Here is a 143,171-nt window from a genome sequence, read left to right as displayed (position 1 = left end):
ACCACTACACCAAGCTGGCTCACATGAACACACACACACACACACACACACACCCTGGCTGATCCTAAATACTTCACCCATTTTACCTCCATAGTCTGGCTTGGAAACCTTCCTTATATACCATCTTTAGCCCCACCCCCAGGACCTTGGTCCCAATTGGCATTCAGACCCGCCTTTTCCTGGAAGTGATAAAAGGAAGGTGGATACCCACATGCAGGGCTGTCCATCAGGTTGAGAGCTCTCAGACCATTGGGTTGTTCTTGGCTTGCCCAGGGGGACCTGACAACCTTCCTCTCAGGTTAAGAGCCCTCCTGACACTGGGTTGTTCTTGGCTTGTTCAGTGGGATCTGACAACCTTCCTCTCAGGTTAAGAGCCCTCCTGACACTGGGTTGTTCTTGGCTTGCCCAGTGGGACCTGACAACCTTCCTCTCAGGTTAAGAGCCCTCCTGACACTGGGTTGTTCTTGGCTTGCCCAGGGGGACCTGACAACCTTCGTCTCAGGTTAAGAGCCCTCCTGACACTGGGTTGTTCTTGGCTTGCTCAGTGGGACCTGACAACCTTCGTCTCAGGTTAAGAGCCCTCCTGACACTGGGTTGTTCTTGGCTTGCCCAGGGGGACCTGACAACCTTCGTCTCAGGTTAAGAGCCCTCCTGACACTGGGTTGTTCTTGGCTTGCTCAGTGGGACCTGACAACCTTCGTCTCATGTTAAGAGCCCTCCTGACACTGGGTTGTTCTTGGCTTGCCCAGTGGAACCTGACAACCTTCGTCTCAGGTTAAGAGCCCTCCTGACACTGGGTTGTTCTTGGCTTGCCCAGTGGGACCTGACAACCTTCGTCTCAGGTTAAGAGCCCTCCTGACACTGGGTTGTTCTTGGCTTGCCCAGTGGGACCTGACAACCTTCCTCCCAGGTTAAGAGCCCTCCTGACACTGGGTTGTTCTTGGCTTGTTCAGTGGGTGGGGGGCTAACTCACAGACCAGAGCTAGCCTCAGACACGATGCAATCTTATGGAGTGTTACTCCAGCTGAAACTTCCTGAAATCCATGCCATTATACGGGAATAACGCTCTCTGCAAATTGGGTGGGGAAGGGGGGGGATGTCTGCCAAGCAAATGCGTTTATTCCGCAAAAGGCTGACAAAGCAACCAGCTATATTTTTGATTCCTGACCTTTTGCCGCGACCTCATCTCCCAGACACCAAGAATTGTGGTCACAGTTATGCATCTACAGCTATTTCCAGGCATGGTAATGGTCATTTTATCATTCAGGTAGCTGACTGAAACCCAGAATTATGGACGGAGGTGTCTAAAATCATGTCTACAGTTATTTTAAGTCACTGAAAGGGTGAAACAGGGAGGGGGGAGGTGATGAGAACAAAGGCAAGGAGGAAACAAGTTTGGGTTAACAAAACATGGCTCCAATAAGCAGGAACGTACATCTTTGGGCCCTTTTCACAAATCAGGTTCCCAACTCTGTCCAGAAATCTCTGGAGATTTGAGGGCGGAGCCTGAGGAGGGGGAGGGGTTAGGCAATTCAAGAGACCAGATGCCCAGCATATGTACTGTGTTTTGTTAATTCATTACATTGTATTGCATAAACTGTCCTGGAGTTGTAGGATTTCCAAACTGTATGCCAGTTTGGATCCCTAAGTAGAGAAAAAGAATTAACTAATCATAGAATCATAGAATCATAGAATCATAGAGTTGGAAGGGGCCACACAGGCCATAGAATCATAGAATCATAGAACCATAGAGTTGGAAGGGGCCATACAGGCCATCTAGTCCAACCCCCTGCTCAACGCAGGATCAGCCCTAAGCATCCTAAAGCATCCAAGAAAAGTGTGTATCCAACCTTTGCCTGAAGACTGCCAGTAATAGAGGATGGTGAATGAGGGGAACCTCCACATCCAGAGACGCTAAGAGGGGAGGCAATATCAGCATAAAGTCTAAGCCTCTCTGCCCTATTGTTGGCCCTCCAGAGGAACAGTCTGGCCCCTGTGTGAGACAGGAGGCTGGACTAGATGGACCACTGGTCTGTTCCAGCAGGGCTCTTCTGATGTTCACAAGAAGGTCTCAATCTCTGTGTCCTGTTGTTGGGCACTTGGCCTGATCCAACATGGCTTCCCTTGTGTTCTTATGTCTGGGGCAATGATGCTTTGTATTCAGGATGCTGCGGGGACAAGAGTGGGAGGGTTCCTGGAGTTCTGGCCCCAATGGTAGACCTCCTGATGGCCCCTGGGTTTTGGCCACTGTGTGACCCAGAGTGGTGGACTGAATGGGTCATTGCCCTGATCCAACATGGTTTCTCCTCTCCTCTTATGTCTGGGGCAATGATGCTTTGTATTCAGGATGCTGGGGGGACAAGAGTGGGAGGGTTCCTGGAGTTCTGGCCCCAATGGTAGACCTCCTGATTGCCCCTGGGTTTTGGCCACTGTGTGACCCAGAGTGGTGGACTGAATGGGTCATTGCCCTGATCCAACATGGTTTCTCCTCTCCTCTTATGCCTTGGGCAGTGATGTTCTATATTCTGGATGCTTGGGGGGGGGGGCAAGAGTGGGAGGGTTCCTGGAGTTCTGGCCCCAGTGGTGCATCTCCTGATCTCCTAATTCCATGAGATCCCCAGTCCTACTTGGATGCTGACATCCCTATGTGGTGGAGCACTCAAAGGTGAGCAGGCAGGGGAAGGGCATGTTTGGGGGTCAGCAGTATTAATCTCTGCTCTGAATCCCAGCAGCTGCCCCAAGGGTGGCCAGGTTCCCCCTTGCCACTGATGGGTGAGGGGAGGGTTGCCAGCTCCAGGTAGGGAAACTTCTGAAGATTTGGGGGTGGAGCCTAAAAACAGCAGGGACTTCAGTGGAAGAAGAAGAGTTGGTTCTTGTATGCTGCTTTTCCCTACCCAAAGGAGTCTTAAAGTGGCTTAGAGTCTCCTTCCCTTTCCTCTCCCCACAACAGACACCCTGTGAGGGAGGTGAGGCTGAGAGAGCCCTGATATTACTGAAGAAGAAGAGTTGGTTCTTATATGCCGCTTTTCTCTACCCAAAGGAGTCTCAAAGCGGCTTACATCTGCCTTCCCTTTCCTCTCCCCACAATAGACACCCTGTGAGGTGGGTGAGGCTGAGAGAGCCCGGATATTCCTGCTCAGTCAGCTTTGTCAGTGCTATGGCAAGCCCAAGTTCACCCAGCTGGCTGCATGTGGGGGAGTGGGGAATCAAACTGAGCCTTCGGGGAGGGCGGTATATAAATCTAAATAAATAATAAATAAATAATAAACCTGTTTCACCAGTTTAGAAGTCCATGTTCCTAACCACTACACCAAGCTGGCATAGTGGGGTATAATGCCACAAAATCTTCCCTCCATAGCATCAGTTTTCTTCAAGGGAACTGATCTCTCTTGTCTAGCGATGAGCTGCAATTCTGGGGGATTCCCAAGACCCACTTGGAAACCATCACCCCGAGCTGCCCCACCTGAGGCTATACTGACGCCCCGTGTACCTGTCAGACCCCATGGATTGGCAAAGGCATGTTTGTCGTGTTCACACTTGATACTCAGAGCGGTCCCCTTGGCCAAAAGTTGTAGATAAATCAGAAGTCACGGGTGTGGTCAAATCAAAAGGCCTTTCCACTGCCCAAACGAAAGGAACTCTCCCCCCCACCCCACCCCAATCAAAAAACACCCAATTTGGTTGACTTTGCACTGAAACTGAACAGCTCGTTGCTCCCAGGGGCATGGGATCTGGTCACTCCCAGATGGGGAACAGAGTCCTTTTGGCAGCAGCACGCATCTCCCATCGGCAACCCCTTTCTGGGGCTCCGACAGACGCCTCGGTTTGCAGTTGACCTTCTCATCCGAAGACTAGCTGCTCCTAACAATGCGTTGCCCGCCCTCTCCGCCGAGCTCTGCAGAGACCCTGCATTGCAGTGACTGCATGGGGAAAGATTGCCGTTGTTGCAACCGTTTCTGCATTCCGCCCTGACCCCGTGACCCAGAGGCAGAGGCAGAGGCGTCGCCGGCCAAGTTGTATGCGCCGATCCTGACAGCGGCCAGGAACGGCGGCACAATGACAAGCCACGGACAGCATTCGGGGAACGGGGAACGACATGGTGCAAGGCTGTGCATCGGCTGCAATTCCTTGAGAGGGCAGAGAAAAGGCGAATTGTGCATGAGAAGAGGAAGAAGGAGAAGAGCTGGGTTTTTTAGACCCCTCCCCCCTTTTCACCACGCAAAAGAGTCCCAGAGGGGTTTACCATCACCGTTCCCTTCCTCTCCCCACGGTTCCTCTCCCTTCCTCTCCCCATGGTTTATCCATGTCCCATGTATAGCATGTGCTATGGGCCTGTGCATCCAGGGGCCCCACTCAGTGCCTTCCCTCCCACGGATCAGGGCCTCTCTTTATTATTATTATTATTATTATTATTATTATTATTATTATTATTATTATTATTATTATTGAATTTATTACCCGCCACTCCCTTGTGGCTCGCGGCGGGTTACAACAATATAAAACCCCATGAAATACATTAAAAACCAATTAACATATCAATAGTTAATAACTACCTGGCACCTAACTACCTGTCCACCTTTTCCTTCTTTAAAGACACTTGGAGTGACCCCCCCCTTTCCCCTTTCTTAGACTTTACCCCCCTCCCTTTTCCATGGTGAAACCCCTCTCTGCCCCCAATCTGGCTGTTCCCACTGCAATTGTACTGTGCTAGGGCCCCAGGAATCCTTAAACCACCCCTGCCTGTGAGCTAGGTGGGGCTGAGAGAGCTCTAATAGAACTGCTTTGTGAGAACAGCTCTAAGAGAACCGTGACTGTCCCAAGGTCAACCCGATGGCTGCATGTGGAGCGGTGGTGAATCACATCCAGCCCTCCAGATGAGAGTCTGCTGCTCTTAACCACTAAGCCACATGCTAGGTATTACTCCTAATTGATACGGTAAAGACCAGGGAGTCCAGGAGAAATGTTTAGGGTGTCTCCAGAAGTGACATTCCCCCCACATTCTCTTTCATGAAACACAACCATGGCCAGACCCACAGCAGAGGGAGGGTTTAAAACTATCCTCCCTTGTTGTGCTTTGTGAAGCCTGGCCTCAACCCCACCCTGGCCTGCCCATTCTGCACGCATTGGATAATGTACTTTCATTGTACTTTTGCAGCTGGATTTTCCTGTGCAGGGCTGATTCTGCACTTACTTTGTTTATTCCGATGTTGATCCTGCTGAATTCAGATTGATTTGAACTCGGGTCTTCCTCCATGCCCCCCTCCCCCAATTGAAACAGAAAATATTCTGCACTTGATTGGGGAAGCTCAGAGCAGGGAAGGGAGCCAAGTGCAGCAGGAGCCTCTTTCTTTTCTTGAATGAGAGGTGGGAGGGGAATTGGAGACAGCAGAGGAGGGGGAAAAGAAACCAAGAGGCAAATCTCTGCTGAGAGAAGTTAGGGCTTCTGGAGCGCAGTCACTTTAAGGGAAGCCTTGCAACTGGGAACCAGGAAGTCTTTGAACTGGTGCCCTGGCCAATCAGGGAAGACTGGAGGCACAAGGCAGCAAGTTAATTGGCAACAAGCAGAGATCTGCACATTTATATATGGCATTTTTTGAAATATCAAGGCTTATATCCAGGATATTGTGGGGGAAAGGCAGATGTAAGCCACTTTGAGACTCCTTTGGGTAGAGAAAAGCGGCATATAAGAACCAACTCTTCTTCAGTAATCTCAGGGCTCTCTCAGCCTCCCCTCCCTCACAGGGTGTCTGCTGTGGGGAGAGGAAAGGGAAGGCAATTGTAAGCCACTTGGAGACTCCATCGGGTAGAGAAAAGTGGCATATAAGAACCAACTCTTCTTCTTCAGTAATATCAGGGCTCTCTCAGCCTCTGCTTCCTCACAGGGTGCCTGTTGTAGGGAGAGGAAAGGGAAAGCCGCTTTAAGACAACTTTGAGTATTGAAAAGCAGGGTATAAAAACCAGCTCTTCGTCTTTTTCAAGCCGGCTGTTTTAATCTCGAAACACAAGGCAAAATGCCGCCCTGTGCCTCCTGCATTCTGTTCAGTTCAGTCCCTACATGGCCTGCAGGAACCTCAAACAGCTCCGAGAGGTCCTGACTTGATGGCGGAAGCAGGATTCGAACCTAGGTCTCACCAGGGTCCACGCTGAGTCCCTTCGCTGCTCAGCTAGGCTGCCACTGGTGAGTCCTTTTTGTCTCCTTGGCAGGCTCCAGATTAAGCCCTTAAAGAACCCCTCGCCTTGAGGTGGCCCACCCTCGGTGATCAAACCTGCACAGTTTCTCCCCTCTCATCCTTTTATCAAAATGGTGGGTGTTTAATCCTCCCTGGTAAAACATGAAAAGTGGATCTTTTTTTTTTTTAAGTTCCTTCTAAACCAGTGGTTCTCAACCTCCTTCCTAATGCTGCAACCCTTTAATACAGTTCCTCATGTTGTGGTGGCCCCCAACCATAAAATGAGGCAAGGGTTCTTTCACAGAAATTAAACCAAAACTGGCCAATGGCGTGAAGATCCATGGTTCAGGATGGTATATAAATTGGTTTTCTTCCGGGGTTTGTCATTTCAGTTCTGCCTCTCGTCCCACCATGCTGATCTCGATCTTTTTTCCATTGCTCCAGACAGACAAACGCTCTCTCTCGATCAACCCCGCAAGGCTGTTGTGTGGATGGCACCCTCCCTGGCCAAGCTGCTTGCCCTGCCAAGAACCCTGTGGAAGGGTCGTTCGACCGCCAAAGGGGTCCCGACCCCCGGGTTGAGAACCGTGATTCCAAACTATGGCTCCGTGCAGACTCAAATAATTAAAGCCAGCTTTACACACACAACTTTTCCGGCGACTTCTCCTCCTTCCCTACGCAGCCGGGAGGATCCCTTTCTCCCCACCGGCAAACCTCTCCTCCTTAATCACAAGTTGGCTTGTTAGGGGATTTGACAAGATGCATTAAGCTGCTTTGGTCCCTGCTTCCCCTGCAGAACTGAATCCATCGCTCTCCTCTCCCTTTGTCACCGGGCCGCATTCCTTGCCTGTTCTCCAACACGGGAGTCTCATGCCAGGGAGATTTTTACACGGGCGTAATATATGACGGATGTCACCCAGAGGTAATTAGGTTTTTAAAGCCCTGATTGCGGGAGTCTCCGGCAGCCGTTCCGGCTTTATGACGGCACTGCGCCATGGCTGCTTTTACGACGGCTGTTGGTTTTGCAAGTATTTCATAGATCTGTCAATAGGAATAACGGAGATGACACCGGCCCGGCCCGTTAATCAGCTGGAAATACAGTCTCCCCTTCTCCTTGGGCCGGTGGTGACGGATAGAACGTTTGCTGAGGCTGAGACAGATTGGGACAGGAGGGCCCGGGAAGATTTACTCGGATCCTCACATTTGGAATGTCGGGGCAGGGGTGTCAAAAAAATGTCAAAATGGCGTTTTGACAATCTGAGACCGTCGACAGTCAACGAGGAGGGAGAGAAGTGGTGTAGCCTAGGAGCACATGCCCCATAAGCTATGGGCCCCGCCGTTCCTGTACGGGAAATGTACATGGTGCGGTATAGTTAGGGGGTCTTCGCATGTCATATGTGTGTAGCTTGTGGAGCACGAGAACAAAAACAGGGCAATGCGCACACATGTTCTGTAAGTGACTGAGCATGGGCATCGCTCATGGGGTGTGTGTGCAGATCACAAGGTGCAGAAATGTGCCAGTCAGAAGGAGAAGGAGAAGGAGAAGGAGAAGGAGAAGGAGAAGGAGAAGGAGAAGGAGAAGGAGAAGGAGAAGGAGAAGAAGAAGAAGAAGAAGAAGAAGAAGAAGAAGAAGAAGAAGAAGAAGAAGAAGAAGAAGAGGCGGTTCTTATGTGCTGCTTTTCCCTACCCGAAGGAGGCTCAAAGTGGCTTACAGTCGCCTTCCCATTCCTCTCCCCACAACAGGCACCCTGTGAGGAAGGTGAGGGTGAGAGAGCCCTGAGATTACTGAAGAAGAAGAGTTGGTTCTTATATGCCGCTTTTCTCTACCCGAAGGAGGCTCAAAGTGGCTTACAGTCGCCTTCCCATTTCTCTCCCCACAACAGGCACCCTGTGGGGTGGGTGAGGCTGAGAGAGCCCTGATATCACTGCTCAGTCAGAACAGTTTTATCAGCACCGTGGCGAGCCCAAGGTCACCCAGCTGGCTGCATGTGGGGGAGCGCAGAATCAAACCTGGCATGCCAGATTAGAAGTCCGCACTCTTAACCACTACACCAAACTGGCTCTCAGAAGAAGGAGGAGGAGGAGAAGAAGAAGAGGAGGAGGAAGAGGAGGAAGAGGAGGCGGCGGCATGGAATTGGGGCCACTGTGGGTGGGCAGGTAAGTTTTGAATTTCCTGCATTCTGCAGGGGGTTGGACTAGATCGCCCTGGAGGTCCCTTCCCACTCTATGATTCTATGATTGAAAAAGAAGACAGCTTTCATACCCCTACCAAAGGAGTCTCAAAGAGGCTTACAATTGCCTTCCCCTTCTCTCCCCACGGCAGATACCCTGCGAAGTTAGAGGTCACCACGTTTATCCACTGCACCAATTGGCAGTTAGTCTACACAAATGACCAAACAGCGCAAAGCGATAGAAACAGTTACAATCAGTTAGTTTTCCGAGGCCCGCTCCCCACTGACAGATGACAACGCCTTGAAAAGAGCAGTACCAGACGATCCTGGCAGAAGGCTGGCAACCAGGCAGATCTTGACACCGGGGCTTAAAGATTCGAGGGCATTGTCAGTCACACCAGGCTGTTCCCTTTCACATTATAAAACTGGGATATGCTAAATGTGCAAGTGGAGCCTGCATATATAAGAGTTTCTGGGAGCTGATCTTTCCTGCTTGCTCGTACGCATGCTTCAAAGGGAAAATGTCACTGCTGCATTGGTGCATGCAGAAATAGCTGCCGTGCAGTTTGTCCTTGGGAACTGCAGAGGCTGCTTCATAAAGCAAATCCTGAACGGGCAGATGCACATTAGCAAAAGCATTGACTGCGCTCTGGAAGTGAGTTCAGCACATTCATCTCCCTGCTCTGAGAAAACTAGCGCTGTTGGGCTTGATGCAGAAGTCAACTGGGCATAGTACGGATTGGCTAGCAGTTGGGATGTCACATCCCTCCTCCCTCCCCAGAGCATCATGAGGAAGAAGACTGCTTGGATTCCCCGGGCTACTCGTGAAGGATATTGAGTATGGGTAGACCTGGGGTAAAGTCTTAATAACCTGAAAGTTAGCAGAGCGCCTAATATGACAAGGAAGTGCAGCAGGCTGAGTGCATCCACTGAGAAAACAACAAGGAAAAGCACATTCTCCAATGTAGTACTTAAGTAATATAGTAACTATTTATTAGAGAAGTTAATGCTACATTAAAAGGTAAAGGTACCCCCTGTGCAAGCACCGGGTCATGTCTGACCCTTGGGGTGACACCCTCTAGCGTTTTCAGGGCAGATTCAATACGGGGTGGTTTGCCAGTGCCTTCCCCAGTCATTACCGTTTACCCCCCAGCAACCTGGGTCCTCATTTTACTGACCTCGGAAGGATGGGAGGCTGAGTCAGCCTTGAGTCGGTTGCTGGGATCAAACTCCCAGCCTCATGGTCAGAGTTTCAGGCAGCATGCCAGCTGCTTTACATCCCTGCGCCACAAGAGAAGGTTCCTTTTCTGATCTAAATCTACCTTCATGATCTGAGCCTCCATTGAAAGGGAAGCATCAAAGATCACCCCCAAATTCCTGGCGACCAGTGCAGCTGAAAATTGTACCCCCATCCAGGCATGCCTGATCCTGCCCCCTTCTGCCCAGCCCCCCTCTTGGAGGGTTTGAGTTTCAGATAACTGTGCCTTGCTGGTTTGACCCCTGGTTTGTTTTGTAGGTCAGCCAGGCCTATAGGATCAAGCAAAACAAAATTGGCCTTGAATCAAGTGAACGGAGCAGGCTGGTACGCGCAATCGTTCTATGGAGGTGAAGATTTCCTGCACCGGTTGCTTTAATAGAAGGGATTTCAGACTCCTTTTGTAATTTGTAGTGATTGAAGGGATTCCTCTGGGCTCCATTATTCTAAGAAGACACAGGCTGGCATTTTTACCCTAAGTGCTGCCTCTGCTTTTTATCTGCTGAGAGGCCCAAGAGACGCTTCTCGGGGAGTTGTAATTAAAAGACACTAAAGAGGGATCGGTACACGTAGACGATAGGCCTACCGGCTGATTTGGGTGTGCTCTTTTTTCTTCTTCTTCTTTTTGACAAAGATTGCAGCCTGTATAGTTCCCGCCAAGCAATGGCTTTGCTTGTGCATCCTAAGTCGGCTCTGTTTATCTTTATTTCATCTTGATAGATTCATGGAGGCTAGGTGACAGTGCTTGGGTCCTGTGGACTATTCTTCCATGCCCAGCAAAAGCCCGATCGGCACTTTGGGACTGGGAGGTGAATTTATTCCAGGCCTGACTGGTCAGGGATTTTGGTTTCGGGGGGATCATCATCTAGGCATGGTCACTGGGGGAGGGCAGGACGTTGTGATTCCTGCATTCTGCAGGGGGTTGGACTAGATGACCCTGGAGATCCCTTGTATCGGTTGCTTGAGAGCGCATAAAGAACTCCACTTCCTCTTTTGGGTTGGGTAACACTTTAAAATGAAGGTGTGTTGCTCGCAAAGCAATTTTCCCCGACATACACACAGCTTAAGGGTTATTAACGCCATGTGGGCCTGCCCTGATGGATGGGGGCACTGGGGGGTTGTATCTCACTTGCCACCCTCCCTTGTTCCCTGAAGGGGAAGGTGCTCCCGAAGATGCTAAATTACCAGCTGAATCATATTCCTTAAATCAGTGCGCCCTCCCCCCTCCTTTTTGCCTGGCAATAAAGATTACTTCCTAATGCTTCCTTCGGTCAGTCCTAGAGGAGATCAACCCTGACTGCTCTTTAGAAGGCCAGATCCTGAAGATGAAACTCCAATACTTTGGCCACCTCATGAGAAGGAAGGACTCCCTGGAGAAGAGCCTAATGCTGGGAGCGATCGAGGGCAGAAGAAGAAGGGGATGACAGAGAATGAGGTGGCTGGATGGAGTCACTGAAGCAGTCGGTGCAAACTTAAATGGACTCCGGGGAATGGTAGAGGACAGGAAGGCCTGGAGGATCATTGTCCATGGGGTCGCGATGGGTCGGATACGACTTCGCACATAACAACAACAACAACAACAATGCTTCCTTAAACATAGGTCTTTGTTAGAAGAAGAGCAGGTTTTTTGTGATCCACTTTTTACTACCCAAGGGAATCTCACAGCATCTTACAATTGCCTTCCCTTCCTCTCCCCCACAACAGATATTCTGAGAGGCTGGTGGAGCTGAGTGAGCTCTGAGAGAACTGAGACTGGCCCAAGGTCATCCAGCAGGCTGCATGTGCCTCAAAGTAGTTTACAATCACCTTCTCTTCCTCTCTGCCTAACAGACACCTTGGGAGGAAAGTGTAGCTGAGAATGCTCTGAGAAAGCTCTGATTGGCCCAATGTTACCCAGAAGGCCTCATGTGTCCCAGAGCAGCTTACAATTGCTTTCCCTTCCTCTCTCCACAACATGACACCTTGTGAGGTAGGTGGGACTGAGAGAGCTCTGTGAGATCTGTGACTGGCCCAAGGTCACCCATTAAGCCTCATGTCCCAAAGCAGCTTACAATCACCTTCCCTTCCTCTCTCTACAACAGGCACCCTGTGAGGTAGGTGGGACTGAGAGAGCTCTGAGAGATCTGTGACAGGCCCAAGGCCACCCAGCGTGGCGCATGTGTCTCCGAGTGGTTTACAATCACCTTCCCTCCCTCTCTCTACAACAGGCACCCTGTGAGGTAGGTGGGACTGTGAGAGCTCTGAGAGATCTGTGACTGGTCCAAGGTCATCCAGCAGGCCGCATGTGTTTCAGAACGGCATCTGGTTGGCCGCTGCAGGAAGCAAGCCATGTGGTGTTGTGGTTTGTATGTGGGAGTAGGAGTGGGAAAACCAAAGTGCAAGTCCTTGCTCACTGGGCCAGTTTCTAATCACCTAGCACACCTCGCAGGGTTGTTGAGGATAAACTAGAGGTAGAGAAAAGCCGTCTTTGTTGCCCTCGCTGGATGTGCTTCACTTTAAGTGAGCAATTGCTTTTGCCTCTAGTAGAAGAGCCAGTTTCGAATCCAGTACAACCTTGTAAGACCAGCAAGATTTCCAGGGTCTAAACTTTCAAAACCCTCAAAGTTCCTTCCCTGCAAAAGTGATCTGAGCCCTGACATTCCAGTCAGATCCAAGGGGCTTAAATCGGTCTGTTTCTCTCCACCTACCCCACCCCGCAGGGTTGTTGTGAGGATAGAGGAAGAGGAAAGCCATCTCTGTTGCCCTCTCAGAAGATACCTTTGTTGGTCTACAGGAGAAGAGCCCGATCTGAGCCAAGTTAGCCCCAGAGAGACCAACTTGATAATCAGGATATTTGCTTTCAAGAGTCAAAGGTCTCTTCATAAGACCAGGTAAGGGGAGCTTGGTCACTCAAAAACTCACAACCAGAAATGCTTTGACAAGTCTCTAAGGTGGACTTGAAATTTAGGCCAGTCTGTTTCGCACGTCCTCGACGTCCTCCTCAGGCTTTTGTGAAGATAAACTAGCAAAACCATCTCAGTTGCCCTAGTGAATGGAAAGAGATAGATCTTTTGTACGATTCAGCAGAGCTGTTCTCCTATTTCTATTTATTTTCTATCGAATTGTGGGTTCCGTAAAGACACAAAGGCAATTTCCCAACAACCACAACGAGCAAACTCGGAACTTGGAACAACAAACCCCCTGGAACAGCCTTTGATGACCTTCTCTTCCTGCACATGCAACCAGCTGGGTGACCTTGGGCTGGTCCCAGTTCTCTCAGAGCTTTCTCAGCCCTACCTACCTTACAGGGTGTTTGTTGTGGGGGAGAGGGACGGAAGCCAATCGCAAGGTGCTTTGAAACTCCTTCTGGAGAAAAGTGGGGCATCAAAACCAACTCTTCTTCCCCTCCCAAAAAAAAAAAGGAATTTTTCTTTTCGTTTCAAAAGGAAGCTGCCCGTAACAGGGAACCGTTTCATGATTATTCCGCCACGCTGCTTCAGCGCTGGCTTGTCAAGAAGAGGAGACACTTAGCCATCGCGACCCATCAGTAGATCTTTATAATAACTTTATAAAAATGGCTCAGAATTGTCAGGCCCCAAAACCGCACGAACGGAGCAGGGAGGGGGAGAGGAAGAGGAGCACCTACCTAAAGCAGGCCTGGCCCAATCCCACCTGTCCTTTAAGCCAACTAGTTATTGTCTGCCTCTCTCATAAAGCACAGCTCTCCGGAAACCCCTTCCTGTTGGAAGAAGCCATCCATCACCCGGCATTACTATTCATTTTCGGCACGCGGAGAGAGCAAATGTCATTCCGAGCTTTACCGTTCGCTCAAACTGTATTAAAATACATAGTCTGGCGTTCCATCTTTCTGGAGCCTCTCTGTTCATAAATTGTTGCCACTGATTGGGACATAAAACATATTTTATAACGCCATAAAGCCCCCAGAAGATACAAGATCGCTCAGGTTTGCCTTTATGGCTCAGTGTGCGGGGACTTCTCGAAACCGGAGCCATGCGTATTTCATGCGGGGAGCAGCGGGAGGAGGGCACCTGCGGAAGGGGGCGCGGAGCGTTTCAATAAAACATTACGGCCTCTTCCTTGATGACTGAAGCATCGCTGCAGTACCGGATTCTAAACCCTTAAATTGTCAGCTCTAAACTGATGAATTTTCCATATAAATCAGGCCTCTTTAGGGGTTGAGGGATCACATGCGTCGGTCCAAATGTGACGGGGAAAAAATGTTCTCTTTACAAACTGCAGGATGTGGGGCGGAGAATGACTTTTGGAGGGGCTTGGGCCACGGCGCTGGAATGTGAGATTCACTCCAGCAAGCTTTGGCCCGAGCCTTAAATATCTGGGCCCCGATCCAGTGCGTGTAAGGCTTTGCTGACTAGTCCAAGAGGTGGGGAATGCCTGACCCCCCCACCCTGACTATGAAGCTCTGTCAGCTTCAAAGGCACCCAGGCAGCATGTCGATGAGTTGAAAGCACCTTTGCTGCATTTGGGAGTGCCAACCGTTTGCAAAAATCAAAGGAGCACATGACAAGCGTTCAAGTGCAGTTGCATTTATCCCCCCCCAAAAAACCCTCCGTCCGGCTGTTATAAGCCAGGGAAGAAAAAAGGGACAGGAAAAGAGAGAGGAAGTCTTTTTCCTTTTTCTGTGATGTGGAGTGAAAGAGGGTTTTGAGCACCTCCCATTAGGTGCAGTTTCACGTTAAAATAAAAAAACTCCATCCCACTGTTATAAGCCAGAACAGAAGGAAAAAGACAGGAAAAGGAAAAGCCTGTCTTTTTTTTTTCCTTTTCTTATTCTAAGACCAATGTGGGGGCAGTGTTAAAACCTCTTAGTTGAGCAGCAAAAGGTTAAACCCACAATCTTTCCCCTTAGTGCAGTGGTTCTCAACCTTCCAAATGCCGTGACCCTTTAATGCAGTTCCTCATGTTGTGGTGACCCCCAACCCTAAAATTATAGAATCATAGAATCATAGAGTTGGAAGGGGCCATGCAGGCCATCTAGTCCAACCCCCTGCTCAATGCAGGATTAGCCCTAAGCATCCAAGAAAAGTGCGTATCCAACCTTTGCTTGAAGACTGCCAGTGCAAGTGTTATGCAAGTACTCTTTCACAGAAATTACCCGAAACTGACCAATGGCATGAAGATTCATTGTGCATTATTGTATATAAATTGTTTTTTTTCCCCCGGGGTTTCTCAGTTCACTTCTGCCTCTTGTCCCCCCATGCCGATCTCACTCTCTTCTGCTGCTCCAGACAGACGAACGCTCTATCTCGCTCTACCCCGCAAGGCTGTTGTGTGGCTGAAATGGAAGAGGAGCGATGTCGGCCACTTCGGGACCCCCTTGGAGAGAAGGGCGGGGTACAAACCGAGGCTGGGCGCACAGCTACATCAGCTGCACCACCACCCCCTGGAGCCTGAGGCCACCAAGCTGTGCCACCACCTGGAGTGCCTGGCAGTAGACTGCGCCATGCTGGAGGCGTTGCCGGAGTGGCTGGCTGGCTGCTGAGCGCGGGCACCTGCAGGAGAAGCAGCTACAGTGGCGGCACCCTTCCCCCCCACCCCCGCCAAGCTACTCACCCTGCCGCGACCCCTGTGAAAAGGTCATTCATCTCTCAGGGATCCTACCCCCAGGCTGAGAACCACTGGCTTAGGGCATATATCACACATGGACACACACAAAACTGCCTTATTTCTGACTGACATCCATTTGGTTTCATTTTGACCCCGGGGAGGACATGAAGCAGACCTGTGAACGATGTGGCACATACTTGAGTCATGAAAGCCTCAGGTTTAAGGTGGGTTTTCCTTCCCTGGTGCAAAGTCCGGCTGCTGCCTGCTTCCCCTTGGCTGGCGCCGCACCGGTGTCACCCGTGATAATGCCTTCAATTTGCATTCAAGTAAGGGCTGCTGAGGATTTTTCCACAGACATCCCACCTTCATTTAGCTTTAACGATTAGACAGTTAGAGTAATAGGCAACTGGAAGCAAGCAACTGTGCTTTATTTAGCACGGTGATTCCAAAAAGCAAAGGCTTTTTCATTCTTTATTCCCAACAGCCTCTGTTTGAAAGGAGGGGAAAGACCCGGGAAATGTGCAAGAATTCAGGTTGCTATTTTTTTTTTTAAGTATAGTGTCGTGTTTGAACAGTAAAGCCTGGTGCTTTATGAAGGAGTAGCCCACAGGCTCGATGACACTAGGGACCCCTGACCTTCATGTTCTGTACCAAATTCCTGTCCTTATTCATTATCATTTCTTCTTGTGGTACAAAGTTCACTGGGAATCACTGCCAGAGGATATGAGCAGCTTTAAAGGGGATTAGACAAAATCATGGGAGACGTCTATCAATGGCAATTAAAGAGAATCCCAGAGCCAGGAGGCAATATCAGAGGAAGGCCTCAGCCTCTATGCCCTGTTGTTGGCCCTCTGGAGGAACTGGTTGGCCACTGTGTAAGACAGGAAGCTGGACTAGATGGACCACTGGTCTGCTCCAGCAGGGCTCTTCTGATGTTCTCATCAAGGCCTCGGCCTCTCTGCCCTGTTGTTGGCCCTCCAGAGGAACTGGTTGGCCACTGTGTAAGACAGGAAGCTGGACTAGATGGACCACTGGTCTGCTCCAGCAGGGCTCTTCTGATGTTCTTATGAAGGCCTCAGCCTCTATGCCCTGTTGTTGGACCTCCAGAGGAACTGGTTGGCCACTGTGTAAGACAGGAAGCTGGACTAGATGGACCACTGGTCTGCTCCAGCAGGGCTCTTCTGATGTTCTCATCAAGGCCTCGGCCTCTCTGCCCTGTTGTTGGCCCTCGAGAGGAACTGGCTGACCACTGAGTGAGACAGGAGGCTGGACTAGATGGACCCGTGGTCTGCTCCAGCAGGGCTCTTCTGATGTTCTCATGAAGGCCTCTGCCTCTGTGCCCGGTTGTTGGACCTCCAGAGGAACTGGCTGGCCACTGTGTGAGACAGGAGGCTGGACTAGATCGATGATTGGTCTGATCCAGCAAAGCTCTTCATATGTTCTTAATTTCCCACTGGTCCTATCTAGTCTAACACCCTGCTCAGTGCAGGATCGGCCTAAAGCAGACCTTTTCAACTGTGGAGTAACCCCTGAAATATTCTTCATCCTCTGAGGAACTCCAGAAGTGATGTAGGCTGGCCATACCTCCCTGCCTCCATGTTCAGAGAAGTCACATGTGACAGAACACTTGCATAACAGTTGGGGCTCACCACAACATGAGGAACTGTATTAAAGGGTTGCGGCATTAGGAAAGTTGAGAACCACTGGCCTAAAGACATTGTTGAGGGGGCCAAAATTGACGCACAGTTCTCCCCACCCCCCAAGTATCTAAGTGCCCCCTTTCTCCGGAGAGGGGCTGGGCTGAAATTGACAAGGCTACGTTTGAAACTGACCAGACATTAGTATTCACTGCAGGGGATTCTTGTTCTATCTGTGTTTATTTGGCTTCCATGGCGCATTTTTCTGATAAGCAGGCCCAGAGCCCGGACAATTGTGCCCCATTTGGCATGCTGCTCTCCTACGCCACACACAAAGTGACAAATATTTTGGTGCTTTTTTTGGTTTCCGGGGAGCGGGAGGGGGGCAGAAACTTTGGTATAATTTCTGCCTATTAAATAGTTTATACAGGCCTTGTCGGAGAGAAAGAGAGTTTATACCTCCCAAGCTGGCTGTCATGCAATAATCTAGCCTCTCAGGGAGGCTGTTAAAGGTCAGAATCACACGAGGCTTCTATTATTAGACAAAAGTTCGTGTTCTCTCTCTCTCTCTCTCTCTCATTTTTAAGAGAAGAGGTCTTAAAAGGGACTGTTTTCTGCCACATTCTTTGTCAATATAATTGTTAGCCCTTGTAGATCTTCTCCTGCTTTCACTAAAATGTGCCATAAACCAAGTGTCCAAAATGGAAGGAAGGGAGGGTGGGAGGAAGGGAGGAACGAACGAACGAACGAACAAGCAAATGAATGAACAAATGAATGAATCAACGAATCAACGGAATCATTTCCAGGGCAGAGGTAGAGACTGGAAAGAAAATGATGCATACTTTAAAAAAAGGAATCGGTTTACAAAACAATTAAACTGTGTTTCCTTGTTACGGTCTGTTGATCCCTGCCTTCTACAGGTAAAAATAGTGAAGTACCTTGCAAATTCCATCCCATAGCGGTTTTCCCCCCGCAAACAGGTGAAGCTCAATTCAGCCCTCTTGAGCAGGGGTAGTCAAACTGCGGCCCTCCAGATGTCCATGGACTACAATTCCCAGGAGCCCCCTGCCAGCTTTCGCTGGCAGGGGCTCCTGGGAATTGTAGTCCATGGACATCTGGAGGACTGCAGTTTGACTACCTCTGCTCTTGAGTATCACTACTGCGCTGCTTAGTTGAAAGGGATTTCCTCTCCCCTGACCTATTCCACATGAGCCATGCTCTGGAAGAACTGCTTAATCAGCACAGCACTATCAGGGCTGCACATCCCAGCTGCATGTGGAGGAGCGGGGAATCAAACCTGGCTACCAGTCTTAACCACTACACCAAGCTGGGAAACTCCTGGAGATTTAGGGGTGGCGCCTGGGGAGGTCAGGGACCTCGATGGGGTACAATGCCAGAGTCCACCCTCCCTAGCAGTCATTTTCTCCAGGGGAACTGATCCCTGCAGTCCAGAAATTAACTATAGTTCCAGGGGGGTCTCCAGGTCCCATCTGGAAGCTGGCATCTGTAGTGAGAAATGACCACTGAGGGGGGCTCCTTCCATCCTTCCAAATTCTGTCCCACCAGAATCCCCTGGAGGAGACCTTACCCGGCAACCTGCTGGTCTACCTCTTCAACCTTCATGGGCTTTCCTTAGGAGAACATCCCGTCCTGTCCTTTGAAGGCAGCCGCAGTGCCACGGCTTGGCCTGAAGATGGCACTCAAGAACGTCCTGCAACACAAGAACCTCCCTGAGCGATGGGCGAAGAGGCCGGAGAGCCATAAACTGAAAGTTCAGGCTGATCATTAAAAAAAAAAACGCACGCCTCTGGTCTTCACCTTAGAGACGCAGATCAGGGAATACCAGAGAAAAAGCAGCAGAGGTCACTGTGGACTTTGCAGAAAAGCAGACCCCAAATGAATTAGGAGGGAAGGCAGACTGGGACAGGGGTTTCTGTTTTCCCCATAAATAATATAATTTTTTTTAATTTTAAAATGGAAAATATCAGTACGGGCAAGACAAATCAGCTTTCATTAACACCACCTCCGGCCCCGTTACCCAAATAAAAAACGCTTTCTCAGTGAACAGTCTCTAAATCTTCAGCTATGTCCAACTGCACAAGTGTCGTATGTTAAAAGAGAAGCCCGAGTAGAGGGGGTCACAGTTAAGAGTGTCAGGCTGGCATCTGAGAGACCTGGGTTCGAATTCCCTCTTGTGACATAGAAGCTCGCTGGGTGACTTGGGGTCGGTCGCTTTGTCTTCCAGCCTCACCTACCTCGCAGGATGGTTGTCAGGATGAAACGGAGGAGAGGAGGATAGTGTGAGCCACTTCAGGTCCCCCTGTTGGGGTGAAAAGCAGGGGACAAATGAAATTGAAACAAAATAAATACACAATAAATGCCAAAAGAAACAAAGGATAAATTTGGGGATTGGAAGGGCAGCTTGGGCAGAGAAGGACCAATCAGAATTGAACTTCCCCCACACCCCATCTGTTATTTATTTATTAAGGGGGTTTTATACCTCCCCTCTTGGGGCACTGTAAAACGAATTGGATAAAACAGTAAAACAGATCAAAATACATGAAACAATTCATTGACAATAAAATCACAGCTAACCCATGTTAGCCCCAACATGAAGTGCTAGAAAAACCATATTACTGAAATTTTGTGGGCGGAGGGGAAAAGAATGCCGAGGTCTTCTCACCCTCCCTGGTGCTGTGCTTGACATCCAGGGCTTTGATACTATACCTGTACCACATACCCAGGTGAGTACTAAGAGATCTACCTACATATTTATGGCCGCAACCACTCATCTGTCCATCCATCTATCTATTGGTCCACTCCCAAATCAGCCAACTTGATATAGTGGTTAGGAGCGTGGACTTCTAATCTGGGGAGCCGGGTTTGATTCCCCGCTCCTCCTCCACATGCAGCCAGCTGGGTGACCTTGGGCTCCACACAGCACTGACAAAGCTGTTCTGACAGAGCAGGAATATCAGGGGTCTCTCAGCCTCACCCACCTCACAGGGTGTCTGTTGTGGGGAGAGGAAAGGGAAGGCGACTGTAAGCCACTTTGAGACTCCTACAGGTAGAGAAGGTTCTTATATGCTGCCTACCTGAGGCTCAAAGCGGCTTACAGTTGCCTTCTCTTTCCTCTCCCCACAACAGACACCCTGTGGGGTGGGTGAGGCTGAGAGAGCCCTGATATCACTGCCCGGTCAGAACAGTTTTATCAGTGCCCTGGCAAGCCCAAGGTCACCCAGCTGGCTGCATGTGGGGGAGCGCAGAATCGAACCCGGCATGCCAGATGAGAAGTCCACGCTCCTAGCCACTACACCAAACTGGCTTTGTGCTCCCGAAGTCAACATTTTAAAATATCTCTGCCACCAACCAAATCTCCAGCAACCAATTAGAAGCCTTGCTGGGAAAAACTCAACCCATTTTGTAAAAGCATCTGGCAGCTGCCAGGAAAGATACCCGCGGGCACCTTGTTGGGGCCCCCAGATATCCAAGATGGCCGATGGAGGAGGGTCTCTTGCCGGGGACTGCAACCAAAAGCACTCTTGCCCCTGCCCCCATACCTTCAGCCCCCTCTAGTGGCACCATCCGGCAACTACACAGGCCACTTCTCTTCCATCCCCCCCCCCCATCAGTCTGACCAGAGGGATGAATTCTTGTCTGTTCCCTGCATGTTTCACGACGGAGAGTCTGGGGAACTATCTAAACCTCTGAAGCAGCAGCTCGTCTTCTCTCTACACCTTAGCAGTGACAAGGAGTGGAGTGACGGTGAGATGTGATTTCTCACCTACCCCTTTTTTTAAAAAAGAGGAAAAAAAATCACAAGCCTACTTAAAGGGCACGGTTCCCTCCCCTCCGCCGGAGCAGAAGTCGAGTTTGCCTGCCCGTGCATCTGTAAAATGTCAGACGCACAAGCAGCTTACGTCTGGCTTTATTAATTATAGAGATACCTGGAGCCGGCAGCTGCCTCGGACTTCAAGGTTTACACAGACACTTACCTTTTAATTCACCCTGGGCTTAACTTTTAGTGCCGGGGAATTCCTCGGATCAGTGCCAGGTTTCATGGGGGAAGGGTGCTAATTGTCCGAAAAATCTCCACGAGTCATTGGGTTAGACAAGAAGGTTTTTTTTGGGGGGGTGGGGGGGGACCTTTCTCTGGAACGTATTTTGGCTGGAAATGATGGAGAAGATGGGGGGCAGGGGGGCGATTCCATTGGAATGTCCACTGATTCTGAGCTCCACACCCCATGGGAGATGGGCTCTGCATGCTGAGTGGATTCAACTCAACTCCATATAGGCTTACGGTACGGGCTGTCTGTACAATCTGGAAGGCTCCCACCCCCCTTTGCTTCCTCCAAACTATGCAAATAGGAATTAGAGGGGTCCACAGAGGCCATCTAGTCCCACCCCCTCCTCGATGCACGATCAGCCTAAAGCATCCAGGATATGGATCTGTCCAGCCGCAGCTTGAAGGCTGCCAGTGATTGTTCAGGAGTTCAAGAGTTCTTTCCTGGCACAACTAAGCAGGTCTATACTGTAATGAATCAGTTCAGAAAGTGGTCTTGGCGACGGGACCAGGGCCTGTACTCCCATACCACTGCCTATTATGGTAAGGATACTCCAGATTAGGTAGTTCCTAGGTTGTTGAATGTGTCGTGTTGAAAAGCTTATGCTTTGTAGAAAAGAGAGAGAGTCCTGTAGGCGCCTGGACGACTAAGCCGGTTGGTGGCAGGGGATGAGCTTTCATGAGTTACCGCTCACTTCTTCAGATACAGCTTGAATGCCAGTCCACCTGTCTATACCTAGGAGAGCTGAGGGATTTCAGACACCGACTGGCGAGAGCAGGCGAATGGCAATAGCAGGCGAATGAGAATGGCAGGCATGGCTGGATTAGGTATGACATGCAGAGGGGGAGTCAGATGTGGAGAAATCAGCACTGGTAAGAAGACAGGAAACCTATATCTTGATTCAGTCCAGGTGGATGCGCTGTCTTCAGTTTTGATGAGATTTCTGCTTCAGATTTCAGTAGTCCAGATTCCATTGGACTACTCATTAGATATCCCATCCCATTGATTGCACTTGATTTACACCATGTAATCCTCCTCGAGTCTCCACTAGGGTTGCTAACCTCCAGGTGGGGCCCGGAGAACTCCCGGAACTGGAACTGCTCTCTGGGCTATAGGGGACAGTTCTGCTGGATAAAATGGCTGCTTCAAAAGGTGGGCTCAATGACTTTGTGCCCCACTGAGGTCCCACCTTTAGCAAACCCCTCCCTCCCCAGGACCCACCCCCATTTCTCAACCCAGAGCTGGCAAGCCCAGACTCTCAGAAAGAAAGTCACTCTATTAATAACGTCAATAAATAAAAGTGGTTCTCCCCCAAAAGTCTCCTGGGAAGGGAAATGTGTTCCAGCTCAGAATTTAAATGGTTTCATCATTCCACCTTCGCTGGAAAACCTAACCCTTGTCATTCCGTGAGGATACAACTCCTGGGCTCCAACAGAGAATTCTCCATCACCCATCCCTCGGGAGAAATCATTTAACAGCAGTTAAAATCAGCATCCTCTGGATAGTTGGGTTTGATTCCCCGTTCCCCCACATGCAGCCCGCTGGGTGACCTTGGGCCAGTCTCAGTTCTTTCAGAGCTCTCCCAGTGACGCCTACATCACAGGCTGTCTGTGGTGGGGAGACTATTGTCAGCTGCTTTGAGACAACTTGTTGTTGTTGTTGTTGTTGTTGTTGTTGTTGTTGTTAGATTTATTTCCCGCCACTCCCCGTAGGCTCGTGGTGGGTAACAGTAGTCTCGTCCCCATTAAAATACCCATTTTAACTTAGTGTGGTGAAAAGAGTATAAATGGCCAGCTTTCTTCTTCTTCTTCTTCTTCTTCTTCTTCTTCTTCTTCTTCTTCTACTACTACTACTACTACTACTACTACTACTACTACTACTACTACTACTACTACTACTACACATGCCATACAATAAACAAACTGGCCAGGGGTTGTGATTGTTTTGAGGGGCATCATCTGGACATGGAATTGGGGTCAATGTGTGTGGGCAGGGAGTTGTGAGTTTCCTGCATTCTGCAGGGGGTTGGACTAGATGACCCTGGGGGACCCTTCCAACTCCATGATTCTATGATAATCTTTATGTGGGACAAAAGGATGTATCCATTAATTCAATAATTAACTCACTACCAATTCACTAAATGAAATCATAACTTAGCCAGGGAAACCAGCGTCACGGTCTCCCCACCCCGGCTTCTCCCTCATCCAAAAAACTTCCCCTTCCTAACAGGCCAGGATTCCTGGAGCTGACTTTGACCCTTTATCAAGAGACACCAGCCACTGACCATCTTTCCCTGGTCTCCTTCCATCTCCCCAGCATCAGCATCAGCATCAGCATAATCAAGATTCTTGGCCTTAGGAGACATAATAGAATCATAGAATCATAGAGTTGGAAGGGGCCACACAGGCCATCTAGTCCAACCCCCTGCTCTACGCAGGATCAGGTCCAGATGCCCCTCTGGACCTCCCTTTTGCTTCCCCTCAGCCATCAGGAAGAGTCGGGTGGGAGGGATCTCCCAAGGAGAAGTCAGCAAACAAAGTTCAAGCCAGATGAGGAGGCTCAGCTTTGATCTGAGGGAAATTTATTCGGCCCAGAGATGGACATGAGGAACAGCAACACTTAGAGCAGGGGTAGTCAACCTGTGGTCCTCCAGATGATCGTGGACTACAATTCCCATGAGCCCCTGCCAGCGTTAGCTGGCAGGGGCTCATGGGAATTGTAGTCCACGACCATCTGGAGGACCACAGGTTGGCTACCCCTGCCTTAGAGCCTCTCGCAGAGGGCCTGCCACTCCACCCCGGCCCCTCTGCGGCGGGCAACGCACACCATCCTTTACCAGTTTATGACTCACGGGGCGTTGAGTCAGCCCTTCCCCGTGACTGGCAGTGCCACGCAGGGCCCTTGCTGACTTATTTGCCATCGTCGCGGCCGGCTGTTTGCTCCCGCCATGTTTCACAGCAATACAGGAGAGGTTGACAAAAGGCCAGAGTTTAATTGGGAGTTTCTCAAAACACCCTCTGTTTTTTTCTCCCCCCTTCTAGACCCGCCTGCCTTGTAGTCCAAAGTCTGGCGGTTCTCGCTGCAGGAGGATTTGCATGTGGATCAGCCTCTGAATCTTTTCGCAGGAGCCTTGAGTGGGAGGGGCCATCCAGGCCACCTAGTCCAGCTCAATGCAGGATCAGCCTAAAGCAGCGAATGCTGGCAGGGGGGTCATGGGAATTGTAGTCCATGGACATCTGGAGGGCCGCAGTTTGACTAAAGCACCCAGGATAAGGATCTATCCAGCCGCTGCTTGAAGACTGCCAGTGAAGGGGAGCTCCCCACCTCCTTAGGAAGTCTATTCCACTGCTGAACTAGACTTAGAATCCTAGAGTGGGAAGGGGCCACACAGGCCATCTAGTCCCACCCCCTGCTCAATGCAGGATCAGCCTCAAGCATCCAGGATACGGCTCTGTCCAGCCACTGCTTGAAGACTGCCAGTGAGGGGGAGCTCCCCACCACCTTAGGCAGCAAATTCCACTGCTGAAATACTTGGACTGTGAAAAAAAGTTTCCTGATATCTAGTCTGTACCATTCTGTATGTAATTTAAACTCATTACTGCAGGTCCTCGCCTCTGCTACCATCAGGAACCTTTCCCTGCCCTCCTCCAAGGGACAACCTTGCAGATCCTTCAAGAGAGCCATCCTGTCCCCTCTCAGCCTCCTCTTCTCCAGACTGAACTTTCCCAGGTCCCTCAGACTTTCCTCGCAGGGCTTGGTCCCCAGGCCCTGGATCGTCCTTGTAGCTCTTATGAAGCCGTGTAGGCCAACCCAGTAAACACAGCAAGTCTCCCACAGAAAGATGGCTAATACTTCGGACCTGGTTCCCCTTCCCTGTCCGCTCCCTCTGTGCATGCCCACTGGTTTTCCTTTGTATTGGAGACCGTTGTTCCCTCCCAACACTTTTCTCTCCCCTTATCTCCTTCTGAAATGTTAAACTCCTTGAGTCAACGGAACCCTAATGTTCCAGAGTGTTGTTTCAAGGCAGTTATCAACCCCCGCCGGGGCCGTTAAGGAGACATTATTTGCAAAAGTTTGTTTTAAATATTTGGAAGACAAGGCGGGCAGGGAGAGCGTGAATGGAATTTTTTTAATGCAGTTCCGCAAGGGAAGGGGGAAGGGAGAAAGAAAAAGAGAAGGGGGGGGGAAGAGAGAGAGACCGGGCGTGAGCCATCTGGATTTCCCTTTCAATAAGAGATTTTCTTTTCAGTTATCTGTTCAGCCTGGAATTGAAAGGCCAGGTGATGCTATTGGCAGCTGTAGCATTCCTGTGTTTTCCCTTCTGTCCTTCCGACTTTCACCGAACCTGGTTTGTGGTGGTTTTCTTAAAACATGCAATGAATCTACAGCCTCCTGAAATTAAACTGGCCAAAGTACTATTGAGGTTCCTTGGGGTTACGGTCCCTTGACATTTTCTGATTTCTTTTCGCTTGTAGCTGAATTACTTTTTGTTTCCTCCCGCAGACGAGGAAAAGGGAATTTGAGAGCTAATAATTAATCTTCCGTCTTTGTTGGGAGAGGAATTCGGCTCTGTTTTCCACATTGCAGGCAAAACCCTCTCTCCTTTTCCATTTTATTTTCTATAATGATGATGCTGAGGAAGGTTATCACAACATTATGATAAAAGATTTTTAAAAAATCAAAATGGGCGCCAGCTTGGCGTGAAACGTGAAAAGAGGGTGCTCATTCCTCCTCCCCCTCATCAAATTGATACCATTGTCAGCTACAAGAGAAAACGGGAAGTAACTAATAAAGCTGGAAACAGAAGGAACAAAGTTATTGAGAAGAAAGCGGCGGGCGGTCGCTGAATGGGACTTCCGAGTAAATGCAAAATGAGTTCTGGCTTATACTGACCCACATGATAAGATTGCTGTGAGGCATTCAGTGGTATGTTGATACCAGCTTCAGTTTTATCTCGATGTGATTGTAGCAGGGGAATTATTGGGAAGGGACTTCAGTGAGGTATTTTCTCCAGGGGAACTGGAGGTCAAGTCAAATTCTAGACAATTCTAGACCATCTCCAGGCCCCACCTGGAGGTTAGCAATCCACCCACCTTGTAAGTGTGAGAATTGGGGGGATGCAACCTCTTCTGCACCATGTCCCTTCCAGGAAAAACCCAGAACTGATTAAGGGTGGCTCTAGGAATTGCTGGAAACTCTATGAGTTTGCCAGAGAGTTTCCGGTGATTCCTAGAGGTACCCTATGTCACTTCCGGGTTTCCCCCACAAGCAATGTAGTGACACAAGAGGGCGCCAGTTTATTAAATTAACTTTTTCACTCGCCGCCACTCGGAGCAATGGTAGGCAATGGAGAAAGAAGGCAGGAGCTACTCCCACTGGGGGAATACAAAGGCTAATATGTACTTACGAGAAGGAATACACACTCCTGGTGGATGCATTTTTTTGACACAAGAATCAGCAACCTGTTTAGGAGTTAGGCAGCCTGTGAATTTAGGCAGATTGGGAATGGGTGGGCAGGAAGAGGTGTGCCAGTGTTTGTCTCTTGTGGCCCTTCCTTGCATGCCCAGGGAAATGCCAGGCCAGGCTGGATTCTTGTTTGGGGGGAGGCCTCATCTGCACATGGCAACTCAAGATTAGACATGAGCTGTCGATACAAAATGCTTCCCTCTGTTCAGAACACATGAGATGGAGGTGAACAGCATGGATTCAGCCTGAGTAGTTTGGGCGTCTTCTTCTTTTCTCCTCTTTCTTTGACATCTTGGACTATACTCATTTGAAATCCCAGCTTACTGCTTGGGGGGGGAGAACCTAATAAACATGGGAATGCTATCTGTCAGCCAACTAGTCGCATTTGTCTTTATATAGGAAGCAGGTTATTGTTATTAGGTGCGAAGTCGTGTCCGACCCATCGCGACCCCATGGACAATGATCCTCCAGGCCTTCCTGTCCTCTCCCAATCCCCGGAGTCCATTTAAGTTTGCACCGACTGCTTCAGTGCACCGACTGCTTCCAGCCACCTCATTCTCTGTCGTCCCCTTCTTCTTTTGCCCTCGATCGCTCCCAGCATTAGGCTCTTCTCCAGGGAGTCCTTCCTTCTCATGAGGTGGCCAAAGTATTGGAGTTTCATCTTTAGGAAGCATACAGTGATCAAAGTCATTTCATGCATATCTGAGATATGTATTTTTGAAATCCATATTTTATGTCCATCTAATTCAGTTGTGCCCTTGCTTTTCTCCACGGAGCAGCTTACGCCATTCTTCCCTCCTCCATTTTTATCCTCACAACAACCCTGTGAGGTAAGTTAGGCTAAGAATATGTGACTATCCCACGGTCACCTCAAAAGTTCCCATGACAAAGTGCGGATTTGCCCTGGGATCTCCCAGATCCTAGAAGGAGTAGAAAAGCTGGGTTTTATACCCCACTTTTCTCTACCCGGAGGAGTCTCAAAGTGGCTTACAACCGCTTTCCCTTCCTCCCTACATGACAGGCTCCTTGAGAGGTCGATGGGGCTGAGAGAGTTCTGAGAGAACTGGGACTGGCCCAAGGTCGTCCAGCAAGCCTCATGCATATCAAAGCAGGTTACAACTAAATTTAATTCCTTTCTCCACAACCGGTACCTTATGAGATGGGGGGGAGAGGTATTGAGAGAGTTCTGAAAGAAATGGGACTGCCCAAGGTCACCGAATGTGTCTCAAAGCAACTTACAACCAACTTCCATTCCTCTCCCCATCACAGGCACCTTGAGAGAGAGGTGGGGCTGAGAGAGCTTGGAGAGAACTGGGCATGGCCCAAGGTCACCCAGCAGGCTTCATGTGGAGGAGATCTGGGAAATCGAACCCAGTTCTCCAGATTAGAGTCTGACTCTCTTAACCAACACACCACACTGACTCTCATAATCTGTCACTAACTCTGACAGAACGCTCATTTTCCCTTCCAAATCAGGAGGAAGAAGGGATGGATCCCTTAGAATTACAGCTCATCTCCATACGACAGAGATTAATTCCCCCGTGGATAATGGCTGCTTTGGAGGTTACCCAAGGAGGTCCCTGCCCTTCCCAGGCACCATCCCCAAACCTCCAGAAATTTCCCAACCTGGATCTGGAAACCCCGACCTATCACCTGCCGTTGGCCACACCTCCCCCCCACCACCAGTCCTAAGAAAGGGACAAAGTTTCCTCTCCAATACCGAAGAAAGCCGATAATGTATGGATTCAGTGTTAAGATCTGGCTTCTGCTTGGCCATGCCACCTTCCTCCTCTTAGCTGCCAGCCGTTCATAACGCAAGCATGACCTTATCAAGGCCTGTCCTTGACGGCCACCTTCACCAGGTTGACCCCCCACACACACACACCTAGGGAGTCAACAGATAAGCCCAGCGGCCCTCTCTGACCTCTGCTGCCCAAATGACCTTTGCTTGAACCCGCTCTTTGGGAGAGCACACAACCAAAGATAACTCAGTCCGGCCTATCGGGTCATCCCAAATTGGGATCTTGGGGTGGTCCGTAGAGTTGTGATTTATGGATGTAGATGATGTCTTTCTCCCTCAAAGGGGCACTGGGGGGAGGTTGTGACCCAAGGGTGACGCCAAAGTCAACTGTTCTCACGACCCCGAGGAGAAAACACACACAGTGCAATCCTATGCCTAGTGGTGCCAGGCTAATCCTGTGGATTGCAGGGCAGAGTACTTCTACCTAGGATTGCTCCAAAAGAGAAAGGAGAAGAGTTGGTTTTTATACCCCACTTTTACTGCCCGAAGGAGTCTCCAAGCGGCTTACGATCACCTTCCCTTCCTCTCCCCACAACAGACAACCTGTGAGATAAGTGGGGCTGAGAGAGCTCTGAGAGAACTGTGACTGGCCCAAGGTCACTCAGTATGCCTCACGTGTCTGAAAGCTGCTTACATGGAGAGCCAGCATCAGCATACCTTTAAGAGATGCTGGTTTCCAGGTGGGGATCCCCTGGAATTGTAGCTCGTTTGCAGACTACAAAGATCAGGATCAGTATCAGTATCAGGAAAAAAATTTTCACAGTCAGAGTAGTTCAGCAGTGGAATAGGCTGCCTAAGGAGTTGGTGAGCTCCCCCTCACTGTCAGTCTTCAAGCAAAGGTTGGATACACACTTTTCTTGGATGCTTTAGGATGCTTTGGGCTAATCCTGCATTGAGCAGGGGGTTGGACTAGATGGCCTCTATGGCCCCTTCCAACTCTATGATTCTATGATTCTATGATCACTTCCCTGGGAGAAAATGACTGCTTTGGGGGGTGGATTCTAGGGCATTGTACCCCACTGAGGTCCTTGTTCTCCTTTGCCTCTATTCCCAAACCTTCAGGAGTTTCCCTAGATCTGGCATCCCTAATTCCCCATCCTGACAACCCTAGCTGGCTCTAGATGAGCAACCCCCGGGAGCTGGAGTCCGTGGGCCTCTCCTGTGCTGTGGCTCCCTGGAGCTCCCTGCCTGCAACGAGGAACCAGGAAGTACTTGGGTTTTGTGATCAACTTATGTTGGAGGGTCTGAATCTTGCCCTTCTCCCTCAGTCACAGTCAGGCTCCTAGATTCTCAAGGACAGCATGATCCACGCTGATGTGGTCTCATGGCACAGTGGTAGAACCGGCAGCCTCCAATCTGGACAACCAGGTTTAATTCCCCACATCTCCTCCACATGCAGTCAGCAGGGTGACCTTGGGCCAGTTACAGTTCTCTCAGAGCTCTCTCATCCTTACCCACCTTACAGGGTGCCTGCTGTGGGGAGAGGAAGGGAAGACAATTGTAAGCCGCTTTGAGACTCCTTTGAGTAGAGAAAAGCAGAGTACGAAAAACCCAGCTCTTCCTCTCTTAGGGAGAATAAGAAAAACCCTGAACATCAAATCAGTCCTGCAAGCTTTGCATTATCCTCCTTTAGCCTGATCCTTCCCTGAAGGATGCCTTGGACCATTCCGCTCACCACTCTGCAGCGTGGGGGAATATATCACCACGAGGGCCTCCAAGGGGGGAAGGGAACGTAACCCAGCGACGTCCCTGGAGAATGGAAACAGCCAAATCCCTGCTAAACCCCAGAAGCCTTTCCTTGCTTTTATTTTTCCGCCTGCCGCTTTCATCTTCCTCAGCAGGCCAGGTCATCGCTTACCCGTCCGGGGCTCAAGACGGCCATTGCAGAGGGAAGATCATGGGGGTCAAAGTGAGCCATCAACCTCCGGTCCGCAAGATAAATCATACAAATGACTTTGCAGAAATAAAGAGAACGGATGGGGAAGAGGTTATCTCCTCGCCTTTGGTTTGCATCTCGGAGGACGGTAAAGCCCGCAAATGCCCCGCACAAGGGATATGAACATTGTTTTCCTTGCCCCAGAACCTTCTCCCCACAACAGATATTGATGACCTCTCTGTTTTACAAAGTGTTCAGGGTCGCATTCAGATGGTGCTGGGTACTAGGAGCCATTGCTGATTTCTCATGCCTGCTGCTTCAGCCTGCAAAACATACTTTATTGTTGTTGTTGTTGTTGTTGTTGTTGTTGTTATTTCAATTTATTTCCCGCCACTCCCTTGCAGCTCGTGGCGGGTCACCATATCTTAAAACCCCATTAAAAGACATAAAACATTCCCAACATGGCGGAAAGATCAATAAAAACCTGACTCCCACCCCCACTACTAGCAGGGTGGAAAAGGAGGTCCTGATGATGTTGACTTCAGGTCCCGGGGGGGGGGGCGTAGATCTATCTTGCCAGCCCCAGCCTCAACCATAGACCTGGCAGAAGAGCTCCGTTTTACAGGTCCTGGGGAATGTTGAAAGATCCCGCAGGGCCCGCAGCTCTCCCGGGAGCTCATTCCACCAGGTCGGGGCCAGGACCGAAAAGGCCCTGGCCCTGGCTGAGGCCAGGCGTTCTTCCCTGGGGCCGGGAACGATTCTGGTATTTGATTGTGGTATTCTTCTGCGAGCAATTGGTACCCATCTTTCTGTAATCCTTGGCTCTTTTCTGGTCGTTCATACTGAATTTTCTGCATCTAAATTCGTACTGAATTTTCGCCATTTGTGACATTCCTTGTGTATAAAGAAACCAGCCTTTAGGACATATTAAAGGTAAAGGTATCCCCTGTGCAAGCACCGGGTCATGTCTGACCCTTGGGGTGACACCCTCTAGTGTTTTCATGGCAGACTCAATACGGGGTGGTTTGCCAGTGCCTTCCCCAGTCATTACCGTTTACCCCCCAGCAAGCTGGGTACTCATTTTACCGACCTCGGAAGGATGGAAGGCTGAGTCAACCTTGAGCCGGCTGCTGGGATCGGACTCCCAGCCTCATGGACAGAGCTTCAGACAGCATGTCGCTGCCTTACCACTCTGTGCCACAAGAGGCGCTTTAGGGCATATTAGAAGTGACCTATAGTTTCCAGTTTCAGGGGGTTGAGATAGCGGGTGCTCCCATCCAGCGGCCATCATTTCTTATGATAAGAAAAGACAAGAGAATGTGGGGTTTTTTTCTCATTATAGAAAATAATGGAAATCAGGTGGGGACATCCTCTTTGGATATCCCTAGAATTGGACCCCTGGTCCAACCTTTTTACAACTTGAGAGCTCTTTTGAGGAGAGGATCTTGCAGCTACACTGCAAGTTTCGGACCTCTACCTCACCCCACCCTACCCCCACCACCCACCCCGAGGCTGGAAAAAACATAAAGGGGAACTTTTGTCTCTTCACCTTTAAAGTTTAAATGGACACTCGCTCAAATCACCAAATCACGCTGAATCACAGTTTGGTGATTCAAGCAAGTTTGATTCAGCCATTTAAATTTATTGGAAAATGGTGATTGAGACCAGATTCAGCCAAGTCATGCCTGAATTAAGGCTGATTGGGGTACTTTTCAGCCGGATGGAATCATACCCGCTTATTAGAATCATAGAATAATAGAGTTGGAAGGGACATCATGGGTCATCTAGTCCAACCCCCTGCACTAGGCAGGACACTCACAACCCTCTTGGTCACCCACTGTAACCTGCCACCCCCTTGAGCCTTCACAGAATCAGCCTCTCCGTCAGATGGCTCTCTAGCCTCTGTTTAAAAATCTCCAAAGATGGAGAACCCACCACCTCCCGAGGAAGCCTGTTCCACTGAGAAAACTGTCAGGAACTTCTTCCGGATGTTTAGACCGAATTTCTTTTGAATTAATTTCATCCCATTTGTTCTGGTCCGTCCCTCTGGGTGATCGTCTTGGGTGATCTTGGGCCAGTCACACACTATACAGCTAACCAACCTCACAGGGCTGTTGTGCAAACAAAATGGAGAAAGAGGAGAACAATGTAAGCCACCTTGGGTTCCCATGGAGGAGAAATGCAGGTTATATCAGGGAAGTAAATAAAACTTTTCGAAGCTAGTCAAGAATGTACAATTTCTTCCTGCTCACCGCTCTTCTTCCACGTTACTCTTAGCAACAAATCAAACGAACGACCGAATTCATTAGCAAAAGCATTCCTGCCTGCCTTGCGGGGAATATGTTATATTTTGTCGGATCAGGCCCTCAGCGCTTCCTTTTCTCCGAGGGGAGCACAAATGCCACCCGCAAGACGTAGCAACAAAATGGATTTGGTTCAAGGTTGTTCTCAAGAACCCTTATCTGATCCCTGACAGTCATTTATCAAGCGGACCCCGTCATTAGCGTCAAGCTGTTTTATTACCCACCAACTTAACACTGTTTTACTAAGAGTCAAGTGTGATGTCACTCATGTTAAAATAATTTACAGCTAATAGATTGGGGGAAGGAGCCTCAGCAGCAGCCTGCGGAATCTCCTCCATGCTCGGGGCTTGCAGGGATTTTCACGCGCTTGCCCATGAAAGGCAGGAGAAATCTGCAAAAAAAGGAAAGGGTTCTTTAAAAAGGGACCTTTGCAACCTTGCAGAGTCATTTTTTGGGGGTATCCTTTTTAATCGTCAGTCATTTATAAAGCATTCTCAATCGGCAAGCAATTTTAAAATCGTTATCAATCATTCTGGGTCGAAAAATAATGAACATGACGGAGAACTCTGGTTGGGAGAGCTGGGAGAGAAGAAAGACTTTCGATATCTTTTTCCCAAGGACACTGAAACACAAGAACATAAGAGAAGACTTGTTGGATCAGGCCAATGGGCCATCCAGTCCAACACTCTGTGTCATACAGTGGCCAAAACCCAGGAGCCATCAGGAGGTCCCCCAGCAGGGCCAGAACTCCAGAAGTCCTCCTACTATTGTCCCCCAAAGCATCACTGCCCCAGACAGAAGAACATAAGAGAAGCCTTGTTGGATCAGGCCAATGGTCCATTCAGTCCATCACTCTGTGTCACACAGTGGCCAAAACCCAGGGGCCATCAGGAGGTCCCCCAGCAGGGACAGAACTCCAGAAGTCCTCCTACTATTGTCCCCCAAAGCATCACTGCCCCAGACAGAAGAACATAAGAGAAGCCATGTTGCCTCAGGTCAGTAGCCCATCCAGTCCAGCATTCTGTGTCACACAGTGGCCAAAACCCAGGGGCCATCAGGAGGTCCACCAGCAGGGCCAGAACTCCAGAACCCCTCCCACTCTGTGCCCTCACAAGCAGAAAGAATACAGAGCATCCCTGCTCCAGAAATAAGAACATAAGAGAAGCCATGTTGGATGAAGCCAATGGCCCATCCAGTTGAACGTTCTGTGTCACACAGTAGCCAAAACTCAGGTGCCACTGGAGGTCCACCAGTGGAGCCAGGACTCCAAAAGCCCTTCCACTCTTGCCCCCCTAAGCCCCAAGAAGAAGCAGAGGAGGAGGAGGAGGAGGAGGAGGAGGAAGACTTGGGTTTTATGCCCCACTTTTCACTGCCTGGAGGAGTCTCACAACAACTTACACTTCCCTTCATGCCCCTATAACAGACCCTTCATGCCCCTACAACAGGTAGGTAGGTGAGGCTGAGAGAGCTTGGATAGAAACTGCTTAATGAGAACAGCCTCTGTGAGAACTGGCTACTGATACCGATAGCTGCTCAGCTGAAATAGCCATTAAAATATTTTAAAACCCTGTGTCTTCCACATTACTGATGGGTCTTGACCTCCTTTACATTTCATAGAATCATAGAGTTGGAAGGGACCTCATGGGTCATCTAGTCCAACCCCCTGCACTATGCAGGACATTTGAAATCATATTGGATGTGGACCGTTAGTCGCAGAAGAGATATTCCAGATGGCCTTTCCTTCTAAAAATTAGGATTAAAAAAAATCAGCTTTAAGGCTTGACACCAAAGAAGCAATGTATCCTTTTATTATCCTTCAAAATTCTAATTATGAAAACGCATGTGTGTGCAACCTATTAAGTGATTAAAAACTAGATGACAAATGGGCTAATAAACGCCGTCACTTGTAAACACTATATTTTGAAATGTACAATATATATTTGAATGGATCTTTAAATATTCATTATTCTCAATGCACTCTGTCTTCCCGCCACAAGATTGGAGAGATTTATTCAGAGACGGTGGGGATGGAAATAATTTTCGGCCCAAGCGAGACAGGAAATTTGTTGCTATTTTGGGTCTCGGAAAGCACAAACTCTTGCCGTTAAGCAGCACTAAAGATCAGAGAGGAATCCTGATCACCTTTGGGGGCCGGGATATATTAGCAGGTATGTTAGCAGGATCAGAACAGTTACCCATCTTGCTCTCTTTTCAAATGAGACAATCAAAACGGTACGCTCTTTCAAATCATGCCTTTATGTGGCCATACAACTCTTTCTCTTGCTCACCTAAGAACCTGTTCCGTTTTGTTTTTTTAAGAAAAATATCCTCTCCATTGTAATGGACGACCACAGGGAAAAGAAACATGGCAGGGCGAATGGCTCTTTCCAAAGTGGCAAACGTCTTCAGGGATTAAAATTTAACTTCTCTCTGAATCCCTGGCAAATATCCTTCTTTTTACAACACACCTGGACTGTAAATCATTGCAACATTCACCCCCATCAAAAGACACGTCGGAGCTGTCAATATCGGTCTCCCCCGGCAAATTCAGTTGGGTCAACAAGCTTCTCGACAGCGTGGCTATTCAGCGGTGACCGCAACTTCAACTCCGGAAGTAGCCTACAGTGCAGGACGGGGGGGGGGGAGGTTGGTAGGAGGTGATTTCAGCAGCCTTGGGCTAGGGATGGACGAAATGGGTCAACCGACCGACCGAGGGAATCGACAGGGTTCATGGCTGCGGTGCGGAATGCTAGATGGTCTTTAGATGGGCCTGACCAGAGGTAGTCAACCTGTGGTCCTCCAGATGTTCATGGACTTCAATTCCCATGAGACCCTGCCAGCAAACGCTGGCAGGGGCTCATGGGAATTGTAGCCCATGAACATCTGGAGGACCACAGGTTGACGACCCCTGGGCCTGACCACCACCCTCAATGAGAAAGTTCCTAAACAGAAGGAGTGCAGCCATTCTTGGGGATAGCACTTGACATGAAAATCTCAAATGGATCTATAAGTGTGGTTCAGTAGCCCATGATTGGCTCTCCACTGTCACCTGATACTCTGTCCCAGCAGAGGTCTTGGTGGTTGTAAAAATTAGTGAGTGTCCGACCCTGAATTGCCAGAAGTTCCCTCCTTTGCCTCTAACCAAGACCCTGGAGAGCATAGAATCATAGAATAATAGAGTTGGAAGGGATCTCATGGGTCATCTAGTCCAACCCCCTGCACCTGCCAGTCTGAGAAGACAACATTAACATTGGGGTACAAATGGTTTGATTCAGTATAAGCTCGCTTCATGTGTCTATGAGCCAGCCTTGGTGCTTGGGGGACAACAATGGGAAGGCTTCTGGAGTCCTGGCCCCTCTTGCTGACACCTGGCTGTTGACCACTCTCTTAACTCCATTTCTTAATAACTGCAATGTGACACAGGGTTGGACTGGATGGGCCACTGGCCTGACCCAACAAGGCTTTTCTTACCTCCTCAGCTCCTCTCTTGCCTTGAAATCCTTCCGAGGTCACCAGAAGTTGATGGCCCTTTCCACCACCACCCAGTCAAGACCTTGAGAAGAGGTCATAACCAAACGGACCTGCATTCTCACCCGAGAGTCTGTTTTCAAGAACAACGAACCTGGAATAGACATGATTCCAGAAGCATGGAACATTGCGTGTTTGCACGCGCGCATGTGTGCATGTTATTGAATATATGGCTCCCGTTGATGCGAGCAGATGCTGCAGCTATATTGAAAGTGGCGTTCTATTGCTTTGCCCATAAAGTTTTTTGATGATCCCTTATGCATCTCCTTCACAGGGAAGATTATGATACCCATAATGGATGAGCAGAGGAAACAAGGCTCGTGAAAACAGGCAGAGGAGCCCAGAATAAGAGGGAACTGCATGTTTTGAAGGCCACTCATGAACAGCTTCAACACCATAAGATAAAGCGATTGCCTCAACTCAGTGGATATTTCCATGTTTATTACACCCATGTCTTTTTTTCTTATTAAATAATTGTGCACAGGGGGTTGGAATAACGGCAGGGAGGAGGTACTCATGGGAACAGATGGATGCAGAAGTATCAATAATAAACAAAAAGCCGTATTTTAATCTCACTGCCGCCGGGAGCTCTTACCGCGAAGGAAAGCACAGCGATCCAGCCACGACACGGGAAAGGATATGGCCCCAAGGATGAAAGCCAGGTGCTTAAATGCCACTTGGAAAGCACTCTTTCATATCCTCTTCAAAGTTATACGCTCTTTGCTCATGGGTTTCATTGATCAGTCCGTCCTGCCGGCCTGTAAGAAATCAGCATGGTAAAGAGCAAGTTTTGGGGCGGACCTCAAGAACGGAGAGCTGCTGTCAAAAAGAGCTGCACTGCATTGAATGTCATAGAATTATAGAATCATAGAATCCTAGAGTTGGAAGGGACCTCCTGGGTCATCTAGTCCAACCCCCGGCACTATGCAGGACACTTACAACCCTCTCGCTCATCCACTGTAACCTGCCACCCCCTTGAGCCTTCACAGAATCAGCCTCTCCGTCAGATGGCTCTCCAGCCTCTGCTTAAAAATCTCCAAAGAGGAGACCACACCACCACCCAAAGAAGCCTGTTCCACTGAGGAACCACTCTCACTATCAGAGACTTCTTCCGGATGTTTAGAACGAATTTCTTTTGAATTAATTTCATCCCACTGGTTCTGGTCCATCCCTCCAGGGCAATGTCATTACAAAGTGTGTTTCCTTACTTCTATTTCACATTGTAAACTGCCTCTTCTGGGGCGTCAGGTAACACATTGTAGTACTCTCAGGATATGGCATACATTGAGCCTTTGCAGTGGAGTAGTTATAGCAGGGATTCCCACCCAGGGCCCATTCCACACATTTGGATAATGCACTTTCAATGCACTATAGAAGCAGAGTTTCATGTTCCACACAGGGAAATCCAACAGAAAAAGCATGTTGAAAGTGCATTATCCAATGTGTGTAGAATGTATTCAGGACTATCTGGAGTCCTGGGGTTCTGTGGGAGTTTCCCAAGGGCTCCCTGTCCTGTCCCCTATATGCTGTCTTAATGGACTTGGCCACCAGCTATTCCTGGCAATGTCAAGAAAGCAGAAAACCAGCCCTCTACATTGATCTGGCAGCAGCATGCTCTCATGGTTACCATGCCTAGGAAAAAGGGTGGAGCCTGGATGCCTACTCCTGCCTCCAACTGGCTCCCTTCTCCCCCTCCGCCAGTCTTGGCCAGCTGACATCACTTCCAGCCTGATTCTGGGGTTCCTAGAAGCCAGGGACTGAACCTGGGAGCTTCTGCATGCCACGCTCTCCTACTGAGCCACAGTCCTTCCCATGGTTTGCCCAGGATCCAGCAAAGCCAGCATCAAAAGCCTGCTCAGTCCTGGAAGCTTGCTAGGCTACCTTGAGCCAAACACACTCTCTCTACCTTGCCCTGCCTTGCAGGGTGGTCGTGAGGATATAACAGAGGAGAAGAGAAGAAGAAAGGCAGGGTAGAAATGAAATGTGTGATATAGTGATTAAGAATGGTGGCTTCTAATCTGGCAAGCCAGGTTTGATTCCCCAGTCCTCGTCCACATGCAGCCAGCTAGGTGACCTTGGGCCAGTCCCAGTTCTGTTAGAACTGGTCTGACATAACAGTTCTCTCAGAGCTCTCTCAGCCTCACCTCCCCCTAGGATGTCTCTTGTGGGGATGTGTTCATAAGCAGCTTTGGAACTCCTCGCAGAGCAGGTCTCCCAGCCCCCCTCTCTCACAGGACCTTACGAGAGAGGGTAGGAGAAAGTGGCATATAAAACCAGAAAGGGAAAAGTAGCATATAAAACACCAGCTCTTCTTCTTCTTCTTCATTCTGCCCCTCAGTCCCCAGTTGGGAGAGCATGTCCTTCCATCCCTCCCCATATCTCCCCCCTGGCCCAGCTGACCCATCGCCAGCTGGGCCGCTGCTTCCCCCTCCTGCCTGCCCGCCCGCCTGCCTGCCAGCCATCCCTCCCTCGATAAATTTGCCGGAGCCAGCAATTCCCAGGATCTGGCAGGAGATGAGGGGGGGAGGGGGGAGAGGAGAGATAGGAGGCTGACAGCCTGAAACGAAACGCAGAGCTGCCGGTCCCGCAGACCAGTCAGACAGGAGCCTGGCCCTCCACCGCCAAGATTAAGCCGACTCCTTCTCCGGAGCCCTCCGCATTCCGCAAACCCCTAGCAACAAAGCCCCCCCCCCCCCCCGTCTCCCACCGCCCATGAATCATGTGCATTTAACCTTTCACCTGGCCGCAAGGAGGTTAATAAACCAAAAGAGCCTCTTCGGGCCGTCTTTTTTTTTTTTTAGGGGGGGTGAATAAAGTTGATTCCTTAGAACAGGGGTAGTCAACCTGCGGTCCTCCAGATGTCCATGGACTACAATTCCCATGAGCCCCTGCCAGCATTTGCCCCTGCTCATGGGAATTGTAGTCCATGAACATCTGGAGGACCACAGGTTGACTAACCCTGCCTTAGATTATTATTATTATTATTATTATTATTATTATTATTATTATTATTATTATTATTATTATTTAGATCTGTATGACCACCGCTCTCGGAGAACCGGCTCGTGGCAATTGACAGTATTTCAGGTACAAATCCATACATTAAAACCCTTAAAATTCCCCATTAAAACCCCCCTAGAACAATCACTCACTTACAAGGATGGCGATATAATAATTAACAACCGTTCCCACAAAGACTCACTGGATGGGCAAAAAAAAAAAAAAAAAGGCAAGCAGGCAGGCAGGCGGATGGATATTTGGGCACAGGATGGATCGATCCGGGGATCCGGGCTAGTCTACTCCCTAGGGGGGAGGGGGCCGATCTTACCCCCCCCCCCCCCGGCCACCACCTGACCTCAGACAAACGCCTGGCGGAAGAGCTCCATTTACCAAAGTCTCCGGGGAAACTGATCTCTTTAGTCGGGAGATGCGCTGCAATTCTAAGGGATCCCCAGGGTTGGGTTGGGAAGTGCCTGGAGACGTTGGGAGTGGAACAGAGGGTGCGCAGGATTTGAGGCCGGGAGAAAGCTCAGTGGGGCGTAATGCTAGGGAGCCCCCCCCCCCCTCCAAAGCAGCCTTTTTCTCCAGGGAAGCCGGTTTTGCAGTAGATTTTATTGAATATGTTTCGTTGTTGTGAACTGCCCCAAGCCCATATGGAAAAGGGCAGCATAGAAATTAAATCTCCATAAATTCAGATAGATCCAGGTGTTGGTCTGAAGTAGCAGGACCAAATTTGAGTCTAGCAGGACCTTTAAGCCCAAGAAAGTTTTCTTCAGGGCATGAGCTTTCTGTGTGGCATGCACACAAAAGCTCACACCTTGAATGAAACTTTGTTTCATTCTTAAAGTTGCTGTTGGACTCAGCTTTTATTCATTTATACATCTCTTTAGTCTGGAGATGAGCTAGAATTTCAGGGGATCCCCAGGTCCCACCTAGAATCATAGAACAGAATCATAGAATCATAGAGTTGGAAGGGACCTCCTGGGTCATCTAGTCCAACCCCCAGCACCATGCAGGACACTCACAACCCTCTCGCTCATCCACTGTCACCTGACACCCCCTTGAACCTTCACAGAAGGTTCTCCGTCAGATGGCTCTCCAGCCTCTATCCAGTTTGGCATAGGGACTAAGAGTGGGAGCTTCTAATCTGGCAAGCCGGATTTGCTTCCCCGCTCCTCCTCCACACACAGCCAGCTGGGAGACCTTTGGCCAAAGTTCTCTCTGAGCTCTTTTGACCTCACCATCCTCACAGGGTATCTATTGTAAGGAGAATCAAGTGGATAGCCAGCTGTGTTGCTCTGAAGCAGCACAACAAAATTTGAGTCCAATGGCACCTTTAAGACCAACAAAGATTTATTCAAGGCGTGAGTTTTCGTATGCATGCACACTTCCTCAGAAAAGCCCTGGCCCTGGTCAAGGTCAGTTATATCTCTCTGTGGCCAGGGACTCTGTCTGATCTTAAAGTTATAGAATTTCTCTTCATCTATCTCTTACCTGGGCTTGGAGCTGTAAGCAAGTTGACTTTTTAATCCGTTCCGAAGAAGGTAAATGAAACTATGCAAAAACGTCACGTAAGATGTGCTTCTACTTTTGTAAGTAAAATTTCTTTCTCTTATAACCACTTGGAGTCAGGTCACCTTTGCAATTGGTTTGAACAGCATTTTCCCCTCAACCAGGAAATGTGGAAGATCGGAGACACTATATAAAGCTTCTGTGCTTCCAAAGCAATGTTTTGTTTTTACATTGAACCCAATAGATACCTAGATCAGATTTCGGAAGTGAAGCAGGTTAGACCTTGGTTAGTATTTGGAAGAGAGATCACCAAGGAAGACCAGAGTCACCATCCAGAGACAGCCAATGGCAAACCACCTCTGTGTGTCACTTGTCTCGACCGGGATGGCCCAGGCTAGACTGATCTCTTCAGATCTCAGAACCTAAGTAGGGTCAGTTCTGGTGAGCACGTGGATGGAGGACCACCAAAAAAGTCCAGGAAAACCACCTCTGCTTGTCTCTTGCTTTGACAACTCTACAGCAGAGGTGGTCTCATTAGGTGTCTGTGGACCACAATTACCATGGCCATCCCTGTTCTAGAGTCTCAATATAAATTGGCTGCAGCTTAACCACAAAAAACCCACCTGACCAACACTGCTTTAAGTTCCTATAACAAGGTTACTCAACCAGAGATTCTGAACTCCGGGGTTTCCTGATGGCCCTGGAAGGGTTTCCCAAATGGGTGGGAGTTAATAAATGCTTAATTTTTTTAATTTGTTAAACATTTGTTGGATGATAAGACCATACATGGTTAGGTCAACTGCTGCCCCCTCCTCAAATGGCCATTGATGGGCCTGGAGGGGGTGGGAAGGGGAGGGGCCTTGTGTGGGCATGTCCACAGCTCTGCTTCCCAACCGTATTCTGCACGGTCGTGCCACCTCTGGGGCTTCTCGAAGCCTGAAAAATGTTTCAGGGGGTTCTCAATGGTCAAAAAGGTGGAAAAGGCTGTCTTATAAGATAGGAGGAAGGAGGAGGAGCCCAGTTTGCCAGATTGCGTTCACCGCAAACATTTTTCATAGTAAAGGTGATTAAAATGGCCGCTTAAAATAAACCATGGGAATATGGCCAAGCGTGAGTTTGCAAATGGAAAATGAAAACACATTGTTCTGGTAGCTGAGACAGGACATGGCACTCATAAGACCACTGCACTGATAAAGCTGTTCTGACCGAGCAGGAATATCAGGGCTCTCTCAGCCTCACCTCCCTCATAGGGTGTGTGTTGTGGGGAGAGGAAAGGGAAGGGGATTGTAAGCTACTTTGAGACTCCTTCAGGTAGAGAAAAGTGGCATCTAAGAACCGACTTTTCTTCTTCTTCAGTAATATCAGGGCTCTCTCAGCTTCACCTCCCTCACAGGGTTCCTGTTGTAGGGAGAGGAAGGTGACTGGAAGCCGCTTTGAGACTCCTTCAGGTAGAGAAATGCAGCATATAAGAACCAACTCTTCTTTTTCTTCAGTAATATCAGAGCTCTCTCAGCCTCACCCACCTCACAGGGTGTCTATTGTGGGGAGAGGAAAGGGAAGGCGAATGTAAGCTGCTTTGAGACTCCTCCAGGTAGAGAAAAGCGGCATATAAGAACCAACTCTTCTTCTTCTTCTTCAGTAATCTCAGGGCTCTCTCAGCCTCACCTCCTTCACAGGGTGCCTGTTGAGGGGAGAGGGAAGGGAAGGCGACTGTAAGCCACTTTGAGACTCCTTCGGGTAGAGAAGAGAGGCATATAAGAACCAATTCTTCTTCCTCCTCTTCAATTTTTTTGTTGCGGGATAAAGGCCCAGTTTTCTCTCAAAATTTCCATCAGAATAAAATCAACAAGAATGTCTCTGAACAATAGTAAAGCAGCTGTAGATTTCATCCGGTCATCTACCTTTTGTACATGTTTAATGGACTGTATAAGCTGGTTTTTCATTCCTGCAACTAATATCCTATCTCCCTTTCTATCTAAATCAGAACATGATTAACCAGTAAACTACACCTTCCTTGTTTTAATACCATTTTAATATTCTGATTTGTATATATCCAGTAATATTTTTCCAAAATTTTCAAACGCTATGTTATCTATTATTACCGACTATTTTCTGTATAGTTCTTCGTTTCTGTACAAATATTACTTAGCTGGGTCAGATTGACTGACTATATCTTTGACTGACTAGTAGGATCCAACCCACAGCAGACTCCAGCAAGATATACAGATGACAAGTTAAACTTTGTTTTAGTTAATCTGTTCATAATAATTTAAATGTTTTGAATATGTCGTGTCAGATGTGCTTTGATTTTTGTAAAATTTCTTTCTCTTGTTACCATTGGAGTCAGATCACCTTTGTCATTTGTTTGAACAGCATTTCCCCCTTCATCAAGAAATGTGGAGTATCGAGGATACTGAGTAAAGCTCCCCTGCTTAACTCCTTTTGGTTGACACATGAGTAAGCACACTCAGGTTTGAACCTTGGCCCTGGTCAAAAAGTTGATTCTTGACTACTTTGATGTTTGATTGTGATCCCCATGTCTGATATATATTATGATATGACTCTTATGCCACCAACCAGGTCTTATTGTTATACTTCATCATGATACGTGCTCATATAATTTACTTGACCACTGATGAAGACCCAATGGGTGGAAAGGTCTTTGGTCTATGGTCACACCGTAAGCAACCAATGAACTTGTAAGTACTATATTGCACAGGCTGTGTCTTATGTTTTATTGTTGTTTTTAATCTTCTTCACGTGCACTTAATAATAAATATTAGTATTTTAAATATTTATATATATTTATATATATATTTGCTGCTCAACCTTCAACCTGACTCATTTTCTCTGGTTGGGTCTTTGTTCTCTTTTTGCCTTCTCATCTTACCATTGGAGCCAGATCACCTTTGTCATTTGTTTGAATAGCATTTTCCCCGTAATTGAGAAACGTGGAGTATCGGGGATACTGCCTAATGCTTCTCTGCTCCCAAGTGTTTTTTAAACAATCAGAAAAGCTTTCTTGAATGATTCAATTTCACATCGTTTTCATAAATATAAATATAGGGGCTCTGCTTGCCTATTCTGTAAATATTCACTATATTCACTGTCTAGCAGACCCAATTGGATTTTGATACGGCTCAGATTATCTCACTGCAAATGTGTCCCCAGAGTCCATTCAGACACTCCCATGTGAATTAGAAAAAGATGTGGATTCTTTTTTAAACAAAATAATCATCCAGGTCTCCACTGAACCCTGCCCTTTACTTCCTGGTTCACTGTTCTAACCAAGGACTCCTTATTCAGCTCTTTCCAATAACCATCCCTTACAATAAAATGGAAGTCCTTGAATTTAAGGTGACATGAAAAGACTCAAATGCATTGATTGGGATTAGTTGCTCATTTGAGTCAAGGCTGAACGTTCAGGGTAAGTTTTGGCAAGGCAAGGCAAGGCAAGGCAAGGCAAGGCAAGGCAAGGCAAGGCAAGGCAAGGCAAGGCAAGGGAGACAGAAAGAAAGAAAGAAAGAAAGAAAGAAAGAAAGAAAGAAAGAAAGAAAGAAAGAAAGAAAGAAAGAAAGAAAGAAAGAAAGAAAGAAAGAAAGAAAGAAAGAAAGAAAGAAAGAAAGAAAGAAAGAAAGAAAGAAAGAAAGAAAGAAAGAAAGAAAGAAAGAAAGAAACCCGTAATTCTTTAGAAATAATGGCATCTTATTGGTCAAATAATATTTTGCTTCTTGGGCATCCTCCAGTGAAAATTAAACATCCTTAAAAAAAAATTCCTTTAAAATCCTTTAAAAAAATGAAACTGGCTAAAGAACAGCTACGTGTTTGAACTCCACTGATTTCAGTCTATCTGCTTGCCAGCCCTGGTTAAGTGTGATTAGGAGTGACAGACTCAAATCCGGAGAACTGAGTTTGATTCCCAGCTAGTCTTCCACATGCAGCCAGCTGGGTGACCTTGGGCTAGTCTCAGTTCTCTTAGACCTGTTCTCACAGAGCAGTCCTCTTAGAGCTCTCTTAGCCCCACCTAACCCACAGGTGGTTTGTTGTGAGTAGCAGAAGGGAATGGTGCCTACCTGAAACCGTTCCCAGTAATGTCTCCAAATAAAACCGCATAGGCCCCCATGCATTGTAAGCAGAGAGCACGTTTTGCAGTAGGACCTAGAATAACGCGTCCGGTGCAAATCACCGCGAGTTCTGTTCCCGTCCGGGTTTTTTGGGGGGGATCCCCCTCGCCCTTACTCACAAGTAGTTACTGGCAAGTAGTTCTTCGCCCCCTCCCCCAGACCTGACTCCCCCCGGGGGAAGCGCGCCTCCTTCGGCTCCCCCTCCGCTCGCTGCGGATCGAGGCCCTCAGCCGTCGGGGGGGGGGGTCCCCCTGCTCTCCTCTGGCCCACGAAACTGGATTCCTCTCCTGCTCCCGCTTGGCGCTTCCCAGATCAATATTGCCCAGCGACGGGGATCTGCTTGCTTAAGCCGTTCCCAGGAGAGGTCTCTCCGGCTCGCCCGGCGCCTTCTCCTCTCCCCCCAGCCTTTGGGTCGCCCCCCACCAAGCCGGGAGGCTGTTTCCCCTCCACGGTCCATCAGATATTTTCTTTCCCTCTCTCTTTCTCTCTCTCTCTCTCTCTCTCTCCTCCTCCTCCTCCTTTTTCGTCTTCTTCTCCTTCTTCCTCTCCTCCTCCTCGCCTTTCTTCTCCTTCCTTCTCCTTCTTCCTTTTGAGCTGTCCCTCCCGACCACAAACCGCAGAGAGAGAGCGAGAGAGAGAGAGAAATATACTCCTCTCTCGCTTTCTAACCCTCTCCGCTGAATTTCCTTCGCCCGGCGGGACTCCTCGTCTGGGCGCTTTCCAAGACCGGGCTGAGGAGGGGGGGACCTGAATTCAGGACCTGAAACGGCTTTGGACAGGTAAAAGAGGGGAAGGTAATGTTTTCTAAGGCGGGAAGAGGGGAGTGGAGCGTTTCCTGGATGGATCATTGAGCCGATTTCAGCCGGAATGTTTGTCTAGTCGGCTCCCCTTCACTTTCGCGGGGAAAGTCAATTGCGTTGGGGAGAGGACGTGGAAACCGGGGGGAGGGGGGTTGTGGGGATCCAGCCAGGACTCGCCGTCTGAATTACGAGCTAGTAGTAAGGCCAGGTGTTCCCTTGCGAGGGCTTTGGAGGAGTGGGAAGAAGGCAGTAGTAGTGGTAGCGATGGTGTTAGTAGTTGTTATCCTAGTAGTAGTAGTAGTAGTAGTAGTAGTAGTAGTAGTAGTAGTAGTTGTTGTTGTTGTTGTTGTTGTTGTTACTGTTGTTGTTTCACAGGCCAGCCCTGTTAGACAGTCAACAAGCTAGGCAAAGCATGTAGCACCTTAGAGACTCAAATTTAGTAGTGAGTGACAGTGGTGGAGGCAGAAATAGTAATAGTGGAGGTTGTAGTAGTAATAGTAGTCTCAGAGGGTGGCTGCGTTAGTCTACAGTAGAACAACTCGATGAAAGTTCAGTAGAACAGAGGAGATTAAATTACAGTAGTAACGGTGGTGGTGATAGTACTAGTAGTAGAGGCAGTGGTAGTGGTGGTAGTAGTAACAGAAGTCTCAGAGAGTAGATGTGTTAGTCTACAGTAGAACAACTAGATTCATGTTCAGTAGAGCCTCAGAGATTAAATTACTGTCGTGGTGGGTGGTAGTACTGGTAGTAGAAGCAGTGGTGGTCGTAGTAGTCGTCGAAGTCTCAGAGAGTAGCTGTGTTAGTTTACAGTAGAGGAACTAGATTAAGGTGACCAGATGGTCCCACTTTTGGAGGGACATCTGGGGGCACCTGGCAAATTGTACTTATGTTGAAATTAAAATATACATATTACAATACTATTTTTGCGTTCTATGAAACTTTTTGTTGCTCCCTATAGGCCAAATTTTTAATCAAGAACACCCACCCACCCCGGTCAATGGTGTCCCGGGTTTACCAATGTTAAAATCTGGTCACCTTAAACTAGATTCCAGTTGCTCTTAGAGATTAAAATACACCAGTCGTGGTGGTGGTAGGAGTCATAGTAGTAGAGGCAGTAGTAGTGGTGGTAGCTCTAGTAGCTTCATAGGCTAGCCATGCTGGTCTGCAGTCAAACAGCTAGAGTCAAGGCCAGTTAGCACCTTAGAGCAGGGGTAGTCAAACTGCGGCCCTCCAGATGTCCATGGACTACAATTCCCACGAGCCCCTGCCAGCGTTCGCTGGCAGGGGCTCGTGGGAATTGTAGTCCATGGACATCTGGAGGGCCGCAGTTTGACTACCCCTGCCTTAGAGGCTCGAAGCGAGTAGTAACTGTGGTGGTGGTAATAGTGGTAATTAATGCTGTCGTTGTTGGTAGTAGTAGTAGTAGTTAGTAGCAGCAGAGCCAGGGAGCCTGCGGGGGGGGGGGGGCTTGATAAACTCCCTCTGATCTCAGAGTGGTTTGCCATGCTTACAAATTCGACATTTCAAGTTTGTGGCTTGCCTTTGATGGAAAACTCTAATCCGAAGAACTCTAATAAATCGCTGGCCAGACAGATGGGCGTAATAAGGACAGGCAGACCGAGAGAAGCTCTCTTGTGCGGCGCGTAAAGCAAGGAGCGGTTTCCATCAACTCGGGGGACTGGGAAATGGACAGCCAAATTCGGAACGGTCGCCTGAAAGCGCTGAAAAAACCCTTACGGTTGATGTGGGTTTCCGTGCGGCTTTAGCGGAGGGGAGCGCCTGTCAATAACAATTTGCAATCCTTTCTTGGTTTGGACAGAGCGCTCTTTTGTATCTCATTCATTCCCCGTGGCATTTCCAAAAGCCGGAACGCGGGGCGCAAAATATTCCCCAGTTCCAGTTTTTTTTTCAAAAATCCAGATAAGGGCATAACAGCATGGCTTAGAAAAGAAGAGAATATCCCTTTCCGGGGCCAGATCGCCCAGCGATCCCTAAACAGACCCAGCCGGCGGCGGCCTCGTTTATTGGAAGCCTCCACGCAGAAGCCCTGCGGCGCCTTCCATTCGAGCAACAGAAGACGGAGCGGCGTCTTCATACCCCGCCGGGCTTAGGCGGTCAAAAAGCTTCTCCCGGTCCTATAAGCTTTGTCCTGGACAGAGGGGATCCAGGTGGATCTCCGGGTTGGCCTGAAGGACCAGAACAAAGTTGGAGTCCAGGGGCGCCTTGAAGACCGACCCAGTTCGATTCTGCTTTCCTGAGCCCAAAGTACCCGGGATTGAATTTGTTTGGTCTTCAAGGTAGCCCTGGACTCCAATGTGACCCCTTTGTATTGAGCGTGGGGCTATGTGTTCCTACGCCTGGGTTGCAGTTACTACCTCCCCAACTATGTTATTTGAATAGGTTTGCCAAACGCCTTCGTTTTAAAAGGCCCTGTCCTCTCTTTTGCGATATCAATTCCTCTTTGGGGGTTCTTTACAAAAATAATAATAACGGATGAAAATGTCCTTTTTTGAGACGGGGTGGGGATGGGTGGGGTGGGTTTGGGAGTATTTCTGGAGCAAAATTGCAGCCCAGTGGTACCTTTAAGACCCACCAAGTTTTATTCAAGGCTGTGAGCTTTCTCTTGCATGCAGGCTTCCTCAGACAACGGGACAAGAATCGTTAAGAGGAGAGACCCAGGAGGAAGGAGAGAGTAAATTAGTAGTAAATGAGTAAACAGAGTCCCTAAGGCATCCACAAATTTGCAGCATGAGTAGGAAGATGAATCGCCAATCAGTCCTTGGGGATCAATCGTGGGTCACAATTGGGAGCATTTATCACGGCTTAAACGGGACGGGCATTTCAAATGAGATTTGTCACCATTAGAATAGCTTGTTCGAAGGAGTCAGTGGGGGAATTGGTCCTTCCCCCCCCCCCTTCAAAATATGGTTACCCGTGAATGAGAGCAATTTCGGACTCCTAAAAGCCTTCCTAGAATTCGCCTTGGTTGTCCATGTATTTGAAGAAGCGCTTGTACCCAGAATTAAATTTTGTGGATCTTAAAAGGGCCGCTGGGCTTCAGTTCGGTTACATAGAACATGATTTGCCCGATGGTTAGTTCGCCTTTCTCCCTCGGGCTCAAGGCGGGCGACAGAGCAAGTCACTAAAACGACCCGGATGGGGCATTCAAAACGATGACATGGGATTTGGGTTGTAGAAACAATCAGGTTTTTTAAAAAAAATAGGAACAAACCAGAACTGAAGCAGAAGTTCCCTTAAGCCGCGTAGAAAAGCGGCGTACAAATCAAATAAATAAATAACACATCTATCTTAACGTGTCACCTTAAATGACGCTAATTTACAAAGCAGGAGCCAACCCACAGCAAACTATAATCGGTAGGATAGACCCCCCCTCCCCCAGCCCCTAATAATTTATCCAAGCCCCTTTAGGAATCATTTTGTCCAGCTGGCTAGAAAGCGCCTCTTAAATCGCCGTTTCTCGTGGGTTGCAGATAGCAACATAATGGACAAATCCACGTTCATGGTGCATACAAATAAGCAAGCGGCGGGTGGGGAAACAGGGCAGAATATAACTTATTGGAGAGGGGAGGAATTCTCGGTTCTGGTTTTAAACCAGGGGCAGTCAAACTGCGGCCCTCCAGATGTCCATGGACTACAATTCCCATGAGCCCCTGCCAGCGAAAGGGATTCTCGGTTCTGGTTTTAAACCAGGGCAGTTAAACTGCGGCCCTCCAGATGTCCATGGACTACAATTCCCATGAGCCCCTGCCAGCGAAGGGGATTCTCAGTTCTGGTTTTAAACCAGGGGTAGTCAAAGGGATTCTCGGTTCTGGTTTTAAACCAGGGGCAGTCAAACTGCGGCCCTCCAGATGTCCATGGACTACAATTCCCATGAGCCCCTGCCAGCGAACGCTGGCAGGGGCTCATGGGAATTGTAGTCCATGGACATCTGGAGGGCCGCAGGTTGACTTCCCCTGGTTTAAACATTCAAAAACTGCGGCAGGAAAGAGGAACAACAAATCCAGGCTTTCAATGTGGTCCTTGAGGTTCCCGGCGACTGTTCGGTGCCGAGGGAGGGCAATCTTGGTTGGTTGGTTTGCCTTTTGGGTCAGCCTTTGGCGACCAGCGTTGGAAGTTTGGGGACCGAGGCGCCGGACTGGTGAAGCTCGGAGTAAACCGCTTTGAAGCGCAAAGGGGATTCAGCCTCCCAGAGGCTCAGACGAATGTTCACGAGAATAGAGCCCGTGTAGAGACCTAATCGGTGTGAGTCCAGTGGCACCGTGGACAGCAACGAGAATCTCCGGGTCCAATCCCATTTTGCCAGAGTCCACTTCTGTTTCGTTGGATTGAGAGAAGCGGGCTCGCCCACGAAAGCGTTGATCCGGATTGAAACCGGGTCGGCCTCCGTTGCTCTCCTGAAAGTCTTGACGGGCTCTGCGACTCGGGTCTGGCGGTTTTGCCTACGGGGCGACCGGCTGCTCTCCGGTAGGTCCCTGAAACCCGGCTGGAAAGGTCCGGAAGGGATCCAGCGGGGCTTCTCTTGGGGCAGGACGGCAGCGCTCCCCGGGCAAGCTTCCCCGCTGCCCACGAAGCCAGGCGAGCCCGCTGGAGCGCTTCAGGCGGCCCGTATCGCTTCCAGGCTGCCCAAGGCCTCCTCCCGGCCGCGGCGGGAGGACGGGAATCTACGGCGGACTCGCTGGTCTAAGCCAGTCCCGTGCAGGCTGGGGGAGCATCGCTCGGCGTCGGGAAAAATCCGGATTGACTCGACAGGAAAATGAGGCCGAATGCAAAACCACCGCCCTAAAATGATTGATTGATTGATTGATTGATTGATTGATTGATTGGGTTATTCACACACACTGTGATACTCGAGCCCGAATGTAAAACCACCCTAAAATGATAGACGAGAGATAATTTTATTTTTTTATATGCCGCTCTTTCCTAGCCGGCTCAGGGCGGCTCAGGACATATTTAAAAACAGATCCTGAAATGAGTAGGCAGGCAGGCAGACGATAGATAGGTAGATTAGAGAGAGAGAGAGAGAGAGATCTGGACAGCTCAAGTTTAAAAAAAAAATCCAGTAAAAGTTACATTTATCATAAATTGTATTAATCAGGGAAATTTGGCCTTTAAAACCAGTTTAAAAGCTGCGGCCTCTTATTCCATAGGTAGACAGACATTCACACACAGTGATACCAGAAAGGGGGACAAGCCCAAATGCAGAACCACCAACCTAAAAGGACAGGTGACAGACAAATAATATTAATTTTGTATGCCGCCAGTTCACAAGTTTAAAAACAATCCATTGAAATTGCGTTTATCACACATGGCATACATCAGGCAAATGAGGTTTCAAAAACTTAGGAAAAGCCGCAGCCTCTTATCAACTTGCAGCCAATTTAGGACGGCCTCTTTTCCGCGGCATATTTGGGGTGGGGGCTAGTCTGGCGTTTAAGTCCCCGCCGTCCGCACAGAGCGCCGTCTGAGTCCAGCAGGGCCCCCTTGGAGATCCGCAATATTGAATTCTGGGCGTCAGGTTTCCTGGGCCCGGAAAGTACCGAGTCCTGCGCGGGTGTCTGAAGAAGGCTGCGCGCGTGCACCCCATAGCTGACCCCCAGATTTCAACCCGGGGGGGGGGGTCTTCAGGGTTCCTCCGGACTCGCTCTGGGGGCTGGGAATCCCGGAGACAGTTCGGTAGGAGGTGAAAACTCGACGGCGCCCTTCCCTCTTTGGGAAGGATGGGACACTCAATGGGGCTGAAGACTGAACGATACCGAAACCCCGTCGATTTCAGATCCCGGGGCGGTGCCCGTAGGACAGGGTTAGTCAAACTGCGGCCCTCCAGAGGTCCATGGACTACAATTCCCATGAGCCCCTGCCAGCATTCGCTGGCAGGGGCTCATGGGAATTGTAGTCCATGGACCTCTGGAGGGCCGCAGTTTGACTAACCCTGCCGTAGGAGGTGGACCAGGTGCGTAGAGTGGTACCTGCGACCTGGCAGGGTGGCACAGGAGAGCTCCCCCCATTCCAGTTGCCCAGTGGCAGGCGGGGAGACCCTCTGGAGGCGAGCCCTCCGTCGTTGGGGGAGGGGAGCATTCCAAGAACTGCAGCATTACCAGGGGAGCTTTCCAAGAACTGCTCCCTTTAATAAGAACCTGGAGCTAGAGTCAGGATGGGCAGCGTTGGGCCGAAGCCGCCGGACAAAGCTTGGGTCCAGAAGCACCCGAAGCCCAAAGCGAAGAGAAGGAAACCAATGGTTGCAAATAGACACGGGTCTTTAATAACTGGAGAACCCCCCACGTGTTTGGCGTTCAGCTTCGCCAGGGGGGATGCGCTGAATTAGTACAGCGCATGAAATATATCTCAGGGCATATTTAAAAGTACGATCCAGGACACTTTCACGGGGCATGCAGAGAATTACATAGAGATGACTTCATAGTGCAGGGGGTTTGGACTAGAATCAGGGGTAGTCAACCTGTGGTCCTCCAGATGTCCATGGACTACAATTCCCATGAGCCCCTGCCAGCAAATGCTGGCAGGGGCTCATGGGAATTGTAGTCCATGGACATCTGGAGGACCACAGGTTGACTACCCCTGGACTAGATGACCCAGGAGGTCCCTTCTAACTCTATGATTCTAGGTCAATTTCACAGAGCATGTGCAGAGTTACATGGACAGCTCACTCTGTTCCAAGTGTTATGTGGAACAGGAATCGAAACGAAATCGATCCCCCAGGAAGCTGAACCCATAACAAGGGTGGCCAAGCAGTGTCTCCCCAGATGTCCATAGGCACATGGTCATTGTAGTCCTTGAACATCTGAAGAGCCACCGTTTGGCCACCTTTGTGTAGGGGTAATTCAACCATTAGTTGTTTATTTCTCTTCGTTTTGCCTTGTTGTGCCCCGGTTTCTTTCTTAGAAGTCCAACAAATCTTAATTCTGGGGAAGACTCCGGCGAAAAGCGGGATATAAATGTTAAAACAAATAAAACGTGGAGCCGTTGCGTACATCGGTTCTGTGATCCTTACTAACAGCCCTGGGAGGGAGGCCGGACCCGATCCCTTTCCCTCACTCCGGCGGAACCCCTTCCGCGATGGTGGTCAGAGGGGAGAACCGAACCGGGTCCGCTGCTGCGGTCCTCGCAGCCAACGTCCAGCATTCTTCGGTCTCCCGGGGTTCGGCAGGAGAGATCTGAAACTCCCCTGGAAATTAATCCGGCTTGGAAGCGCCCGTGAGGCTTTGGGTGGGTCTGAACGTCGCACTGACTTCGCAGCAAGCAAAGCGACTCCGGAGCTCGGATCGCGAGGAATTCTGTTGGGGACGGGAAAGCGGCTTTCCTAAAGCAAGTGAAAGGAAGGGAGCAGCTGCCGTTCAAAAGTTAAACTCCTAGCCCCGCATTTATAGGGTAGATAGAGTTGCCAACAAGCCTGGAGAAACAGCCTCCAGGTGGGGCCTGGAGATCTCCCGGAATCAGTTCCCAGGGAAGAAAAGAGGTCCTTGGAAGAGTGGACTGAGAGTGGCATTCTACCTTCTCGGGATGCCCTTCCCTCGGGATGCCCTTCCCGCCACCCCTTCCCTTGGCAATGAATTCCACGCGTTAATTCCTCTTTGTCCCCGACAGATGCAGCATTTGAACCCAGGACACCTCTTCTACTTAAAGTGGCGCTTAAGCCTGGTTTTTTCAAGCACAATCCGAGCATGCACAATTCTTCATGCTCTGAGCCCTCTTGCAAAGGAAAGCCCAGGTATTCCCTCCCCCAGCCCCCCCCCCCAGCCCTAATTTTCTGCAACGCACCAATCCAGAGTCCCTAAACTGCCTCTTTAGGGCGCCGCGGGGAGAGACCAAAAGGTCTACAAATCAAAAGGGGGAAGAGGGAGGATTAACTGGGGGGAGACGAAGGGCGCCGCCGTGTCTCTCCTAAGCGCCTGGAAGAAAACTCACCTGGGCGCGTGAACCTTCTAAATCCTCCCGCCCGACCGGCGGCTGCGCATTTCGGCTGCCCAGCTGTGAATTATTAATGCCGGGAGCTGAGAATATTGCAGGGGCGCCGGACGGAGATTTACGGGAATTGCAGCCCTTCCTCGGGCCGTATTTTATGAAAGCGAAGGGAGGCTTAAAAAAATTAGAATGCTCTTTTTTTTTCCCACAGAAGATTTGGAAAGATCAGATCCCCGTGAGAATGTAGGTTGGTTTCTGGGTCCTTCTAACGCGGTTGGATTTGCAAAGCAGGGAGTAGGGATGCAGAGGTGCCCTGCAAAATGTAATCCGGTGGATTAGAGGCAAGGAGAAATGTTTGGGGTGGAAGATATTCTTATGGAGGTGAGATCATAATCCTGTAAACCCCCCCCCCCTTAGCACTGTTTTTTTTTGGGGGGGGCGGTCATTTGCGCTGAACTTGTGAATGAACTGAGTGTCAACATCTCACGTTGTAATCTCCCCTTGAGCCTTCTCTGTGGCTTTTCAGTCGGCAACAGAATGGAAGAGTGAAATGTTTTTAAGGGTTTTTTTTTACCATATGTTTTATTGGTTATTATGTGACTTCTTTCTTTTTTTTCTTGTAAACCCCCGTGAGCCAGTTTCCACTGAGAGTGTGCGGTATAGAAGTTTAAAAATAAATAAATACTGTCAGGACGATATCCAACTATTATTTGGCATAGGGAAGTCCTTCTCTCTTGTTTTGACCCTTGAGAAACCCCTGAAACATTCTTCAGGCTTCCAGAAACCCCAGAAGTGGCAGGATCTTGCAGAATATGGTTGGGAAGCAGAGCTGTGACAACGCTTACCCATGGATGGATGGGTGGGTGGGTGGGTGGAATATAAAAAAGCTTGAGAGATGTGCAGAGTAGGGGGAGATGCCCTAGCCCTTTCACATGTACCTCTATGGCAGGGGTGGCCAAAATGTGGCTCTCCAGATGTCCATTGACTACAATTCTCATGAGCCCCTGCCAGTTCATGTTCATGCTGTCAGGGGCTCATGGGAATTGTAGTCCATGAACATAGTTTGGCCACCCCTTCTCTATGCCTTGAAACTTTTCCACTGACCATTTCCACACACCGAGCCTCTGTCAGAGGGACAGGACATTCTTCCAAGTCTGAGGGCAGCCCAGGAAGGGCGATTTTCTACCCTAAACGCACATCTCAAGATAAGCGTTCCGAGTGATTCTCTCTGAAGAGAAGCGTTTGTGCTGGTTGTCCCAGACACGAAGTGGGATGTGACATCTGGGTTATGTTAACCTCCTGGTAGGGATGTCAACCAAGGCTGCCAGCAAATCAACAAGAGAACATTCCGTTTCCTGAACAGAGGTGTAATGTTTGGAAATGGGCAGCTAAATCTTTTCATGGCACGGTGTTAAATGACATCACCCAGCCTACAACTGCCCATGGGACCTTAATTAAGGGGTCAGGACATGCTTCTCCTGGTTGTTGGTGAACCTGCTCAACTTTTCTGGGTAAGAACGCCAGTGGTCCATCCTGTCCGGTGCTCTGTGTCACACACTGGCCAAAATCCAGGTGCCATTGGGAGGTCCACCAGCAGGAACAGAACTCCAGAAGCATTCCCACTGTGCCCCCACCCAAACACCAAGGATACAGAGTGTCACTGTCCCAAATATACGAACATATGAGAAGCCCTGTTGGATCAGGCCAATGGCCCATCCAGTCCCATGCTCTGTGTCACACAGTAGCCAAAGACCAGGTGTCATCAGAAGGTCCCCCAGCATGGCCCCTACTCCACTAACTTTTGCATGTTGCCTCCCAAGCACCAAGAAGACAAAATAATGGAGGTTCACTGCCCCAGACATAATATTCCCTCTGTTCCAGGGATTCCCAACCAGGGTTCCATGACCTTTCCCAGAAGTTTGGATGGCCACTGACATCACTAGATGTCAACGGAGCCACTTCCCCTGTTGCTCTACAAGCCTGGTCTCTTTCTCCACCATGGAAACTGTAAATAATCAATCAATTGATCACCTGGTTCTGTTACTTCGCGCCCACTTCTCTGAAGAGGCATGCCACCACTTGCAGGGGTCTTCAAAGTCTGGAATATATTTCAGGGGCTCCTCCCTGGTCAAAAGGTTGAATTGTAAACCGCTGCGAGGCCACTGGGAGAGCAGTGGTATATAAATTTAAATATAAAATAAAAACAAATAAAGAAGGCTAATACCCACTGGTGGACCTTAAAACAGCAGCCCAATTGACATCGGAAATCAAAGCCTTGATCCATATCAACCCTCCCACTCTAAGGAGAAAGCAGCTGGAATTGATTTAGGGACCTATTGTGGATTTGAAGGTTTTTCAGTATTGTCGTATTGTTTTGGAAATGTTACCTGCCCTGAGCTCTCATGGAAGGACGGACTATAAATTTTAATTATTATTATCCTCATTATTAGTGTATCCATTCCGACATTTATTTATCCAATAGCTCTGGTCTCATAGGCAGAAATGTTAGTGGGTGAAATAAGCCCTGGAACAAAACATTTTTTATGTACTGTTCCCAAAAGCACAGGACAACAGAGTCAGTTCTGTGTGTCTTGCAAGAAGGTCAGGGACCCCATCCCTGGCGTAGCTGATTCCATCCCTGGCGTATCTGCTCTTCCGGCTCAGGAAGAGCAGTGTCCACTTGAGAGATGGACCGCTGGTCTGATTTGGCTTCGGGCAGCTTCATATTGGTATAGTGGTTAGAGTAGGAATTCCCATCCAGGGGTCCGTGGGAGCTTCGGACGGGGTCCACAACCTTTCCCCTCTTCCTTAATGGATTTGGCCATAATTTAGGGAACTGGCTACTTCCATCACTCCCCCTCCCCACCTCCCCAGTGAGTTCTCATTTCTGCACCTGGGAAGGGGTGGGGCCTCCGTGCCTACTCCTGCCTTAAATTTCCACGCCAGTTTTGTGTAGTGGTTAGGAGTGCGGACTTCTAATCTGGCATGCCAGGTTCGATTCTGCACTCCCCCACATGCAGCCAGCTGGGCGACCTTGGGCTCGCCACGGCACTGATAAAACTGTTCTGACCAAGCAGTGATATCAGGGATCTCTCAGCCTCACCCACCCCACAGGGTGTCTGTTGTGGGGAGAGGAATGGGAAGGCGACTGTAAGCGGCATATAAGAACCAACTCTTCTTCTTCTTCCTGTCTTCTTCCCCTCAGCCCTCCTCGCACCTGCCTGTTAACGCGGGTGGTGATGTTGCCTCCAGTGACATGTCACTTCCGGGGGCGTGGCAGGTGACATCACTTCCGGGGAATTTTCAAAGCCCTGAAAAATTTCTTCAGGGGCTCCTTTATGGTCAAAAGGTGGAAGAAGGCTGTATGCAAATACTGGACAAGGATTTCAGGGAGCTGAGTTTGAATTCCTGCTCTGTTGTGAAAACTTGTGGGGTAATCCTGGGCATGTCAGACACTTCCGGCCTAGCCCACCTCACAGGGTTGTTGTGAAGATTTTTTTTTTAAATGAAGAGAAGAGAACAATGCAAGCCACTTGGTCTTCATCAGGGAGTAAAGGGGTGCAGAAAGGAAGTCAGGAATAAACAGAGGTGCAGTTAAATATTCCTGATGGGATGGAAGGGATCTTGTAGAGATGGATGAGGGTATATCTCAAGAGGGGAGGAGGGTATAAAAGCAGAACAGAAAAGGATCTTGTGGCACCTCCATCATTGGTTGATGGTATCACAAACTCCCCTGGACTCCCAACGCTCTGCCAGATGACCGCTCGGGTCAGAACCAACGGCTAAGAAGGGCAGAATCTGAATCCTATGACACCTTTAGTTTGAGTCCAGTAGCATAGAACTTAAAGAGCCATGGTTTCTAATCTGGAGAGCTAAGTTTGATTCCCCACTCCTCCTCCATGTGCAGCCAGTTAAAGGACCTTCAGTTAGTCACAGTTCTCTGAGAACTGTTCTTTCAGAGCAGTTCTCTTAGAGCTCTCTCAGCCCTGCCTACCTCACAGGGTGGCTGCTGTGGGGGGAGGAAGGGAAAGGTGTTTTTAAGCTCCTTCGGCACTCCTTCGGGTAATGATAAAGCAGGCTATAAGAAAACCCAGCTCTTCTCTCTTCTTCAGCTCATATAACTGGATGCTTAGACCTGATTCGCACAGGGATAAATCTCAGTGAGTTCCGGACACCACAGTCAGTGAGATGGCTGACAACACATTATTATTATTATTATTATAGTTATTATTATTATTACTACTACTACTTCAATTTATAGCCAGCCACTCCTCTAAGGCTCGTGGTGGGTAACAACATATAAAAACCCATAAGACCCCTAATGCATAAAAACATCCTACAAAAACAAATACACCGTCCAACTCAACCAACCTGACATCGGCGGCATTCCCAGGGAGGGGACCAGGGAGCACTGCATACAGCCCTGAGAGGGGAAGGGGGGAAGGGGGGCCCGATCTTACAAGTAAGGAACCAACTGATGCCCTAGCATTTTGGGGTGGGGGGAGGGAGCTGCCTTTCTCATTGAATTATGGGAACTGGAAAGGTGCCCTTGATTCACAACCAACTCATCAACCCCCCCCCCTGCCCAGGGCTCCCTATCTCGGGGTTTCCAAGGCAAGAGAGGAGCTGAGGTTGGCCTCTTCTCCAGGCTGAGGCACGTGGGAATGTTCAGCCTGGAGAAGAGGAGGCTGAGAGGGGGCAGGAGAGCTCTCTCTCGAAGAATTTGAAAGATCACTTGGAGGAGGGCAGGGACCAGTTCCTGTTGGCAGCAGAGGAGAGGATCCACAGTAGCAGGTTTAAGCTATGTGTAGAATGGTAGCAGCTAGATAGCAGAGGGGAAAATTTCACAGTCTTGAGTAGTTCAGCAGTGAGATCAGCTGCATAAGGAGGCGTTTGGGAGCAAGCTCTAAGTCGTTTTGGACTTAACTCCGAATTAAGTCCCACTGAAAGTGACAGAGTTTGCTCCCAAGTAAAGTTGTCTTTCTCCTCTTAAATCCCAGCTTGGTTTTTTTTTAAAAAAAAAAAACATTCATTCCTGTTATTTATAGTCCGCCTTTATCTCTTGGGCTCAAGGAGGATTACACAGCCAGCACAAGGGACAGGACAGGACATTCTGTGAACAAGACAATAGAATGTGGGTTGTAGAACCGACCCCCAAGGCCTAACAGAACTGAAACAAAGTGTACGTCCTAACATTAAATGTTGCAAAAATTACATAAGGAGTATCCTGCTTGTAGCAAACTCTACCCAGTTGCCTAGACCTCTGTCCCAGATAACTTTATTCAAGTGTCTTGGTGAAATGTTTAGTACAGCCTTAACCGATGGCCCACACAGGAAAGCCCTCTTGAATATTTTGGGTTTGCATCCTTTGATAAAATAAAAGGGAAGGGAAGGGAAGGGAAGGGAAGGGAAGGGAAGGGAAGGGAAGGGAAGGGAAGGGAAGGGAAGGGAAGGGAAGGGAAGGGAAGGGAAGGGAAGGGAAGGGAAGGGAAGGGAAGGGAAGGGAAGGGAAGGAGGGAGGGTTAGCGAAGGAAGGAAGGAAGGAAGGAAGGAAGGAAGGAAGGAAGGAAGGAAGGAAGGAAGGAAGGAAGGAAGGAAGGAAGGAAGGAAGGAAGGAAGGAAGGGCAGAGTTAATCAGGATAGGGAACATTTCTTAAACAGGAGAACAACCTTGAAGACCGACAGAGTTTTATTCTGGGTTCAAGAGGGCGGCCCTGTTGGCCTGAAGCAGCAGAAGGCCTTTTGGGCAGGGTGGCACCATTAAGACCAACCAAGGCACAGGGGTGACATCCCAGCAGCGACCTGCTGCCAGCAACTGATTCTGCACCCACTCATTATTCTCCTACATTGGCACTTTTATTGAACCCCAAACGCTTCCCCAGCAATTCAGTCCCAAGTGAGAGCAAACAAATCCCAAGGGCCAGTGTCCCGATTTATCTTTGGGATCTGCTGCCCGCTTTCATGCTCATTATTCTCACCCTCTGCCTGTAAGGATGAACCTGTAAGGATCACTTCCAACGTCTGACCCCGAGGAACCAGGGCGTGCGCATGAAAGCTCACGCCTCCAACCCAACCTGGTTGGTCTGAAAGGAGCCAGGGGGGCACCACACGTGTTCTGTTTCGGGCATCAGCTGTCGTGTGCGTGCACGCCCATCCAGGCGGCTGGACACTGGCCCCGCGCATCAAGAGAACCCCTGATTTGCGCGTAGAGAGTTGCGCTCCGTTTGAGTCGGTGCGCATGCCTCGGGAGGCGGTCAAGCACCCTGTCGAAGGCGCATAGACTGTTTACGCACTGGAGGTTTCATGCCGGGCTGCAGGCTGGAGTTTTAGTCGTGGCAGGTTAGCCCACCTCTTCCTGCACCCACATGGGTGAGCATTTGGCATGGAACACCTCATCTGCCCCTGATTTGTGCTCCTGCATCGGAGCTAGGGCAGTAAAGTTCCCAGTGCGGAAACGGTCATAGTCAGCCGGAGGGAAACGGACGCGGTGCAGTTATGTGCAGACCAGAGAAGCTCCCGGGGATTCGAGGCGGTCAATTGCTCTCCGAGCATCACAAGAGACGAGTCCCGAGAGAGTCTTCCACTTTTAAGTCTAGGCGTCACTGAGATTTCCCCTTTTTTTAAAGTTGCAGGTTAGTTTTTTAGTGCTTTTCAACCCTGCTGTGAATTCGGTGTGAGCCTCCAGGGGCGGGGGGGGGGGGGGTGGCACCAGGAATTAATTGATAACACTTTTCAAGCCAAGGCGAATGCTCTGAGTGAAAGGGGGACTTGCAGAAAGGCCAGTGCATACCATCAAAGCTCCTTGGAAGGGCGGGACATCGGTCGTTTATCGATATTAATCCCCTCCCCTCTAATAATCTCCATAAACCGGCTCTTTGAACCGCAAACTTCGAGTCCAATGGCACCTTTAAGACTCACAAAAATTGATGCGCACGAAAGTTCACGCCTTGAATAAATCTCCGTTGGTGTCCAAGGTGCCTATTGTGCTCCTGCTTGGTTACTCAAGAGTAGACCCCACTGGATCCCACAGGGCGCCTTGCCACGGAACTGCAGAACCGGAGAGAAACTTTCTAGCCAAGTTCGCTCATCTTGCGTGGCTATGTTCCCTGCAAGGAGGGTTTAAAACAGGGGTAGTCAAACTGCAGCCCTCCAGAGGTCCATGGACTACAATTCCCAGGAGCCCCTGCCAGCATTCGCTGGCAGGGGCTCCTGGGAATTGTAGTCCATGGACTTCTGGAGGGCTGCAGTTTGACTACCCCTGGTTTAAAACGTATCTGTGTAGGGAAGTGGGTGTGTTTCTTTTTAAGAGAGAGAGAGAGAGAGAAGTATTTTAGGCGGGCATTTGAATCCTTTTTTCCGGTGCACTTTAAAGGCAGATTTTTAGTTTTACTTTTTTTGCACGGGAAAATCCAGCTGCAAAATGCACTTTGGGAAGGGCATGCATGCTCCAAGGTGTGTGGAAGGAGGTCCAGGCAGGCTGGCCTGAACGGTGGCCGCTTTATAGCAGACTTCTGCAGATCTTTTCGCTGCTCTTGTTCCTGGTCGTGCGAAGCCACACCAGTTGGATCCCGGCCTGTCCTGCGGTTTCCTTTAATCCTCCCGGAGACTTTGACCCCCCACGCCGAGGCCACTGAAGGAGCCAGGTCTCCTCTGCTTCCCCAAAGGGGGTCTGCAGCCGAAAACATCCCTAGATCCCACCCCCACTGCCCCTCTCCGGCCTCGCAGGGTGTAGAAGAAGAATTAATTTCGGTTCGATCACGTACGTTTCTAGGCAGCAGACTAAAACTTGACTACAAGCTCAAGCCCAACCAAGTTGAATTCTGGGTGTTCCCCTTTCGAGCTGATTCCTACTTGGTTGGTCTTCGAGGGGCCGGCTGGATTCGAATTTGGATCTGCTGCCAAGAGGTGGGCAGCCGTGCGGGTCTGAAGCAGTTTCTGCCCAGAATAAAAATTTGGTTGGTATAGATTGATGGGGCAGAGTTGCTTTCTGTTGCCCCAGAGGGTCGGCCCACAATCAAAGGGTTGAAAGAACATTCAGCTAAACATCCGGAAGAAGTTCCTGACAGTTAGAGTGGTTCTTCAGTGGAACAGGCTTCCTCAGGAGGTGGTGGGTTCTCCTTCTTTGGAAGGCATCTGACAGAGGCTGATTCTGTGAACATAGGCAAATGGTGAGTGGGTGGGCAGGAGGGATTGTGTCCATGCTTGGCTCTTGTAGCCCCTTCTTCCATGCTCAAGGAAATGCTAATCATCATTTTGGAATCAGAAGGCAAATTTCTTCCAGGCCAGATTGGCCAAAGATTCTGTTTTGTTTTATGGGTTTTTTTTGGGGGGGGGAATCATCTGGGCATGAAATTGGGTCACTGTGAGTGGGCAGGTAGCTGCAAGTTTCCTGCATTCTGCAAGAGGTTGGACTAGATGACTATGGAGGCCCCTTCCAACTCTATGGTTCTGTGATTCAAGATGTCTCTAGCCTTGAACTTTGCTGTACTGGAGGTAGATTCAGTGGTCATCTGTGTTGGTCTGAAGCAGTCCATACTGACTTGCGTTCAACTGACTTGGGTTCTACTAGGTTAGGTTCCCTCAGTGGTCCCTACTGACTTGAGTTCTACTGACTTGGGTTCCCTCAGTGGTCCAAGCTGACTTGGGTTCTACTGACTTGAGTTCCCTCCATGGTCTTGGGTTCTATTGAGGGGTTCCATTGGTGGTCCATGCTTACTTGGGTTCTACTGACTTGGGTTCTCTCAGTGGTCCCTACTGACTTGAGTTCTACTGACTTGCATGCTATCAGTGGTCCATACTTCTCTTAGGAAATGGAGAAATCCCTCCCAATCCTTTGAAGGAAGTAGTGGCAGGGTCCTGAAGATGACTTAGGTGACTTGGATAACTACAAGTGTGGGGTGAATATCTCTTTGTGGGGCAAGGTGCTCCAGGCTATTCCAGATATTGTGTGGATGGGACCAGTTCTCCCAACAATAAAGAGGGCTCTCCTTCCACTTGCCACCTGATCCTGAACTGGCAGTCCCAGGGATTGAACCTAGGACTTCCTGCATGCTAAACAGATGCTCTACCATGGAGCCCCTCCAAAAGAGCCCCCCTTATCTGCTGCCTGAAAATATTACTAATGGATATTCCAGGCCTGCAGCATGATGGGCCCAGAAAGTATAAACATGCCTCCTTGAAAACACTGATTACTTATTCGCTTCATTTATACTCCATTTTTCACCCCCAAATGAAAGTGACTTAGATTATTCTCCTCTTGACATCCCCTTTGAGGTAGGATGATCTTTCATCAGTTGACCAAAGGTGCCACTGGACTCAAAATGTGTTGCACCCATCTGAGTTTAGTCTGGAAGCTGTTGTTTTTTTTCTAAAGCCATGGGTGGTGCGTTCTTAACAGTGGGCAAAGGTTTTAATTGACAGCTTTTAATAACTAAATACATTTAGTAACCCCCAGGGGCATCTTCCCGGAAAGGCCGCATTAAAAGTTTATAAAGAAATGGGGGGGGGGGGAAGAGGCCCAAGGTCACCCAGCATGCCTTGAACCAGTCAGAGGTTAAACACGCAAAGGAGGTTGCAGCACTGACTGCTTAAAGAATAAAAAGTTGTATTGAGGAGAGGAACAACTTTACAGTTTAGCTAACTGTTGTTGGAGGCGATTTGGGAGGAAGTGTGCTCAAAGGAGCAGGAAGTCTGCAATGGGGTCCTTATTTGAACTATTTAAGAAAGTAAAATATATGGGGAAAGGAGTGGATTTTACTATTATAATATGTTTAGAGTCTAAATAATAGCTTTACTAATGTTTATTATATGTATCTGTCTTGTTTCTATCTTTTTGGAAAATAAAAATTAATTTAAAAAAAAGCAGGAAGTCTCCAAATGAGCCAATCAGGATCTTCTGGGGCGGGGCGGGGGGGGGGGAGCAATTAAAATATGCCTAACTCCAAATCTCCTCCGATGCCCCCTGCAGGACATCCATGGAATCAGCCATACAGGACAGATCTGGCACATTCCATCCGAGCTTCCCTGTTAGAGAGAGTGGGATTCAAACCTGAATCTCCCAGTTCTGCCTCCAACAGTTGGGCCCCTTGCCCCCCACGTAGCTCCGCCGCTTATCTACCTGCCTTGCTAGTTTTTACACCAGCTGAACACCTGAGCTGTCCCCCGAACTTTGCTTTTTAACTGAAGCCTTCGATGGGGGAGGGGGGCATTTATTCAAGGTCGTTTCAAATGGAATCTGATTTCCTTGACGTTTGTGAACCAGGTCAGGTTGGGAATATCCCAATGTGTCTCCCCCCCCCTATTTTTTTCCTAGATGCAGCTTCCCTTACCACTCCCACCCCCCAAAATGCCATCCAATTAGAGACAATTTGCGAGGACCCGGAAGGGCTTTACTTTTTTGGAACCAGAAGCATTGAGAGGTGCCCCCCCCATCGCCTGGCCGGTCTTCCCTGGAGGTCTCCCCCCCCCCTTGCAAAGAGGAGGAGTGGGGGAATCTAACTCGGTCCTCCAGGTTAGAGTTCAAGGCTCTGTAGCCACTAGGCCACTGGACTCAAACTTTGCTCTGGGGTTACAGAGCAACATGGCTCCCCGCCTGAATCAACAAGGGGCTAGTCCTCATTGAGTTCCTTCCTCAGTTTGGATTGACAGGGAGCAGACAAGCAGCACAAAGACTTGTGCTTGGTTTGCTTTAAGGAATATGCAGTACTCCAGTTTAACTGCTTGTTGAATCAGTCAAATATGAATACCGTGGTCTGTTTTCCTCGCCCTAAGCCCTGCAGAGTCCTGCTGGATAAATCACTTTCCGTGCATTTTAGAAACAGCTTTTCCTGTTTTACACGGCAAAATCCAGCTAGAAACGCACTTTGAAAGTGGCTTGACACCCCCACCCAAAACAACAAATAAAGCTGTTGAAAAGTGGGTGGGTATTTCAGGGTAGTAAGCATGGAAATCAGTCTTTAAGCAACTTTGACTGCTACCTAACAATGCCCCCCCCCCGCGGAATTCCCCATTCTCGCCTGAGCTGAGCTCTGAATGTAAAATTCCCCCACAAAGTCCATGAAACTTCCTTCCAAGCGGCGCTGTGGCCAAGCCAATGTCACTGAAATCAGGGCCCCTTGCTATCTGACTGTGCCCGGAAGGAGGGTTGCTAGCCTCCAGGTGAGGCCTGGAGATCTCCCGGAATTCCAACTCATCGCCAGACGGCAGAGGTCAATTCCCCTGGGGAAAAGGGCCGGGGAATCTCCGCGGCCTTTATCACCCGCTGAGATCCTTTCCCTCCCCAAATCCCACCCTTCCCGGGTCTCCCCCTCAAAACCTCCAGGTATTTTATAGCCTGGAGTTGGCACCCCTATTGCGGAGGTCGAATTCGGCCGGGTTTAAGGCCGAGTCAGCGGGCTGTGAAAGAAACCAGGTTTCTTCGCAAGTCCTTCCCGGCGTGTTTCTACTTAGCAGGCCAGGCGAACCATGCAACGCGACCTCGTAAATGACGATATAAACTTGACCCGGGGGCGGTGAACCGTCATCAATATTAACGGCGCTGATCCGATCGGACCCGTGTTTCTAAAAGGAAACGGGGCTTGCTTTCTTCAGAACAAGTAAATGGGCGATCCCGTCCCTGCGCTGCCGCCGACGCACCGCGGGATCCTGGGATCCCAACCGCTCCAGGCCAATGGGTCGCCCTCATTTGAAGGAATCTGGTCCGTTTCTTTGACGGATCCAAAGCGCATGGCGCAGCGGGAGTCGTTGCGATCCACGGATGGGACACGCGATAGGAATTAGGGCGCTAGAGGCAACCAGGGGGCTAAAATCGGAACGTGAAAGCAAGTCGTGAGTAGTGGACACGACCCATTAAGCGATGCAAAATGACAACGCAAGATCCAAACCGCAGCAAACGACGCACAATCGCACGGGCCGATACTTAGAAGAGAGACTCATTTAAGCGGCACATTAAATGACGCAAAATTCCTTGTTTCAACAAGCTATACACGGGGTAGAGACCACAATCCCTAAAAATCCTCTCCAGGAACTTTTAGAATCGTTTAATACGGCGCAGCTCTTCTTTAGCACGACTAAAACGATGCTTTAAACAAGAATAATAATCTTTCGAACCGCCCTTCGGGAGGAGAGAGGCGGCCACCTCGGGCCTCTGGAGGTTTAAAAAGAGAAAGAGGTTCTTTAACAGCTCCCGAAGACCTGTCTTGGATCGGTCCCGGTTAAAAGCGGGGAGCCGAGAGCAACAATTTCCACGCGATTGAAATTGACACGTCCTTTTGAAATCGACAAGTTGACCTATTCTTTTGAAATTGACACGTTCTTTTCCCTCACCTTCAGAGCTCAGGATTTCCAGCTGGGGAGGGGTTTTCAGTGGCGCACATTAATATCAGATTTTTATTTCTTAATTTTTTTTCAAAAAGCATGTCGTTCCTGTGAAGAGGGATGTTCGTCCCCAAGTATGGATCCAAGATGTGTAGCTGACCAAAAATCTGCTTCCTTAAAAAGACAACAGAATGGTGTGTTCGATATTTTCTCCGCTGAACAATAACAATGCTTATACACGCAACCAGCCACATTACATCTCAAAGCTGACTTGATTCTCTTCTCCAAGAAAACATCATATCATTCATGGAGGAGATGGCTGAGAAGATACATATTATTTATTTATTTGATTTTCAGGCCACCCCTCCCTGCACACAAAGGATGTTCCCTTGGCTATTGAAACGGCTTCGAGTTTAACTTCCAGTGAGTTGGGAGCAAATCAAATTATTAATGGTTTCTAAGAACATGTGAAGAGATGGGTTCTTTTTGTTGTTGTTTCCTCCTACACCGAACGAAACCTTTCGGAAAAACCGACCCGTTTTCAACTCGTGGGTGGGATCAGAAGAAAATACCTTGCAAATGGGATGAAACTTAAAGGAAAGGGAAAGATCGGGGAAAGAAACAGGAAGGAAGGAAGGAAGGAAGGAAGGAAGGAAGGAAGGAAGGAAGGAAGGAAGGAAGGAAGGAAGGAAAAATTGCGCCCGATCCTAGCTTCTTTCCACCCGCAGTGTCCATCAGCTGTCAACCCTGCTGATTTGAGCGCGACTGTTTCCGAGTAAGGGCGCGTAGGAGCGCGGTCGTCCATCGTCTCCAGCTCGGAGATGTTTAAGTGAACGCGGATCAGGAATCCAAACGGGGAAGGTCGCGGCAGCCTTGAGATTCTTGGGCAAAACGTCTAAGCGTTCAGAAATCCTTGAAGCGAAAGGCCGCCTCTGATTGGCAGCCAGTGGTAATGATTAACACCCCCCCCCCGGCCGCCTGCCTCCCTCCCAGGAAAAAGGGCTGCGGACCGAGGAATCGACACAAACCGTCGCCCTAGATCCACAGGCAAACCAGAGAATCGCAGACCTTCCCCTTAGGGGGGCCGCCCCGGGGCTCCTTGGACTCCTACCCCTCCCTTCTAGCAGCCACCCAGTCTGGTCGGGGAGGGAGGGAGGGAGGGAGGGAGGGAGGGGACCACGTGACGCAGCCCCCCTCTCTCCCCCCCCTTGCCTTCCCCTCCCCGCAGTTAAGGGGCCGAGCCGCAGATGAAGGGAATCACTTTAAGGCCGAGATTAGGAGCGAGAGGAGCTAGTTAAGGCGAGATAGGAGAATCGGGTCAAAAGGAGCTATCAAGGGAGGAGGGGGGAGCTATCAAGGGAGGGGAGAATCGGAGATAACAGCGCTCTGGCTTCAAAGAGCGGGCTGGCCCTTAAAAGCTTGGCTTGGGGGGTAGCTTGAAATCAGCCCCCCCTTTTTTTGCTGGGATTTTCTGGTTGGAGTTTTTTTTTGGGGGGGGGGAGGGAAAAAAACCCGATCCGCCTCACCATGCACGATTGCTCCGCTTGCCCGTCGCGACGTAAGTATGACTGTCTGTCTGCTTGTGAGTGAGTCCGTGGAGAACTTATCTTTTTTTCTAGGCGAATTTATCTTGCCAGATAATGGGCCGCTTGGGAGGCGAGGCGAGGCGCGGTGGGAGAGATTCGATTAGCTTTCCGAAGCCCGGCGATTGATAAGGCACCCTGCGATTTAAGGGTTGGCTGATTTAAACCCCCTCCCCCTTAAAAAAAAATTAGAGATGCGAGGAGGGGGGAGTCGTGTTTGTCTGAAGCAGCAGAACAAAGTTTTGAGTCCGGGGGCACCTTAATGGCCAAAAAAAAGGTGAATTTTGGGGGTTTGGATGCCCATTTCTTCAATTACACGAAAGCTTATTCCCAGAATAGAAAAGTTGTTGGGCTTCAAGGAGTCCCTGGACTCAAAGCTGTAATATTTTCAGATTCCTTCTCTTCTCTCTCTTCCCCCTCCTCCCCGCCCGCCTTCTCTGAAACAGCACCCAAGGGCTCTTTCAAAATCCTGCTTTATTTTTTAAAAGCTCTTTCCGAAAGACTTTCCCTTCTATGCCCGCCCAGCTCTTACAAGCAAAAACTTGAGCCCAATTATATTTGCACGGAATTCTCTTCCCAGTTATGAAGTTTCGGTTTGGCAGCCCTTTTCCTTTGTTGAAAACCGCAGGGAGGCGTGCAAGTCTGAGGTGGGTTTGCTCCCAAGTAAGTGCACAGTTCACGCCCCCCCCCCACCAAAAAAAGCGCCCCAACTTTATTTCTCCAAAATAAAAACCGGGAGGGGGGCACGGAAGGCTGGTCATTCAGTGGGATTTACTGGGAAGCCCTTCCGGAGAAATGATCCCCGGCAGAGATCGTGCGTGAGGATCGAGCTGTAAAATCTGTTTGGATCCTGCGGTTTCCTTAGAGGGAAATACGGGACTCGAACCCGGCGGACTTTCCGTATCAGCTTCGCTTTGGGCCTCCCGGGTGCCAGGAGTCCATCGGCGCTCTTGGGGGGGGGGGGTGGAAGCCGCAGATGAGAAGGCTTACTTCCGAGTAGGAGCCCATTAAAGCCCCGCGAGCGAGTAGTATTTTATTTAGATTAATTTTGAACATTTGAATGTTTTGTTTGTACGGAGATTTACTCCTCTGTGTTGTAAACCGCCCCCAGACGCTTTGGAGAGGGGCAGCTCAGAAATCCAATAATGAAATAAATGAAGCAGGCGAGTATCAGCCATCCGGCCCCGATCCCAGTTTTCGCTCTGTGATCCGGGCGCCCGAGATCTCTCTGACTGTTTCGTGGAAGTAAATTTGCAGGACTTTCCCCAGAGATCTAATCGAATACCCTTAAAACGAAGGCAAACGTTAAAAGTTTCTTAGAACCGATCTTGCTGGGCGGATGATAGATCGTGCCTAAAATTGAATCCCTTGTTTGGGGCGACTTGAAAGCAACTTCTACTTGGCCAAAGGGCCTTTTTAAAAAAATGAAATGCTTTTGAGTTCAAGAATGAGTTTTCTATCCCGAATTTCCAGCAAGGCCTTCTCTTCCCCAGGCCTCAATAAATCTGAAAAGGAGTGATCAGGATTCGAACCTGGATCTTCGGCTTTGACTATTTTTCTGTCCGAAGGCTGGAAAGAGATTTTTTTGAAGGGGGAAGGAGCTGGCCGTTTTTTGCCGTGGTAGTCTGGCGATCACCCATTTCTGAGTTTTATTGGGAATAGAAAGTTAAGTGGGGATCTCAGAAATGCGCTTTTTCGGGGACCTGGGCCACCCCGAGGACCAGAAGACTAGACATCCTGCACATTAGATTCAGACGTGTAGCCGAGGGGGTCAGAAGCAGCAGAAGCAACCTTAAGACCAACAAAGTTGTGTTCAAGGGATACGCTTTCGTGGGCATCCTCACTTCTTCAGAAGTCTGAGAAATGTGCATGCACAGGGAAACTTATACATTGGATAAAACTTCCTCTTAAAGTTGACTCTGGACTCCAGCTTAGATCTTCTGGCATATTGCAGGGGGAAAGGTGATTAGTAGCCCAATTCCCTTCCTACTTGGCTTTCCTGTCCCTTCCACACACTTTGGATAATGCCCTTTCAATGTGCTTTACAGTTTTCCCTTTCAAAACCAACCCCCCCCCCCCCAGTTCAAAGCATTTTCCTTCCTAGTACATCTTTTAGGGATCAAAGCCCTCGGGGTATTTTGGTAGGAGCCAGACTTGTTACTTCCGCATAGCCTTACCTAGGATGGGACCAAGAATAATCCCTGCCTTGATATTTTAAGAATGGGAATATGGTGCCGATCTTAAACTTGGGAACAGGCAGGCTTAATATTTCATTGCCCCCCATTAATTGGTCAGAACCCAGAGCATTTTCATCCGTTGTAATGGGAAGAAGAAGAAGAGGAGGAGGTGTTGGTTTTTATACTTCACTACTTGAAGGAGTCTCAAAGTGGCTTACAGATAGCCCTGGCAGAACTGTTCAGTGAAAACAGTTCTAATAGGACTGCGACTAGCCCAAAGCCACCCAGCTGGCTACATGTAGAGGAGTGAGGAATCAAACCTGCTCTCCAGGTTATCAAACCTGCTCTAAGAATTGCCTGTTGTTCCAGAACAAAATTTGGGTCTGGTGGTGCCGTTAAGAGCAACCAAGTTATAATCAGAGGGTGAGCTTTCGTGGGCCTAGACCAGGGGTAGTCGAACTGCGGCCCTCCAGAGGTCCATGGACTACAATTCCCATGAGCCCCTGCCAGCGAATGCTGGCAGGGGCTCATGGGAATTGTAATCCATGGACCTCTGGAGGGCTGCAGTTCGACTACCCCTGGCCTAGACGCTTCCTCAGACAATGAAATAGAAATAATCAGGGTACGTATATCGGAAGAGAGTAACAAAACAAAATCAGAGTCCAGTGGCACCTTTAAGACCAACGAAGATTTATTCAAGGCGTGAGCTTTCGAGTGCAAGCAGACTAAGTTACTGCTCATTAACTCTCTCCTTATATAGTCTGGTGACTTCCATTTCATTGCTTGAAGAAGTGTGCATGCAGCGAGGAAGCTCACCCCCTGAATAAAATTTTGTGGGCCTTAAAGGTGCTGCTGGACTCCAATTTTATTTTGCTGCTTCAGACCGACCCGGCTGCCCACCTCAAAAGTCTCTGGATCTGGAGTTCTATTGGGATCTGGTTACCTCTATGGGTTTTTCTAGCCCTGTTTTCTCCTGGTAGATTCAAGGGAGGGGATACCCTCTCTCTACCTATATGTCAGGGTTAGGGGTACTCCATTTTGCTCTATCTGACAAAGTTTGTGTGCACCCAAAATCTCATGCCTTGATGTGGTTTCCCTTCTAAAAAGGTGCCAAGGGGCCTCAAGCTCAATTCCCTCCTGGTCTTTCTGTTTCCTTCGGAGGTATACAGCTTCTGAAAAAGGAGGTTCCATTTCCCGGTCGATTTGTGGTGAATCGCCATGGGGAGTCCAAACTTCCTCAAATGTGCCTTATCCATTTAAAAACATGGATCTAAGGCAATGGCGATTAACCACATCCCGGATGACATGGGGGAGTCAAACTGCGGCCCTCCAGATGTCCATGGACTACAATTCCCAGAAGCCCCTGCCAGCATTTGCTGGCAGGGGCTTCTGGGAATTGTAGTCCATGGACATCTGGAGGGCCTCAGTTTGACTACCGCAGGTTAAGAAGTATTGCTCAGTGCAATTGGGGAGCAGATTTAACTTAATTTACTTTCTTTACAACCCGCCCTTTCCCCCAAATGGGGACCCCAAATGCCTTATACCCTTTCCCTCTCCTCCGCTTTATCCTCACAACAACCCTGCAAGGCTGAGAGACCTAGCCCAGGGTCACCGGGCAAGCGGCCACGTCACCAGCAGGGATTTGAACCTACTTTGACGCCCTTACTATGCCACAGGGGCATAAAGTATTACGTATGTTGCCTCTAGCCCAGTTTTCTCCAGTGGGTTCCGCCTGAGTTATAGCAAACATGATTAAACACCCAAATAATGGGGTTGCCCCCCCTTCTTATTGGGACTGAGTAGAGCTACAGTGGAGGACCTGCCCCACTAAATTTTGGCTTGTCCCCTGTACTCCGAACCCAGGGGCAAATTCCTTGCCAAGTTACTACCGAACTCACGCCCCACTTCTGATTTTGATAAAGTCACCTATCTGTTATCAGATGTCGACCCCCTATATTTCATATAGGGTGGCACTTTTTGCTCTGGCCGTCAGGAAGATCCGAGCCAAAGCTTTTTTACAGGAGTCCCCACCCTGATACACCAAATATTTCAGTAGCCCTCGTTTACAATGTTATGTACGCAATATTGGAGAATATTGTTTTATTCGTATTTGTACCATATTGTTTTTAACGATTTTTTGTAATGGCCTTTGGCTATATACAATAAATGTTATCGTATTGTATCGGATCGAGTAGAGCTACTTCCCAAATCCCTAGTCCTTCCAAAAAGCAATTTGCTCTCCGCGTCCCAAGGACGCTTCCTTGAAATAAAGCCCTGTCGCTTGATATTGTCCTTCTTTTCCGAGAGGTCTCAAAAAAAAGTCCATGGCTTCCCACGGTGAGTCTGCATGGAATTTGCAAGAAGGACCCTCCATGCCAGGAAACTGGGTGACCTATTCCAGAGGGGAAGGACAGTGTAGATTCCTCGTGAACAATAAGAAGTCCAAAATCTATTTTTTTCTTATTAAATGAATATATTTCTAATTTTCAGTTTATCAGTATCCATAAATTCCAGATAGGAGCCACCAGAACGGGGGTCCCAGGTGTGCTTATCCCGTTTTCTCTGTCTTTTTCGGTGATTGCCAGTCAATATCTGAACAAAATATCAGAGTTATCACATTTCACCATGAATATGAGCCAGTAATACGTGTCACCTAGGCAAGAGTTCTGCTTTTAGCTGGGGCAATACATATTACTGGTTCATATTCACGGAGAAATGCGATAACTGCGATACTTTATTCCGATGTTGACTGGCAATTTCAATTTGGGACGTCTTAGTATTCCAGTGGAGGGCAAATTTTGAGTCCTACCTAGGGCATACGTCCTGCTGCTTCAGACCCCTTCCAGAGGGGGCCTGGTCTACACACACAGTAAATCTTCTAGGCTTTTAACTGTTGTGGGTTTGTCAGCTCGGTTGACTTATATTATTCAGTATCTGCTTTTCTGTGTAAAATTGGACTGCTCAGGACAATCTAGGTAGATTCTACTTATGTCCTTAGGAAGGTGGTGGTTCTTAAACGGTGCAAAACGGCAGGGAATATTCTTTGTTCTACTTTCATTGGTCGCTGTTACTACACACCTGGGGCCCAACCCTGGTGAGCATTGCGTTGCATATGAATTTGCATTGTTACTTAGAGGAGGGCAGAGAAAGGTTCCTGTTGGCAGCAGAGAATAGGACCTGCAGTCATGGGTTTAAACTAGGTGTAGAATGGTACCAGCTAGGTATTTGGGGGGGGGGGTATTTATTTATTTATTGGCTTTTTAGACTGCCCTGCTAGGAAGCTGGTTCAGGGCGATGTACAAAATTATATAAACTACAAAGTTAAAACAAAAAAAATTAAGTTTGAAAGTTAATTTGAATAAGTCATGGTGGCAGGTTGAAAACAGCAGGGTTGTTTCCACAGGGAGTCTATTGGCGGGTGGGGCCATAAATATCTAAATAAGTAGGTAGATAGGTGTTGAGTTTTCGCAGTCTGGGCAGTTCAGCCGTGGAATGGGCTGCCCAAGGAGGTGGGGAGCCTCTCTTTCACTGGCTGACTTTAAGCAGTGGTTGGACAGATCCTTCTCCTGGATGCTTGAGGCTGATCCTGCATTGAGCAGGGGGTGGGACTAGATGGCCTGCATGGCCCCTTCCCACTCTAGGATTCTAGCTCAGCAGTGGAATGGGTTGCTTAAGAAGGTCGTGAGCTGCCCCTCACTTACAGTCTTCAAGCAGTGGCTGGACAGATCCTTCTCCTGGATGCTTGGGGCTGATCCTGCATTGAGCAGGGGGTGGGACTAGATGGCCTGCGTGGCCCCTTCCCACTCTAGGATTCTCTGATTATTTGGCGTCTGCCAAGGCAGATCACACAGAGTGAGACCTGACTTGGATAGCCCAGGCAAACCTGGTCCTGCAAGATATCGGAAGCTAAACAGGGTCAGCCCTGGCTAGGGCTTAGAAGGGTGACCCTCCAAGGACAACCAGGGTCATAACACAGGGGCAAGTGATGGCAAACCATCTCCAAACATCTCTTGCCTGGATGGCAGCCAGACAATCTCAGGATCCCCTGGCTACACCGCACGCATCCCATATGATAGAGAAATACATGAATGCGCAGAATGAGTCGATACAATCAGCAAGATGGGCTGTTAATTAAAACATGCAATAGGATTTGGGTTGCAGAACCCACCAGAAGTCTCCAAAACGAAATAGGAAGTGATGCAAAATTGCATTGTAGGTTCCAAATGGCAGCACCAGTAGTATGGACCACAGATCTTAATAAATAATAAGTAACAGAATCATTCAGGGGGAAGCCACACAAAGATTGTCAGGTCTCCTTGAGAGCCAGCATCACTTGCTGCCAAAAACAGGCACCTTACAAGGGAGTAAAGTTTGGGGAAATAGTCTAGCGTTCCCTTTGTCTACTTATAAGAGGGGGTTTGTATGAGAGAGAGAGAGGGTGTGGTCTTGTGGAACGAAAAGTACCAGACATCGGTTTGGAACTGAGCAGCCCATTCTGTACACATTGGATAAGGCCCTTTTAATGCGCTTAGAGAGAGAGGTTTTCCTGCTTTGCACAGGAAGATCCAGCTGCAACAGAACTTTGAAAGGGCCTTATCCAACATGTGTGGAATGGGCCCAACAGGTCTGTCCTCAAAACTGTCCTGAGTGTGGTTGGGAGTTGCCTTGTCTAGGCCTACCTCACAGGGTTGTTAGGAAGAAGCAATGGGGCAACTCCTGAGTTCCTTGGAAGAAAGGTGGGAATGAATGGTGGCATTCAGGTGGTTCTCCATATTTGGAGATTGTTAAACAGAGGCTGTATAGCCATCTGATGGAGAGGCTGATTCTGTGCAGGCTCAAGGGGGTGGCAGGTGACAGTGGATGAGCGGGAGGGTTGTGAGTGTCCTGCATAGTGCAGGGGGTTGGACTAGATGACCCAGGAGGTCCCTTCCAACTCTATGATTCTATGATAGGTGGCATTGGAGCTGATGCATCTTGTTTTTTGTGTGAAAAAAATTAAGCTAAGAGATCATTTTCCTACGGCTTAATCTCCTGCCGGGGGAAAAATGGATCAGGGCAGAAAGGAGCTGGCTGCATTAAAAGGGGAGTCAGTCTCTAAAGCTCCTGCTCTTCTGGTGCCCATCTTCTCAAGGAAGATTTTGGAAGCTAAGCAGGGTTGGCCTTGGTTCGTGCTTGGATGGGAGACCACCGAGGAAGTCCAGACTTAGGCAATGACCAGCCACCTCTCAAGGTCTCTTACTCTGACCACCCCTCCGTGGTGACTCAATGACACGCTCTTTCAAGCTTTTCTGGACAAGGGACATGCCGTTGAGAAGAAGTCCCCCCCCCCCATGCTCAGAATCTTCTCTCTCTCCTCTCCCGTTTCCAGGTACTTGAAAGTTGCCACCTGCTTCCGAGATCCCGCTGAGCTTTCGATGTCCCGCTCCCTGGACACGCCCTGACCTCACCCTGGCAGCTGCGGCTTCACCCCGTCGTCCTCCGGCTTTGAAGGATACAAAATGTACCAGAGTTTAGCTCTTGCCCCCAACCCCGGCCAGTCGGCGTACTCCCACGACTCCACCAACTTCCTCCATTCGCCGCCCAGCCCGGCGGTCTACGTGCCCACCAGCCGCGTGCCGTCCGTGCTGCAGAGTCTGCCTTACCTGCAGAGCTGTGAACCGGCCCACCAGAGCCACCACCTGGGCGGCCACCCGGGCTGGGCACAGGCAGCGGGTGCCGATGCCTCTCACTTCAACGCCAACAGCCCCCATCCGCCTTCGAGCTTCTCCTACTCGCACAGCCCCCCGGTCGGGGGGAACGGCGGACGGGACGGGGGTTACCAGAGCCCGCTGTTACTAGGGGCCGGCGGCCGTGACCAGTATGGCAACGCTCTGGTGCGCTCGGTCAATGGATCCTATTCCAGCCCTTACCCTGGGGCCTACGTCAGCCCTGCGGAGATGCCACCGTCTTGGACTGCTGGGCACTTTGAGAGCAGCGTCTTGCACAGCCTCCAGACGCGCCAGGGGGCCTTGCCTGGCAGGAGATCCACGTTTGGTACGTACCGGACCTCCTGGACAGAGGCTTTCCCAGCTGCTTTTTAAAAGTTCTAACCAATTAGGGATCGCAGGCTAGGGAATGGCCCATTGGCTTGTCTTGGGACAAAGATGCCCAGTAGAAGTTCTGTTGCCTCTCAAACTATGTGGAATTTTTCTTGATGGGGGAAGAACAATCCTCTAGCCTCAGTTGTCCCCGAGCTAGGCCATCTCCAACTTCCACAACTTAGGAAGTTCCACAAACTCACAGGAACACCTCAACAGGAGTCAGCTTGGTGTAGTGCAGTGGTCCCCAACCCCCGGTCCGGGGACTGGGACCAGTCCGTAGATCAGTCAGTACTGGACCGCAGCTCTTCCCCGGCTTCTGCCTCGGGGGCTGCCCTGCCACTCTGCCGCCAGCTCACGTTTGGTGGTCTCCGGCGGCCGCCATGGCTGGGGCTCCCCCTCAGAATGGCCTTGCACAGCTGCTGCTGGTAGCGCCCCCCAGTGGGCGGCAGGAAGTCAGGGGTGCTGGCGGGAAAGCAAGTGGAGCAGGGGCTCAGGCGGCGGTGACATCCCTCAGCAAAAGACTACCCCCCTCCCGGGCCTCAGTAAAATTGTCAAGCATTAACCGGTCCCCGGTGATTAAAAAAAACATTGGTGTAGTGGTTAGGAGTGTGGTCTTTTAATCTTGCAAGCTGGGTTTGATTCCCTGCTCTTGCCCCACATGCAGCCAGCTGGGTGGCCTTAGGCTCGTCACAGCCCTGAGAAAGCTGTTCTGACCAAGCAGGAATTATCAGGGCTCTCTCAGCCTCACCTCCCTCACAGGGTGTCTGTTATGGGGAGAGGAAAGGGAAGGCAAATGGAAGCAGCTTTGGGACTCCTTCGGTAGAAAAAAGCAGCATATAAGAACCAACCTTCTTCAGTGATATCAGGGCTCTCTCAGTCTCACCTCCCTCACAGGGTGTCTGTAGTGGGGAAGGGAAAGGGAAGGTGATTGTCAGCCACTCTGAGACTCTTTCGGGTAAAGGAAAGCAGCATATAAGAACCAACTCTTCTTCTTTTTCTCCTTCTTCTTCACCTTCTTCTTCTTCTCCTCCTCCTCCTCCTCCTTTTTCATTTTTTTCCTTCTTTTTCTTTTTCTCCTAGAATTAGAAGGGACTTCCAGGGCCATCTAGTCCAACCCCCTGCAGAATGCAGGAGACTCACAATTACCTGCCCACCCACAGTGACCCCAATTCCATGCCTAGATGATGTCTCTCCTCAAACCAGAACCCCTGCCCAGTGTGGCTTGGAGGAAATTCAACTCCCGCCCCCAAAGTGGTGATCAACATTCTCCTGGGCATGCAGAAAGGGCCACAAGAGAAAAACATTGGCACAGCCCTCCCTGCCCACCCACTCACAATACGCCTAATTTTACAGAATCAGCCTCTCCGTCAGATGGCTCTCCAGCCTCTGTTTAAACATCTCCCAAGATGGAGAACCCACCATCTCCCGAGGAAGCCTGTTCCACTGAGGAACAGCCTTAATTGTCAGGAACTTCTTCCGGATGTTTCGACGGAATTTCTTTTGAATTAATTTCATCCCATGGCTTCTGGTCCAACCCTCTGGGCAAGCATAATGTTGACAGGGGCTTATGGTAAGTGTAGTCCATGGACATCAGGAGAGCCATTGTTTAGCCCCCCCTGACTATCTACCCAGAACAGATCTTCACTGGTCTTAAAAGCAGCACTGGTCTTAAAAGCAGCAACTTCAGCACTGGGTTAGATCCAAGTCCTGTAGAAATCAACAAGATTGTTGAGGGATAATCTTTTGAGCATCAAAGCTTCCTTTGTCAGATATGAGTAGGAATGGGGATCTCAGAGTCTCTGTGCCTTCGTCTGGGAGGGGTGCTGTAAAGCAGGGGTAGTCAACCTGTGGTCCTCCAGATGTCCATGGACTACAATTCCCATGAGCCACTGCCAGCAAACGCTGGCAGGTGCTCATGGGAATTGTAGTCCATGGACATCTGGAGGACCACAGGTTGACTACCCCTGCTGTAAAGAACCAACTCAAGATGTAATGGTATAATACAACGTGCAATCAGCTTGGTGCAGGCCTTCATAAGAACATCAGAAGAGCCCTGCTGCATAAGACCAACAGTGCATCTTGTCTAGCCTCCTGTCTCACACAGGGGCCAACCAGTTCCTCTGGAGGGCCAACAAGATTGCAGAGAGGCTGAGGCCTTCTGGCTCTGGGATTCTGTCACGATGGTTGTAGCCACTGATTGACTCTTCCACCGTTCTAGGCTTGGGAAGGAACTCAGGCCAGATGTCAAAGTAACCAAAACTGTCGGGTCAAATCCCAGTCAGTCTGAATACAGATGACACGACATGCTAGAATTAGGCACAAAACTGTTACTTCAAATTTCAGGTTGCAACTGGTTCAGTATGAACTGGGATTTTCTTGTTACCTTCAAAGGGACAACCCAGTGTCTCCCTTTACGGCAGCTTCAACTCAGAGATGAGGCTGGGCCCTGAAGACAGTACCAAATAGCATTCTTGAAGAACTCTGGGTTTCAGAGGGTAGCCATGTTTGTCCACAGTAGAACAGCCTGCATCCTTTCCAGTAGCTCCTCAGAGATCAAGGATTTCCTGAATGGGTGGGAATGAATTAATTTTTATACATATTTTTAAAGTTTTTTAAACATTTATTGGATGGTATGTTGATATAAGAGCCTCTTGTGGCGCAGAGTGGTAAGGCAGCAGACATGCAGTCTGAAGCTCTGCCCATGAGGCTGGGAGTGCAATCCCAGCAGCCGGCTCAAGGTTGACTCAGCTTTCCATCCTTCCGAGGTCGGTAAAATGAGTACCCAGCTTGCTGGGGGGTAAACGGTAATGACTGGGGAAGGCACTGGCAAACCACCCCGTATTGAGTCTGCCATGAAAACGCTAGAGGGCGTCACCCCAACGGTCAGACATGACTCGGTACTCGCACAGGGGATACCTTTACCTTTTTATGTTGATACATGGTCATGTCAACCTGCCCTGTCCCAAAATGGCCAGTGATGGGCCTGGAGTGGGTGGGAAGGGGAGGAGGAGTCATGTCCACAGCTTTGCTTCCCAGCCATATTCTGCACAAGCGTGCAACTTCTGGCATTTCTCAAGGGCTGAAGAAGGTTTAGGGGTTTCTCAACAGTCAAAAAATTGCAAAAGGCTACCTTACGTCATGAAAATGTTATTAGTCAATTCAGGGGGGTGGCAAACAGTGGTTCTCCTGATGTCCATGGACTACAATGACCATGAGCCCCTGCCATCATTATAGTCCATGGACATCTGGACAGTTGCCGTCTTGCCACTCTTGGTCCATAAGATGCTGCTGGACGTGCATCTAGGTGGTTAAAGATGGAGTGTGTGTGGAATCCTAGTGTCATGGAGCTGGGACTAGAGAATTTCCGGCTTTCACCACCAGAAGACCTTCCTACCCTGGCTGCCATGATGTTAACTTTACGCTCAGCTTGTTGTTGTTTTGAACCCCACAACTGGGAAACTCTCAGGAACGGGAGGCATGCACAAGAACGGTCCTTGGTTTGATTGTAGACATGCAGTTAACTGAGTGTCCTTTCTACACTTCCAAAAGACCTGGTAGGTGAGCATACTGAATTGTTATGTTGTTGTTAGTTGCAAAGTCGTGTCCGACCCATCGCGACCCCATGGGCAATGATCCTCCAGGCCTTCCTGTTCTCTACCATTTCCCGGAGTCCATTTAAGTTTGCACTGACTGCTTCAGTGACTCCATCCAGCCACCTCATTCTCTGTCGTCCCCTTCTTCTTTTGCCCTCGATCGCTCCCAGCATGAGGTTCTTCTCCAGGGAGTCCTTCCTTCTCAGGAGGTGGCCAAAGTATTTGAGTTTCATCTTCAGGATCTGGCCTTCTATGGAGCAGGCAGGGCTGATCTCCTCTAGGACTGACTGGTTTGTTCGCCTTGCAGTCCAAGGGACTCGCAAGAGTCTTCTCCAGCGTACTGAATATGGGCCTAAAATTGCCAGCGTTCTAGAAGGAAAAAGATGGTGGTGGGTGGGTGGGAGGGAGGAAGGAGGAATGGGACTTTTGCTGCCTACTGAGCAAGGAATACCGAGCTTGGAGCTTTTTGCCTGGGGCTTTTTGGATGCCAGGACCGTACATGCATAATCATTGCTCTCTACTTATCTCCTGAGATACTCTGACTCCTTGTAATTTCCCAGCGAAACAGATATGCATGGGTATGTGCAGGGTGCCAGTGGGGGAGCAGGGAATAATTTACGAAAGGACCTTAAATAAGAAGGAAGAGCATCTAGCATTTTCATGGGGACAGGCTTTGGCTCAGTGGCGAAGCACTGACATGTAAAAGGTCACAGGTTTGATCCCTGGATTCGACTATTAAAAGGGCCAGGCAGAAGGGATGAATTTAGTAAGCCGCTTTGAATGCCCATGAGGGAGGAAGGCATGGTATAAAAGTAGCCAATGAATGTATTGGGATTCTTGAACCAACTTTTTGTTTATTTCCTCCATAATGGCCTTCTCAAATTGACCAATCTATTGATTTCATTAATTTTCATTTCTAGTCCGCCTTCTTCATTGCAAGTAGCTTCTTTTTGGGGGCAGGCAGAAGGTCCCAGGTAAAATCCAGTTCAAAAGGACCAGGCAACAGGTGATATGGAAGACATCCTTGGAGGGGTTTAAGGATTTGTGGAGTCCTAGCTGAGTACAATTGTGGTGGGAACAGCCAGTCTGGGGGTTGAGGGACCCAGTGAAAAGGGATGTATCCTTCAAGGGGGAAAGGTTGGAGGAGAGGGGCTATAGACTTGATTCATGAGGAGGAAGGCAATGCATGGGGCCCCTAATTGTGGGAACCCATAGCACATACTACCTGTGCCATATGGATAAACAAGCCCTGCCTGAAACCCCAGAGAGCCACGATCAGTCAGAGTAGACAATATTCTAAAACTTGAGCCAGCTTGATGGCACGGTTAAGAGCGGCCACCTCTAAGCTGGTGAGCCGGGTTTGATACCCTGTTCCTCCCCATGCAGCCAGCTGGATGACCTTGGGCCAGTCACAGACCTGGTTGAGCTGTTCTCAGCAGAGCAGTTCTGTCAAAGCTCTCTCATCCCCACCTACCTCACAGGGTTCCGTTGTAGGGAGGGGAGAGGAAGGGACAGTGATCGTAAGCCACTTTGAGACTCCTTCGGGTAGTGAAAAGAGGAGTATAAAAACAACTCTTCTTTTCTGAACGAATGCTCCCTGCATGTTTACTTGTGGTGGTGGTTAATGTTCATGGGACAGACTCCTTTGTTAGGTCCGCGTCCTCAGCCAGAAAAGATTTGCTGCCTCAGCATCTCTTCAATTCCGCCTCAGCTGCACGTGGTTCATGTAGCTTCCATAGCAAGCAAACAGGCAGGGGAGCCGGGGGATCAAATTTTGGAATGGTGGCAAGAACGTGGCATTGCTTTGCGCTGGGGGAGAGGAATTGCTCGCAGGCAGGTGAAGAGATAACTTCCGTCTTATCGTGCGTGCAACCGTAGGTCGGTGACCTCCCATCAGTCATTTTAAAAATGATTTTTTTAAAATGATGATGGGAGGCAGACGTCAAGAGGACTAGCACCTTTGGAACTTTTACAGTTCCAGCTCAGCAGGTTGCAGGACTTTTATCGATCTTCTAGCTCCGAGAACAGCATCTAAATCAGGTTTCAGATGGAACAAAGTTTGAGTCCAGGGCACCTGGAAGCCCAATAAAGTTACATTCCAGGTATCAGCTTTCATGTGCATGCATGCATGTTCAGATGCCACACCTTCAGGGCTAATCATAGAATCATAGAGTTGGAAGGGGCCATACAGACCATCTAGTCCAACCCCCTGCTCAACGCAGGACTAGCCCTAAGCATCCTAAAGCATCCAAGAAAAGTGTGTATCCAACCTTTGCTTGAAGACTGCCAGTGAGGGGGAGCTCACCACCTCCTTAGGCAGCCTATTCCACTGCTGAACTACTCTGACTGTGAAAAACTTTTTCCTGATATCTAGCCTATATCGTTGTACTTGAAGTTTAAACCCATTACTGCGTGTCCTCTCCTCTGCAGCCAGCAGAAACAGCATCCTGCCCTCCTCCAAGTGACAACCTTTCAAATACTTAAAGAGGGATATCATATCAATAATGCACTTTAAGTGTGCTTTTGCAGCTGGATTATCTTCTGCAGAACAGGGACATCTACTTCTAAAGTGCATTGAAAGTGCATTATCCAATGGGTGCGGAATTGACCCTCGTCACAAGTGGCTGCATTAAAAATCCGGTTTCAAGTGGAAAAGACGCCAGAGGCCTGTGGCACCTTTAAGACCAGCAAAGTCTTATTCAGATTGGAAGCTCTCTTGTGCTTCAGAATCCAGTCTTCTTTGGGTTTCAAATGGGGCTGAGACGGCAATTGATTTCCCTGGGGGGGGGAGCAGTTAAGAGAATCCTGGGAGAGGATTTTCGCTCCCCCCATAACACTTAATTTCTCAGCCACGGCTGTCAACTGCCCATCAAATCTGGGTTGTAATATAAATATAGAACCTGCGCTGTTCTTTTAAAACTGAATGCTTTTCTAACATGCCTAATAAAAATAGACCAGCCTCCCATTTCTTTAAGTACGTTTGTGGTCTGCTGGAGAGAGCAGAGAATCGGAAAGGATTTTCCACTTTCTCGTAAAAGTGATCTGCTGTTTTCTTCTGGATTCCTTTGTTGTTGGGGGTGGGGTGTCAGCTTTTATTTATTTTTTTCTACATCTCTTTGTGAGGATTCTGATCTCTGGGGTGGGAGAAATACTGGATAAATTTCGAAGATTGTCAGCCCCAGAAGGGAGGTGGTGCTTCTCAAGGTTTTTTTTTGTTAATCCCCCTCCCGTTTGAAAATGCAAAAACTTCCAATTGCTTTCTCTCTGCTGTAAAATGGGTGCATAGAGTAAATCCTCACAACCAGTGGAGCTGACTCTCAGGTAAGGGTGTCTAGGACTGCACAGTAGTTTACTGCAGTTCTATTTCTTGGGGCTCTAATATCCGTTTTCCCAAGAAATGGCCAATCTGGATGCTTTAGGGCAGGGGTAGTCAAACTGCGGCCCTCCAGATGTCCATGGACTACAATTCCCAGGAGCCCTTGCCAGCATTCGCCAGCGAATGCTGGCAAGGGCTCCTGGGAATTGTAGTCCATGGACATCTGGAGGGCCGCAGTTTGACTACCCCTGCTTTAGGGTTTTCCTGTGGAGGTAAGAAGGGGAAATGGAACGTTTAAGATGGATAGCCATTGTAGTCTGTAGCAGTAGAAAGGAGCAAGAATCAAGTAGCATCTAAAGACTATTTGTGACCAGGGACTATTTCTTTAGTCACTGCTCACTTCTTTAGATATAGCAAGAATGTGAGTCCATCTGTCTTTATATCTTGGAGACCAAAGTGATTTCAGATGTCGAATGACAACAGCAGGTGAAGGAGAACAGCAGGCGCAATTGGATTAGGCATGATATGCAGAGGGGTAGGGGTGAGACAGGAAACCCATGTCTTGATTCAGTCCAGGAGGACACATTGTCTTGAGCTTCGTTACCAGGTATTTCAGCAGTAATTCGTTCAGTTCTGCCTTCGGAAGTCTTTTGTAAGAGAACTGCTCCTCTTAGGTCAGCAAGGGAACATCCTGGAAGATTAAAAAGTTTGTTGGTTTAGATTCAGGCGGGTCGTCCCGGTGGTCTGAAGCAGCAGAACACAGCTTGAGTCTAGCCATATACCTTTAAGACTAAAGTTTTTTTTTGCTAGGTATTTTATTTCGTGCATGCCCAAGAATGTGCTTGCCCGGAATAAAACTTTTGTTGGTCTTTAAGGTGTGACTGTGCCCAAACTTCCCTTCCTCTCTTTCCTTCCTACAGCTGCCTTCCCAAGACTGTGCCCCTGAATGCATTTTCTATGGTCTTGGTAAGAAACCCTCCAGAAGAAATCACCCAAAAGGGGTAATTTCTCTCTCCCCCCCCCTCCCCACCGTACCCGCCTCCCCTGCCGACAATGTCCGCCTTTGCCTGGTTTCAACAGGTCGGCTGGCGTTTCAAAGAGGTGGGCAGATTTATAGGCCGGGGGAGCTTTTAAGAGTAATTTACGGCACCAAATGAATTCGGCTTCGGAGAGCGGCTCCAGGGGTCCCAATTCGACTGCCCCCAAACAAAGCCACCCACACCCCCTTGGGGGGGGGGAGAGCGGTGATGGCATCCATCAACAAAGACACTCCAAAGCGCTCCGCAAAAGCCGCTTCACTTTGGGTTCACACACGTCCTTCGCAATCCGGATCGGCACGTGGAATTCCTACCCGGGTCAGCATAAGGGAGTTTGCACTGGATAGCTTATCCCCTCCCCCAAGATTGGGGCTTTTATGGGGGGGGTCTTTAAAATCCTCCTGGACTCGAATGGGATTGTAGTAATTCCCGAAGTTCGCCTCCGGTGACCTTAAATGCCCGTAATAATATTGAAACGGCGTTTAAAAGACGTGGGGGGAAAAATCGACTTTCACTTAGGTTCCATCCTCCTTTCGCCTCCTCCTTCCCTTTCCCTCTCCTTTCCTTTTATAAAACAAATAGAAAACCCTTTTATAAAACAAATAGAAACACACACACGCCCCGTCCTTTTCCCCCGCCGCATAACAAGAAGCGTAGTCGTTTTATTTTTTAAAAATGAAAGGGGGCCTTGCTCTCGAGTAGACTCCTTGCCGTCCCTCGGAAGGCTGGTTCTGGCGGCGGCTGACCGGCCTGCGGGACCGCGCGTCCCAGCTTTGCGCTCCCGGTGGCTGGGGGGAAATGTTCTCTGTCGGGAAAGAGCCGTGGCTTCTCGGGACACGATCCCTCCGCTCGTGTCGTCGTCGGCGCCGCGGTGTACCGCCTGGCCCCGCGGAGGAAAAGATTGTCTCCTTGCTGCGCTTTTCCACACGCCGAGTAAAGCGCTTTCGCCCCCTGTCGCTGCGCTTCCCAACGGGACCTTTCTACGTGGAACTGAACTCCGCGGAGGGCGGTATATAAATATAAAAAAATAATGAAATAAACCCCGCTTCTGAGCAATCGCTAAAATGCCTTGGGCTTCCAGCGCCCTGCGTGGTCCAGGGCTCAACTGGTTGCCGGGTCTGGTAGTTTGTCCCTGACCTCCTGCCGGGAGCTGTGGCTGAGTGACTTTGGGCCAGTCGCAGTTCTTAGACCTGTCCTTCTAGACCTGTTCTTCTAGAGCTCTCTCAGCCCCACCTATTTCACAGGGTGTCCATTGTGGGGAGAGGAAGGGAAGGTGATTCTAGGCTACTTGAAGACTCCTTCCCGTAGCAAAAAGCAGGGTACAAATACAGCTTCTTTCCCACTGGCAAACAGGGGCAACCTATATTAACTACCGCAACTGTTGATATGCAATTTATTGACATGTCTTTGCATGCACATTTCTTTAAAATAAGTGAGCAATTTCAAAGCAAGCTCTATTAGAGATGCAGTAAGGTGTTCAATTTGATGGGCATATTTACTCTAGGCTCCTCCTAAGTGTTCAAAACTTGGGAAGTACTTATCTTGTCTCCTTTGTTTTTAGTTGAATGATTCAGTACACCATCCATTTTAATTGTTTTAATTGGTTTTAGATGTTGAATTATTGTTATCATCACATGTTGTAAGCTGCCCGGAGACAGCAGTTCTACTACGGGTGGTTTATAAATATGACCAATGAATAAATAAATATGAGAGAGGGGGGAGGTCATTTCTGTTAATAGTTCTGTAAGGACTAGATTCAAATACTAGAAAACCAGGAATCCTGATAGGGAACTAGTTGAACTTCAGTGGGACTGGTCCAGTTTGGAAAACATCCTTAGAACTTGTCAAAAGCCCAAATATATTTATTTTTGTCCTCATTTGGTCATCAGGAAGGAGTTCATCTGATTGACAGGATGGGGACATTCATTGAAGAATGATATAGGAATTTGGACTGCAGTCAGAAGTCTAAAAAAAAACCTGAAGCAATTATTAACTGTAAATATAATACATTAAATCAGGCTTTCTCAAGCAGAATTTCGTAACATTCTGGCTCCTGGAAGGTTTTCCCAAATGGGTGGGAGTTAATTAATTTTTAATATATTTGTTATCGGGTGATATGCCTATATATGATCATGTTGACTTGTTCCACCCTCCTTTCCAAACTGGCCAATGATGGGGCTGGTGGGGGGTGGAAAGGGGAGGGGTCTCAGGTGGGCGTGTCCACAGCTCTGCTTCCCAACCATATTCTGCACGATCTTCAGGTTCCTCAAAGCCTGAAGACTATTTCAGGGGTTTCTCGACGGTAAAACGTTGAGGAAGGCTGCATGAAATGATGCCAAAATTAAATAGCAGGGTCCTACTTGCGGCACGTTGTCCACATTAGTATTGACCACAGAAACTGATACTTTTTTCAAGTAACTTTAGGGATCACGTAGCACAGTGTAACTATATTGCCCGCATAGATATGTCCTCTTGAATAATTCAGGGAAAGAAAAAGAAATCAGGGGATTTGGTCCTTTGTGGGTGCTTGAATCGATACATTCAAGAAAAGAAATGAACGCCCCTGTTTCTCTTGTTCGAATATTTCAGAAATCCGTCTTGCATATACACAAGACAAAGTAGGTTGAGTCTAGTTATTTTCACTCTTAGCTTAGGCCTTTTTTAGCCTAACTCTTTGCACAAGCGGCCAGCCTACCGCAGGGGTCCCCAAAGCCAGAGAAGGATCGTGGCTTAAAACAATGTTGAGAACGGCTGCTTTTGAAGGCCAGCTTTATTTCTCAAATATCGGTAACCCGTTCTGGTCGCTTAATCTTCTTTCCGAGCAAAGGTTCTTCCTGCTTCTAACTCAGTGGTTCTCAACCTGGTGGTCAGGATCCCTTTGGGCGTCAAATGACCCTTTCACAGGGGTCGCGGCAGGGCAAGCCACTTGGCTGGGGTGGGGGGGTCGCCATGCACACAACAGCCTTGCGGGGTAGATCGAGATAGAGCGTTCGTCTGTCTGGAGCAGCGGAAAAGAGCGAGATCAGCATGGTGGGACAAGAGGCAGAACTGAACTGAGAAACCCTGGGGAAAACCCCAATTTATATACAATCATGAACAATGGATCTTCACGCCGTTTGTCAGTTTTGGTTTAATTTCTGTGAAAGAACCCTTGCATAATTTTATGGCTGGGGGCCACCACAACATGAGGAACTGTATTCAAGGGTCGCGGCATTAGGAAGGTTGAGAACCCCTGCTCTAACTGGATACGTTTCCCAAGTTCACTGTGGAATAGCTGTATAATGTACAGCTTGTGTGCATGTCAAGGATATGATTGGTTGTGGCACTTATAAGGGCTGAGTGAGGTATGCATATGTAACGATGAGTAATTACTCAAAAGGTCTAAAAGATGAACTATTTTGTGAAGCAGTTTGATTTTCTGGCTAGAGGGCTGGATTTCCCCTGTATTGCAATACGCTCTTGTCTATTTTCAGAACCTATTCCTTGTGTCTGTCTTTGGTGTGGCAAGCCAGGCTGTGCCCCCCAAAATTTGTGTCCCAATCATAAGGCCTTAGCATCTCCAGCGCCTATCTCTGTGTGCCAAGAAATTAGGGAATCCTTTTTTTTAGAAAGCAGTTTGGTATGTTCAGCTGAGCTGACAATCCCACAGATGGGCTTGGCTGTGCAGCTCAGCCCAGGTTTACTCAAAAGTAAATCCTCGGATGTTCAGTGAAGCCAACTCCCTGTCTGACTGCCCTATTGTGCTTTTCCATTCCCTCTTGTGTGAGCCTAGGCTGGCTCTGGTCATCCTAGCTTTCTACCCTTGTGACATTTCAGAGCGCATCAGATATAAAATATGGCCTCATAGATTAACATTGCGTTGAAAACGATGTGTCTGGGTTTTAGCAGATCCTGGCCTGATGGTTTTTAAGGCGATTGAGGGTCTCCTTCTGCACTGAACACCTTTCTGATGAATGGAATTCTGTAAGTGGAATCTGCTTAATCTTTCCTTGGGTGACTAGAGGCACCTTTCTTAATGATCCTCCATCTGCTAAGCCTAAGACAGCTTCAAGAGGGGTTTGGATATGCATCCGGAGCAGAGATCCATCTGTGCCTACTCACTACAAGGTGGAACAGCATGTCTGGAGCAGTAATGCTTTGTATTCTTGGTGGTTGGAGAGCAGCGTTGAGAGGGCTTCTAGAGTTCTGACCATGCTGGTGGACCTCCTGATGCCACCTGGGTTTTGCACACTGTGAGAAACACAGTGTTGGACTGGATGGGCCATTGGCCTGATCCAACATGGCTTCTCTTGTGTTCTTATGTCTGGGGCAGGGATGCTCTGTATTCTTGGTGCTTGGGAGGGCACAGTGGAAGGGCTTCTGGAGTTCTGGTTCCACTGGTGGACATCTTGATGGCACCTGGTTTGGGGCTACTGTGGGACACAAAAATTTGGACTGGATGGGCCATTGACCTGTTCCAACATGGTTTCTCTTATGTTCTTATGTCTGGTGCAGTGATAGTCTGCAGTCCTGGTGCTTGGGGGGCAACAGAGGGAGGTCTTCTGAAGTTCTGGCTTTGCTGGTGGACCTCTTGATGGCCCCTGGGTTTTGCCAGTGTGTGACATAGTGTTGGACTGGATGGGTCTTTGGCCTCTCCCAACATGGCTTCTCTTATGTTCTTACATCTCTGCATCAAGGGTGCAATTGAGAAGTGTCCTTCAGAGTGATGGGATCCTCTTCCACGGAGTCTATTATTGTGCAGCAGAAGCTGTTCTATTGTTATCTGTCTTTAACCCCCAAGCCCAGTTGCCAGCTGGGGGTGGGGAGGAAGGAAGTCCTGTCACTTGAATAGTGGCTTCATATGTTGAGCTGTTTAAGCAGTTCTATGACAAAGAAGTAGATTCACCTCCCTCACAGGGTGTCTGTTGTGGGGAGAGGAAAGGGAAGGGGATTGTCAGCCACTTTGAGACTCCTTCGGATAGAGAAAAGTGGCATATAAGAACCAACTCTTCTTCTACTTCAGTAATATCAGGGCCTTCTCAGCCTCACCTCCCTCACAGGGTGTCTGTTGTGGAAGAGGAAAGGGAAGGCAAATGTAAGCCACTTTGAGACTCCTTTAGGCAGAGTAAAGCGGCATAGAGGAACCAACTCTTGTTCTATGATTCTCAGTTTCCATAAAGGACAGATATGCTGCTGGCTCTCTACATGGGGTGCCATAATCTCAGGAGATCGAGACAAATCTCGTTGGCGTTCTATATCTTTCAACCGTTGCTTAATAATTTGCCTCGCTTGATTTTTGCTTAGCTCAAGTACAGAGGTAAATAACCTAACAATATTCAAACTCCACCATTTCTCCTTGGACTCAAGGTAGATCATACACGATGAATCAATACAGTCAAGGGTGGGGCCCGCAGTGAACGAAGCCGTAGGTTTAGGATTGCAGAACCAACGGGAAGTCTCCAAAAAGAACCCAAGCAAAGTGTTAACGTGATCCTGCATTGAGCAGGGGGTTGGACTAGATGGCCTGAATGGCCCCTTCCAACTCTATGATTCTATGAGACATGAAGTGGTGTGAAGTATCCATCATTTGGGGGCCCTAGTTTCAGCCAGTGATACCCAGTCATGTAGACCAGTCCTCAACTATTTCTCCAAGTCTCTTTGTGAATCCTTCACCACTGTGCAATTCACTTGCCTGCCTAGAAAAGACCCTCTCAAGTAATTCCGTTTTCCATCGTTTCATCAAGCCAGGGGAGCGGGGGGGGGGGGCTTCCTGACCTTTTGGGGAAGGCTGTTCTATGTGGTGAGGGCCACAATGGAGAAGATGTGTTTACGGGCCCATTGTAGATTTTGCATTTGTTCCCCCAAACTCTTGGGTAACCCTGCTTTCACGAAAAAAGCAGTTGTCAACTGGAGTTAAATTCATAGAATCATAGAATCATAGAGTTGGAAGGCCATGTAGTCCAACCCCCTGCTCAACGCAGGATCAGCCCAAAGCATCCTAGAGCATCCAAGAAAAGTGTGTATCCAACCTTTGCTTGAAGACTGCCAGTGAGGGTGAGTTCACCACCTGTTGGGTGGTGAACTCAAATTCCTGTTGGGCTGGCATTTTGTTCCCTCTATTAATACCGACCCCCCCCCCCCCCCGTCTTTGGCCTCTGGATAATGATGCACTTTTCACTATGTATTTGTAGAAGTATCTTTTTAAGGGACAGAGACACTCTTCCCCCATCCCCCAAATGTGGCCATTCGGGGGGGGGGGGAAGAATCTAAAAACTTTCTGCGTGTGGGGCACAGATCTCACATAGCCAGATGCTGCGTAAGACCCGGAAGGAGGGGGGAGCAGTCAGATCTTCCTCACCATGCCAGCCTCAGCCATAAGCCTGGCGGAAGAGCTCCGTGTTGCAGGCCCTGAGGAACGCTGGAAGCTTCCGCAGGACCCGCAGCTCCATTATACCCCACTGAAGTCCTTTAGAGCCCTCCATTTGAGACAGTGCTTGGGGGTGAGGGCACAGTGGGGAGGGCTCCTGGAGTCCTGGCCCCACTGGTGGATCTCCCGACGGCACCCGAGTTTTGTCCGCTGCTTAACACAAGACCGGCCTCCTCTCCGGTTGACAAATCTGACCAATTCCCCGCTTGCAGCCCTCCTGCTTCCAACAGAACACGGTGACATCCACTTCCTCCTGACCTCCCCTCCAAACTCTGTGTCCAAATTCTGTGTCTTTGATGGGGTCAGGGTTCGGCCGGAGCCGAAGCCGTAAAACTGACGGCGGAGAGGAGGAGACGGGGGGGGCAGCCCCTTTTTCTCCGCTGCGAGTCTGCCGTTTGTCAGGTCGGAGCTGTCGGTGTGATTGATAACCGGCCTGGCCCTGTCCCCCCCCCTCCCCAAACCTTTTCCATCAGCCAAAGACATTCCAGGCAGCCTGGCCCAGCCTGCCTGTCGCCACCAGTCAAGCACCAGTCCCGTTTGATTGAAATCAGGGAAGCCTCCTGCTCGTCCCCCGCCTCCTCTTTTATCATCTTACAATAACATCATCCCGATCATTTATTTTTACAACCGTTCGGGGCTGCCCTTCCTCGGCCTGGCTGGAGCGGCTTTCGGGCCAGGCCTCTGCGGGGTAAATTTAGCCGGGCCGAAGAAGTCAGCGGCCATCAATTGACGAGGTATTTATTCTTCCGGATTGAAGAATAAATGGGCTTGAAAAGAAGCGTGGAGGAGAAGAATTTTTCTCTCCCCCCTTCCCTTAGGTGGCTGGTTCAGGCAGGTCGGGGGAGAAGAGAGAGGAGACCAACAAGGGGATAGAAGGAATCCTTATGCAACGATTCATCCATCCAAGTGAAGTCTACTTGGGCCTTATTTACTACTGGCATTTTTCTTGGCGTTACTCGGGAGTTGCCAACCTCCAGGTGATGGTACAGATGCCACAAAGTATGGAGAACAACAGGCAAAGCTCAAAAGTAATATGCACACCGCAACTGTTGTTAGAATCATAGAATCATAGAGTTGGAAGGGGCCATACAGGTCATAGAATCATAGAATCATAGAGTTGGAAGGGGCCATACAGGCCATCTAGTCCAACCCCCTGCTCAACACAGGATCAGCCCAGAGCATCCTAAAGCATCCAAGAAAAGTGCCAGATAATAACTAATGCCCACAGTTTCTGTTAGCTCAAAACAAATTATGTTTCACATCATTGTAGCAAATAATCAGGTACAAAAACTGATGATGATGTTATCTGTTCAGTTGTGTCCAACCCTCAGTGATTCTATAGGAAAGTTTCTGCCATGTGTCTCTGTCAATGACCACTTCTTTTAGTTGGTTCATGGTCATCCCTGTGTCGGCTTTGATCGTGTCGAGCCAGCGGATCCTTTGGCGACCACGTTAACTTTTGCCGCTGGCCATGCCGAGCATTAAGGATTTTTCTAGTGAGTTTGATCACACGATGTGTCCAAAGTAAGTTGAGTTTTAGCCGTAAAATCTTCCCTTCTAATGACATAGTTGGTTTGCTCCTCTCTAAAACTATCTTGTTGGTAACTTTGGCTGTCCATGGTATTTGCAGCATTCGAATCCAACACCGTAATTCGAAAGCATCTATTCTCCTCCTGTCTTCCTTCTTCGGGGTCCAGCTTTCGCATCCATAGCTTGTAATGGGGAAGATAATGGTGCTGACTAGCCGGCATTTTGTATTAAGGCTGATATCTTTACTTTTCCATATTTGGTTCATGCTTAACATTGCGTCCCGGCCCAGGGTTATTCGCTGTCTGATTTCCTGGCTGCATCCAGCACTTTGCGTGATCATAGATGAAATCATCAATACATTTAATATTCTCATTGTCAATTGTGACTTTGGTGCTACTACCGTTGTTGTTGTTGTTAGGTGCGAAGACGTGTCCGACCCATCGCGACCCCATGGACAATGATCCTCCAGGCCTTCCTGTCCTCTGCCATTCCCCGGAGTCCATTTAAGTTTGCACCGACTACTTCAGTGACTCCATCCAGCCACCTCATTCTCTGTCGTCCCCTTCTTCTTTTGCCCTCGATCGCTCCCAGCATTAGGCTCTTCTCCAGGGAGTCCTTCCTTCTCATGAGGTGGCCAAAGTATTTGAGTTTCATCTTCAGGATCTGGCCTTCTAAGGAGCAGGCAGGGCTGATCTCCTCTAGGACTGACCGGTTTGTTCGCCTTGCAGTCCAAGGGACTCGCAAGAGTCTTCTCCAGCACCAGAGTTCAAAAGCCTCAATTCTTTGACGCTCGGCCTTCCTTATGGTCCAACTTTCACAGCCATACATTGCAACTGGGAAGACCATAGCCAGTGGTACAAAAGTTAATTCTCAGCAAAACTGTATCTTCCTTTCTTGTATTTCATTCATCCGTGGAAGGGATTTGAGCACAGGTTTCAACTACAGAGTATAATAGCCCTCCCATATTTCCCTTGATAAAGCCAATGATGAAAAGCTGATTGAGGTTTCTGAAATTATGCATGGGGTGGATAGAGCAGACAAAGGGAATTTTTCTCTGGCTCCCAAAATATTGGGACTCGAGCATCCAATGAAGCTGATGAGGAGTAGATTCAGGACAGAAAAAAAGAAACACACAGTGCATGATTAAATGTGGAATTCACTGCCAGAGGATGTAGTTGATGGTACAGGAATAAGCAGCTTTAAAAGTGAGGCTAGATAGATTCATGGAGGTGATATGATAGATTGAGGTGATAGGATAGCCATCTTCAAGTCCTTGAAGGGTTGTCACATAGAGGATGGAGCAGAGTTGTTCTCTCCTGCCCTGGAGGGACGGACCAGAACCAATGTGTTAAAATTCATTCAAAAGAAATTCCATCTAAACATCCGGAAGAAGTTCCTGACAGTTAGAACAGTTCCTCAGTGGAACAGATTTCCTTGGGAGGTGGTGGGTTCTTCTTCATTGGAAGTTTTTAAGTAAAGGGCTTGATAGTCATTTGAAAGAAATGCTTATTCTGTGAACTTGGGGAGACTGTGAGTGTGTTTGTGTCAGGGCTGGGCTCTTGTGGCCCTTTCTTGCATGCCCAGGGAAATGCCAATCACCACTTTGGGCTCAGGAGGTGAATTTCTTTCGGCCCAGATTGGCCAGGGATTCTGGTAGGGGGGCATCATCTGAGCATGGAATTGGGGTCCCTGTTGATTGGGCAGGTAGTTGTGAATTTCCTGTATTTTGTGTGTGGGGGGGTGATGACCCATTGAACTCTGATTCAATGATTTTAACCAACATGTATTCTCATTGTCCAACATTTCAGTAGTCTGTTGAGTCACTGCCCATAGGGTTGATATCCCAGAATTCTGGACTGATTGATTTAATTTATAGACTGGCCCTTTCTAGTCACAGTCTCGGTATGGTTTAAATCAGGGGTAGTCAAACTGCAGCCCTCCAGATGTCCATGGACTACAATTCCCATGAGCCCCTGCCAGCATTCGCTCATGGGAATTGTAGTCCATGGACATCTGGAGGGCCGCAGTTTGACTACCCCTGGTTTAAATGATATAAAAACCCATACAGCATTCTTAAAACATCATTGATTGAAAACTAATTCAGTTTAAATGGGCTTTAAAATGTTCCTGTAAATCCCTGATAGGGGCATAAGCAGTTTATAAGCAGTCCTCCAAGGCAGAGGAGAGGAAGGAGGCCAAATTCTGCTGCCCTGACCTATACCTGGAAGAAGAGCACCAATTTTCTGCCCATGTGAAATGGTTCTTATATGCCACTTGTCTCTACCTGAAGGAGTCTCAAAGCGGCTTCCATTCACTTTCCCTTTCCTCTCCCTACAACAGACACCCTGTGAGGGAGGAGAGACTGAGAGAGCCCTGAGATTACTGAAGAAGAAGAGTTGGTTATTATATGCCGCTTTTCTCTACTAGAAGGAGTCTCAAAGCAGCTTACATTTGGGCTGAGAGAGTCCTAACAGAACTGCTCTGTCAGAACAGCTCTAACAGGACGGTGACTATCCCAAGGTCACCCAACTGGCTGCATGTGGAAGAGGACTGGGGAATCCAACCTAGCTATGCCACTCTGTACTTAGGTGCCAAGCCCTTAACAAAACCTGTCCTTGTATTTCTTTGCCTTTCAGAGTTTTTGGAAGAATTCCCGGGCGATGGCAGAGAATGCGTCAACTGTGGGGCAATGTCCACGCCGCTCTGGAGGAAGGATGGCACCGGGCACTACCTGTGCAACGCCTGTGGACTGTACCACAAAATGAATGGCATTAACCGTCCCCTCATCAAACCCCAGAAAAGACTGGTAAGGCTGACCAAATGCTTTCCCTATAAATCAGGGGTAGCCAAACTGCGGCCTTCCATATGTCAATGGACTACAATTCCCATGAGCCCCTGCCAGCATTTGCTGGCAGGGGCTCATGGGAATTGTAGTCCATGGGCATCTGGAGGGCCGCAGTTTGACTACCCCTGCTATAAAGTGACCGAGAGACCTGTTGGATCACCGGTGAGGGGGAGCTCCCCACCTCCTTAGGCAGCCCATTCCACTGCTGAACTACTCTGTGGAAAAAATCTTTTCCTGATATCTAGCTGGTACCATTCTACCTGTAGCTTCAACTGATTGCTGCTGGTCCTGTCCTCGGCCACCCACAGGAACCTTTCCCTGCCCTCCTCTTAAGTGAGAACCTTTCAAAGACTTCAAGGGAGCAAATGTCCCCTTATTGGGTTGCATCTTGTTCTCCTTTGCCCATGGAAACCACGGACCACCAAAAAGATAACTCAGGGCTCTAGATCAAATCAACCTAGAGTATTTCCCACTTCTCCACACGCGGCCAGCTAGATGACCTTGGGCAAGTCACAGTTCCATTAGAGCAGTTCTCTCAGAGCAATAACATCAGGGCTTTCTCAGTCCTACCTCCCTCACAGGGTGTCTGTTGTGCTGAAAGGGAGGAAAGGTGATTGTAAGCCGCTTTGAGACTCCTCGGATTGCGAAAAGCAAGGCATAAAAACCAGCCTTTCTTCGTCTTTATCTAACTGTGAATATATGACATATTTATATATTCAGGTTTGATTTCCCACTTCTCCACATGCAGCCAGCTAGATGACCTTGAGCTAGTCACAGTTCTGTTAAGAGCAGTTCTCTCTCAGCCCCACTTACCTCGCAGAGTTTCTGTTGTGGGGAGAGGAAGGGCAGGCCATTGTAAGAAGAAGAAGAAGAGTTGGTTCTTATATGCCACTTTTCCCTACCCGAAGGAGGCTCAAAGCGGCTTACAGTCGCCTTCCCATTCCTCCCCCCACAACAGACACCCTGTGGGGTGGGTGAGGCTGAGAGAGCACTGATATCACTGCCCGGTCAGAACAGTTTTATCAGTGCCGTGGCGAGCCCAAGGTCACCCAGCTGGCTGCATGTGGGGGAGCGCAGAATCGAACCTGGCATGCCAGATTAGAAGTCCGCACTCCTAACCACTACACCAAACTGGCTCTCAGCCACTTCCTTTGGCTAGTGAAAAGCAGGGAGTAAAAACCAGCATTTCTGGTCCTTGGGTTGATGGCACTTCTCTGACATATTTCACATAAACACATCGAAGTCCCTTCTGCTGATGGCTTCTCAACTGTGTTTGGCTGTCTGAGGCACTGTCAGTTGAAGGGCTTGATCCCATGTTGCATAAACAAACACCAGAGGAGGCCCGATGTTACTGCCAACAACTTCCGAGGCAAGGTCAAAACACTCTGGAAGCCGAGGCCCGGACAGGGAGATGCAGTCATTCATCCTCCTCTCATGAAAATGGGTAGAACTTCAGCAGTGCTTATCTCCTTCCAGTCCTTTATCAGAGAGAAGCAACGGATCCTTTTCTTTTGCCCTCCATCTATGATTAGGCCTGCTGGTTTCGAAGGGAGGGAACAAGCAAGCCTCCAGATCTCTGAGATTACGACTGATCTCCTGGTGGCAGAGATCAGTTGATCTGGAGAAAATGGCCACCGTGGAAGGTGGACTCAATGGCATTCTATCCACTGAGGTTTCTCCTCTCCCTAAGCCCCGCCCTCCTCAGGCTCCACCCCTAACATCCCCTGATATTTCTCAATCCAGAATTGGCAATTGTTCGTTCATTCATTCATTCATTCATTCATTCATTCATTATTCATTCATTCATTCATTCATTCATTCATTCATTCATTCATTCATTCATTCATTCATTATCATTGACCTACATCAAAACATAGATAAAACCACAATAACGTTATTAAGTTAACAACCAAGTCACTTAAAATCGACCAAGGAGATAGAACAAAACTTTGCCACTGTAGAAGAAATAGAATAATCTTTCTTAACTAACAGAGAGCTGGCTGTTGTATCGCTGATGCTTTGCAGCCAAGATGCAGTTGTTAACTGAGAAAACTGTTTCCAATTTTTGCCTCTGCTGCTGTGCCTGATCAGTTTATCCATTTTTAGTCTAGCCTTCCTCCGTGGGATTCAGGGGGGACAAAGTGGTTGTTCCTTGTGACTTTGTCTTCATGAAAAAATTTGAACCCAGGTCTTAGCCTAACACTCTAACCCAGGGGGAGTCAAACTGCGGCCCTCCAGATGTCCATGGACTACAATTCCCAGGAGCCCCTGCCAGCGAATGCCAGCATTCGCTGGCAGGGGCTCCTGGGAATTGTAGTCCATGGACATCTGGAGGGCCACAGTTTGACTACCCCTGTCTAACCCAAGGGCCTTTTTGGGATTCCGACACGGCGTGCTGGGTGCCACCTTAAAATGGCTTCCACAAAATGGCTGCCGCAGGAGGTGGAGCCAACCATAGAACGATTGTTGCAACTTGCCTTTAGGCACATAGCAAAGATCCTTGCGCTGTGTGGCGGCTCCCAAAGGAACATTTAAAAAAAATTCTGCACAGCCAATCAAATCTCCAATAGCCTTGCTGGGCAGAAGTCCTATCTGGCCCTGACACTACTTCCTAAAAACAATGAGCAGGCACCAATAAAGGTGTCAGCAGAGCCTTTTCCGTCCTGGCCCCCCTCCTGGAGGAATAAGCTCTTGAAAGATCTCAGGGCCCTGGTGGAGTTGCCTGAGTTCTTCAGGGCCTGTAAAACTCCACCAGGCATTTGGTTGAGGCCAGGACATGGACATCAATATCGTCTTGAGGCCCTCCTCTATACTAGGGCACCCCTCTGCCGGTCATACGATAACCTCACGGAGTCACTTGTGAAGTGCACCTATTTATTTTCATGACTTCTGTAAGACGATGCTGTTGTTGAGCTGTTTTAATTTTTATGGTACGCCTTTAATGTTTGTATCCTATTTTAAACTTGATGTTAGCGGCCACAGGCCAATGATGCTGGGAGAGGTGGGATAAAAATCAGATGAATCCATCAATCAATCAATGAACCAACCTGAATCTAGAATGGGAATAAGTATGAATAATCCAAGAATCCCTCCATAAAGGAATTTGGTGCGTTCTGGTTGGGTTTGGGTTAGTGACTATCCCCTTAGAACAGCCCTAAGCTCTGAGCCTCTTGTGGCGCAGGGTGGTATGGCAGCTGACATGCAGTCTGAAAGCTCTGCCCATGAGGCTGGGAGTTCGATCCCAGCAGCCGGCTCAAGGTTGACTCAGCCTTCCATCCTTCCGATGTCGGTGAAATGAGTACCCAGCTTGCTTGCTGGGGGTTAAACGGTAATGACTGGGGAAGGCACTGGCAAACCACCCCGTATTGAGTCTGCCAAGAAAACGCTAGAGGACGTCACCCCAAGGGTCAGACATGACCCGGTGCTTGCACAGGGGATACCTTTACCTTTAAACTCTGAGAAAACGCTTAAGGCCGGTGCCTAATTAAATGCGCTTTTGTGTTTAGTATTCCAAGAGCCTTGCGGCCGATGCGACTGGGTCAACTTTATTCATTCCGGAAAATTAATTTACCTCTATCCATTTCAGAAGATGGAATGCAGTCTCAAAGCCATCTCTGACTGCTGCTTAGTGAGAAGAATATCTCCCCGCAGCAATCTAATACAGGCAACACTGTCATTAAACATTCTTTCGATGTTCTTGCCCAAGATTCTGAGATAACGTTTGTGGGCCAAAATCCATTTAACTTCAGCGGAAGGGATGAAAGGGGATATTACCTAGTTTTGTTGCAGTAGAGTTTTGGTGTTTTTTTTAAAATCGCCAATGAGAAGTGATTTCAGCAGAAAGGGATTTGGTCCTAATGAATGTGGTTCTCTTTTGTGTCTAATGCAGGGGTAGTCAACCTGTGGTCCTCCAGATGATAATGGACTACAATTCCCATGAGCCCCTGCCAGCGAATGCTCATGAGAACTGTATTCCATGGACATCTGGAGGACCACAGGTTTGACTACCCCTGGTCTAATGGACATTTTTCATCTTCCAGGAAATGGGTTTCAAGCAAAGATCCCATCCTCCTCCTTTATCTAATGGGGTCGTTCCGTCTCTCTCCTGTGAGCGAGCCAGGCAGCGTCTAAGGGGGTCGTTTGCTTTCTTTTTGCAGTCTTCCTCGAGACGGGCAGGTCTGTGTTGCACGAACTGTCACACCACCAACACGACGCTCTGGAGACGAAATGCAGAGGGAGAGCCCGTCTGCAATGCGTGTGGACTGTACATGAAACTCCACGGGGTAAGGGGACAGCTACTTAGAATCATAGAGCTGGAAGGGAACTGTGGGATCATCTAGTCCAACCCCCCTTGCAGAATGTAGGGAGTTCATAATTTCTTGAGCTCCTGAGCCTGTGTTACTGCTGGTCAATAGGGTTGCCTCGAAGAGGATTGGGGAGGGGGTTCCCCCAAGAGAAAAATGAAAAAGACAACTAGGCCTCAGCTGCGTACTTAAGTGTTCTGACCATAGAGTTTCTGTCGAATCCTAGAGATACCTAGAAAGTAACGAGAATAGCTCTAGGAACGTCCAGAAACTCTATGGTCAGAACTTCTTTTCAGAGATGAAACCTTAGTTTTCTTTTTCATTTGGCTTCCAGGGAAGATCAAGAAGAAGAGTTGGGTTTTATAAGCCACTTTTCTCTACCAGAAAGAGTCTCAAAGTGGCTGACAATCACCTTCCCTTCCTCTCCTCACAACAGACCTGGGGATCCTCTGGTTTCTGCAGCTCATCTCCAGGCGACAGAGATTGGTTCCCCTGGGAAAAATGGCTGCCTTGGAGGGTGGACTCCATAGCATTATACTCCACTAGGGTCTCTCCCCACCCCAAATCCCGCCCGATCCCAGCTCCACCCCCAAAGTTTCCAGGTATTTCCCAACCCAGAACTGGTGACCCAGTACAACCTGTATTCTGTTCCCAAGAGACTTTGTCCTGTTTGAAAATTTTGGTTGCTTGCAATGATTATTATAAAACTGAAGAAGTTTTACAACGAAACTAGGTGTTTAATGTTAATCTGTAGTAGGAACAAAAGTATTCATCTGTTAACTGTAAGCTTTATTGATCTACATGCTCTTTCCCCCTGTTTGTCTATTTTTTGCACAAGCAGAAATGTGAAGACCATTTCCCAATACGTCATGTGCTTTGAGGGCATGATAGAATTCATCTCTAATCCTGGATTCACCCGTGCAGAACGTAGCATTGAAATGAAGAGCTGAAGAGAGAGCTGGATTTTTGTACCCTGCTTCTTACCACCCAAAGGGGTCTCAAAGCGGTTTACAATCGCCTTCCTTTCCTCTCCCCACAACAGAAACCCTGTTAGGTAGATGGGGCTGAGAGAGCTCTGAGAGAACTGGGACTAGCTCAAGGGCACCCAGCTGACTGCCTGTGGAGTAGAAGTAGAGAATCAGACCCGGTTCTTCAGATTAGAATCCGCCGCTCTTAACCCTGGCACCAAAGTGACATCGCAGCTTTGGTTCTCTTCATTTGAATAAATGAAGAATCTCAAGAAAGGAAGATGGGAGCTTAAATCCTCTTCCGCTTTTTAAAATTGGAAGGCCTGAAAATGTGGAGGGGTGGCAATTTGGATGCAAGGGACAGAAGAGTGTTTTATTTTACAGCCCATTCTCCCAAGCTATCGCAGGGGATGGGGTAGGGGGATTAGGAAATGAAGACCATCTATCAGGAAGTTCTCCAACCAGTGTGTCTTGTCCATCTGTTACCCAAGGCCTGCCTCTGAGAAAAATAGCCTCCGCGAAGGACAAGGACATCCTGCCATTTGAACAATGCACAGTGTAGAAGGAGGGGAGGAGAGCGCGTTTGTGTGCAGTCTAAGTCAACAAAGGATCCTGGGGTACCTGAAAGATTTATTGTGGCACACAAGTTCATGGATGCATGGAGCCTTCTCTCTTGACACAGAGAGAGAGGGGCTTGGAAAAATGGCAACCAGCTGGGTCAAACACAAATGAAATGTCAGAGGGAGGCCTAGTTTTTTATGCCCTTGTTCAGTGTCCATTTGAGGTGTAAAAACGGGCTTGTCAGTTCCGAATGTAAGCTGCTTTGAGACTCCTTTGGGTAGAGAAAAGTGGCATATAAGAACCAGCTCTTCTTCTTCTTCAGTAATATCAGGGTTCTCTCAGCTTCACCTCCCTCACAAGGTCTCTGTTGTGGGGAGAGGAAGGGAAGGCGATTGTCAGCCGCTTAGAGATTTGGGGGGGGGGGGCGGGGGGAGCCCAAGGAGATCATCAGTAATAGTAAGAGATTTCAAGGCCCAACTGAAGACTGGCACTCTTACATACGAAACAGGAGTAACTGTTGTTGAGATTCCCTCCTAGCTATGCTCAGCTCATTTCCGATATCCTGCAAGAGAATTCCATGGTATCAACTAGAGCGGGTGACCTTGGGCTCATCACAGTCCTGATAGAGCAGTTTTCACAGAGCAGTAAGGTCAGAGCTCTCTCAGCCTCCCCTACCTCAAAGGGTGTCTGTTGTGGGGAGAGGAAAGGGAAGGCGAATGGAAGCTGCTTTGAGCCTCCTTCGGGTAGAGAAAAGCGGCATATAAGAACCAACTCTTCTTCTTAATATCAGGGCTCTCACAGCCTCACCCACCTCACAGGGTGTCTGCTGTGGGGAGAGGAAAGAGAAGGCAACTGTAAGCCACTTTGAGACTCCTTCAGGTAGAAAAAAGTGGCATATAAGAACTAACTCTTCTTCAGTAATATCAGGGCTCTCTCAGCCTCACCTCCCTCACCGGGTGTCTGTTGTGGGGAGAGGAAAGGGAAGGCGAATGGAAGCTGCTTTGAGACTCCTTCGGGTAGAGAAAAGCGGCATATAAGTCCCAATTCTTCTTCTTCTTCAGTAATATCAGGGCTCTCTCAGCCTCACCCGCCTCACAAGATCTCTATCGTGGGGAGAGGAAGGGAAGGCGATTGTCAGCCGCTTAGAGACTTCTTCGGGCAATGAAAAGCAGGGTCTAAATGAAAGGCTTCCAATTGCTCATTACACCAGGCCTAACTCCCTTTCTTCACATCCAGGTGCCAAGGCCTCTGGCGATGAAGAAGGAAAGTATCCAGACAAGGAAGAGGAAACCGAAAAATATAAACAAAGGCAAATCTTCAACAGGTAGCCAATTTGGGACTTTCTTTTGGCAGTTGGCGTGGTTTGCCTGGCTAATTCTGGAGCTATTAAGTCCAGCTTTTAGTACCAGGGTTTCTTGTGGGCTCTGGAAAGGATTCCGGAATGGGTGGGAATCATTTATTGGGTGATACGACATGGGATCTAATATTATAAAGCAGGGGTAGTCAACCTTTGGTCCTCCAGATGTCCATGGACTACAATTCCCAGGAGCCCCTGCCAGCATTTGCTGGCAGGGGCTCTTGGGAATTGTAGTCCATGGACATCTGGAGGACCACAGGTTGACTACCCCTGTTATAAAGGAAGCAGGGAGGGACTATCCAGAAGTATGGATCGCCGTATCTAAATGCTGATCTGCCTGGTAAACTAAAAGGATCCCTGTAGCAACGTATAGGAAATCAGTTGCAAAGGGAGCTATCCCAATCGTCCACTGGATACAGATAATTAGAACTATCAACTGGGTGGCAGAACACCTGCTTGGTGCCATGTTCAATCCCTGTCATCTCCAGTTGAAAAGATCAGGTGATCAGATGAAAAGTATCTGTTCAGTTGCTGCTTAAAGACCTCCACTTAGGCAGCCCCTTCTACTGCTGAACTAGACTCCTAGAATCCTAGAGTGGGAAGGGGCCACACAGGCCATCTAGTCCCACCCCCTCCTCTAGGCAGGATCCGCCTCAAGCATCCAGGAGAAGGATCTGTCCAGCCGCTGCTTGAAGACCACCAGTAAGGGGGAGCTCCCCACCTCCTTAGGCAGCCCATTCCTCTGCTGAACTAGACTCCTGGAATCCTAGAGTGGGAAGGGCCATCCAGGCCATCCAGTCCCACCCCCTGCTCAGTGCAGGATCAGCCTCAAGCATCCAGGAGAAGGATCTGTCCAGCCGCTGCTTGAAGACGGCCAGTGAGGGAAGCTCCCCACCTCCTTAGGCAGCCCATTCCTCTGCTGAACTAGACTCAGAGAACTAGACTCAGAGGATCTGTACAGCCGCTGCTTTAAGACAGCCAGTGAGGGGGAATCAAACCTGGGTCACCAGATTAGAAGCTACTGCTCTTAACCACCACGCCATACTGGCTCTCTCTCACTCGAGAGCTGCTGGAGAGCTGCTGCCAGTCAGAGCTGACAATGCTGGCCTTGAGAGTCAGTGGTCTGATTGCAGATTTCATGAGTGTATTTGAGAACCAGTGAGGTGTAGTGGCTAACAGCAGAGGTCTCTAAATTGGAGGAACCAGGTTTGATTTCCCAATTCTCCTCCACATGCAGCCAGTTGGGTGACCTTGGGCCATTCCCAGTTCTCTCAGGGCTCTCTCAGCCCCACCTACCTCACAGGATTTTCTTGTGGGGAGAGGAAGGGAAGGCGATTGTAAGCTACTTTGAGGAACCCTTGGATAGTGAAAAGCAGGGTACAAAAACCCAGCTCTTCTTCTTGTCCTATCAACCATTGTGGACTCTCAACACTTTCCAAAGGAACACCAAAGATATAATTTTGATGTGCAGCAAAAATATATATAACTCTAACTCAACTTCTGGGCTTTACCAGCTTGGCTCATTCTGCAAGCCATAACCAGGGGCTAAAACCAAGGTCAGTATTATCTATGTAGACTGGCAATAGCTCTATAAAGTCTATATAGGTAGAGGTCCTAATACCTGGCCCTTTTAACCAGTGAGATCAAGGATTGAACCTGGGACCTTCTGTATGCCAAGCAGATGAAGAAGAAGATGAAGAAGAAGAGTTGGTTCTTACATGCCGCTTTTCCCTACCCAAAGGAGGCTCAAAGCGGCTTACAGTCACCTTCCCTTTCCTCTCCCCACAACAGACACCCTCTGAGGTGGGTGAGGCTGAGAGAGCCCCGATATTCCTGCTCGGTCAGAACAGTTTTATCAGTGCCGTGGCGAGCCCAAGGTCACCCAGCTGGTTGCATGTGGGGGAGCGCAGATTTAACCTGGCATGCCAGATTAGAAGTCCGCACTCCTAACCAATACACCAAACTGTCTCTACCACTGGGCCACAGCCTCTTCATGAGCAGAAGGTCAGGTCAGGTCAGTTCTCATCTGATCACACTTAAATTGGCAGCAATGGATGACTAGAGGATGGTACGATCCAGTACAAGTGTGCATTTTCATCCCAAATTTCTAGATTGAGTTTGGTGTGGTGGTTAGGAGGACTGACTTTCAATCTGGTGAGCTGGGTTTCATTCTGCGCTCCCCCACATGCAATCAGCTGGGTGGCCTTGGGCTCTCCAAAGCACTGATAAAGCTGTTCTGACTGAGCAGTAATATCAGGGCTCTCTCAGCTTCACCTCCCTCACAGGGTGTCTGCTGTGGGGAGTGGATAAGGGAAAGCGGCTGTAAGCCGCTTTGGGACTCCTTCGGGTTGAGAAAAGCTGCCTATAAGAACCAACTTTTCTTCTTCTTCAGTAATCTCAGGGCTCTCTCAGCCTCACCCACCCCACAGGGTGTCTGTTGTGGGGAGAGGAAAGGGAAGACGATTGTAGGCCGCTTTGAGATTCCTTCGGGTAGGGAAAAGCAGCATATAAGAGCCAACTCTTCTTCTTCTTCCTCTTCCAGGTGGTCGTTATTCTATAACACTTATAAAACATGAAAATGTGGGGGCTGAATGCAGATCGGGGCAAGACCTTAATTATCATTGGCTTGGGCGGGCAAACACCGGCATGAGAAGTCGATAAATTATGGTGGCGATTCTAGCCGTGACATTGATAGGAGTTTGCTTTTGTGTCTGCATTGCTCTCTAAATCCTTTTAACCCCTTCTACTTTCAGGGTCTGCCACTTCAACTACCAACTCCCCTTCTTCCGTTACGAACTCTGAAAGCACCGTCACTTTAAAAACGGAACCCACTGTGACAACCCAGTATCCGGGACAATCTTTAGTCTCCACGTCCCAGGTAATGTACAATAGGGGCTGCTGAACCTTTTGACCAAGGGTAGTCAAACTGCGGCCCTCCAGATGTCCATGGACTACAATTCCCATGAGCCCCTGCCAGCATTTTCTGGCAGGGGCTCATGGGAATTGTAGTCCACGAACAACTGGAGGGCCGCAGTTTGACTACCCCTGCTTTTGACTATGGGCTTACATAGGCTTTGTCTTCCTATTCAACCAGGTATAAAGCAGGGTTTTCTTCTAAGGGAAATTCCAAAGCAGCTGAAACTGCTTCCTTCCCTCTTTTCCTAGGAAACTAGAGAGCTGATGCAGTTTCACACATCTTTCAAAATGCTCTTAAATTTTTGGATTGCCCTACTGCGCATATAAAGCTGTATTGCATTCCAAAATGTCCAGAAAGCAAGGAGGGAAGGAATATTACCTGCTAGACAAAGGCAGGCTGAGTTTACAGTTGCCACTCCGGGTTGGGGAAACACCTGGAGAATTTTGGGTGGGGCCTAGGGGAAATGGAGTATGGAAGAAGAAGAGTTGGGTTTTATGCCCCACTTTTGACTTCCCAAAGGAGTCTCAAAGCAGCCTACAATCGTTTTCCTTTCCTCTCCCCAAAACAGACTCCCTGTAAGGCAGGTGGGGCTGAAAGAGCTCTGAGAGAACTGCTCTGTGAGAACAGCTCTTATGGGACTGTGACAAGCAATAGGTCTCCCAGCTGGCTGCATGTGGAGGAGCGGGGAATCAAACCCGGCTCACCAGATTAGAAGCCTCTGCTCTTAACCGCTGCACCATGCTGAGAAAAGGAGGGACCTCATTGGCTGATCATGAAGAAGAGTATGGTTTTCGTACCCTCTTCTTCTCTATCCTGGCTCTCAAAGCAGCTTACAATCATCTTGTCCTCCCCACAATAGGTCCCTTGTGTGGTAGAGGGATGAGTTAGAGCAAGGATAGTCAACCTGTGGTCCTCCAGATGTCCATGGACTACAATTCCCATGAGCCCCTGCCAGCCTTTGCTGGCAGGGGCTCATGGGAATTCTAGTCCATGAACATCTGGAGGACCACGGGTTGACTACCCTGAGTTAGAGAACTGTTTTGTAAGGTGGGCTGTATGGCACGATCCATTGCTGAGGATCCTCCCCGCTTCAAACCCTGCCCTCCCCAGGTCTCCCCCCACCCAAATCTCCAAATATATGGTGCCCAGAAACGTTTACTTGCAACCATGCAATCATAGAATCATAGAGTTGGAAGGGTACCCCCTAGGTCATCTAGTCCAACCCCCTGCACCATGCAGGACACTCACAACCCTATCGCTCATCCACTGTAACCACGAGCCGTGTGTTTGCTTCCCTGCAGGGTCCCAACCAATCTGGCGATGCCCTGGGAGACGGCCACACCCAGTTCAAGTACGAACCGGAGGATTATGCCTTCTCTTCGTCCGCCGTGCCCCAGCAGCCAGGACTGAGCGTTGCTCTTCGCCAGGACTCATGGTGCGCACTTGCGCTGGCTTGAAACCCAAAATCTGGTCTTCCCTTTTGAAACGAGTGTGCTTCGGAACAAGCTTTGGTTGGGTTTAGGCTGCTGGGGGGTGGCAAGCGAGAGGAACCACCCCGCCTTTTCCTTTGAGTCTGTAATCAGCACAGTGCTTCTTTTCTGAAAGATGGATTTGGGCTTTTTCCCCCCTCCTCCACGGAAGGCGTACTGCTCGTTCTTCTGGACCCGGACGGCGGTTTCAAGACTTGGGTCCGTCCAGGCTTCCGCTGTCACCCTCGCAAATGAGGGGGGGAAAATGGGAGAAATTGGGAGTTCTGTCTTTGGGAGAGACGCTTCTCTCTTCCCTGGGAGGCATTCTAAAGAAAGAAATGTCAGAAATCTGTTTTATTCACGCTGATTTCCTCCCCCCTTTTTATGACTCCCCGATGTGCAATTTTACTTCACTTCCCAATAAAGACTATGATAGATTGGGGCACCAAGTCACTTAATCTTATTAAAATGAAACTAGTGTTGCTTTCCTACTGCTTGCCGGTGATGGGGGGGGGGGTAAAGAGGAGAGGAAAAACCCGTTTTTTTAAAAAACAAAGTTTTGCTGTTGTGTATTAAAAATCCTCCAAATAGCCTGCGAACTTCTGGAGCGTCTTAATTTATCACCGTTAAAAATAGGGCACATGCAGAAATCATGTTGCTGCCCTTCTGAGGGATGCCAGGGAGTTTGCCCTGCACACTTGCGGTATATATCAGGGATCCCCGACGTGGTCTCCGTGGGCGCCGTGGCATGCGCTGAGACCTTTCCTGCTGCTTGCCAAGTGTTTTTGGAGAGTGGGTGGGGCTTACGCCCAGTGAGGCTTCTAACTAGCCATATGATTGGCTGTACAGATTTTCAGAAATTTTGCTTGGGCAGCAGCTGTCACCACAGCACAGGGATCTTGATTGCAACTGGAAAAAAAATGCAGCAGCCATTTTGTAACTGGCTCCACCTCATGAAGCAGCCATTTTGTAGCTGGCTCCACCTCATGAAGCAGCCATTTTGTAGTTGGCTCCACCTCATGAAGCAGCCATTTTGCAGCTGGCGCCACCTCTTGAAACACCCATTTTGTAGCTGGCTCCATCTCATGAAGCAGCCATTTAGTAGCTGGCTCCCCCTCATGAAGCAGCCATTTTGTAGCTGGCTCCGCCTCTTGAGGCAGCCATTTTGTTGCTGTGCCCACCATGCTGTGACAAAGTTCCAAAGTTGTCCGCACGCTCAAAAAAGTTGGGAAAACATGGTATAGATAGAAAAAAGAGAAGTTGGGTTTTATAACCTGGTTTTCACTACCAGAAGGAGTCTCAAAACCGCTTCCAATCGCCTTCCTTCCCTCTCCTCACAACAGAGACCCTGCGAAGAAGGTGAATCTGAGAGAGTCCTGATATTGCCCCTCTGTGAGAACAGGCCTAACAGGGCTGTGACTAGCTCAGAATCACTCCGCTCAATGCATCTGGAGCAGCAGGGAATCAAACCTGGCTCACCAGATTAAAGGCAGCTGCTCTTAACCACCACACCAAGTGAGAGATTGAATGAGTAACACTTTGACACAGGATCTCATAGCCTGTGGGTGGAAGTCTGCTAGATTAGTGGCTGTGTATGGGAGGTCCAAATAGGAAAAGGGACAGGGAAGGTGACTCCCAATGCTTAGCCAAGAGTGAGGTGAAGGCTTGGCTTAGCCTAGACATCCCTTTCCCATCAGTCTAAACCTTTCCCAAAATTTCCAAGTATTGTTAGTAAGTTTAGAGAGGGGTGGCAACTCTTTGGTAGAGCATCTGCATGGCATGCAGAAGGTCCCTGGTTCAATCTCCAGTAGATAATAGAAAAGACCTCTGCCTGAGATGCTGGAGAGTCACAGACAGTTAGAATAGACCATACTGACTTTAATGGGCCAAGGATCTGGTTCAGCATAAGACAGTTTCACGGCTCATTGGTAGAGCAGGGATGCAGAAGGTCCCATGTTCAATCGCCAGTAGGTTACAGGAAAGACCGCTCCCTGAGACTCTGGAAAGCCATGGCCAGTTAGAATAGACAGTTCAGACTTTAATAGACCCATGATATGGTTCGGCATAAAGCAACTTCATGGCTCAGTGGTAGAGCATCTGCTTGGCATGCAGAAGGTCCCGCGTTCAATCCCCAGCCTCTCCAGTTAAAAGGACCAGGCAGTAGGTGCTATGAAAGACTTCTGCCTAAGAGCTTGGAGAGTTTGCTGCTGATCTGTGAAGATAATCCTTACATAGATGGACCAATGCTTTGAGTTGTTATAATAAACCTTCATTTTTTGGTTCATGCTTGTTTAGATACTGTTCAGATTCCTCCCACAAGAGACAAACAGAGGGGCAGAGAGTCAGGAAATCATCTTGAAGAATTGTGAAGCGCTCCAATATAGCAATCGCTATTTATAACCAGGAAGTTGTCAAGCCCCTTTGCTGTGGAAGCAAACTGGCACAGGCCTTCCTGCATGGGCTCTTTCCCCTGTCAAGGAGAAATAAGTCATTTGTTTTGAGAAGGAGGATGTGCAGAAGGTCCCAGGGTAATCGGGGAACCACGTCATGGCCTGGTGAACTCTGCCCTTGTAAGATAGGAAGCCATGAGTTTACCGCGCTGCCCAGAAGTCATCTGAGAGGAAGTTAGTCTGTATTGGGAAATGCTTGGGAGATTTTGGAGGTAGAGGTGAGGAAGGTGGGATCTGGGGAGATACGTCCCCAAAGTATAAGGCTATGGAATCCCATCTTCCAAATCAGCCATTTTCTCCAGAGGAAGTGATCTCTGGAACTTGGAGACCAGCTGTAATTCCAGATGTTCTACCACCAACTAGAAATTGACGACCAGAGGCAACCAGAAAGTGATAAGGATGCCAGTTCCCAGGTGGGATCTGGTGATCCCCTGGAATTTTAACATCTCCAGGCAACAGTTGCCCTGGAGAAAATGGCTACTTTGGAGGGTCGACTCCAAAGCATTGAATTCCACTGAGGACCTTCCCTGCCCGAAATCCCATCAGCTCCACCCCTAACAAATATATCCCAGCCCAGAGCTGGCAACCCCAGATGACACCCATGAAGACAAGGTCATACCAAGGACCTCAGGGGCCCTGTACTCAGTAGATGTGCTTCAGAGCATGGGAACTGGAGGCAAAGAGTACCCAGGTGCCTGCCTGGCAATCCTAGGAGTTGTGGAAAGGCACAGAGCAGAGGGAGGAGCTGCACATGGCATGATGACATCATTTCTAAATGAAGACCAGGAAGTGATATCACCGGATCAATCAACAGCCTAGGAAGTTCATCAGTCTCTATGGTAAAGATCATAGAGATTAGGCAAAGTCTCACTTGCCAGAATGGCCTAATTTCTGGGACATGGGACTGACATCACTACATTGTGTGATGGTGTGTGTGTGTGTCCCCTTAATTATTTCCCAGAAATAGAAGAGGAGGGGAAGAATTGTCTGCTGGATATTGGCCAATGGTAAGGTCCATAGAGATCAGGGGAATTCCTAAGATGTCACTTGTCATAGTGACATCATTTCCAGGCAGTCATCTGGAACTGACATCGCTGCATCAAGCACAGTCTAGGAATTTCTTCGGTCCCTATGATAAAGACCATCGATATCGCCACAGTGAACTCATTTCTGGGCAATCACCAGCCCAGAAGCACAGCAGCAGAACAAATAATTTTTTAAAAAAACACCCAGATACTTTCTTCCTTCTGGAATAAATACAAACCGGCATTGCTCAAGAACAGGAAACATGGATCAGCAAAATCAGCAAATCAGCAAAGATCAGCAAAAAGCACTTTCAGGAAGAAAAGTCTTCCCAGACCCTGCTCCTCCCCCCAAGGTTAAGACTTCACAATCCTTGAGAGTGTTGTGAGTCCAGGTCCTGTTCGGGAGGAAACCTCAGAGGAAGAGCCTGCCAGGAGCTTCCAGCTTCACCCAAGCCTCAGCTGGATGAGAGCTGAGTCCAGCCAGATGTTCAACAGGCAAAGAGCTCTGACCAGCAGAAGCAGTGTGACTCGGTGGCTAAAAAGGCAAATGGGATTTGGGGCTCTATCAAACGGAGTATCGTGTCCAGATCACGGGAGGTGATGGTACCGCTTTACTCTGCTCTGGTTCGGCCTCACTTGGAGTCCTGTGTTCAGTTTTGGGCACCACAGTTGAAGAGGGAGGTAGACAAACTGGAGCGTGTCCAGAGGAGGGCAACAAATATGGTGCAGGATTTAGAAACCAAGACATATGAGGAAAGGTTGAAGGAGCTTGGACTGTTTAGCCTGGAGAAGAGAAAACGAAGGTGATATGAGATAGATGGGGCAGAGAGAGTTCTGACAGAACTGCTCTGTGAGAACAGCTTCTAACAAGACCGGGAGGAGCCCAAGGCCCCCCAGTTGGCTGTATTTGGAGGAGTCAGGAAACAAACTTGACTCCCTGGATTAGAAGCTGCCACTCTTAACCACTTTACACCACAGTGGTTTTCAAGTCAGGAACCCAGAGGCTGAGCAATACGAAAATCAGAACAAAATACAATTATTTATTGTCTGGCGCTCATAAATGGGATTAAAAACTACCCCCCAAAAAAAAGTCCTATGAAAGGCTCTGAAGGTCAGATCCTACACTTCGAACAGAAATCTCCAGCCGCCATCTGACAACTGGCAACCCAGTGCGGAAACTCGCATTCACCAGTGCAAATAGCAGGGTGGTTTGGTGCTTCGTGGAAATGCCAGCACATCATGACCCACAAGACAGCCAGTGTGGTATAGTGGTTAAGAGCGGTAGCCTCTAATCGGGAGACCAGGATTTGATTCCCCTCTCCTCCTCCACAAGCAGTCTGCTAGGTGGCCGTGGGCCAGTCACAGTCCTGATAGAGCTGTTCTCACAGAGCAATTATGTCGGCTCTCTCAGTGCCACACACCTCATTGGGTGCCTGTTGTGGAGAGAGGAAAGGAAGGGGATTGTAAGCTGCTTTGAGACTGCTTCAAGCGGTGAAAAGCAGGGTATAAAAGCGACTCTTCTTCACCAGCAAAAAGCCAATCCAGCTGAAAGGGAGAGCTATTTATACCCCACGCCCCATCCCAGGGCACAGCAGGGTGACGTCCTGAAATAGCCACGTGTTCTCGATCTGGTGTGCAACCCCAATGACATGACTCGTTTCCCAGGCCGGGTGCAGAGACCAAAAACTCCGCCAAGAGCCCGACACCAGTGGCTCCAGTCGGGTTATTTATGGGCTGATGGTAAATGAAGCCCACAAGTTTTCAGCTCAGCAAAAGAGACAATGCGGCCAGAGACGAAACTGTTGTGCTGAAATTCTGAGCCGCTGCTGAATCATCTAGAAGAGAGGGGTAGGGATGTCTGGCCTGTGTTGGGAAATACCTGGAGATTCTGGGGGGGGGGGAGGCTGGGGGAGGGGACGGCTTGAAGAGGGGAGGGGATTTAATGGGGTTTAGTGCCCCAGAGTGCACATTCCAAAGTGGCTGTTTTTCTCCAGGAAGGGGAGAAGAAGAAGAGTTGGTTGTCATACCCCACTTTTCACTGCTCAAAGGGATCTTAAAAATCATGGAATCATAGAGTTGGAAGGGACCTCATGGGTCATCTAGTCCAACCCCCGGCACTATGCAGGACACTCACAACCCTATCGCTCATCCACCGTGACCTGCCACCCCCTTAAGCCTTCACAGAATCAGCCTCTCCATCAGATGGCTATCCAGCCTCTGTTCAAAAAGCTCCAAAGATGGAGAACCCACCACCTCCCAAGGAAGCCTGTTCCACTGAGAAACCACTCTGACTCTCAGGATGTTTAGACGGAATTCATTTTGCATTAAGTTCAACCCATTGAGTTCTTTTGTATTAAGAGGGACGTTGGTCCCTCTTCAACTGTGGTGCCCAAAACTTGATTTAGGAGTGCAGGCCACTGGGCAGCTTTGGGGCTTGGGGGTGGGTGGAAACAGGGGCCTCATTTCCACCATAGCCTGAATTTTGGTGATGTCACTTTAAGGAGTGAGACAGGGAGGTGTGGCCAGCTGACATCACTTCCTGTTTACCTTGACCCCTGCGGATTTTTTCAGGGGTTACTCCATGGTCAAAAGACTGACAAAAACCTGAGCTGGATGTTCAGCCTCTTTGGCCCTCGCTTGTCTTCTGGTCAACCTGTGGTCCTCCAGATGTCCATGGACTACAATTCCCATGAGCCCCTGCCAGCGTTTGCTGGCAGGGGCTCATGGGAATTGTAGTCCATGAACATCTGGAGAACCACAGGTTGACTACCCCTGGACCTCTCTTCTTTTCTCTCTTACCTGGGCTTGAAGCTGTAGCAAGCCAACCTTTTTGAAGTTCAACTTGGTCTTGACATATAATACTGGGTAGAAGCTACCCTGTGCATGCACACAGTGTATCTGATGAAGTGTGCCTATACATGGAAGCTTGCCTCCAGAATTAAACCGCGCCGGTCTTAAAAAGTGTTCACCGGACTCAAAGTCCGAGCTGCATGGATTACTTTGACAGTGCAGAGGTGCCAGGTTGGCACTGCCTCTGCAACTTTCCTTTCCCTGTGCCCTGAGATGTTTTCTTTGACAAGTCAGTCTGGCAGGTTACTGCAGGGTTTATTGCTCTGTTAATTTGCCCATAAACAAGAACAACCTGTGTTGATACAGATGCCAGAGCTTCGTTACTTGACCTGCTGACTTGGTAAAAATTCAGAGGCCTCAGTATAAAGGGCAGGAGGAATGGATTCCCGCAGTTAGGTTGTAAAACTACCTGTGCAGGTGGCCTTTGGACGGGGGCAATCGATAGCCCAAAGGTGGTGGTGCAAACGCAGCAAAGAGAATCACTATGCACGCAGGACAGCCAGAGGGCATGGATGTAGGCTACAACAATATAGGCTAGATATCAGGGAAAAAATTTCACAGTCAGAGTAGTTCAGCAGTGGAATAGGCTGCCTAAGGAGGTGGTGAGTTCCCCCTCACTGGCAGTCTTCAAGCAAAGGTTGGAGACACACTTTTCTTGGATGCTTTAGGATGCTTAGGGCTGACCCTGCGTTGAGCAGGGGGTTGGACTAGATGGCCTGTGTGGCCCCTTCCAACTCTATGATTCTATGATTCTATGAGCTGATCCTGCGTTGAGCAGGGGGTTGGACTAGATGGCCTGTGTGGCCCCTTCCAACTCTATGATTCTATGTTTCTATGATTGTATGATAATGTTGCAAGGGTTGCCTTCGTGCTCTGTGGATTCCATGAAAGGGAGGAGTGGAGGGGGGCCATCTTTGAATCCAACAAAGAAGAAGAGAGAAAAAAACTTAATTCCAAAAGATTCCAAAATTAAGGACCCAGAGGTGAAGGAAAGTGGAATTTAAGGGTCTAATGAGTCACATCAGGGGTAGTCAAACTGCGGCCCTCCAGATGTCCATGGACTACAATTCCCAGGAGAATTCCTGGGAATTGTAGTCCATGGACATCTGGAGGGCCGCAGTTTGACTACCCCTGAGTCACATTGTCCACATATGAGGAAAGGTAGGGAGCTTGGTCTGTTTCGCCTGAAAAGTAGAGGACTAAGATGGAGTAGAGTTGTTTTCTGTTGTCCCAAAGGGCTGGACCAGAACCAATGGGATGAAATTAATTTGAAAGAAAGTTCATCTTAACATCTGGAAGAAGTTCCTGACAGTTAGAGCGGTTTCTCGGTGGAACAGGCTTCCTCGGGAGGGGGTGGGTTCTCCATCTTTGGAAATTTTTAAACAGAGGCTGGATAGTCATCTGATGGAGAGGCTGATTCTGTGAAGGCTCAAGGGGATGGCAGATGACAATGGATGAGCTATAGGGTTGTGAGTGTCCTGCCTAGTGCAGAAGGTTGGACTAGATGACCCAGGAGATCCTTTCCAATGCTATGATTCTATTATTCTAGTCTGGTGAGCCGGATTTGATTCCCCACTCCTCCTTCACATGCAGCCAGCTGGGTGACCTTTGGCTTGTTCTGACCAAGAAGGAATATCAGGGCTCTCTCAGCCTCACCTCCCTCACAGGGTGTCTGTTGAGGGGAAAGGAAAAGGAAGCGATTATAAGCCACTTTGACTCCTTCAGGTAGAGAAAGCGGCGTATAAGAACCAACTTTTCCTGTTCTTCCTGGGGAGGTGGGGGAGGTCTCCTTCTCTGAAAGATTTTAAGCAAAGGCTAGATAGCCACCTAACAGAAATATAATAAATATGAAATATAATAAATAAATCCTGATTCTGTGGATTTAGGCAGCTAGGCAGAAAGGATTGTGTCCATGCTTGGCTCTTGTAGCCCTTTCTTGCATGCCAAGGGAATATTCCAATCACCAGTTTGGGACCAGGAGACAAATTTCCTCCAAGCCTGATTGGACAGTGATTCTGCTTTTTTGGGGGGGAGGGGCATCATTTGGCCATGGAATTGGGGTCACTGTGGGTGGGCGTTTCCTGCCTTCTGCAGGGGGTTGGATTAGCTGACCCTGGAGGTCCTTTCCAACTCTTTGATTCTATAGAGAATGTTAAAATAATTAATTCTACAAAGAATACCTGCATTTATTGTAAAATGGTTAGAACAATTAAGAGGCCCAAATACTGCCTCTGTGATTTATTGTCTCTGGATCAGGAAAGGAAAGTTCGTAACAGAATCACCATCCGAAATACATATGCTCAACCAGGGCAGAAGGTTATTTAGAAAGAGGCCTCTCTGTTATATCTCTGCCTTGAGTTACAGGTATTGATTTTAAAGCAATTTCAACTGGGTCCAACTTTTAGAAATGACTGCTGATTAGCTCAAAGTCTGAAGCCGTTGCGTAACGTGTACGTTTGACCGCTGAAGGTGGCCACATGGTCGCGGTTTGAGAATATTGGTTCATTTCATTCTGTTTTGAGGCTATCATTTGGATCTATACGTTGTTTTTAATCATTTTGCAACAAATGCGCGTGCTCTTTTAATACGATCGATAATTTTCACTTCCTGTGTGGAGCGTCTCTGAACCCTTAAGGACCCACCCCCCTATACTTTTTTGAGCCCATGGAATTCTGATATAGTATGGCTCATCTTCAGCTATGCAGTGAGAATCCCTGAGAAGTGGAGGCAGCTGTAGCCAAAGCAATGTCATTAAAAAAAAAAAACATGCAGCCAATCAAATTGCCAATGGCCAATCAGAAACCTTGCTGGGCAGAAGCCCCACCCATCTTCTAAAAACATTTGGTAGGGATGGTGCCCACAGGTGCCAAACTGGGGAATCCAGTTTTTAAGTTGCGTGGAATCAGAAACCAAAAATGCAGATGGCAGCAGTAGAAATAGAAGTCATAGAATTATAGAGCTGGAAGGGGCCATGCAGGCCATCTAGTCCAGCCCCCTGCTCAATGCAGGATCAGCCGCAAGCATCCAGGATATGTTTCTGTCCAGCCACTGCATGAAGACCGCCAGTGAGGGGGAGCTCACCGTGTCCTTAGGCAGCCTATTCCACTGCTGAACTAGACTCCTAGAATCCTAGTGTGGGAAGGGCCCATCCAGGCCATCTAGTCCAGCCCCCTGCTCAATGCAGGATCAGCCTCAAGCATCCAGGAGAAGGATCTGTCCAGCCACTTCTTGAAGACTGCTAGTGAGGGAGAGCTCCCCACCTCCTTAGGCTTCCTTAGGCAGCCCATCCCACTACTGAACTACTCGGACTGTGAACATTTCCCCCCTGCTATCTTAGCCAGTACTGTTCTACATGTGGGTCCTATCATCTACTGCCAACAGGAACCACTTCCTGCCTTTCTCAAGGGGACAAAGGCTTCAAGAGAGCAATCCTGTCCCCTCTCAACCTCCTCTTCTATAGGCTGAACATTCCCAGTCTTTCCTCACAGGCCTCCCTGGATCATCCTTGTCACTCTCCTCTGCCCCCTCTCCATTTTGTCCACCTCCTTTTTGAAGCGAGCCAGGACTCCAGCTGCAGTCAGACCCATGTGGTATCCGGTGGCACTATGATCTCTTTCGATTTCGATGGGATGCCTCGGTTGGACTGCATTCATCATTTTTTTGCCGAATCACGCTGCAATAATTACAGTGGGGTTCTGTCTTTATCAGGATGTCATCTTGCGGCAAAAGTGGGGAAAAGACATGTGGGGATCCTCTTATATGAGAAAAGAAAAATCACAGCACCTAGAAATCGAGGTATTGCAGTGGGAAAGGAAAGAGTATAAATGTTGCCTCGGGGTTTAGAAACTAGTTATCTCAAGTCTCATGGCTATCAGTGTTAAATTGCTATTGATGGAATTATGCTCAAAGATGTATTCTGCTGAGCATTTCAGGTAGAAGGTTGGTTTTTATATGCCGCTTTTCTCTACCAGAAGGAATCTCAAAGAGGCTGACTATTGCCTTCTCTTCCTCTCCCACCAACAGGCACTTTGTGAGGTCAGTGGAGCTGAGGGAGAAAACCGGGGCTGGCGCATCGTCCTCCTGCAGGCCTCGTGTGTCTCAGAGCAGCTCCCAACCATCTCCTCTTCCAGCCCTGGCTCCTGTCTGGTGGAATGAGCTCCCCAAGAATATCAGGGTGCCCGTTGTGCAGAAAGGAAGGGAAGGTGATTATAAGCCACTTTAAGACAAACTGGAGCATGTCCAGAGGAGGCCAACAAAGATGGTGAGGGGGTTAGGAGACCAAGACGTATGAAGGTTGGGGGAGCTTGGTCTGTTTAGCCTGGAGAGGAGACAACTGAGAGGAGATCTGATAACCATCTTCAAATATTTAAACGGGTGCCGTATGGAGGATGGAGCAGAATTGTTCTCTCTTGCCCCTGGGGGACAGACCAGAACGAATGGCATGAAATTAATTCAAAAGAAATTCCACCTAAACCTCCAGAAGTTCCTGGTAGTGAGAGTGGTATCTCAGTGGAACAGGCTTCCTCGGGAGGTGGTGGGTTCTCCATCTTTGGAGTTTTTTAAACAGAGGCTGGAGAGCCATCTGACGGAGAGGCTAATTCTAGGAAGGCTCAAGCAGGTGGCAGGTGACAGTGGAGGAGCGAGAGGGTTGTGAGCGTCCTGCATAGTGCAGGCGGTTGTACTAGATGACCCAGGAGGTCCTTTCCAACTCTATGATTCTATGACCCCACCATCATACAATTGCTGGATTCCAACGGCCACCTCTTTAGGAGGGGATGGGTTGACCTGCCCAAATAAAAAGAGAAATTCCACCCCAGGTAAATTCAAAAATATAAAAATAAATATGAAAAAATTTAATCCTCCCCTACCCCACCCAACTGGCATAACCCTTCCAGACCTCTGATTAACCCTGGAGTTACACATAACCTCGTTGGGAAATGTTGTTCTAACCCTGTCCTTCCAAAATCTACTTGCATGCAGAGGTACAACTTCCTACATTTTGATCCACAGTGTGGATCCAAGCAGGGGGAAATCAGGGCTTTTCTTGTCTTAATTCCTTGCCAGCTGATGTCCTCTAAGACAGGGGTAGTCAACCTGTGGTCCTCCAGATGTTCGTGGACTACAATTCCCATGAGCCCCTGCCAGCAAATGCTGGCAGGGGCTCATGGGAATTGTAGTCCATGAACATCTGGAGGACCACAGGTTGACTACCCCTGCTCTAAGAGTATCGTGACTGCTAATCTGACATAGAGTATGCAACTCTCTTCTTTTCGTGAGCTGATCCTGCCTGGCGGGATCTACAGAAGTGGTGATTCTTCACCCGGCAAGGTAAGTCATGTGAATGAAATGTCCATCTCTGACCTTGTCATCTTTGCTCTCTTGATGAATAACTCTCCATCTGAAGGGAAGAATTTCCACGGTAGACTGTTGTTAATATCATTAGACATTTAAAAATAAATGGCAGTCTTTCCCTTAGCCCGACAGCTTACGTGGGAATCGACTCAGAAGTCTGTACGTTTGTTTGGGGGACTGTCAGAAGGCATTTAAAATGTATTCTATCATTCTGTATTAGGGGGCAATAAAGCTCTGCTCTTTTTTGGCTGCAGAACCATTGGAGGGAGGTCTTGCAGGGGGTGGGACAACTTGCCAACCAGTTCCTTGGTCTTTGTTGTCCCGCAAGTTGAAAAATTTCACACGTTCTTTGTATTCTCATTCTATGTCAAGCGAGTTCTGGGGTCTCTATCACACTCCAGCATCTGCCAAATGCTGATTCTGTTCTTTGGATACAACCAAGAATTTTAAGGCAAGAGTCCTTCTGGCAGCAAAAATAAGTAGGAAACAATATGAGAAGTGGAGAATAAAATCCAATTCTTCTTCTTCTTCTTCTCCTTCTTCTTCTTCAGAACAACTGCCCATATTTGAGATAGTAGCAGCAAAGATAGTAGTCAGCCAAAGACAAGAAAGAAATTTCCAAGCTGGCGATGGCAAAAACTTTATTCAAACAATAGTACGAGTTCCTAGGTATAAAACCTCGTTTTCGCATTTTACTTCGTCAGTGAACTGTAACAAAATCAAAGAATATCATGTCTTCATGCAGAGTGCAGACCTTATATAACATTATATATATCTAACTAAAATAGTTTTCTACCTTATTTCTTAATGGGATACTTCAGGGATACTAACAAAGTCTTCAACACATTACTGAAATATGGAAACAAATATATACATTTTATATCAAAAAGATCTTACATCAGAAAGGGAATTATTAAAGAAGGTAAAAAAGGTAAAGGTAAAGGTATCCCCTGTGCAAGCACTGGGTCATGTCTGACCCTTGGGGTGACGCCCTCTAGCGTTTTCATGGCAGACTCAATACGGGGTGGTTTGCCAGTGCCTTCCCCAGTCGTTACCGTTTACCCCCCAGCAAGCTGGGTCCTCATTTTACCGACCTCGGAAGGATGGAAGGCTGAGTCAACCTTGAGCCGGCTGCTGGGATTGAACTCCCAGACTCATGGGCAGAGCTTTCAGACTGCACGTCTGCTGCCTTACCACTCTGCGCCACAAGAGGCTCATTAAAGAACATATGTCAAATATACATACCTTATATTTTATACCATATATTTTATATTTCAAGCCGTATAACTTGGGTCTATTAATATCAAAGGTCCATGAAGGTAACTATCTTATAAATGACCCCAAAGCCTCTATATGTATAAAACAGTAGATAAACTCATTGTAGATCACACTCATTAGATACATAGTTTAATTAGTTACACCGGGAACACATGCCATTTCACTATGACTCACAGGCACATTGTAGGAAACAATATGAGAAGTGGGGAATAAAATCCAATTCTTCTTCTTCAGAACTACTGTCCAAGTTTGAGACAGTGGCTTGGCAGTGGTTCTCAACCACCCTAATGCCGCGACCGCTCTAGCAGGGGCAGCGGTGGCGCACGCACACATATGTGCACGCATGTGTGTGCACGCACATGCACACTCTCTGCCACTGTCACTGCTCCTGTTCGCCACGGCATTTGCCGTGGCATTGGCCTCCTCCACGCAGCCTGATTGATCTCCATGAGCTTCCATGAGCTTCATGGCGGCACGGAGGAGGCCAGCACCATGACATCTCCATCTCCACTGAGATGTCTCCACGACCACCAGGAAAAGGCCGAACGACCCCTGGAGGGGTTGCGACCCCCACGTTGAGAACCACTGGGCTGGAGTATCAGATCAACTCAAGGTTATAGTTCAGATAGGATGGCGGTGGGATGAACAACCTCCCTGAGCTTCATAAACATGTACCAAATGAGATCCAGAGAGCTTCGCAAGAAGAAACAGGAACTGAGACAACTAGAGACGACTAGAGGAAGACTCGTGACGAAGCTTCAAGAACATCTTATAGAATGCAGTTGAAAGCCTATGAGATAGCGGTGAAGTCAGGGAAATACAGCTTTTACTCGACTAGTATAAGAGCTGTTTTGTTATATCCCACTTTTCACTCCCTGAAGGAGTTCCAAAGTGGTTTACAAAATCCTTTCCCTTCCTCTCTCAACAACAGACACCCTATGAGGTAGGTGGAACTGAGAGAGTTCTGAGAGAACTGTGACTGGCCCAAGGTCACCCAGCTGGCTGCATGGGGATGAGTGGGGAACCCAACGCCGGGCTTCAGTTTGGAGTCTGCCGCTCTTAACCAATACACTTAACCATTGCTTTAGGATGCTTGGGGCTGATCCTGTGTAGAGCAGGGGGTTGGACTAGATGGCCTGTATGGCCCCTTCCAACTCTATGATTCTGTGATTCTATGATTCTACACCACGCAGACTCTCTTGTTCAGGGGTAGTCAAACTGCGGCCCTCCAGATGTCCATGGACTACAATTCCCATGATCCCCTGCCAGCGAAAGCTGGCAGGGGCTCATGGTAATTGTAGTCCATGGACATCTGGAGAGCCGCAGTTTGACTACCCCTGCTCTTGTTGGTCGCACCTTGGCATCACGAGCATACATATGTGCAAGGGTAGGATTTGGATGGCGGCAGCTGGAAACGAACTAGTTGACCCACGTTCTGATCCGGCAAAGCACCTCTTAAATTCTCAGGCCGCACGTGACCCCGTGCGACTCATTTAATACCCTGCATCAGTGTGAAGGTAGCTAGCCTTTTACTGCGTATTATTTCCCCCCCGAGATCCTTGCTGTATCGGGGATAAGAAAGGGTCACCTGTCGCCTCGTATTAATAGACTGGGCCGTACAACAAACTAAAAATGGAAAACTTGTTCCAATTTCGCAGCAGCTTTTATTAGCTGGCCGCTTGTCCCGCCTGATTAATGACCACTTCCCCCCTGGAAGTACGGGAGGCGTTTCAAGACACCGAGAATGTGGGTTCCTTTCAATGTCCGGCTTCTTCCAGGATTTACTGTAGAAAGATTTAATACAATTCAGCGCAAACATTTTAACCTTTCCATCCAAAGCAGCAAATCCAACCGTTTCCTGAATGGGCATAATTTAAACTTGCCCGGGTCAAGTTCTCGAAAGCGTTTTTCTTTTTTTTCCTCTGCCTTTCGGCTGCGATCCAGTCCTTTAAGAAAACACGGAGGGAGCCTCATTCAGATAAATCAGCAATGTTTATTTTATGAATGAAGGAGGAAACTAAATACCCAAATAAAATCCTACAGCTCCATGCCCAGGAACTAACAGCCCTTTTAAATTTCCCTGCTGTTCTTGAAGGAGGCTTTAATACTGATTTACAATGCAAAGAACCTTGACATACTGTGGGACTGAAATCCCAGGGGAGCCTCAGAGTGAAAATGCAACACTTTCAACTTTGTTTGCCCAGGGAGAGCACTGCCAAATATTGGTGGTAACACATAAGGGAGTTCTTATTGCAAAGCTGCACTTCCTGGGTTCGTCTCTAGAGGGGGACAAACAGCTAAATTTACGGTAGCCATATTGTCCACTCCGAAGTATTTTTCATCCTGACCTGTAGCCCAACTCATTCCACCCATGTTTCAATGTGCTTTTACAACTGCATTTGTCAGGGCATTGAAAATGCATTATCCAGCGGGTACAGAATGGGCTCAGGTGAGCCCGACCTTTCATTAAATCTCAGAACCTAAGTGCTGGTTGGCCTTGGTTAGTTTTTGGATGGGAGATTGCCAAGGAACACCAAGGTCATGAGGTAGAGCCATGGAATGGCACAGCACGTCTGGACATCTCTTGCCTTGAAAACTCCACAAGATCAACATCACTCATTGATGACATTCACATCAAAATCCCAAGATGTCATAGTCCCATTGTATTCAGCAGAGGTCTCCAACCCCCGGTCCGCAGCCCAGTACCGGGCCGTTAAGGCCATGGTACCGGGCCGCCAGTGGCCGCGCCTGCCTTCCCCTCCCCCCGCAGCGAGAGGGAGGGAAGAGGCAGGCGCGGCCGCTGGCACACCAGCAACACAAATGCGCACGCACGGAGCCGCCGCGCATGCGTGTTTGCGCCCCCTGTTGGCGAAAACGCGCACGTGCGGCTGTTCTGCACATGCGCGTTAGCGCCACCTAGTGGCGAAAACGCACATGCAAGGCAACTATGCATGCACGTTTACGTGCAGCTGCTGTGGCCGGGCCGCCGGCTCTCTCCCACCCTCGGAGGCAGTCCCCGACTACAAGAAGGTTGTGGACCGCTGGTATACAGCACTGGTCAGACCACACCTGGAGTACTGTGTGCAGTTCTGGAGGCCTCACTTCAAGAAGGACGTAGATAAAATTGAAAGGAAAGATGATCTGGGGCCAAGGGACCAAACCCTATGAAGATAGGTTGAGGGACTTGGGAATGTTCAGCCTGGAGAAAAGGATGTTGAGAGGGGACATGATAGCCCTCTTTGAAGTATTTGAAAGTTTGTCACTTGGAGGAGGGCAGGAATGGGTTTAAACTTTAATGGGTTTAAACTTCAAGTACAACGATATAGGCTAGATATCAGGAAAAAAATTTCACAGTCAGAGTAGTTCAGCAGTGGAATAGGCTGCCTAAGGAGGTGGTGAGCTCCCCCTCACTGGCAGTCTTCAAGCAAAGGTTGGATACACACTTTTCTTGGATGCTTTAGGATGCTTAGGGCTGATCCTGCATGGAGCAGGGGGTTGGACTAGATGGCCTGTATGGCCCCTTCCAACTCTATGATTCTATGATTCTATGACTTGATGGCAGGAGAAGAGGATTTCTCCACTATATTTAGCACTGTACTTTTGAGTCTTGATTCTCTTCTTCGCAACACCCCTCCCACCTTCTGTCTCCATTCATATTTGTATGTGACAAAAGGAGCTTTAACTTTTGAAAGATTCTACTCTAGAAACCTTGTTGGTCTTTAAGGTGCTTCTGAATTTGAATCTTGCTTTTCTACTGTAATCCAACATCTGAAAGTACAGCCATATTGTGTGTGTATGTGAAGTGCTATCTAGTCACATCCAATTTGTGGGGGCCTCCATAGCATCCTGCTCCAGTCTTGCAAACCGAGGACCTTCTCATTTGGGATTCTGGATATGCCCCCAACCTATTCGCATCTGGTATTCGATGTCCTTCATCTGCCAGCAATGAGAGCCCGCGTGGTGTAGTAGTTAACACAGGCAGATGCTGATTTAGAATCATAGAATCATAGAATCATAGAGTTGGAAGGGGCCATACAGGCCATAGAATCCTAGAATCCTAGAATCATAGAATCATAGAGTTGGAAGGGGCCATACAGGCCATAGAATCATAGAATCATAGAATCATAGAGTTGGAAGGGGCCATACAGGCTATAGAATCATAGAATCATAGAGTTGGAAGGGGCCATACAGGCCATCTAGTCCAACCCCCTGCTCAATGCAGGATCAGCCCTAAGCATCCTAAAGCATCCAAGAAATGCTTTAGGCATTTGGAGAACCAGGATGGATTCCTCACTCATGCAGTCATCTGGGTGACCCTGGGGCCAGTCACCCTCCTTTCAGAGCTCTCTCAGCCCCCCCCCACCTCGCCAAGCGAATGTTGCAGGGAAATAGTTCCAGAGGAGTAGCCGGGCTCATCTGTCCATAGCAGCCAAAAATAGCCAGAGTCCAGCAGCCCCTTAAGGAGGGGTGAGCTCCCCCTCACTGGCAGTCTTCAAGCAAAGGTTGGATACACACTTTTCTTGGATGCTTTAGGATGCTTAGGGCTGATCCTGCGTTGAGCAGGGGGTTGGACTAGATGGCCTGTATGGCCCCTTCCAACTCTATGATTCTATGATTCTATGACTCACAAAATGTGAGGCAGGGGAAGAGCTCTTGTGAGTCACCGCTCACTTCTTCTCATACTTCAGGCATTTGTAGAAGGGCGCAGTGACTCACGAAAGCACAGACCCTGCCACAAATGTTGTGAGTCTTTAAGGTGCAACTGGACCTGTTGTGATCTTTTCTACCATGGTAGGAAGGGAATGGCGATTGTAAGTCGCGTTGAGATTTCTTAGGGTAGAGAGAAGCAAGGCATAAAAACTTATTGTCATGGGGTCTTATCAAAATTTTCGAATCAGGCATGGTTCCAAAGTGACGGCTGCCAACCTCCAGGCCAGGCCAGACCTGGAGGGTTCCTGGCATTACTACCAATCTCCAGACTACAGAGATGACCCCACCCCCCACCCCCACCCCGCTTTAGATGGCGTTATACCCTCTGAGGTCCCTTCCCCTCCTCAAACCTACCCTTCCCAGGTTTCACCCCCAAATCTCCAGGCATTTCCTATCCCGGAGTTGGCCACCCATCTTTCACAATGAAGCTATCTTGTGGGGAAGGATCCAGCTCCATTCCTCTCCATCGTCAGACCTGGAAGCCTTCTCCTGCATCGCTGTCGTCAGACGGCTCTGATTGACATGTGAAACGGCTCGCTTTGAGCCAAGCAGATTACGGGGTGATGAATGTCCCCAGGCCCATGCCAGTGGTTTGGGTTTCCTTCCCTGCATCCCCCAGGGCTCGGCGTGCTCCCCGCAACGGGGTCAGTCTGGGTTCGCTCCTCCACTCTCCCTGCCAAATCTCCGGCCCAGCCGGGCGGATAAATGAGGCTTCTGCAGGGACTCCCGAGCAGCTTGGCCTGCAGAGCTCCTCCCCGGCGCATATGGCTTTAATGTTTATAAGCTCGTCATTTGGCACACGATATTTCAGCTCCGTGTCCAAACAGAACACTTTGACAGATCGCCTTATTTATGTAAAGGGATGGTTTCAAAGTCTTTTCCCGTCCCATTGGCTGCCAGGGACTTCTGCTAGCCAAAGGGGGTGGGCTTTGCCTCTTGGGTCAGACCCCGACACGATCCGTGCAGTTCCCAGAAGGTTCAGTTCTCCCTCCTGGGTCGCACCAAGACAACTGAGCTTTTTAACAAGAACTTTTGAGCCCTGTCGGTCTAAGGCAAAGGCAGACGAGCATGCCGGTTTCACCTCTTCCGAAACACTTCATTTCTCCATTTTTACCTTCTTACAAAGCAAAATTCCAGACTATCAAGGAAGGCCGTTCAAAGTTCTGTTCATTTTTTGGGTTGCCAACTCCAGGCTGGGAAATTCATGGGTGCAGCTTGGGAAGGGCAGGTTTTTGCAGAGGGGAGGGACCTCAATGGGGGGGGGTATAAGGGCTGTTTTCAGCGGGGCTGATCTCTGCAGTTTAGAGATCAGTCATTCCAGAAGCCCTCCAGGTCTGGCCTGGAGGTTGGCAACCATAACTTTGAACCACACCCACTCTCTGAGTGAGCTCAGGGCCCAGTGGGACCTAAAGCGGTTCCTTGGGGCCTGCAAGACAGAGCTGTTTCACCAGGCCTATGGTGGAGGCCTACTGAATATATTACTAACTGGCCTCCCTACATAAATGACAACTGTCCATGAGCCATCTAGTTGACAAAATCGCAGAACTTTACCACTACCACCACCGTCCCTGCCATCAGAGAGAAGGGGAGCTCCTATTATTTAAAGTAAATTTGATTTTAATGTTTGCAGTGTTTTAACTCCTGTTTTATTGTTTGATATACGGTAAGCCACCCTAAGCCCTGGCATATAAATTTGAAAAGAAAGAAAGAACCACGCATCTTGTCTGCAGGGTGTTCCGTAGGTGGGATCAAAAGTGCAAAGTCTAACCACTATGCAAATGAACGATTGTAAATCAGCCAATCGTAGGCTCTCTTGTTGCAAGGCACTCATCGACCAATGAGAACAGCCCGTTAAGGACCAATCAGGTTTTCTGACTTGTTTTATATACAAGTGTATATAAGTTCGCTGTGTTCGGTGTTGTTGAAGTTGGAGTTAATAAAGAGCTGGTTGTTTTCAAAAAAGCTGTGTCTATGCCTAACAAACCTGCAGACGTATTACACCTCTTGTCGTTGCAGCTCAGGAACAAGTGGACCATCTTATCCATCGTCTAGGGTTAGGCAAGACCAAAAAACCTCACTTTTCCCTTGAGCCTGAGGAGACCATGCAAACATCAGGCCAAAGGGATCCGGTTGGCTTCTCAAGACCACCCCATGAAGAACCAAACACCCCCCACACAAGTCAGACAAACAAACAAACAAGAAACCTCTTTCTATTCACATTCCCCCTCCCTCCCCCTGACTTCCTACTTAAAAGCCATTAATTGTGAAAGCAAGACAGGCCTCTGTGAGTCCCAGTCTGCACAGTATGCCACAATGTGCAGGCAGACAATAGCCGCTAAAAATATCCCTGTGACAGGAATTTGCCAGTCAGGCTCTCGGGCTTCGTAGAGGGAGAAGTTAAATATAGTTAATGTACGGAGAGTCACTAGGGGTGGCTGGTTGTCTTGTGTGGAAAGGAGAATATTTTAGGGGTACGAAGCCAGGTAACTGGTATGTCTTTTGGCATAATGTTCCACGCTAGGTCCCACTGAGGTTAACTTCTAGAAAAGTTCCTCAGGCTGCCGAGATAGTCCATTTTGCTGGACTGGTTTTTCTTTAGTTGTACGGGCCCCTTGGAAGGGGACAGTTTCAAGAATAGGGGTGGAATCGCCCCTAATCTTGAAGATTTGCAAGTGGAGCCTGCAGATCAGGGGTAATCAAACTGCAGCCCTGCAGATGTCCATGGACTACAATTCCCATGAGCCTGGCAGGGGCTCATGGTAATTGTAGTCCATGGGCATCTGGAGGGCCGCAGTTTGACTACCCCTGCTGTCGATGGTGGAGTTTGGGGAAGGGGAGGGGCCTCACCAACAAAGCCCACCCTCCAATTGAAACATTTTATCCAGGAGAATTGGCCTCAGCAGTTTGGAGGTCACTGGTCATTCCAGGAGATCTCCGACCCTACCCGGAGGCCTGCAACCCTAGGTAAAACTTAATGTTTTTATCATAGATACATAGAGTTGGAAGGGGCCATACAGGCCATATAGACCAACCCCTTCTCTATGGGGGGTGTCTTTTTTGTCAGAGGGGGGGGCATAGACTTGACAGCTCTTTGCATTTCAGAGATGATAGGCTTGGTGCAGAGCAGAACTGCTTTTCAGTGGGAATCGGCCCAACTTGGCCAGCCTCCCAGTCCTTGGAGCCTGCAGCCTGCACAGTGCAGAAACACAATCTTCGGGGGTTCCAACTTTTCAGCCCTGAGAACTGAATCGGTCACTTTCAGCGGCCGTGAGCTGATTCTTCCGGAATGTAGAAAATCAGTGCGAGGCGCCCTCTGCTGGCTGCCTGGGAAAGAGCTCCAAGCCAAAGGAGGAGAGAAGGGCAAAATTTCAGTCCAGGCTCCAGGGGCACCTTTAAGACTCAAACTTTGTTCTTTCTCAAGGCACATTAGGAATCTGCTTCGGACACTTTTGTTCTGCCCCTGTTGGTTCTCTTGCGTTGCCACTGGAACTTTTTAAATTATGCCCACATCACGGCGGGTGTTCCCAATTTATTTTTTACAGGATTCAGATATGCCATTAATGTGGCATGAGCACATAAGTCATGTGGGGGGGGGGATCTGCTCGTTTTAAGAGGGCAAAGGGAATGTAAAGGACACAAAAATAAAGACTCTGAGCAGCCACCCCCCCCCCTGTATTGCCTGTGTTTTAACTGTGTTTTTAATTACACTGTTGAACATACATCGTTCACTGCCCTGAGTCTGCTCTGAACTTTATTTATTTATTTCAATAAATAAATAAATGCAATAAAAAATGGTGCCCGCCAAGTGTTTTGCCCACACTGCCAGCACGATACAGTGGTTAAGAGTGGTGGCTTCTAATCTGGCAGGTTCTCCGCTCCTCCCCGTGTAGCCAGCTGGGGGACCTTGAGCTCATCACAGTCCTGTTTGTGCTGTTCTCCCAGAGCAGCATCACCCCATCACACATGTGAGTTGGGTCTGGTGTTCTTGCCTGTCAAAGTGATGCTGGAACTTTGCTGTAGGATGCTTGACCTTTGGCACGTGTGTCTGTTTATTCGATCGGTGTACAGAGATACCCACCACTTTGGTTAGCTTTGGCCAATGAAGCCAACATGGTAATAACAGCATCCACCAGAACCCTAGTCGGGCTGCCTTAAGGACGATTCATGTCGATTACTAATCGAAAAAAGTTGGCACGGTGGTATTCACGATGAATTAGGAACTGGTCAACAAGGAAGCAGTGTGGACAGCAGAATCCACTAATTGGCTTCTCTGTAGCATTCAACTAGCTGCTGGAGGTTGGAACAAGCAATTTGAGATTTCATACAAGGTTGGCCTTGAGTGTCATAACTCACCATCGGGTTGCTCCCCTTCTAACATTTCCTGTATTGCATCATATGAGCTCCAGATATTTTAAAGACTTTAAGGACTCCAGCTGCCAAAATTACCACTGATCTCCAGACTCCAGAGTTCAGTTTGGCTGTGTTGGAGGAAAGAATCTACTGTGTCAGACCCAAGATTGCCAGTCTAGGAGTCTGTTACAACAGGAAGCTTTTTACATCTTTCGTTTGGAGTTCTTCCAGTCTAAGGGTCTGAATTCAGTCGATGACCTATTGTTGTTGTTTGTAACGTTCCCCTTAAGACTGACTTGGCATTTTATTTAATGACATATCTATTTAAGAAGAAGAAGGTTTTTATACTTTGCATTTAACTACCTGAAGAAGTCTCAAAATGACTTACAATCAACCTCCCTTCCTCTCCCCACAACAGACACCCTGTAAGGTAGTTGGGGCTGAGAGAGCTCGGGCAGAACTACTCTGTGGGAACAGCTCTAATACAACTGTGACTAATCTAAGGTCAGCCAGCTGGTGGCATGTGAAGGAAGAGTGGGGAATCAAGTCCAGCTCTCCAGATTAGAGGCCAACACTCTTAACCACAACACCACCCGGATTCTTTGCTCCTAGCAAATTGCTCCTAGCAAATTGACCCACGAAGCGCAGAGAAGAGAAGAGGCACAGTTTGCATTTGCAGCAAAATTTTCCACTGCTCAGGGTGGAATTTGCAAGCAAGACCACTTTGATGAAACTCAGCAGGGTCCCGATTTGCCAGTGTGTTTTCTTGGGAACTGAGGATCCCACTGCACTGTACCCCCCAAATCCCTGACCATATCCTGTCTCCTGCAGACTCCCACACACTTCAGACTTCTCCACTCCATCGTGAAGGGATGATTAAAGAGCCCTGTAATATTTACCTGCATGCTCAATTAATTGTGAATTCTTTATTCTAGCTATAAGCAAATAACACCTTCTGGAATTACATCTGTTTTCTTTGGAGGGCCACTTGTTTTAATTATAAATGGTTCGTCTGGCCTCCCCGAAGCCACTTAGAGTGAAATGTGTTGCACTTAAAAGGAAATGAAAACATTGGCAGAGGGTGTTCCGTTGCCATAACTGTTTGTCATAGTAATGACTTGCGCCAGAGTTACATTGTTTCCCGTCCAGGATAGCTTTTGTGCGAGCTTTCTCCTACAAACCAGGCACAGCATCACTCAAAAGGTGACGTGGAAGCAAAAGGCCCTGGGTACTGTGCCTTGCTCACATGTGAGTGTGACAGATGATCTGTGCATTGCTGTGGGTCCCTGACATGGTACCCATGGGCACCACGATTTCTGCTAACCACTTTCTTTTCTAGGCCCTGACCAGGTATAGTTAGATTGGCCACCGGAGGCTTGACCGTTTACGCACTGGGAATTTCACTGCCCGAGCTCCCTTAAAGGAGCACAAATCAGGGGCGGATGAGGTTTACCAGGCGAAATGCTCCCCTATGGCCCATTATGCAGGGAGGGGAAGGTCCACATTCGGGGTGGAATGGCGTTGCCTAAAATCACCGATAACACACAGTGCCGGCAGCAACCGGCCACAGATTCGGTGCATGCCACCGGAAAAGCCGCGTTAGTGAAACGCAGAAGAAAGCAGAGCTTCCGGGCGACCAGGGCACAACCAGAAGTGGTGCGGGGGTTGCCGCATACATAATCGGTTACTCTGGGTTTTGCCGCCTTTGCGTCCCGTCCCATGCGTAAGCGGTTTGCTTTGCGTCTTCCTCCTCCGCGTTTTCCATGTAACCCGAAATCGCCGTTTCGGCGGCGGTGCATAATAGGCCTATGTGGGTGCAGGAAGAGGTGGGACAACCTGCTACGACTAAAACTCCAGCCTGCAGCCTGGCATGAAACCTCCAGTGCATAAACGGTCCTTGATTAGCTGTGTAGGCTTTTTAAAAAGGTGTTTGGGCTTTGGCTACCACCACAGGAAAGGGTGGTCTATAAATCAAATCGTTGATGATGGCGGTGATGTGGTAATGGTGGTGGTCAAAGCCAGTTTTTTTAAAATCTGCAAAGCCAATCAGATCTCCAATAGCCAATAGCACCATCTAACCCTAACCACTTTCTAAAAACATTTGTCAGGCACCCGAAAAAAATGACTTGCTCTTCGGGGAGCCCTGTGGTGCCTGCATGCATCAGGTTGCAGAACTCTGTTATAGACGATGCTAAATATAGACGATTCGACTTGTAGAACTCTGGAAACCAACCAGAGGCAGAGCACAGCAGAAGTATTAGCATGACGCATTGAAGAAATTCACCAAAAAAAAAAGTCCAACTACAGTAAGGAGAGAGCCAGTTTGGTGTAGTGGTTAGGAGTGCGGACTTCTAATCTGGCATGCCAGGTTCAATTCTGCGCTCCCCCACATGCAACCAGCTGGACTTGCCACGGCACTGATAAAACTGTTTTGACCGAGCAGCGATATCAGCGTTCCCTCAGCCTCACTCACCCCACAGGGTGTCTGTTGTGGGGAGAGGAATGGGAAGGCGCCTGTAAGCTGCTTTGAGCCTCCTTCGGGTAGGGAAAAGTGACATATAAGAACCAACTCTTCTTCTTCTTCTAAGAGTCTATTTATAGGAACACATAGTACAAACGATACAGTGGTACAGCCAACTCTTTGCCCCAAGCTTCTAAGAACTGAACCGGGTGGTCATAGCACAATCTTATTTCCTGTGGAATCGGCCCTCTTGAATACGTCAAGAGATATGGCAGTTTTCAACTATGATCTCTGATCTGAGAAATGTTCATCCCTGCCCCCATGTCCAACGATGCTCACGCATATCCCTGTGATGTTGGGGTGGTACAAATGACACGCTTTGGGCACCGCCCTGAACTCTTTGGAGAAAAGGCAGGACACGAAGATAAAAGATTCCATGCCTGCAGCAGAATCTCCACATTACCGAAGAGCACAAGAATCTCCACCCTCCGGCTGTCTCATGTTGAAGTTCAAAGTCCCTTTTATGGACTTTGAACTTTTTTCAAGTTCTGGGCCTGTCTGCTACATGTCCACCTGCAGCCATTTGTGTGATCTTTTTGGGTCCAGGCAGAATCTGACCTTTTTACCTCAGTCTTTGATGGTGGAGTACTGGGAGCAGAATTGCCGTTATAGGATTTTTTATTTAAAAAATGAATTATGTACGAACAATTTTTATGCTGACGAATTTAACAAATTTTGTGCTGAGTCTGCTCTAGTGGAGAAGGTGGTTTATCAATCTAATGAAAGACAAGAAATAACAATGGCTTTTATCATGCTGATGCACGATGTAGTTCTATTGTGTTGCAGCTTTTGTGTATTGTAAGATGCTGCCGAAGGCTGAAGGAGCAGAGGGGCAATATTTTTAAAATAAATAAACTAATACAGTTCATCGCTGCCTGTGGGGGTAGATGAATGTTCAGCATTTGGATTTATATTCCCCCCCCCCAATTCCAATAATATTTTTTTATTTGAATAATAATATAAAAGGGATCCAAAAGAAAAATAGATCAGCAGATCGTATACATCAAAAATCATTATACGTTACTAGGTGTATGAATCAGAAAATATTTCTCCCCAGGATCATCTCCATTTAATCGCCAAGACATTTTCTATCAATAATTCTAGTCTTTACTTCAAACATTACAAATTTCAAATTTCATCACTGGTGTATTTTACAACTATATTATTTATTTCACCATGGCTGCACATTCCATGCTACCGAGTTCTTTCTTTCTTTCTTTCTTTCTTTCTTTCTTTCTTTCTTTCTTTCTTTCTTTCTTTATTCCTTCCTTCCTTCCTTCCTTCTTTCCTTCCTTCCTTCCTTCCTTCCTTTCCTTCTTTCTTTTTGCCATTTCAAATTTTTACAATCCATTTTATTTACAATCCATTAGATTTAGTATTTTACTGGGGATTAATTGAAGGGTTTTTTATGGCAATTGTTGTATTTTATTCTTTTATCTGGATGTAAGCTGCCCCAGACCGACTATGTCAAGAGGGGCAGGGTATAAATTAAAATATAAATATGAATAAATAAATAAATTTAATCAGAATATATTTAACAAGCTCAGAAAGCGACATGTTAATAAATTATTAAATTACACTTACAAATAACTTCTGACAGTGTTTGTTGAGCAATATATTTAAAAGATCACCAAATCTCCTACTCAAAATTCCAAATTCAATCACATTTCCCCTTATAAATCATAAATCATAACCAATAGCCATCAATCCACAATTATACTTTGTAAAATACACTCTATCCAAAGATTTCATTTTGTCTTAAAGTCCAATATTAGTTTATCTCCAACGTATCTTGTCAATTGCACCATCTGGGTGAGTTCTGGATGCTGATCAAATATGGTGGCTGTCTCCATTAACTTCCAATTTTTTGCCCATACAATCCTTTCAGTTGTCATCAAGGATCTCCATATCTCTTCATACTTTAAAATCTTTTTTCATTATCCAAAAATCCTAAAACAAAAACTTCCGGATTTAAGGCTATGGTGGCCCTGCAAATGTGCAAGACTATTCTGGCAGGGTATCCATAAAGAGATTTCAAAATCCTTAAAAACACCATGCTACGCATTTTATCCTTTCCGTATCCCAACCACTGATTTTAATATACCCGAGTTTTAAAGAAGCCCATAATATATTACACAATGAAAAAGGAAGATTTTTTTTTGTTCAGAAGCCATTTCCTCATACCTTTGTATTCAAAACTTGTTCTCATTCTGATTCTGCGCTGTAATGCATTTTTTATGCATTGAAGTGCATTAAGGTCCTGTTTTAAAACTGTTTCTCATCCTAAATCCATCTCCTCCTGGCCTGATAAACATTCTTATCACTCCTCAAATTTTGAAATGGATGTTTCTCAATAAGTTGTAATTTTGCCGTTCCTCTTTGCCATTCAAATTAAATTGTGAATGCCACTGTGGTGTAGGGGTTAGAGCAGGGGGGCAAGGGCTCATGGGATTTGTGATCCATGGACATCTGGAAAGCCACAGTTTGTCCACTCTTGGGTTAGAGAGTCCTACTAGGATCGAGGAAACTTGCTCGTGCCGTGGAAGCTCACTGGGTTATCTCGGGCCAGTCATATTCCCTCAGCCTCATCTACATCACAGGATTGTTGTATATATAAAAAAGGAGGAGGGGAGAATGGTGTGATCTACCTGGAGTCCCCATTGGGGAGAAAGTCAGGGTATAAATAAAAGACCCATCTAAGGTTTTTGAAAACTTTTGCAAGTCTCTGTATAGGACAAATAACAGGACACAGTATGCAAAATTTTCTGCTGTAAAATGGATTCCATACCCTGTCCAACATGTGGAGATAATGTGCATAGATTTTATTATTATTGATTTTATTATTATGTGTATAACCACTTCTGCTTAGGGTTGCCAGTTCTGGGTTGGGTGGAGCCAAGAGTGGGTGGGATTTGGGGAGGAAAGAGATCTCAGTGCAGTATAATGCTACAAAGTCCACCCTCCAGAGCAGCCATCTTCTCCAGGGGAACTGATCTCTGTTGGCTGGAGATTAGCTGGAAAACCAGGGTATCCTCAGCTCCCACTGGAAGACTGGCATCCCTACTTTTGCTAGATGGGAGGGGAGAAGGTAAACAGAGGACTAGCATGTCTTCTCCACTCCTTCCACCCCATCCTAAATCCCCCCCCCAACATTTTCAAGCCTGTCTTCACAGTCCTGAGGACTAGAAACTTAAAAAAAAAACAATTGTTCTCCTGAGGCTTAATTCTGCACCACATACCAAATCCCTGCCACTGAGATACATATCAACATGGGAGATACTTTCAATGATGGGGTCCTACCGTATGTTCCCTGAAGTGGTACAGTCCTAAGGGAGGGCTGTACCACATCAGCCACAGCATGGTTGTATTTGCTGTGAGCGTGGGGTTACTAGATCAGGGCAAGGAAATACCCAGACTTGGGAGCAGAGCCTGAAGGAGGGAGAGAGGTTTGGGGAGAGGAAGGACTTCAATGGGGTATGACACCAAAGAATCCATCCACTAAAGCAGCCATTTTCGCCGGGGGAACCAATCTCTGTTATCATAGAATCCTAGAATCATAGAGTTGGAAGGGGTCATACAGGCCATAGAATCATAGAATCCTGGAATCATAGAGTTGGAAGGGGCCATACAGGCCATAGAATAATAGAATCATAGAATCATAGAGTTGGAAGGGGCCATACAGGCCATCTAGTCCAACCCCCTGCTCAACGCAGGATCAGCCCAAAGCATCCTGTTGTCTGAAGGTCAGCTGTAATCCCAAAAGCTCTCCAGCCACCACCTGGAGATTATAGGAAAAACAGAGGACGGTCTCAGATAACTCAAAACAAGAAGAAAAGACTTATCCTTAAAGCATTAAACAATAGTAAAGAATGTTTTTAAACAATGTCCTTTCTTGAGTTTACTTTCATTTTATTTCATTCCAAGGATTTCAGCCAGAATGGTTTTCCAGATGAAATCCATTTTCTATTATCTTTTCTTCCGTGGCCTCTCTTTTTTTAAAAAATGCAACAAATTTAAGTAGTATTTCTTCTATAACCTCAATACAAATAATAATATAAATTGGCCGGTGGCTCAAAAGAGTATGGAGATCCTGGTCCGAAAAGACAAGGTCTTTTCTTCTTGTTTTGACCACCTGGAGATCGGCAACCCCAGGTGAGCCTGCTGAGCAACTTTCCTTGCTCACAAGCGTCACTCTGGAGAGGGGGAATATTTCATTCTCAGAAGACCAAGTGTGTCCTTCGGAGGTTCTGTAAAACAGGTCCAAAGGTTCCTCCGCACGCACTCGAAATACGCCGTCGTAAACCAAAGTGCAGTGCCAACTGGGAGCCACGTTCATTATCATCAAGGTGGCGGGAATGCCCTGCAGGTGAATAACAGGAAATTAAGGTTTATTTATGGTAGCAAAACAGCTCGTAAACTGCCCTCCTCAGCCCTTGGGGAAGAGATCGGTAGCTGCAAAGGGCATGTGGAGTTAGAGAGAGGTGGAAACAGCACAGCCTGGTGGTGGGTTTGTGACCAGACCCGCATTCTCTCCCCCCCCCCCCCCGCCCCACTCCTCCTCCCCGATAGTGGGTATTAGTCTTGGGTGCAGGGCTTGTGTTGTTTATTGCTGTTCACTGCGTATTTTTATATGCTGGCTGCATGTTGGGGAGCACGGAATCAAATCAGGTCCGCACTCCTAACCAGTATGCTCCAGCCATGATCCATATTTTTTGTTCCTCATTTATGGGAACTTTTGCCCTTTTTTTTTAGGGCAAAATAATTTGCACTGGGACTGTCATTCCTTTGGAGAGCAATTCTAAGAGGAATACTGATCACGGAAGAGTTGATTTTCTTAAAGCGCTTCTAGAACCGGGAAATGCTCCAGCAATTCTTCCACCTGTTTACGAACATTAATGGACAGGAAGAAATTCTCGTGGTGCAGTGCTGATTCCGGGTCTCCCCCCCCCCCTCCACCATCAGCGTAACTTTCGTACTGGACAGCTTTTGTTGGTGTGCCTACCCACAGGTTAGCAATCATAGCCACCCCCTGTGGATGTCCTATGAATGCCACGGGTGTTGCCACGCTCAACCACGGAAAGCAAGTCCCACGGCGGGCAGATCAAATATCAGCGCCAACAAGCTGAGCCGTTTGTTTGCCTGCAAGGATCCAAACGGCTCTTTAAAATATCCGCGCCGTGATTAATTGGCCCAAATCTCTGTTAGTTTTAAAGTTCAGCCAGCCTGCAGACCACCACCCCCGCCCCGCCCCACCCCCTGCTTTTAAAATTAGGAGTAATGCATCTGATCAAGCCCATTTGGAATGTGGAATCTTGTCTCCTCCCTGGAGAGTCATTTATATTGCTCAGCCTTGCCTTGAACTGATTAAAACGAACAAGCTTGCCAGCTCCCATTATCTCGGGGAGCCTAAAAGGTAACGCTGAGCTGAAGGGAGAGCCGGCGGTGCTGAGTGATCCTTCCCAGGTGCCCCCCTGCCGGGGTCCAGGCCGGAGAGGTTTTCCCTGCCGCAGTTCTCAAGATAGATTCCCAATGAGGCCGTGTCTTCCACTGCCTTGCAGGACAGGAATGCCACTAGCACTGGCCGCTGGGACAATGCCCGGGGGCCGCCGGACAGCCGTCCTGCCAGTGGGTTCTGCGAAGTCGTTTGTAAGACTCCGAGATGCAGAGTAAGAATGGTTTCCCCGCTCTTAATAATCCTCTCAGGCCTGATTCTGCTGGCTGTTTTGACACGTCAGTGGAGAAACTTTCCAGCATGGTGGAGTGGTTGACAGCAGCGTGGCGGCTTCTAATCTGGCAAGCCAGGTTTGATCCCCAGCTCCTTCACATGCAGCCGGCTCGGTGACCTTGGGCTAGTCACAGTCCTGGTAGTGCTGTTCTGACTGAGCAGTACTGTCAGAGCTCTCTCAGCCCCACCTCACAAGGTGTCCGTTGTAGGGAGAGGAAAGGGAAGGCGATTGGAAGCCGTTTTGAGACTCCTTTGGGCAGAGAAACATGGGGCATAAAAAACAACTCCTCTTCTTCTACACCCTCCCTAGTTCGAAGGTGTAGAGCAGAATTTTGTCATGAAGGGCACTCCAGTTTTCTTTTTTGAGAGCTTCTTATAGTCATGGGGTGCTGAGCAGCCCAGACAAAACTGATCTGCTCAAAACCGGGAATCTAAGAAAAGGTTGGTCCTGGTTAGACCTTGGATGGGAGGCCTCCAAGGAAGACAGGGGTTGCCCCGCAAAAGGACAGACAAAAGAAATGCCTCTTTGCATAGATAATAATTGAAAGGTGGCCTTTGCTGCCAGAGGAGGTTGTGATGGCCTCAGGAGTAATCAGCTTTAAAAGGGGGTGCAATAGATTCATGGAGGACAGGTCTAGCTTTGGCTACTAGCTAGTTGGCACTAAGCCTTGGAATCCCAGAGCCAGGAGGCAACTCAGAGGAAGGCCTCGGCCTCTCTGCCCTGTTGTTGGCCCTCCAGAGGAACTGGCTGGCCACTGTGTGAGACGGGATGCTGGACCAGAATGAAAGCAGTACAAAGACCCATCTGCCCCTCTGTTGGAATGTGCAGGATCTGTAGTGTTCCAGATTCAACTGCATATGAAGAATGTCCTACAGGGGGCATCGGAGGAGATGTGCAATTAGCAGTGTTAGATTAAGAATTTATAGTATTTTTCAAATGATCTCCCCCACTTCCTGATTGGCTCAAATGGAGACTTGGAGCATGCTTTCTCCCTGGTTGAGTCATAGAATCATAGACTTGAAAGGGGCCATAGAGACCATCTAGTCCCACCCCCTGCTCAATGCAGGATCAGCCTCAAGCATCCAGGAGAAGGACATGTCCAGCCACTGCTTGAAGACTGCCAGCGTAGAGGAGCTCACTGCCTCCTTAGGCAGTCCTTTCCGCCACTAAACTACTCCGACTGTGAAATTTCCCCCCTGATACCTAACTGGTCCCATTCTACATGTGGTTTAAAGCCATTCCTGTGGGTCCCATCCTCTGCTGCCAACAGGAACCACGCCCTACCCTCCTCTAAGTGACAGCCTTTCAAATGCCTCCAGAATGAATCCAGGAAGGCAGTTCAATGGGGCTTTCTCTCTCCTCTCTGACTCAGAAACGTGTTTCTCTTCTAAGTGAAACTAGTTTATCCTTGTAAGCAGCTCAGTGCTTCACCCTGTTGCGTATTTACACTCTACCTGTGCCCTCCGCTTGTGCTGTTCCGTTTGCGTTAGCCGAGATAACCGCCCCAGAGAAAGAACCCTCATCCTTATTGTTATTCAGCCTAATGGTTCATAATGGCTCATTTCCCCCCCCATTCACTTCAAATGGCAAATGTTACGGGTTTCCAGTCAGCTTAGGCCTGGAGGGCGAGGAGGTGGAGTAAAACAAGGGAGCAGAGCACTTCCCCAAATACTACTTGAAGATGAAAGTCTGTGTCTTGCTCTACAAATTGTCTGGGCCTGCCGCACATCACACAAACACAACATCCGTCACGTTTCAGCTCCAACGCAGGGTCAGCATAAGACCGGCAAACAGCTAATTCAATAACATCTCTTGAAAGAGATCTGAAACGCTCCACGGTCGCATAAACAAGTGGATTCGTTGTAGACTTAATCCGACCCTTGGTCCATGTAGTTCGGTATTGTCTTCTCAGGCTAGCAGTGGCTCTCTGGGGTCTCAGACACTGGTCTTTCCCATCACCTACGGCCTGGTTCTTAACTGGTGATGCCAGGGATTGAACCTGGGAACTCCTGCCTGACAAAGGCTATCAGGAACATCCAAGAGTCCCCACCACCACCGTAAGCACCACAGATAAAATGAGTGCTGGATCGGGCTTAGGAACGGGAAAATGCTGACTGCTCTTTTCCGATGGTCTTAAGTGCTAAAGATTTAAGTCATTTAAGTGTATTGCTTTATTTGGTTTAATTTTTTTATTTATTACATTTATTAACCGCTGCTCTCAGACCAGCTGGCTCGCGGCGGTTTGCGACGGAGGAAAATGCAATCGAACGCAAGAGTACCAGATCACAATGCAGTAAAACTCCTAGCAACAGAAAGCCAATCCAGCCCCCCCAAATCCCTGTCTCAACAGTTCTGGTATGTTATACCAGGGGTAGTCAACCAGTGGTCCTCCAGATGTTCATGAACTACAATTCCCATGAGCCCCTGCCAGCAAACGCTGGCAGGGGCTCATGGGAACTGTAGTTCATGGACATCTGGAAGACCACAGGTTGCCTACCCCTGCGTTATACAACGCCCTGAAACGGCTCTGCTGAGAGGGGCAATTCTACAATAATAATATTGTAATATTGTAATAAATCAAAATAAATCAAAATCAAAGTATCCATGGACCTTCCTAAGTTGTAAAGTGTCATTTTCGAAAAGTCAAAGGCTAGCCGCATCTCAGAAAAGTAGATGACAAACAGGGATGCCAGCCTCCAGGTGGTACCGAGGAATCTCCTGGGATTACAGTTCACCTCCAGACGACAGAGACCAGTTTTCCCAGAGGAAACGGATATTTTGGGGGACACACTCTATGGATCGCACCGCATTGAGGTCTCTGACCTCCCCAGGGTCCACTCCCAAATTTCAAAATTTCACCCTGGCGCTGCCAACCCTCCCCCCTGCCATGGGGAAGTGGTGACCCCAATGACAACTCCCCCCCCTTGGGGAGCTGAACAGATCAGCACTTTCCCTTACCCTGAACATGTCCTTGTTCTGCTAATGGGTCCTTCTCACTTTTTTAAAAAGCCGTAAACCTGGGGGGCGATTAGGGGAAATCCACTGACATATCTCTTTTAGGGGAATTGTATACTTCATGGTGCCAACCAAATCCAAAGGGGGTGCGGGGGGGGGGGGTGCAGCTGGGAGCCAAGTTTCTTATCTCGGGTGATAAGATTCGCAATCTCCTTCAGGCTGTGACCGCATGCTAAGGCTCCGTATGTGATTCATGCCCCTTGGTTCTCTGCTTCCCATCAGAAGCCAGGCTTGAGATTGGCTTGAGAATCCATTGTGTTGGGCCAGTGAAAAGGAGAGGAGATTGTTAAAAGACACAGTTCCCTTCCTTTAGCACGCGGTGGCTAAGGCTGAGAGCCAGAGAGGGTGTGTCCCTCCATGAAATCAGGGCCAGTTTATCCATGGTGGTGATCCTGGGGTGTTCGACCTGGTCCCCCTCCCCTTTTGGTCCCTGTGGGCAGTATTAAGCTACCTAGGGACCTTGTGTCATCTATTAAGTGTCGCCAGGCAATATTTTTTATTAGTATATAGAATATGCCGCCTTTTTATGACGTTGGTTTTAAGATGACTGGGGGTTGTGTTTAAGTCATGTTTTTAGATGTGGTTTGTACATTGTTCTTTTTGTGAACCGCCGTGAACCAGCTTGCTATAAAAGTCCAACAAACTAAATAAATAAATAATGTAGTGCATGAAGCACATGTTACTGGCCCCACGCTTCCAGGGGCCCCTTGGGGGGCCTTCCCCCCCATGGAACAGGGCCATAGCCCTTCTCCTCCCCCCTTTCCCCTCTTTAAGGACACTCAGAATGCTCCCACTTTACAATATTGGGGGGCTTTTTGCTCCCAGTCTGGACACACTTGTTCTCTGCTAGGGGCCCACAAATCCGTAAGTTGACACTGGCACTGCAGGCCCCACAAATCCTTAAATCGCTGCTGCATGAAACCACGGAGATCCAACATCTGGCTGGTACGCCAACAACTCCACTGGCTCCCTATTGAATTCCAAATTAGGCTTAAGGTACTGGCGATTGCCTTCAAGGCCATACACAGTCTGGGCCCAGTGTACCTGAGAGACCGTCTCTCTGACCATACCCCCAAAAGAGCCCTACGCTCCGTCACCGCCAACTGGCTGGTGATCCCTGGCCCCAAGGAAGCACGTCGGACCTCAACAAGGGCCAGGGCCTTCTCGGTCCTGGCCCCCACCTGGTGGAATGATAACCCTGAAGAGATCAGGGCCTTGGCCGAACTCCCAGAATTCCACGGGGCCTGCAAAAGGGAGCTCTTCCACCAGGCATTCGACCTCAAAACATCTGACCGAAAAAACGTCCAGCCGTCCCCCTCCAGCCACACCCTCCATAATCTGAAGGAATCCGACCTCCCTGGGGTTTGTTCTATTGAAATTGTCCAGGGAATCAATTACAGTAATCTGTTAAATTTAGATTTATGGTTAGAACTGTTACCGATATGTTACGTTGTGACTGTTATTTAATATATGATGTTCTTTGCTTTCCCACAACGTTCCATGCAAACCGCCCTGGGCCGTGTGGAAAGGGCGGTATAAAAATCTAAGAAAATATGAATGAATGAATGAATGAATGAATGAATGAATGAATGAATGAATGAATGAATGAATGAATGAATGAATGAATGAATGAATGGACAAACAAACAAATACATAAATACATAAATAAAATATCCTGGCTTAAATTTCACCTCAGGCACAAATGAACAGGCCAGGTAGCCTCAGTGAACCTGCTAGCTTCCCCTTTCTATGCGCAGTGTATGCCTAACAGGCGCGCCCTCCACCACAGGGGTGTTGTAAAGGTTGCAGAATAGCTGGACAGGAGGGAGGCTCAGCACCTAGGAAAGCCACTCTTCTTTCCTTAGTGATTAAAACTTCTCCTTCTCCGAGGATCCATGGAGGCCTACCGACGTGAATCTAGGCTTCCTGGGAAGCAGCCGTTCCGTCAGACAGGCCCTGCCTTCACCATGCCCCCCCCCCTTCCCCATGCCGCCTGGTTCCATGGGAGCAGCGAGATGAAGGGTTAAGTCAATGTTTTGAGAAGATAAGGTGCCCTGTTGACAAGCGGCCGGCAGGCACCACACGGCCGTCCACTGGGGGCTCTCCCGGCTGCGATAAACCGGGGAGGATTTCCAAGCCGGATCAGTAGGCGCCATGAGAGAGAGAAGACGGTCGTTCCTGGCACTTAGGGTGGGAGCTAAGGAGCAATGGGGAGGGGGGGGTATGAATCACACACTCGGGGAGGGGGGCTGCTCTCCCCTTCTTGAATCACACGGCAGGGTGGGGGGTGAGGAGGATGAAAAGAGTCCTGCAGAGATTCTGAAGAGCTCTTTGGTCATTCTTTCCTCTTGTCTTAGGGCGTCCAACTCCAGGTGGGGATATTCCTAGAGATGTGGTGGGAGGGTAGATCCTGAGGAGGGTAGGGTTAGGGTTGGGAAAGAGCTTAGTAGGGATGGAGTGTCATAGATCCTACCCTCTAAACAACCATTTACTCCAGGAGAAGCAGGATAAATGATTTAAGAACATTTATTGGACCAGTGGTCCATCTACTTCAGCATCCTGTCTCGCTCAATGGCCAACATTTCTTCTGGGGGGGCCAACCACAGGATATAGAGGCTGAGGCCTTCCTAAGAACATCAGAAGAGCCCTGCTAGATCAGATCAGTGGTCTGTCTAGTTTAGCATCCTGTCTCACACAGGAGCCAGCCAGTTCCTCTGGGGGGGGGGGGGCAATAAATCCCAAGATCTTCATAAGAACATAAAAAGAGCCCTGCTAGATCAAAATATTTGTCCATCTAGTCCAGCGTCCTGTCTCACACATAGGGTTGACAACCTTGAGGTGGTAGCTAAAGGTAAAGGTAAAGGTATCCCCTGTGCAAGCACCGGGTCATGTCTGACCCTTGGGGTGACGCCCTCCAGCGTTTTCTTGGCAGACTCAATATGGGGTGGTTTGCCAGTGCATTCCCCAGTCATTACCGTTTACCCCCCAGCAAGCTGGGTACTCATTTTACCGACCTCGGAAGGATGGAAGGCTGAGTCAACCTTGAGCCGGCTGCTGGGATTGAAAGAGAGCTCTCCTAATATTACAGCTAATATCAAGGCAATGGAGATCACCTGAAGAAATGGATTGGAAGGTCAACTCCATAGCATTATTGTTGGAATTGCAAACAGCAAGTAACTTGGTGAAGTCAACCTGAAGTCAACCTAAACAGCTAAACTGTATCTATGTGCTCCCTAATGATACTGGGTCGTCACAGTTAGGTTTGCAGTGGAAGAGTCCTGAGCAATGGCCTGAGAAATCCCATTGTTTAAATGGAGCTCTCTCCATCTGATGTGTGAGCATGAAGTCCTGCTTGCAAAGCCAGCCATAGGAGCTTGCAATGTGTTTTCTTATGTGCTACCTTTTAAGCTTTGGTGAACTGTTTCAGTAAGGAGTGAAGCAGATGAATATGATATTTATTCATGCAAAATCTTTTCCAGTAAAGATTATTCCTTTTAAACCTCAAAGCACTGTGAGTCTGGATCTGTGCCTAATCCACAAAAGTTAACCTATAACTACAAGCACTCTGCAGCTCTGTTTCTCTGGAGGGACTCAGGACCAAACCAAGTCTAAAAGTCCCAAGAATTATACCCCATTGAAGTCACTCCCCTCCCCAAAGCCTGCCCTCTCTAGGTCCCACCCACCCCAAATCTCCAGATATATCACAGTAGCCAATCAGTTCTTCTGGATGGCCAACAAGAGGTCAAGGCCTTCCCCTGATGTTGCTTCCTGGCTCTGGGATTCCGAGGTTTAGTGCCTCTGATTATGGAGGTTCCCCTCAGTCACCATGGCTAGTAGCCACTGACAGACGTCTTGTATATGAATCTGGCTAATCCCCCTTTGTGTGCAAGTCCATGAAAGTTTGTATCTTGAATAAAACTTTGTGGGTCTTAAAATTGCCCTGGACTCAAACTTCTTTTTTTTTTCATTTTGTAAAGCCCCTTTGAATAATAATTCAGTTTTGCATCATTTATGGGAAGCTAGGAGAATAGGAGCTTTTTGGACCCCATCGGACAGGCTGTTCTACAAGGTGGGGGCCACCCTGGAAAAGGCACATGGATGGGGTAGTTGCAGGGTGGCTACTTCCAAAGTCCCTGCTAAGATGAGCAAGGCTTATGTAGTAGAGTACAGGGGGAGAGGAAGAATTCACAGAACTTTGGAGACAAAGACATATGAAAAAAAGGTTG

At 48.6% G+C, this 143,171-nt stretch overlaps 1 protein-coding gene and 1 long non-coding RNA gene across 3 annotated transcripts; one reads left to right on the top strand and one right to left on the bottom strand.

The window, feature by feature from the left end:
* Positions 1-32,537: 32,537 nt before the first annotated feature.
* On the bottom strand, positions 32,538-53,306 carry LOC143836474 (uncharacterized). Its single transcript, XR_013230625.1, has 3 exons — positions 53,214-53,306; positions 36,432-36,594; positions 32,538-32,699 (listed from the first exon to the last, which is right to left on the bottom strand). It is a non-coding gene; the product is annotated as an uncharacterized LOC143836474 (long non-coding RNA).
* On the top strand, positions 44,840-106,258 carry GATA5 (GATA binding protein 5). Of its 2 annotated transcripts, none has more exons than XM_077335795.1 (7): positions 44,840-45,251; positions 74,654-75,318; positions 93,884-94,053; positions 98,250-98,375; positions 101,162-101,249; positions 104,036-104,160; positions 105,501-106,258. In XM_077335795.1, exons 2-7 carry the CDS (start codon positions 74,784-74,786, stop codon positions 105,654-105,656), a joined length of 1,200 nt encoding a protein of 399 aa, XP_077191910.1. In that variant the 5' UTR covers positions 44,840-45,251; positions 74,654-74,783; the 3' UTR covers positions 105,657-106,258. The 2 variants fall into 2 exon arrangements, with proteins under 2 accessions (XP_077191910.1, XP_077191909.1); XM_077335794.1 differs by lacking the exon at positions 44,840-45,251 and adding an exon at positions 66,552-67,083.
* Positions 106,259-143,171: the final 36,913 nt, after the last annotated feature.

Source organism: Paroedura picta, chromosome 4, assembly GCF_049243985.1.
Source record: "Paroedura picta isolate Pp20150507F chromosome 4, Ppicta_v3.0, whole genome shotgun sequence".
Lineage (NCBI taxonomy): Eukaryota > Metazoa > Chordata > Lepidosauria > Squamata > Gekkonidae > Paroedura > Paroedura picta.
The sequence above is the reverse complement of the archived record's forward strand: the minus strand, read 5'-3'. Positions and strand labels throughout refer to the sequence as shown.

What these genes read in the sequence shown, in the direction of transcription:
- GATA5 (XM_077335795.1), top strand. Translation starts at nt 74,784, where the DNA reads ATGTACCAGAGTTTAGCTCTTGCCCCCAACCCCGGCCAGTCGGCGTAC. An exon ending in TGTACATGAAACTCCACGGG is followed by an intron (nt 98,376 to 101,161) that starts GTAAGGGGACAG and finishes CTTCACATCCAG; the next exon opens with GTGCCAAGGCCTCTGGCGAT. An exon ending in CTTTAGTCTCCACGTCCCAG is followed by an intron (nt 104,161 to 105,500) that starts GTAATGTACAAT and finishes GCTTCCCTGCAG; the next exon opens with GGTCCCAACCAATCTGGCGA.